General features: G+C 44.9%; 2 protein-coding genes across 3 annotated transcripts in view; one reads left to right on the top strand and one right to left on the bottom strand.

Annotated features, from left to right (window-relative positions):
• Positions 1-21,898: 21,898 nt before the first annotated feature.
• Positions 21,899-98,474, top strand: LOC130293685 (tumor necrosis factor receptor superfamily member 9-like). Its single transcript, XM_056542681.1, has 8 exons — positions 21,899-21,936; positions 53,133-53,318; positions 62,974-63,081; positions 88,782-88,922; positions 90,862-90,928; positions 93,795-93,916; positions 94,542-94,688; positions 98,355-98,474. The coding sequence occupies exons 2-8, from the start codon at positions 53,201-53,203 to the stop codon at positions 98,444-98,446; spliced, it is 795 nt and encodes a 264-aa protein (XP_056398656.1). The 5' UTR covers positions 21,899-21,936; positions 53,133-53,200; the 3' UTR covers positions 98,447-98,474.
• A 22,895-nt stretch (positions 98,475-121,369) lies between these two features.
• The window catches only part of LOC130293820 (trichohyalin-like), a 117,883-nt gene continuing 97,163 nt past the window's right edge, over positions 121,370-142,089 (bottom strand). For both annotated transcript variants that reach the window (XM_056542960.1, XM_056542961.1), the window contains 4 exons: positions 135,706-135,840; positions 128,422-128,540; positions 123,573-123,667; positions 121,370-122,190 (listed from right to left, as the gene is read on the bottom strand). In XM_056542960.1, coding sequence (XP_056398935.1) covers positions 122,027-122,190; positions 123,573-123,667; positions 128,422-128,540; positions 135,706-135,840 — 513 coding nt within the window. In that variant the 3' untranslated portion in view covers positions 121,370-122,026. The remainder of the gene's footprint in view (positions 122,191-123,572; positions 123,668-128,421; positions 128,541-135,705; positions 135,841-142,089) is intronic.

Here is a 142,089-nt window from a genome sequence, read left to right as displayed (position 1 = left end):
CGCCCAATGATCAGACACTCATACCAGACAATTTACTTTAATGTTTGTGGTTCCTGAGTATTGCAAATCAGCTCTCATCTAGAGCAAAAACTCTTGTGTGCCTTATCGGTACCAACCACATAAGTCAGTGTCATAAGCTTCATGAGACATAAATAAGGATATCAGCCACATCGCAGTATCCCTTTTATCAACTACATTGTATCGAGTCCTCTTTTCCACGGGACACGGCGTTTGCTGTAGTTTTGTTTAAAGGCTCCTAATTGGTTTTACATTGATTTCCTGGGTAAATGTCTATAGGTGGCACTAGTGAGACTTTTCTTCCTTGGGGAGAGCTTATTTGCATATGTTTCCCACAAAGCATTGCCTGTAAGACTCCCTGCACCACAAGCACCAGCACCCTCCGAGACCTGCTGCAAAGACCTCTCCACCAGCCGACCCTGACGGGGAGTAAAACCTCTAAAGCCCTGTCTACAGCTGGGGGTCTGCATTGGGTGATAATCCCCAGTCAGGTTTTAGGTTCTTGAATTGATTGTACATTGACTTATAGGATAGCACCTACAGGGGGCGCTATAGCATGGCTTTCTTCCTTAAAGAAGAGAGAATATTCAGACTTTTCACCCAGGGATCGTTGACTGTCAGACTCCGAACACCAAGTGGATCTCTGATGGAAAACCAGTGGGTACTGACTATAAAACCTTCCTTCGTTGGTAGTTATATATACTCTATAAGAATAATGAGGCCCACAGGTTATGGAGACAAGAAGTATAGGGACAGAATGTTCATCCAGGGTTTATTTTGAGGCCGTATTTGGATTCGGGGATTTTTCCACCAATACAAGAAAACGTCCAGCTCTAAGATTCATAAAATTCCCAAAACTTTATTGAACATCTTGTAAAAACGTCCCTGGTGGAGTCGAAGCATTTTGGGCAGTCAGAACGCGTCGGCTCCACCAGGGATATTTCTTTTTACAAGATGTTAAATGGTCCCTGTCAGATATAAAGACTTTTTATATGTTGTACATCTTGGCAGAACAATAGGTTTTCTGATATACTTCTTTAAAAAGAAAAATTCACATTTTATTAAAGAAAACTGCCTTTAAAAATCCCACCACTAGGGGTCTCCATACCTCCTGGGACACTGATGAGTCCCACAGCAGCATGAGGGTGTCCAAGGGTCATGGACACAAGATGGCTGATTGACAGGACTGCAGGAGGAGCACAACTCCAAGCATGCCTGGACAGTCAATGGGTGTCTGGACATGCTGGGAGTTCTAGTTTTGCAAAAGCTGTAGGCACACAGCTAAAGGCAACACTGCTGCCAAAAAAAGAGTTATCCAAACAGTGTACCACCAACTATTCCAAAACTACAAGTCCCAGCATTACAGGACTGGCAAAGGATGATACACATGAATGACATAGGAAAATGTAAGTTATACACTCACCATATTGTCTTTTGGTGGAGTACAGACAATATCCAATAATCATTGTGTGTGTACAGTGACCCCCGACCTATGATGACCCCGACATACCATATATATATATACAGTGACCCCCCACCTATGATGGCCCCGACATACCATATATATATATATACAGTGACCCCCAGACCTATGATGGCCCCGACATACCATATATATATACAGTGACCCCCGACCTATGATGGCCCCGACATACCATATATATACAGTGACCCCCGACCTACGATGTCCCCGACATACCATATATATATACAGTGACCCCCGACCTACGATGGCCCAGACATACCATATATATATACAGTGACCCCCGACCTATGATGGCCCCGACATACCATATATATATACAGTGACCCCCCGACCTATGATGGCCCCGACATACCATATATATATACAGTGACCCCCGACCTATGATGGCCCCGACATACCATATATATATACAGTGACCCCCGACCTATGATGGCCCCGACATACCATATATATATATATATACAGTGACCCCCCGACCTATGATGGCCCCGACATACCATATATATATACAGTGACCCCCGACCTATGATGGCCCCGACATACCATATATATATACAGTGACCCCCCGACCTACGATGGCCCCGACATACCATATATATGTACAGTGACCCCCGCCCTATGATGGCCCCGACATACCATATATATATACAGTGACCCCCCGACCTATGATGGCCCCGACATACCATATATATATACAGTGACCCCCGACCTACGATGGCCCCGACATACCATATATATATACAGTGACCCCCCGACCTATGATGGCCCCGACATACCATATATATATACAGTGACCCCCCGACCTATGATGGCCCCGACATACCATATATATATACAGTGACCCCCGACCTATGATGGCCCCGACATACCATATATATATACAGTGACCCCCGACCTATGATGGCCCCGACATACCATATATATATACAGTGACCCCCGACCTATGATGGCCCCGACATACCATATATATATACAGTGACCCCCGACCTACGATGGCCCCGACATACCATATATATACAGTGACCCCCGACCTACGATAACCCTGACATACCATATATATACAGTGACCCCCGACCTGCGATAACCCTGACATACCATATATATACAGTGACCCCCGACCTACGATAACCCTGACATACCATATATATACAGTGACCCCCGACCTACGATGGCCCCGACATACCATATATATATACAGTGACCCCCGACCTACGATGGCCCTGACATACCATATATATACAGTGACCCCCGACCTACGATAACCCTGACATACCATATATATACAGTGACCCCCGACCTACGATGGCCCCGACATACCATATATATACAGTGACCCCCGACCTACGATAACCCTGACATACCATATATATACAGTGACCCCCCCCCGACCTACGATGGCCCCGACATACCATATATATACAGTGACCCCCGACCTACGATGGCCCTGACATACCATATATATACAGTGACCCCGACCTACGATAACCCTGACATACCATATATATACAGTGACCCCCCCCCGACCTACGATGGCCCCGACATACCATATATATATATACAGTGACCCCCGACCTTGGATGGCCCCGACATATGATCATTTCAGCATACGATCACTCTCAGAGTCCATCACATGGTGAAGGCAGCATCAACATCCGATGCTTTTGTATGTCGGGGCCATCGCATAAATGGCTATCCTGCAGCGCAGACTGCTTCAGATACCACCGGATAGCCGTTTACGGAGCCCCGTGAGCTCCGGTGATGTCTCTTACCTGTCCTCGGGGCTCCGGCGCGTCCTCTTCGGGATCCCCTCCATCGCCGGCACTCTCCATCGTAGTCATCACGTCGCTGCGCACGCCGTCCCGTCATCCAGTAGGAGCGGCGTGCGTAACAACGTGATGGCGGTGACGGAGCGCGCGGATGTCGGGGAAGGCAGCGACAGCGATGGACGGCGACATCCAGGGCAGCGGTGATAGTCCGGAGCGGCGGGGACAGATGAGTGTCTGAAAGGCAAATAAATAAACCAGAGCAGGCAGTGGTCTCAAACTGTGGCCCTCCAGATGTTGCAAAACTTCAACTCCCAACATGCCCGGACAGCAGTTGGCTGTCCAGGCATGCTGGGGTTTAAGTTATGCAACATCTGGTGGGCCGCAGTTTGAAGACGATGCACTAAGAGGTATGATGAGAGGGGAAGCCTTGATTTACCTTTCAGGACCTTTCAGGTGTGCGTCCTCTGGAGGAGGCAGACAGACCTTTGGTGTCCAGGCATGCTGGGGTTAAAGTTATGCAACATCTGGAGAGCTGTAGTTTGAAGACCACTGCACTAAGGGATACGATTAGAGGGAAGCCTTGATTTACCTTTTGGGGACAGTGTGCATGCTCTGGAGGAGGCAGACAGACCTTTGGTGTCCGGGCATGCTGGGGTTGAAGTTATGCAACATCTGGAGAGCTATAGTTTGAAGACCACTGCACTAAGGGATACAATGAGGGGGAAGCCTTGATTTACCTTTTGGGGACAGTGTGCATCCTCTTAAGGAGGCAGACCTTTTGTGTTCAAGCAGCTGGGAGTGTAAGTTTTGCAACATCTGGAGGGCCACAGTTTGAGACCACTGCTCCATGGCAAGTGAAATTGTTCTATTCCTGTAGTTTGTTAACAAATGCGTGTGTTCAATATGACAACGTGCGTGAAAATATTTGACCAGATAAGGTCACTTGGCGTCGTTGTTTTTGCACAAAGTGCGCTTAAAAAAACCTTTCTTATCGTCCTCCCGTTGTAACGTGGTCTATGTCATGTCCGGAGGCGGAAGCCATTTTTGTTACAATGCGGTTCACATTAATAGCCACTTTTTAGAACATGACGCACACCTCAGCTGCTGCAGATCTTCTTTAATGAAGAAGGTGAATTATAGGAACCAGTATGGGATTCCAACCTTAGAATAAATCCTGCAGCAGCCGAGGCGTCTATTATAACAAAAAAAAACCTTTTACAATGGGCTGGTAAAAGATAAAAGGGACAGGACAAGTCCCCTCTGGTTATATCTCGTTCTATTGTGAAGTTTCACTTTCTTCCTTTGTCTTCTCTTGCGGTTCCCATGAGGAGGAGGGTGAAGTTATTGTGTCTTCTCCAGGAAATAGGTCTGATTATATTTGTTCACCTGCACTGAACATTGGGCTGCAATCCTAAAGAATGAGCTGGAGTTTCCTTCCCATCTGTAAGAAGGGGGATAAAGTTTCCTGCTCCCCATGGACACGTAATATAAGAAAGTCCAGAAAATAATCACCGACCAGAACTGGAACCCCTGTCCCAGGACAATAGTCGGGTATTACTATGGTTTCATTAGACCTGATAATCATAAAGCGGAGGCTCAGTCCTGTAGAGAAGTCTCAGGTCATTGAATACATTCCCCACCATTTCTCGTGCAGATCTCTTAGTGATTGTCCCTTGTCAGCAGGTGCCATTATTGGAAGACGTCCCAGCATGCAACTGTGGAGTTACTGATCCAACGCTAAATGGCCTGAGAAATCTTTTAACTGATATTTTTGCATGGAAAATAATAACAACACGAAAAATTCAGGAGGGGGTGCAGTACCCCATCTTTTCCACCAGGAGGCACTGCTGAGCATTCACTGCATACAGGTCCTTCTCAAAACATTAGTATATTGTGCTAAAGTTCATTATTTTCCATAATGTAATGATAAAAATTAAACTTTCATATATTTTAGATTCATTGCACACAACTGAAATATTTCAGGTCTTTTATTGTTTTAATACTGATGATTTTGGCATACAGCTAATGAAAACCCAAAATTCCTATAAAAAAATTAACATATCATGAAAAGGTTCTCTAAACGAGCTATTAACCTAATCATCTGAATCAACTAATTAACTCTAAACACCTGCAAAAGATTCCTGAGGCTTTTAAAAACTCCCAGCCTGGTTCATTACTCAAAAGCGCAATCATGGGTAAGACTGCCGACCTGACCGCTGTCCAGAAGGCCATCATTGTCTCCTCAAGCAAGAGGATAAGACTGCCGACCTGACCGCTGTCCAGAAGCCATCATTGTCTCCTCAAGCAAGAGGATAAGACTGCCGACCTGACCGCTGTCCAGAAGGCCATCATTGTCTCCTCAAGCAAGAGGGTAAGACTGCCGACCTGACCGCTGTCCAGAAGGCCATCACTGTCTCCTCAAGCAAGAGGGTAAGACTGCCGACCTGACTGCTGTCCAGAAGGCCATCACTGTCTCCTCAAGCAAGAGGGTAAGACTGCCGACCTGACCGCTGTCCAGAAGGCCATCACTGTCTCCTCAAGCAAGAGGATAAGACTGCCGACCTGACTGCTGTCCAGAAGGCCATCACTAACCCCTCAAGCAAGAGGGTAAGACTGCCGACCTGACCGCTGTCCAGAAGGCCATCACTGTCTCCTCAAGCAAGAGGGTAAGACTGCCGACCTGACCGCTGTCCAGAAGCCATCATTGTCTCCTCAAGCAAGAGGGTAAGACTGCCGACCTGACCGCTGTCCAGAAGGCCATCATTGTCTCCTCAAGCAAGAGGATAAGACTGCCGACCTGACTGCTGTCCAGAAGGCCATCATTGTCTCCTCAAGCAAGAGGGTAAGACTGCCGACCTGACCGCTGTCCAGAAGCCATCATTGACCCCTCAAGCAAGAGGGTAAGACTGCCGACCTGACCGCTGTCCAGAAGGCCATCACTGTCTCCTCAAGCAAGAGGGTAAGACTGCCGACCTGACTGCTGTCCAGAAGGCCATCACTGTCTCCTCAAGCAAGAGGGTAAGACTGCCGACCTGACCGCTGTCCAGAAGGCCATCACTGTCTCCTCAAGCAAGAGGATAAGACTGCCGACCTGACTGCTGTCCAGAAGGCCATCACTGTCTCCTCAAGCAAGAGGGTAAGACTGCCGACCTGACCGCTGTCCAGAAGCCATCATTGTCTCCTCAAGCAAGAGGGTAAGACTGCCGACCTGACCGCTGTCCAGAAGGCCATCATTGTCTCCTCAAGCAAGAGGATAAGACTGCCGACCTGACTGCTGTCCAGAAGGCCATCATTGTCTCCTCAAGCAAGAGGGTAAGACTGCCGACCTGACCGCTGTCCAGAAGGCCATCATTGACCCCTCAAGCAAGAGGATAAGACTGCCGACCTGACTGCTGTCCAGAAGGCCATCACTGTCTCCTCAAGCAAGAGGATAAGACTGCCGACCTGACTGCTGTCCAGAAGGCCATCACTGTCTCCTCAAGCAAGAGGATAAGACTGCCGACCTGACTGCTGTCCAGAAGGCCATCACTGTCTCCTCAAGCAAGAGGATAAGACTGCCGACCTGACCGCTGTCCAGAAGGCCATCACTGACCCCTCAAGCAAGAGGGTAAGACTGCCGACCTGACCGCTGTCCAGAAGGCCATCACTGTCTCCTCAAGCAAGAGGGTAAGACTGCCGACCTGACCGCTGTCCAGAAGGCCATCACTGTCTCCTCAAGCAAGAGGGTAAGACTGCCGACCTGACTGCTGTCCAGAAGGCCATCACTGTCTCCTCAAGCAAGAGGGTAAGACTGCCGACCTGACCGCTGTCCAGAAGGCCATCACTGACCCCTCAAGCAAGAGGATAAGACTGCCGACCTGACCGCTGTCCAGAAGGCCATCACTGACCCCTCAAGCAAGAGGATAAGACTGCCGACCTGACCGCTGTCCAGAAGCCATCATTGTCTCCTCAAGCAAGAGGGTAAGACTGCCGACCTGACCGCTGTCCAGAAGCCATCATTGTCTCCTCAAGCAAGAGGGTAAGACTGCCGACCTGACCGCTGTCCAGAAGGCCATCACTGTCTCCTCAAGCAAGAGGGTAAGACTGCCGACCTGACCGCTGTCCAGAAGCCATCATTGTCTCCTCAAGCAAGAGGGTAAGACTGCCGACCTGACCGCTGTCCAGAAGCCATCATTGTCTCCTCAAGCAAGAGGGTAAGACTGCCGACCTGACCGCTGTCCAGAAGGCCATCACTGACCCCTCAAGCAAGAGGATAAGACTGACGACCTGACCGCTGTCCAGAAGGCCATCATTGTCTCCTCAAGCAAGAGGGTAAGACTGCCGACCTGACTGCTGTCCAGAAGGCCATCACTGACCCCTCAAGCAAGAGGATAAGACTGCCGACCTGACCGCTGTCCAGAAGCCATCATTGTCTCCTCAAGCAAGAGGGTAAGACTGCCGACCTGACCGCTGTCCAGAAGGCCATCACTGTCTCCTCAAGCAAGAGGGTAAGACTGCCGACCTGACCGCTGTCCAGAAGGCCATCACTGACCCCTCAAGCAAGAGGATAAGACTGCCGACCTGACCGCTGTCCAGAAGCCATCATTGTCTCCTCAAGCAAGAGGGTAAGACTGCCGACCTGACCGCTGTCCAGAAGGCCATCACTGACCCCTCAAGCAAGAGGATAAGACTGACGACCTGACCGCTGTCCAGAAGGCCATCATTGTCTCCTCAAGCAAGAGGGTAAGACTGCCGACCTGACTGCTGTCCAGAAGGCCATCACTGACCCCTCAAGCAAGAGGATAAGACTGCCGACCTGACCGCTGTCCAGAAGGCCATCACTGTCTCCTCAAGCAAGAGGATAAGACTGCCGACCTGACTGCTGTCCAGAAGCCATCATTGTCTCCTCAAGCAAGAGGGTAAGACTGCCGACCTGACCGCTGTCCAGAAGGCCATCACTGACCCCTCAAGCAAGAGGATAAGACTGACGACCTGACCGCTGTCCAGAAGGCCATCATTGTCTCCTCAAGCAAGAGGGTAAGACTGCCGACCTGACTGCTGTCCAGAAGGCCATCACTGACCCCTCAAGCAAGAGGATAAGACTGCCGACCTGACCGCTGTCCAGAAGGCCATCACTGTCTCCTCAAGCAAGAGGGTAAGACTGCCGACCTGACCGCTGTCCAGAAGGCCATCACTGACCCCTCAAGCAAGAGGATAAGACTGCCGACCTGACCGCTGTCCAGAAGGCCATCATTGGGGGACCTGCGAAAGCAGTGGACTGAGTCTGGAGTAGAAACATCCAGAGCCCCCGTGCACAGGCGTGTGCAGGAAATGGGCTATCGGTGCCGCATTCACCAGGTCAAGACACTTTTGAACCAGAAATGGGCAGAAGCGCTGGACCTGGGCTACAAAAAAAGCAGCACTGGACTGTTGCTCAGGGGTCCAAAGTACTGTTTTCGGATGAAAGCAAATTTTGCATGTCATTCAGAAATCAAGGTGCCAGAGTCTGGAGGAAGAATGGGGAGAAGGAAATGCCAAAATGCCTGAAGTCCAGTGTCAAGTACCCACAGTCAGTGATGGTCTGGGGCACCATGTCAGCTGATGGTGTTGGTCCACTGTGTTTTACCAAGGGCAGGGTCAATGCAGCTGTTATCAGGAGATTTTGGAGCACTTCATGCTTCCATCTGCTGAAAAGCTCTATGGAGATGAAGATTTCATTTTTCAGCATGACCTGGCACCTGCTCACAATGCCAAAACCACTGGTAAAGGGTTCACTGACCATGGTATTACTGTGCTCAATTGGCCTGCCAACTCTCCTGACCTGAACCCCATAGAGAATCTGGGGGATAATGTGAAGAGAAGGTTGAGAGACGCAAACCCCAACACTCGGGATGAGCTTAAGGCCGCTATCGAAGTATCCTGGGCCTCCAACACTCTGGATGAGCTTAAGGCCGCTATCGAAGCATCCTGGGCCTCCAACACTCGGGATGAGCTTAAGGCCGCTATCGAAGCATCCTGGGCCTCCAACACTCGGGATGAGCTTAAGGCCGCTATCGAAGTATCCTGGGCCTCCAACACTCGGGATGAGCTTAAGGCCGCTATCGAAGCCTCCTGGGCCTCCAACACTCGGGATGAGCTTAAGGCCGCTATCGAAGTATCCTGGGCCTCCAACACTCGGGATGAGCTTAAGGCCGCTATCGAAGTATCCTGGGCCTCCAACACTCGGGATGAGCTTAAGGCCGCTATCGAAGCCTCCTGGGCCTCCAACACTCGGGATGAGCTTAAGGCCGCTATCGAAGTATCCTGGGCCTCCAACACTCGGGATGAGCTTAAGGCCGCTATCGAAGCCTCCTGGGCCTCCAACACTCTGGATGAGCTTAAGGCCGCTATCGAAGCATCCTGGGCCTCCAACACTCGGGATGAGCTTAAGGCCGCTATCGAAGCATCCTGGGCCTCCAACACTCGGGATGAGCTTAAGGCCGCTATCGAAGCCTCCTGGGCCTCCAACACTCGGGATGAGCTTAAGGCCGCTATCGAAGCCTCCTGGGCCTCCAACACTCGGGATGAGCTTAAGGCCGCTATCGAAGTATCCTGGGCCTCCAACACTCGGGATGAGCTTAAGGCCGCTATCGAAGCCTCCTGGGCCTCCAACACTCGGGATGAGCTTAAGGCCGCTATCGAAGTATCCTGGGCCTCCAACACTCGGGATGAGCTTAAGGCCGCTATCGAAGTATCCTGGGCCGCCAACACTCGGGATGAGCTTAAGGCCGCTATCGAAGCCTCCTGGGCCTCCAACACTCGGGATGAGCTTAAGGCCGCTATCGAAGTATCCTGGGCCTCCAACACTCGGGATGAGCTTAAGGCCGCTATCGAAGCCTCCTGGGCCTCCAACACTCTGGATGAGCTTAAGGCCGCTATCGAAGCATCCTGGGCCTCCAACACTCGGGATGAGCTTAAGGCCGCTATCGAAGCATCCTGGGCCTCCAACACTCGGGATGAGCTTAAGGCCGCTATCGAAGCCTCCTGGGCCTCCAACACTCGGGATGAGCTTAAGGCCGCTATCGAAGCCTCCTGGGCCTCCAACACTCGGGATGAGCTTAAGGCCGCTATCGAAGTATCCTGGGCCTCCAACACTCGGGATGAGCTTAAGGCCGCTATCGAAGCCTCCTGGGCCTCCAACACTCGGGATGAGCTTAAGGCCGCTATCAAAGTATCCTGGGCCTCCAACACTCGGGATGAGCTTAAGGCCGCTATCGAAGCCTCCTGGGCCTCCAACACTCGGGATGAGCTTAAGGCCGCTATCGAAGCATCCTGGGCCTCAAACACTCGGGATGAGCTTAAGGCCGCTATCGAAGCCTCCTGGGCCTCCATAACACCTCAGCAGTGCCACGCCGCATTGAAGCAGTCATTTCTGCAAAAGGATTCCTGACCAAGTATTGAGGGCAGAACTGAACATCACTATTTGAAGGTTGACTTTTTTTGTATTAAAAACACTTTTGTTTTATTGGTCAGATGAAATATGCTAATTTTTTGAGATAGGAATTTTGGGTTTTCATTAGCTGTATGCCAAAATCATCAGTATTAAAACAATAAAAGACCTGAAATATTTCAGTTGAGTGCAATGAATCTAAAATATATGAAAGTTTAATTTTTATCATTACATTATGGAAAATAATGAACTTTAGCACAATATGAAAATTTTTTGAGAAGGACCTGTACATACAAATCAGTGAGAGCATTCAAGATAGTTTTTCCATCATTTGTTATAAATTGTCCAAACTAATAAAATCAACAGCAGAAACCAAAAATTATACCTAATGCAAGAATGAGAAGCCATTAAAAAGTCCAATGATATCGAACATTTACAGGTTGAAAAATTTGCCCTAGCACAGCCCCATAGCCAATAAAGTTATAGGCATCGGAATATGGTAATGCAAAGCAATTTTTAAAAGTGTATTTTTTTAAAAAGTAGTAAAACATAAGAAAAACTCCATAAATTGAATTAAATATCCCTGTAAGCGTACTGACCCGAGAATAAAGACACGTCAGTTTTACCGCAAAAATAATCTTTTTACATTATGTTTAAAAAAACGAAGATGGGTCTAGAAGATGGAGCGCAGAGTAATGTAAAAGGAGGCGGATGGGTCGAGAAGATGGAGTGCAGAGTAATGTAAAAGGAGGAGGATGGGTCTAGAATGAGGAGCGCAGAGTAATGTAAAAGGAGGAGGATGGGTCTAGAATGAGGAGCGCAGAGTAATGTAAAAGGAGGAGGAGGGTCTAGAATGAGGAGCACAGAGTAATGTAGATGACAGGATGGGTCTAGAAGATGGAGCGCAGAGTAATGTAGATGACAGGATGGGTCTAGAAGATGGAGCGCAGAGTAATGTAGATGACAGGACGAGTCTAGAAGATTGAGCGCAGAGTAACGTAGATGACAGAGGACGAGTCTAGAAGATTGAGCGCAGAGTAATGTAGATGACAGGATGGGTCTAGAAGATGGAGCGCACAGTAATGTAGATGACAAAGGACGGGTCTAGAAGATGGAGCGCAGAGTAATGTAGATGACAGGATGGGTGTAGAAGATGGAGCGCAGAGTAATGTAGATGACAGGATGGGTCTAGAAGATGGAGCGCACAGTAATGTAGATGACAAAGGACGGGTCTAGAAGATGGAGCGCAGAGTAATGTAGATGACAGGACGAGTCTAGAAGATGGAGCGCAGAGTAATGTAGATGACAGGACGGGTCTAGAAGATGGAGTGCAGAGTAATGTAGATGACAGGATGAGTCTAGAAGATGGAGCGCAGAGTAATGTAGATGACAAGAGGAATCTAGAAGATGGAGCGCAGAGTAATGTAGATGACAAGATGGGTCTAGAAGATGGGGCGCAGAGTAATGTAGATGACAAGATGGGTCTAGAAGATGGAGCGCAGAGTAATGTAGATGACAGGATAGGTCTAGAAGATGGAGCGCAGAGTAATGTAGACGACAGGACGGGTCTAGAAGATGGAGCGCAGAGTAATGTAGATGACAGAGGACAAGTCTAGAAGATGGAGCGCAGAGTAATGTAGATGACAGGACGGGTCTAGAAGATGGAGCGCTGAGTAATGTAGATGATAGGACGGGTCTAGAAGATGGAGCGCAGAGTAATGTAGATGACAGGATGGGTCTAGAATATGGAGCGCAGAGTAATGTAGATGACAGGACGAGTCTAGAAGATGGAGCGCAGAGTAATGTAGATGACAGGACGGGTCTAGAAGATGGAGCGCAGAGTAATGTAGAGGACAGGACGGGTCTAGAAGATGGAGCGCAGAGTAATGTAGATGACAGGACGGGTCTAGAAGATGGAGCGCAGAGTAATGTAAATGACAGGATGAGTCTAGAAGATTGAGCGCAGAGTAATGTTGATGACAGAGGACGAGTCTAAAAGATGGAGCGCAGAGTAATGTAGATGACAGGACGGGTCTAGAAGATTGAGCGCAGAGTAATGTAGATGACAGGACGAGTCTAAAAGATGGAGCGCAGAGTAATGTAGATGACAGAGGACGAGTCTAGAAGATGGAGCGCAGAGTAATGTAGATGACAGGACGGGTCTAGAAGATGGAGCGCAGAGTAATGTAGATGACAGGATGAGTCAAAGATGGAGCACAGAGTAATGTAGATGTCAGAGGACTGGTCTAGAAGATGGAGCGCAGAGTAATGTTGATGACAGAGGACGAGTCTAAAAGATGGAGCGCAGAGTAATGTAGATGACAGAATGAGTCTAGAAGATGGAGCGCAGAGTAATGTAGATGACAGAGGACGAGTCTAGAAGATGGAGCGCAGAGTAATGTAGATGACAGGATGGGTCTAGAAGATGGAGTGCAGAGTTATGTAGATGACAGAGGACGAGTCTAGAACATGGAGCGCAGAGTAATGTAGATGACAGAGGACGGGTCTAGAAGATGGAGCGCAGAGTAATATAGATGACAGGACGGGTCTAGAAGATGGAGCGCAGAGTAATGTAGATGACAGGACAAGTCTAGAAGATGGAGCGCAGAGTAATGTAGATGACAGGAAGGGTCTAGAAGATGGAGCGCAGAGTAATGTAGATGACAGAGGACGAGTCTAGAAGATGGAGCACAGAGTAATGTAGATGACAGAGGACAAGTCTAGAAGATGGAGCGCAGAGTAATGTAGATGACAGGATGGGTCTAGAAGATGGAGCGCAGAGTAATGTAGAGGACAGGACGGGTCTAGAAGATGGAGCGCAGAGTAATGTAGATGACAGGACGGGTCTAGAAGATGAAGCGCAGAGTAATGTAGATGACAGAGGACAAGTCTAGAAGATGGAGCGCAGAGTAATGTAGATGACAGGATGGGTCTAGAAGATGGAGCGCAGAGTAATGTAGAGGACAGGACGGGTCTAGAAGATGGAGCGCAGAGTAATGTAGATGACAGGATGAGTCTAGAAGATGGAGCGCAGAGTAATGTAGATGACAGGATGGGTCTAGAAGATGGAGCGCAGAGTAATGTAGATGACAGGACGGGTCTAGAAGATGGAGCGCAGAGTAATGTAGAGGACAGGACGGGTCTAGAAGATGGAGCGCAGAGTAATGTAGATGACAGGACGGGTCTAGAAGATGAAGCGCAGAGTAATGTAGATGACAGGACGGGTCTAGAAGATGGAGCGCAGAGTAATGTAGATGACAGGAAGGGTCTAGAAGATGGAGCGCAGAGTAATGTAGATGACAGAGGAAGAGTCTAGAAGATTGAGCGCAGAGTAATGTAGATGACAGGATGGGTCTAGAAGATGGAGCGCAGAGTAATGTAGATGACAGGATAGGTCTAGAAGATGGAGCGCAGAGTAATGTAGACGACAGGACGGGTCTAGAAGATGGAGCGCAGAGTAATGTAGATGACAGAGGAAGAGTCTAGAAGATTGAGCGCAGAGTAATGTAGATGACAGGATGGGTCTAGAAGATGGAGCGCAGAGTAATGTAGATGACAGGATGGGTCTAGAATATGGAGCGCAGAGTAATGTAGATGACAGGACGAGTCTAGAAGATGGAGCGCAGAGTAATGTAGATGACAGGACGGGTCTAGAAGATGGAGCGCAGAGTAATGTAGATGACAGGACGAGTCTAGAAGATGGAGCGCAGAGTAATGTAAATGACAGGATGAGTCTAGAAGATTGAGCGCAGAGTAATGTTGATGACAGAGGACGAGTCTAAAAGATGGAGCGCAGAGTAATGTAGATGACAGGATGAGTCTAGAAGATTGAGCGCAGAGTAATGTTGATGACAGAGGACGAGTCTAAAAGATTGAGCGCAGAGTAATGTAGATGACAGGACGAGTCTAAAAGATGGAGCGCAGAGTAATGTAGATGACAGAGGACGAGTCTAGAAGATGGAGCGCAGAGTAATGTAGATGACAGGACGGGTCTAGAAGATGGAGCGCAGAGTAATGTAGATGACAGGATGAGTCGAAGATGGAGTGCAGAGTAATGTAGATGACAGGATGAGTCAAAGATGGAGCACAGAGTAATGTAGATGTCAGAGGACTGGTCTAGAAGATGGAGCGCAGAGTAATGTAGATGTCAGGATGGGTCTAGAAGATGGGGCGCAGAGTAATGTTGATGACAGAGGACGAGTCTAAAAGATGGAGCGCAGAGTAATGTAGATGACAGAATGAGTGTAGAAGATGGAGCGCAGAGTAATGTAGATGACAGAGGACAAGTCTAGAAGATGGAGCGCAGAGTAATGTAGATGACAGAGGACGAGTCTAGAAGATGGTGCGCAGAGTAATGTAGATGACAGAGGACGAGTCTAGAACATGGAGCGCAGAGTAATGTAGATGACAGAGGACGGGTCTAGAAGATGGAGCGCAGAGTAATGTAGATGACAGGATGGGTCTAGAAGATGGAGCGCAGAGTAATGTAGATGACAGAGGACGAGTCTAGAAGATGGAGCACAGAGTAATGTAGATGACAGAGGACAAGTCTAGAAGATGGAGCGCAGAGTAATGTAGATGACAGGATGGGTCTAGAAGATGGAGCGCTGAGTAATGTAGATGATAGGACGGGCCTAGAAGATGGAGCGCAGAGTAATGTAGATGACAGGATGGGTCTAGAAGATGGAGCGCTGAGTAATGTAGATGATAGGACGGGCCTAGAAGATGGAGCGCAGAGTAATGTAGATGACAGGATGGGTCTAGAATATGGAGCGCAGAGTAATGAAGATGACAGGACGAGTCTAGAAGATGGAGCGCAGAGTAATGTAGATGACAGGACGGGTCTAGAAGATGGAGCGCAGAGTAATGTAGAGGACAGGAAGGGTCTAGAAGATGGAGCGCAGAGTAATGTAGATGACAGAATGAGTCTAGAAGATGGAGCGCAGAGTAATGTAGATGACAGGACGGGTCTAGAAGATGAAGCGCAGAGTAATGTAGATGACAGGACGGGTCTAGAAGATGGAGCGCAGAGTAATGTAAATGACAGGATGAGTCTAGAAGATTGAGCGCAGAGTAATGTAGATGACAGAGGACGAGTCTAGAACATGGAGCGCAGAGTAATGTAGATGACAGAGGACGGGTCTAGAAGATGGAGCGCAGAGTAATGTAGATGACAGGATGGGTCTAGAAGATGGAGCGCAGAGTAATGTAGATGACAGGATGGGTCTAGAACATGGAGCGCAGAGTAATGTAGATGACAGAGGACGGGTCTAGAAGATGGAGCGCAGAGTAATATAGATGACAGGACGGGTCTAGAAGATGGAGCGCAGAGTAATGTAGATGACAGAATGGGTCTAGAAGATGGAGCGCAGAGTAATGTAGATGACAGGATGGGTCTAGAAGATGGAGCGCAGAGTAATGTAGATGACAGGACGGGTCTAGAAGATGGAGCGCAGAGTAATGTAGATGACAGGATGGGTCTAGAAGATGTAGCGCAGAGTAGTGTAGATGACAGGACGGGTCTAGAAGATGGAGCGCAGAGTAATGTAGATGACAGGACGGGTCTAGAAGATGGAGCGCAGAGTAATGTAGATGTCAGAGGACTGGTCTAGAAGATGGAGCGCAGTGTAATGTAGATGACAGGATGGGTCTAGAAGATGGGGCGCAGAGTAATGTTGATGACAGAGGACGAGTCTAAAAGATGGAGCGCAGAGTAATGTAGATGACAGAATGAGTCTAGAAGATGGAGCGCAGAGTAATGTAGATGACAGAGGACGAGTCTAGAAGATGGAGCGCAGAGTAATGTAGATGACAGAGGACGAGTCTAGAAGATGGAGCGCAGAGTAATGTAGATGACAGAATGAGTCTAGAAGATGGAGCGCAGAGTAATGTAGATGACAGAGGACGAGTCTAGAAGATGGAGCGCAGAGTAATGTAGATGACAGAGGACGAGTTTAGAACATGGAGCGCAGAGTAATGTAGATGACAGAGGACGGGTCTAGAAGATGGAGCGCAGAGTAATGTAGATGACAGGATGGGTCTAGAAGATGGAGCGCAGAGTAATGTAGATGACAGAGGACGAGTCTAGAAGATGGAGCACAGAGTAATGTAGATGACAGGATGGGTCTAGAATATGGAGCGCAGAGTAATGTAGATGACAGGACGAGTCTAGAAGATGGAGCGCAGAGTAATGTAGATGACAGGACGGGTCTAGAAGATGGAGCGCAGAGTAATGTAGAGGACAGGAAGGGTCTAGAAGATGGAGCGCAGAGTAATGTCGATGACAGAATGAGTCTAGAAGATGGAGCGCAGAGTAATGTAGATGACAGGACGAGTCTAGAAGATGAAGCGCAGAGTAATGTAGATGACAGGACGGGTCTAGAAGATGGAGCGCAGAGTAATGTAGAGGACAGGACGGGTCTAGAAGATGGAGCGCAGAGTAATGTAAATGACAGGATGAGTCCAGAAGATTGAGCGCAGAGTAGTGTTGATGACAGAGGACGAGTCTAAAAGATGGAGCGCAGAGTAATGTAGATGACAGGACGGGTCTAGAAGATGGAGCGCAGAGTAATGTAGATGACAGGATGGGTCTAGAAGATGGAGCGCAGAGTAATGTAGATGACAGGACGGGTCTAGAAGATGGAGCGCAGAGTAATGTAGATGACAGGACGGGTCTAGAAGATTGAGCGCAGAGTAATGTAGATGACAGGATGGGTCTAGAAGATGGAGCGCAGAGTAATGTAGATGACAGGACGAGTCTAAAAGATGGAGCGCAGAGTAATGTAGATGACAGAGGACGAGTCTAGAAGATGGAGCGCAGAGTAATGTAGATGACAGGACGGGTCTAGAAGATGGAGCGCAGAGTAATGTAGATGACAGAGGACGGGTCTAGAAGATGGAGCGCAGAGTAATATAGATGACAGGACGGGTCTAGAAGATGGAGCGCAGAGTAATGTAGATGACAGGACAAGTCTAGAAGATGGAGCGCAGAGTAATGTAGATGACAGGATGGGTCTAGAAGATGGAGCGCTGAGTAATGTAGATGATAGGACGGGTCTAGAAGATGGAGCGCAGAGTAATGTAGATGACAGGATGGGTCTAGAATATGGAGCGCAGAGTAATGTAGATGACAGGACGAGTCTAGAAGATGGAGCGCAGAGTAATGTAGATGACAGGACGGGTCTAGAAGATGGAGCGCAGAGTAATGTAGAGGACAGGAAGGGTCTAGAAGATGGAGCGCAGAGTAATGTAGATGACAGAATGAGTCTAGAAGATGGAGCGCAGAGTAATGTAGATGACAGGACGGGTCTAGAAGATGAAGCGCAGAGTAATGTAGATGACAGGATGGGTCTAGAAGATGGAGCGCAGAGTAATGTAGATGACAGGACGGGTCTAGAAGATGGAGCGCAGAGTAATGTAAATGACAGGATGGGTCTAGAAGATGGAGCGCAGAGTAATGTAGATGACAGGACGGGTCTAGAAGATGGAGCGCAGAGTAATGTAAATGACAGGATGAGTCTAGAAGATTGAGCGCAGAGTAATGTAGATGACAGAGGACGAGTCTAGAAGATGGAGCGCAGAGTAATGTAGATGACAGGACTGGTCTAGAAGATGGAGCGCAGAGTAATGTAGATGTCAGGATGGGTCTAGAAGATGGAGCGCAGAGTAATGTAGATGTCAGGATGGGTCTAGAAGATGGAGCGCAGTGTAATGTAGATGACAGGACGAGTCTAGAAGATGGAGCGCAGAGTAATGTAGATGACAGGACGGGTCTAGAAGATGGAGCGCAGAGTAATGTAGATGACAGGATGAGTCAAAGATGGAGCGCAGAGTAATGTAGATGACAGAGGACTGGTCTAGAAGATGGAGCGCAGAGTAATGTAGATGACAGAGGACGAGTCTAGAAGATGGGGCGCAGAGTAATGTAGATGACAGAGGACGAGTCTAAAAGATGGAGCGCAGAGTAATGTAGATGACAGAATGAGTCTAGAAGATGGAGCGCAGAGTAATGTAGATGACAGGACGAGTCTAGAAGATGGGGCGCAGAGTAATGTAGATGACAGAGGACGAGTCTAAAAGATGGAGCGCAGAGTAATGTAGATGACAGAATGAGTCTAGAAGATGGAGCGCGGAGTAATGTAGATGACAGAGGACGAGTCTAGAACATGGAGCGCAGAGTAATGTAGATGACAGAGGACGGGTCTAGAAGATGGAGCGCAGAGTAATGTAGATGACAGGATGGGTCTAGAAGATGGAGCGCAGAGTAATGTAGATGACAGGATGGGTCTAGAACATGGAGCGCAGAGTAATGTAGATGACAGAGGACGGGTCTAGAAGATGGAGCGCAGAGTAATGTAGATGACAGGACGGGTCTAGAAGATGGAGCGCAGAGTAATGTAGATGACAGGACGAGTCTAGAAGATGGAGCGCAGAGTAATGTAGATGACAGGATGGGTCTAGAAGATGGAGCGCAGAGTAATGTAGATGACAGGATGAGTCTAGAAGATGGAGCGCAGAGTAATGTAGATGACAGGACGGGTCTAGAAGATGGAGCACAGAGTAATGTAGATGACAGGATGGGTCTAGAAGATTGAGCGCAGAGTAATGTAGATGACAGGACGGGTCTAAAAGATGACAGGACGGGTCTAGAAGATGGAGCGCAGAGTAATGTAGATGACAGGACGGGTCTAGAAGATGGAGCGCAGAGTAATGTAGATGACAGGACGGGTCTAGAAGATGGAGCGCAGAGTAATGTAGATGACAGGATGGGTCTAGAAGATGGAGCGCAGAGTAATGTAGATGACAGGACGGGTCTAGAAGATGGAGCGCAGAGTAATGTAGATGTCAGAGGACGGGTCTAGAAGATGGAGCGCAGAGTAATGTAGATGACAGGATGGGTCTAGAAGATGGAGCGCAGAGTAATGTAGAGGACAGGACGGGTCTAGAAGATGGAGCGCAGAGTAATGTAGATGACAGGATGGGTCTAGAAGATGGAGCGCAGAGTAATGTAGATGACAGGACGGGTCTAGAAGATGGAGCGCAGAGTAATGTAGATGTCAGAGGACGGGTCTAGAAGATGAAGCGCAGAGTAATGTAGATGACAGGACGGGTCTAGAAGATGGAGCGCAGAGTAATGTAGATGACAGGATGGGTCTAGAAGATGGAGCGCAGAGTAATGTAGATGACAGGACGGGTCTAGAAGATGGAGCGCAGAGTAATGTAGATGACAGGACGGGTCTAGAAGATGGAGCGCAGAGTAATGTAGATGACAGGATGGGTCTAGAAGATGGAGCGCAGAGTAATGTAGATGACAGGATGGGTTTAGAAGATGGAGCGCAGTGTAATGTAGATGACAGGATGGGTCTAGAAGATGGAGCGCAGAGTAATGTAGATGACAGGATGGGTCTAGAATATGGAGCGCAGAGTAATGTAGACGACAGGACGGGTCTAGAAGATGGAGCGCAGAGTAATGTAGATGACAGAGGACAAGTCTAGAAGATGGAGCGCAGAGTAATGTAGATGACAGAGGACAAGTTTAGAAGATGTAGCGCAGAGTAATGTAGATGACAGGATGGGTTTAGAAGATGGAGCGCAGTGTAATGTAGATGACAGGACGGGTCTAGAAGATGGAGCGCAGAGTAATGTAGATGACAGAGGACAAGTCTAGAAGATGTAGCGCAGAGTAATGTAGATGACAGGATGGGTTTAGAAGATGGAGCGCAGTGTAATGTAGATGACAGGATGGGTCTAGAATATGGAGCGCAGAGTAATGTAGACGACAGGATGGGTCTAGAAGATTGAGCGCAGAGTAATGTAGATGACAGAGGACAAGTCTAGAAGATGGAGCGCAGAGTAATGTAGATGACAGGACGGGTCTAGAAGATGGAGCGCTGAGTAATGTAGATGACAGGACGGGTCTAGAAGATGGAGCGCAGAGTAATGTAGTTGACAGGACGGGTCTAGAATATGGAGCGCAGAGTAATGTAGATGACAGGACGGGTCTAGAAGATGGAGCGCAGAGTAATGTAGATGACAGGACGGGTCTAGAAGATGGAGCGCAGAGTAATGTAGATGACAGGACGGGTCTAGAAGATGGAGCGCAGAGTAATGTAGATGACAGGACGGGTCTAGAAGATGGAGTGCAGAGTAATGTAGATGACAGGACGGGTCTAGAAGATGGAGCGCAGAGTAATGTAGATGACAGGACGGGTCTAGAAGAGGGAGTGCAGAGTAATGTAGATGACAGGACGGGTCTAGAAGATGGAGCGCAGAGTAATATAGAAGACAGGATGGGGCTAGAAGATGGAGCGCAGAGTAATGTAGATGACAGGACGGGTCTAGAAGATGGAGCGCTGAGTAATGTAGATGACAGGATGAGTCTAGAAGATGGAGCGCAGAGTAATGTAGATGACAGGATGGGGCTAGAAGATGGAGTGCAGAGTAATGTAGATGACAGAGGACGAGTCTAGAAGGAGTAAGACGACATGGACTCCTTAGGCTTATTGATGTCCTTTCAGTCTGATCCCACAGAAGCTAAAATTGGTGAATAAATGAGAGCAGGTCAGGACAGCAAGATGTCAGATCACAGGGTACCGCAGAATGGGGTGTATTGGGCTTCAGCCACAGACTCACAGAGCTCACCCCTGTCCACGGCCAATGAGGATGGGGGCATCAGTCCTGGGGTGAAGCCTGATCTGATGGATGACGTTCTCCATCATGTGAATGGCCGGGTGCGTCACCTGGGGAAGAGGTGGCACCAGGATGCATGATGGGAAGAAGACAAGCTGATGGGTGATGTTCTGCTGGGGACCTTGTGCCCTGGGATCATGTGATGTTACTGTGACCTTTACCACCTACCTGATCATTGTACAGTCCACGTCCTCCATCTGATTGAGCGTCTATATGATGTGCTGGAAAAACCAGTCCATGTAGGGGCCACACTGCACTGCGCAGGATTAAATACAATGTTCCTGGTTAATATCCCTATGGCAGATACCACGGGGCGCCCGGAGATTTGAGGGGTCACAGCTATGTTTTGTGGTGTGGGGGGGACAGTATTAGGCAGGTTCTCTGTGTACAATGACCTTTTCTCTGAGGGGTTGGGCCTTGACTATCATCAGTTTACAATGACTCACGCACACCCCCGTGGGAAACTCCACGTTTAGAAGTCATCACTCAAAAACCACTGCAGTTTTGTTCATTCATGGACCGGCAGAGGGAGGAAATGATCACAGGCAGCTCTTCATACCAGCCATACAGTAAGGATTACTTGTTATCTGCGACTGTGTGGAGTGAGAGATCTACTGTGTGCGGAGTAGGAGATCTACTGTGTGTGGAGTGTATGAGAGATCAACTGTGTGGAGTGTATGAGAGATCAACTGTGACTGTGCAGAGTGTATAAGAGCTCTACTGTGTGCAGTGTATAAGAGATTTACTGTGTGCGGAGTGAGGGATCTACTGTGTGCGGAGTGAGAGATCTACTGTGTGCGGAGTGAGAGATCTACTGTGTGGAGTGTATGAAAGATCTACTGTGTGCGGAGTGAGAGATCTACTGTGTGGAGTGTATGAGAGATCTACTGTGTGCTGAGTGAGAGCTCTACTGTGCAGAGTGTATAAGAGATCAACTGTGACTGTGCGGAGTGTATAGGAGATCAACTGTGACTGTGCGGAGTGTATGAGAGATCAACTGTGACTGTGTGTGGAGTGTATAGGAGATCAACTGTGACTGTGCGGAGTGTATAGGAGATCAACTGTGACTGTGCAGAGTGTATAAGAGATCAACTGTGACTGTGTGTGGAGTGTATAAGTTACATTTGATCACTAAGTGATCACTAAGACCCTAAATTTACCACCCATCAAATGATATCTAAAATATAACTTTTATTCCTTGCCATAAACATTAAAATTTAAAGTGGATTTGTCTCCGGTAGAAATTATAATCAATGCATGATATTACATGCTATTGTATATATGTCTGCATTGCTGTGGCTGCAGCCCACAAGCAACATTACTGGGACTCCACTCTATATTAAAAACTGTCACACACTACCCCCCCCCCCGACGTTTCACCACACCTGTGGCTTTATCAAGGGCTATGGGGTCAAGACAAATCCACTTTAAATTTTAATGTTTATGGCAAGGAATAAAAGTTATATTTTAGATATCATTTGATGGGTGGTAAATTTAGGGTCTTAGTGATCACTTAGTGATCAAATGTAAATAAATTGAGGATAATAACCCTCCACCCATAGGTCCGGTATTTTGAAGTTGGAGTGTATAAGAGCTCTTCTGTGTGCTGTGTATAAGAGATTTATTGTGTGCGGAGTGAGGGATCTACTGTGTGGGGAGTGAGGGATCTACTGTGTGCGGAGTGTATGAGAGATCTGTGACTGTGCGGAGTGTATAAGAGATCTACTGTGTTCAGTGTGTAAGAGATTTACTGTATGCGGAATGAGAGATCTACTGTGTGCGGAGTGTATGAGAGATCAACTGTGACTGTGCAGAGTGCATAAGAGATCTGTGTGCAGTGTATAAGAGATTTACTGTGTGCGGAGTGAGGGATCTACTGTGTGCAGAGTGAGGGATCTGTGTGCAGAGTGAGGGATCTACTGTGTGCAGAGTGAGGGATCTGTGTGCGGAGTGAAAGATCTGTGAACAGAGTGAAAGATCTACTGTGTGTGGAGTGAAAGATCTACTGTGTGCGGAGTGAAAGATTTACTGTGTGCAGACAGAGATCTACTGTGCTGAGAGAGATCTGTGTGCGGAGTGAGAGATCCGCTGTGTGTGGAGGGAGAGATCTACTGTGTGCTGAGGGAGAGATCTACTGTGTGCTGAGGGAGAGATCTACTGTGTGCTGAGTGAGATCTACTGTGTGCTGAGAGATCTACTGTGTGCTGAGTGAGATCTACTGTGTGCTGAGAGATCTACTGTGTGCTGAGATCTACTGTGTGCTGAGTGAGCTCTACTGTGTGCTGAGTGAGATCTACTGTGTGCTGAGTGAGCTCTACTGTGTGCTGAGTGAGCTCTACTGTGTGCTGAGAGATCTACTGTGTGCTGAGTGAGATCTACTGTGGGCTGAGTGAGATCTACTGTGTGCGGAGTGAGAGATCTACTGTGCGGAGTGTATGAGAGATCAACTGTGACTGTGCAGAATGTATAAAAGACCAACTGTGACTGTGAAGAGTGTATGAGAGATCAACTGTGACGGTGCAGAATGTATAAGAGATCAACTGTGACTGTGCGGAGTGTATGAGAGATCTACAGTGACTGTGCGGAGTGTATGAGAGATCTACAGTGACTGTGCGGAGTGTATGAGATCTACAGTGACTGTGCGTAGTGTATGAGAGATCTACAGTGACTGTGCAGAGTGTATGAGATCTACAGTGACTGTGTGGAGTGTATGAGAGATCTACAGTGACTGTGCAGAGGATATGAGAGATCTACAGTGACTGTGCAGAGTGTATGAGAGATCTACAGTGACTGTGCGGAGTGTATGAGAGATCTACAGTGACTGTGCATAGGGTATGAGAGATCTACAGTGACTGTGCAGAGTGTATGAGATCTACAATGACTGTGCGGAGTGTATGAGATCTACAGTGACTGTGCGGAGTGTATGAGAGATCTACAGTGACTGTGCGGAGTGTATGAGAGATCTACAGTGACTGTGCAGAGTGTATGAGAGATCTACAGTGACTGTGCGGAGTGTATGAGATCTACAGTGACTGTGCGGAGTGTATGAGATCTACAGTGACTTTGCAGAATGTATGAGAGATCTACAGTGACTGTGCGGAGTGTATGAGATCTACAGTGACTGTGCAGAATGTATGAGAGATCTACAGTGACTGTGCGGAGTGTATGAGATCTACAGTGACTGTGCAGAGTGTATGAGAGATCTACAGTGACTGTGCGGAGTGTATGAGAGATCTACAGTGACTGTGCGGAGTGTATGAGATCTACAGTGACTGTGCAGAGTGTATGAGAGATCTACAGTGACTGTGCGAAGTGTATGAGAGATCTACAGTGACTGTGCGGAGTGTATTAGATCTACAATGACTGTACAGAGGGTATGAGAGATCTACAGTGACTGTGCGGAGTGTATGAGAGATCTACAGTGACTGTGCAGAGTGTATGAGAGATCTACAGTGACTGTGCGGAGTGTATGAGAGATCTACAGTGACTGTGCGGAGTGTATGAGATCTACAGTGACTGTGCGGAGTGTATGAGAGATCTACAGTGACTGTGCGGAGTGTATGAGATCTACAGTGACTGTGCGGAGTGTATGAGATCTACAGTGACTGTGCAGAGTGTATGAGAGATCTACAGTGACTGTGCGGAGTGTATGAGAGATCTACAGTGACTGTGCGGAGTGTATGAGAGATCTACAGTGACTGTGCGGAGTGTATGAGATCTACAGTGACTGTGCAGAGTGTATGAGAGATCTACAGTGACTGTGCGGAGTGTATGAGATCTACAGTGACTGTGCGGAGTGTATGAGAGATCTACAGTGACTGTGCGGAGTGTATGAGAGATCTACAGTGACTGTGCAGAGTGTATTAGATCTACAATGACTGTACAGAGGGTATGAGAGATCTACAGTGACTGTGCGGAGTGTATGAGAGATCTACAGTGACTGTGCGGAGTGTATTAGATCTACAATGACTGTACAGAGGGTATGAGAGATCTACAGTGACTGTGCAGAGTGTATTAGATCTACAATGACTGTACAGAGGGTATGAGAGATCTACAGTGACTGTGCGGAGTGTATGAGAGATCTACAGTGACTGTGCGGAGTGTATTAGATCTACAATGACTGTACAGAGGGTATGAGAGATCTACAGTGACTGTGCGGAGTGTATGAGAGATCTACAGTGACTGTGCAGAGTGTATGAGAGATCTACAGTGACTGTGCGGAGTGTATGAGAGATCTACAGTGACTGTGCGGAGTGTATGAGATCTACAGTGACTGTGCGGAGTGTATGAGAGATCTACAGTGACTGTGCGGAGTGTATGAGATCTACAGTGACTGTGCAGAGTGTATGAGAGATCTACAGTGACTGTGCGGAGTGTATGAGATCTACAGTGACTGTGCAGAGTGTATGAGAGATCTACAGTGACTGTGCGGAGTGTATGAGAGATCTACAGTGACTGTGCGGAGTGTATGAGATCTACAGTGACTGTGCGGAGTGTATGAGATCTACAGTGACTGTGCAGAATGTATGAGAGATCTACAGTGACTGTGCGGAGTGTATGAGATCTACAGTGACTGTGCAGAATGTATGAGAGATCTACAGTGACTGTGCGGAGTGTATGAGATCTACAGTGACTGTGCAGAGTGTATGAGAGATCTACAGTGACTGTGCGGAGTGTATGAGAGATCTACAGTGACTGTGCGGAGTGTATGAGATCTACAGTGACTGTGCAGAGTGTATGAGAGATCTACAGTGACTGTGCGAAGTGTATGAGAGATCTACAGTGACTGTGCGGAGTGTATTAGATCTACAATGACTGTACAGAGGGTATGAGAGATCTACAGTGACTGTGCGGAGTGTATGAGAGATCTACAGTGACTGCAGAGTGTATGAGAGATCTACAGTGACTGTGCGGAGTGTATGAGAGATCTACAGTGACTGTGCGGAGTGTATGAGATCTACAGTGACTGTGCAGAGTGTATGAGAGATCTACAGTGACTGTGCGGAGTGTATGAGAGATCTACAGTGACTGTGCGGAGTGTATGAGATCTACAGTGACTGTGCAGAGTGTATGAGAGATCTACAGTGACTGTGCGGAGTGTATGAGATCTACAGTGACTGTGCGGAGTGTATGAGAGATCTACAGTGACTGTGCGGAGTGTATGAGAGATCTACAGTGACTGTGCAGAGTGTATTAGATCTACAATGACTGTACAGAGGGTATGAGAGATCTACAGTGACTGTGCGGAGTGTATGAGAGATCTACAGTGACTGTGCGGAGTGTATTAGATCTACAATGACTGTACAGAGGGTATGAGAGATCTACAGTGACTGTGCAGAGTGTATTAGATCTACAATGACTGTACAGAGGGTATGAGAGATCTACAGTGACTGTGCGGAGTGTATGAGAGATCTACAGTGACTGTGCGGAGTGTATTAGATCTACAATGACTGTACAGAGGGTATGAGAGATCTACAGTGACTGTGCGGAGTGTATGAGAGATCTACAGTGACTGTGCAGAGTGTATGAGAGATCTACAGTGACTGTGCGGAGTGTATGAGAGATCTACAGTGACTGTGCGGAGTGTATGAGATCTACAGTGACTGTGCGGAGTGTATGAGAGATCTACAGTGACTGTGCGGAGTGTATGAGATCTACAGTGACTGTGCAGAGTGTATGAGAGATCTACAGTGACTGTGCGGAGTGTATGAGATCTACAGTGACTGTGCAGAGTGTATGAGAGATCTACAGTGACTGTGCGGAGTGTATGAGAGATCTACAGTGACTGTGCGGAGTGTATGAGATCTACAGTGACTGTGCGGAGTGTATGAGATCTACAGTGACTGTGCAGAATGTATGAGAGATCTACAGTGACTGTGCGGAGTGTATGAGATCTACAGTGACTGTGCAGAATGTATGAGAGATCTACAGTGACTGTGCGGAGTGTATGAGATCTACAGTGACTGTGCAGAGTGTATGAGAGATCTACAGTGACTGTGCGGAGTGTATGAGAGATCTACAGTGACTGTGCGGAGTGTATGAGATCTACAGTGACTGTGCAGAGTGTATGAGAGATCTACAGTGACTGTGCGAAGTGTATGAGAGATCTACAGTGACTGTGCGGAGTGTATTAGATCTACAATGACTGTACAGAGGGTATGAGAGATCTACAGTGACTGTGCGGAGTGTATGAGAGATCTACAGTGACTGCAGAGTGTATGAGAGATCTACAGTGACTGTGCGGAGTGTATGAGAGATCTACAGTGACTGTGCGGAGTGTATGAGATCTACAGTGACTGTGCAGAGTGTATGAGAGATCTACAGTGACTGTGCGGAGTGTATGAGAGATCTACAGTGACTGTGCGGAGTGTATGAGATCTACAGTGACTGTGCGGAGTGTATGAGAGATCTACAGTGACTGTGCGGAGTGTATGAGATCTACAGTGACTGTGCAGAGTGTATGAGAGATCTACAGTGACTGTGCGGAGTGTATGAGATCTACAGTGACTGTGCGGAGTGTATGAGAGATCTACAGTGACTGTGCGGAGTGTATGAGAGATCTACAGTGACTGTGCAGAGTGTATTAGATCTACAATGACTGTACAGAGGGTATGAGAGATCTACAGTGACTGTGCGGAGTGTATGAGAGATCTACAGTGACTGTGCGGAGTGTATTAGATCTACAATGACTGTACAGAGGGTATGAGAGATCTACAGTGACTGTGCGGAGTGTATGAGAGATCTACAGTGACTGTGCAGAGTGTATGAGAGATCTACAGTGACTGTGCGGAGTGTATGAGAGATCTACAGTGACTGTGCGGAGTGTATGAGATCTACAGTGACTGTGCGGAGTGTATGAGAGATCTACAGTGACTGTGCGGAGTGTATGAGATCTACAGTGACTGTGCAGAGTGTATGAGAGATCTACAGTGACTGTGCGGAGTGTATGAGATCTACAGTGACTGTGCGGAGTGTATGAGAGATCTACAGTGACTGTGCGGAGTGTATGAGATCTACAGTGACTGTGCAGAGTGTATGAGAGATCTACAGTGACTGTGCGGAGTGTATGAGATCTACAGTGACTGTGCAGAGTGTATGAGAGATCTACAGTGACTGTGCGGAGTGTATGAGATCTACAGTGACTGTGCAGAGTGTATGAGAGATCTACAGTGACTGTGCGGAGTGTATGAGAGATCTACAGTGACTGTGCGGAGTGTATGAGATCTACAGTGACTGTGCGGAGTGTATGAGATCTACAGTGACTGTGCAGAATGTATGAGAGATCTACAGTGACTGTGCGGAGTGTATGAGATCTACAATGACTGTGCAGAATGTATGAGAGATCTACAGTGACTGTGCGGAGTGTATGAGATCTACAGTGACTGTGCAGAGTGTATGAGAGATCTACAGTGACTGTGCGGAGTGTATGAGAGATCTACAGTGACTGTGCGGAGTGTATGAGATCTACAGTGACTGTGCAGAGTGTATGAGAGATCTACAGTGACTGTGCAGAGTGTATGAGAGATCTACAGTGACTGTGCGGAGTGTATGAGAGATCTACAGTGACTGTGCGGAGTGTATGAGATCTACAGTGACTGTGCGGAGTGTATGAGAGATCTACAGTGACTGTGCGGAGTGTATGAGATCTACAGTGACTGTGCAGAGTGTATGAGAGATCTACAGTGACTGTGCGGAGTGTATGAGATCTACAGTGACTGTGCGGAGTGTATGAGAGATCTACAGTGACTGTGCGGAGTGTATGAGATCTACAGTGACTGTGCAGAGTGTATGAGAGATCTACAGTGACTGTGCGGAGTGTATGAGATCTACAGTGACTGTGCAGAGTGTATGAGAGATCTACAGTGACTGTGCGGAGTGTATGAGATCTACAGTGACTGTGCAGAGTGTATGAGAGATCTACAGTGACTGTGCGGAGTGTATGAGAGATCTACAGTGACTGTGCGGAGTGTATGAGATCTACAGTGACTGTGCGGAGTGTATGAGATCTACAGTGACTGTGCAGAATGTATGAGAGATCTACAGTGACTGTGCGGAGTGTATGAGATCTACAGTGACTGTGCAGAATGTATGAGAGATCTACAGTGACTGTGCGGAGTGTATGAGATCTACAGTGACTGTGCAGAGTGTATGAGAGATCTACAGTGACTGTGCGGAGTGTATGAGAGATCTACAGTGACTGTGCGGAGTGTATGAGATCTACAGTGACTGTGCAGAGTGTATGAGAGATCTACAGTGACTGTGCGAAGTGTATGAGAGATCTACAGTGACTGTGCGGAGTGTATTAGATCTACAATGACTGTACAGAGGGTATGAGAGATCTACAGTGACTGTGCGGAGTGTATGAGAGATCTACAGTGACTGCAGAGTGTATGAGAGATCTACAGTGACTGTGCGGAGTGTATGAGAGATCTACAGTGACTGTGCGGAGTGTATGAGATCTACAGTGACTGTGCAGAGTGTATGAGAGATCTACAGTGACTGTGCGGAGTGTATGAGAGATCTACAGTGACTGTGCGGAGTGTATGAGATCTACAGTGACTGTGCGGAGTGTATGAGAGATCTACAGTGACTGTGCGGAGTGTATGAGATCTACAGTGACTGTGCAGAGTGTATGAGAGATCTACAGTGACTGTGCGGAGTGTATGAGATCTACAGTGACTGTGCGGAGTGTATGAGAGATCTACAGTGACTGTGCGGAGTGTATGAGAGATCTACAGTGACTGTGCAGAGTGTATTAGATCTACAATGACTGTACAGAGGGTATGAGAGATCTACAGTGACTGTGCGGAGTGTATGAGAGATCTACAGTGACTGTGCGGAGTGTATTAGATCTACAATGACTGTACAGAGGGTATGAGAGATCTACAGTGACTGTGCGGAGTGTATGAGAGATCTACAGTGACTGTGCAGAGTGTATGAGAGATCTACAGTGACTGTGCGGAGTGTATGAGAGATCTACAGTGACTGTGCGGAGTGTATGAGATCTACAGTGACTGTGCGGAGTGTATGAGAGATCTACAGTGACTGTGCGGAGTGTATGAGATCTACAGTGACTGTGCAGAGTGTATGAGAGATCTACAGTGACTGTGCGGAGTGTATGAGATCTACAGTGACTGTGCGGAGTGTATGAGAGATCTACAGTGACTGTGCGGAGTGTATGAGATCTACAGTGACTGTGCGGAGTGTATGAGATCTACAGTGACTCTGCAGAGTGTATGAGAGATCTACAGTGACTGTGCGAAGTGTATGAGAGATCTACAGTGACTGTGCGGAGTGTATGAGAGATCTACAGTGACTGTGCGGAGTGTATTAGATCTACAATGACTGTACAGAGGGTATGAGAGATCTACAGTGACTGTGCGGAGTGTATGAGAGATCTACAGTGACTGTGCAGAGTGTATGAGAGATCTACAGTGACTGTGCGGAGTGTATGAGAGATCTACAGTGACTGTGCGGAGTGTATGAGATCTACAGTGACTGTGCGGAGTGTATGAGAGATCTACAGTGACTGTGCGGAGTGTATGAGATCTACAGTGACTGTGCAGAGTGTATGAGAGATCTACAGTGACTGTGCGGAGTGTATGAGATCTACAGTGACTGTGCGGAGTGTATGAGAGATCTACAGTGACTGTGCGGAGTGTATGAGATCTACAGTGACTGTGCGGAGTGTATGAGATCTACAGTGACTCTGCAGAGTGTATGAGAGATCTACAGTGATTGTGCGAAGTGTATGAGAGATCTACAGTGACTGTGCGAAGTGTATGAGAGATCTACAGTGACTGTGCGGAGTGTATGAGAGATCTACAGTGACTGTGCGGAGTGTATTAGATCTACAATGACTGTACAGAGGGTATGAGAGATCTACAGTGACTGTGCGGAGTGTATGAGATCTACAGTGACTGTGCGGAGTGTATGAGATCTACAGTGACTCTGCGGAGTGTATGAGAGATCTACAGTGACTGTGCAGAGTGTATGAGATCTACAGTGACTGTGCGGAGTGTATGAGAGATCTACAGTGACTGTGCGGAGTGTATGAGATCTACAGTGACTGTGCGGAGTGTATGAGATCTACAGTGACTCTGCAGAGTGTATGAGAGATCTACAGTGACTGTGCGAAGTGTATGAGAGATCTACAGTGACTGTGCGGAGTGTATGAGAGATCTACAGTGACTGTGCGGAGTGTATTAGATCTACAATGACTGTACAGAGGGTATGAGAGATCTACAGTGACTGTGCGGAGTGTATGAGAGATCTACAGTGACTGTGCGGAGTGTATGAGAGATCTACAGTGACTGTGCGGAGTGTATGAGAGATCTACAGTGACTGTGCGGAGTGTATGAGATCTACAGTGACTGTGCGGAGTGTATGAGAGATCTACAGTGACTGTGCGGAGTGTATGAGATCTACAGTGACTGTGCAGAGTGTATGAGAGATCTACAGTGACTGTGCGGAGTGTATGAGATCTACAGTGACTGTGCGGAGTGTATGAGAGATCTACAGTGACTGTGCGGAGTGTATGAGATCTACAGTGACTGTGCGGAGTGTATGAGATCTACAGTGACTCTGCAGAGTGTATGAGAGATCTACAGTGACTGTGCGAAGTGTATGAGAGATCTACAGTGACTGTGCGAAGTGTATGAGAGATCTACAGTGACTGTGCGGAGTGTATGAGAGATCTACAGTGACTGTGCGGAGTGTATTAGATCTACAATGACTGTACAGAGGGTATGAGAGATCTACAGTGACTGTGCGGAGTGTATGAGATCTACAGTGACTGTGCGGAGTGTATGAGATCTACAGTGACTCTGCAGAGTGTATGAGAGATCTACAGTGACTGTGCGAAGTGTATGAGAGATCTACAGTGACTGTGCGAAGTGTATGAGAGATCTACAGTGACTGTGCGGAGTGTATGAGAGATCTACAGTGACTGTGCGGAGTGTATTAGATCTACAATGACTGTACAGAGGGTATGAGAGATCTACAGTGACTGTGCGGAGTGTATGAGATCTACAGTGACTGTGCGGAGTGTATGAGATCTACAGTGACTCTGCGGAGTGTATGAGAGATCTACAGTGACTGTGCAGAGTGTATGAGATCTACAGTGACTGTGCGGAGTGTATGAGAGATCTACAGTGACTGTGCGGAGTGTATGAGAGATCTACAGTGACTGCTGATTATCTCCTATCAGAGAAAATCCTCTGTGCATTAAATAATTTTGTCTTAAACCAACAAAAAGTATTATATAAGTGATACAATTATTATTGTTATTATTATTGAAGTGATACAACTATTATAGTTATTATTATTGAAGTGATACAATTATTATTGTTATTATTATTGAAGTGATACAATTATTATAGTTATTATTGTTATTGAAGTGATACAATTATTATTATTGTTATTAATTTTGAAGTGATACAATTATTATTATTGATATTATTATTGAAGTGATACAGTTATTATAGTTATTATTATTGAAGTGATACAGTTATTATTGTTATTCATTTTGAAGTGATACAATTATTATTATTGTTATTATTATTGAAGTGATACAATTGTTATTATTATTATTATTATTATTATTATTAGATACTATTATTGTATAATTGGCTAATTAGAAAAATATTGACAAGCTATGGGAGCACAGGGCCCTGTATAAGTTAAGTTTACACATGATTGAATGAGAGAATGTTATACCAGGACATACAGTATATACACAGAGGGCAAGAAAGGTGACGTTCTGGGAGTGCTCTACCTACAATAGATGTCACCATAGAGTGAGCACCACCAATACAGTGAGTGTCAGCTTCTTCAGGAGGTGCTGGTGGTACCACTAATACAGTTAGGGTCAGCTTCTGGAAGGGCAGGTGGTACCACCAATACAGTTAGGGTCAGCTTCTTCAGGAAGGGCTGGTGGCACCACTAATACAGTTAGGGTCAGCTTCTGGAAGGGCAGGTGGTACCACCAATACAGTTAGGGTCAGCTTCTTCAGGAAGGGCTGGTGGCACCACTAATACAGTTAGGGTCAGCTTCTTCAGGAAGGGCTGGTGTCACCAACTGTACAGTGAGGGTCAGCTTCTTCAAGAAGGGCTGGTAGCACCACTAATACAGGGAGGGTCAGCTTCTTCAAGAAGGGCTGGTGGCATCACCAATATAGTGAGGGTCAGCTTCTTCAGGAGGGGCTGGTAGCACCACTAATACAGTGAGGGTCAGCTTCTTCAGGAAGGGCTGGTGGTACCACAAATACAGTGAGGGTCAGCTTCTTCAGGAAGGGATGGTGGCACCACCAATACAGTGAGGGTCAGCTTCTTCAGGAAGGGCTGGTGGCACCAACTATACAGTGAGTGTCAGCTTCAGGAAGGGCTGGTGGTACCACCAATACAGTGAGGGTCAACTTCTTCAGGAGGGGCTGGTGGAACCACTAATACAGTGAGGGTCAGCTTCTTCAGGAGGGGCTGGTGACACCACTAATACAGTGAGGATCAGCTTCTTCAGGAAGGGCTGGTGACACCACCAATACAGTGAGGGTCAGCTTCTTCAGGAAGGGCTGGTGACACCACCAATGTAGTGATGGTCAGCTTCAGGAAGGGCAGGTGTTACCACCAATACAGTGAGGGTCAGCTTCTTCAGGAGGGGCTGGTGGCACCACCAATACAGTGAGGGTCAGCTACTGGAAGGGCAGGTGGTACCACCAATACAGTGAGGGTCAGCTTCTTCAGGAGGGGCTGGTGGTACCACTAATACAGTGAGGGTCAGCTTCTTCAGGAGGGGCTAGAGGCACCACTAATACAGTGAGGGTCAGCTTCTTCAGGAGGGGCTGGTGACACCACCAATACAGTGAGGGTCAGCTTCTTCAGTAGACGCTGGTGGTACCACTAATACAGTGAGGGTCAGCTTCTTCAGGAGGTGCTGGTGGTACCACTAATACAGTGAGGGTCAGCTTCTTCAGGAGGGGCTGGTGGTACCACTAATACAGTGAGGGTCAGCTTCTTCAGGAGGGGCTGGTGGTACCACTAATACAGTGAGGGTCAGCTTCTTCAGGAGGGGCTGGTGGTACCACTAATACAGTGAGGGTCAGCTTCTTCAGGAGGGGCTGGTGGTACCACTAATACAGTGAGGATCAGCTTCTTCAGGAGGGGCTGGTGGTACCACTAATACAGTGAGGGTCAGCTTCTTCAGGAGGGGCTGGTGGTACCACTAATACAGTGAGGGTCAGCTTCTTCAGGAGGGGCTGGTGGTACCACTAATACAGTGAGGGTCAGCTTCTTCAGGAGGGGCTGGTGGTACCACTAATACAGTGAGGTCAGCTTCTTCAGGAGGGGCTGTTGATGTGGTCACTGCAACAGAGATGCTTTGAGAAGATCTACTCTGGACACCAGAGGTTAAAGGGGTATTCCTCTGGAAATCATTTTTTTTAAAATCAACTGGTGGCAGAAAGTTAAACAGATTTGTAAATTACTTTTATTAAGGAATTATAATCCTTCCTGTACTTATCAGCTTTTAGAATTTTATTTTCAGTCTGACCACAGTGCTCTCTACTGACACCTCTGTCCATTTTAGGAACTGTCCAGAGTAGGAGCAATTCCCCAGAGCAAACTTATCCTGCTCTGGACAGTTCCTAAAATGGACAGGGGGGTCAGCAGAGAGCACTGTTGTCAGACGGAAAGGAAATTCAAAAAGAAAAGAACTTCCTGTGGAGCATACAACCGCTGATAAGTACAGGAAGGATTAAGATTTTTTAACAGAAGTCATTTACAAATCTGTTAAACTTTCTGGCACAGGGGGAGTACCCCTTTAAATCTTTTAGAGAAGACTGCTGATGACCACAGTGTAGTCTGATTATATTAGCAGTGACTACAGCTTACACCCGCTCAGTAATGGTTCCTATTAGCAGTGACTACAGCTTACACCCGCTCAGTAATGGTTCCTATGAGCAGCGACTACAGCTTACACCCGCTCAGTAATGGTTCCTATGAGCAGCGACTACAGCTTACACCCGCTCAGTAATGGTTCCTATGAGCAGCGACTACAGCTTACACCCGCTCAGTAATGGTTCCTATTAGTAGCGACTACAGCTTACACTTGCTCAGTAATGGTTCCTATTAGCAGCGACTGCAGCTTACAACCGCTCAGTAATGGTTCCTATTAGCAGCGATTACAGCTTACACCCGCTCAGTAATGGTTCCTATTAGCAGCGATTACAGCTTACACCCGCTCAGTAATGGTTCCTATTAGCAGCGATTACAGCTTACACCCGCTCAGTAAAGGTTCCTATGAGCAGCAACTACAGCTTACAACCGCTCAGTAATGGTTCCTATTAGCAGCGACTACAGCTTACACCTGCTCAGTAATGGTTCCTATGAGCAGCAACTACAGCTTACACCTGCTCAGTATTGGTTCCTATTAGCAGCGACTACAGCTTACACCCGCTCAGTAATGGTTCCTATGAACAGCTACTACAGCTTACACCCGCTCAGTGATGGTTCCTATGAGCGACTACAGCTTAAACCTGCTCAGTAATGGTTCCTATTAGCAGCGACTACAGCTTACACCCGCTCAGTAATGGTTCCTATAAGCAGAGACTACAGCTTACACCCACTCAGTAATGGTTACTATAAGCAGAGACTACAGCTTACACCCGCTCAGTGATGGTTCCTATGAGCGACTACAGCTTATACCTGCTCAGTAATGGTTCCTATTAGCAGTGACTACAGCTTACACCCGCTCAGTAATGGTTCCTATGAGCTGCAACTACAGCTTACACCTGCTCAGTAATGGTTCCTATAAGCAGAGACTACAGCTTACACCCGCTCAATAATGGTTCCTATGAGAAGCGACTACAGCTTACACCTGCTCAGTAATGGTTCTTATGAGCAGCGACTACAGCTTACACCTGATCAGTGATGGTTCCTATGAGCAGCGACTACAGCTTACACCCGCTAAGTAATGGTTCCTATTAGCAGCGACTACAGCTTACACCCGCTCATTAATGGTTCATATAAGCAGAGACTACAGCTTACACGCGCTCAGTAATGGTTCTTATGAGCAGCGACTACTGCTTACACCTGCTCAGTAATGGTTCCCATTAGCAGCGACTACAGCTTACACCCGCTCAGTAATGGTTCCTATTAGCAGCGACTACAGCTTACACCCACTCAGTAATGGTTCCTATCAGCAGAGACTACAGCTTACACCCGCTCAGTAATGGTTCCTATGAGCGACTACAGCTTACACCCGCTCAATAATGGTTCCTATGAGCAGTGACTACAGCTTACACCCGCTCAGTAATGGTTCCTATGAGCAGCGAATACAGCTTACACCCGCTCAGTAATGGTTCCTATGAGCAGCGACTACAGCTTACACCCGCTAAGTAATGGTTCCTATTAGCAGCGACTACAGCTTAAACCTGCTCAGTAATGGTTCCTATTAGCAGCGACTACAGCTTACACCCACTCAGTAATGGTTCCTATAAGCAGAGACTACAGCTTACACCCACTCAGTAATGGTTACTATAAGCAGAGACTACAGCTTACACCCGCTCAGTGATGGTTCCTATGAGCGACTACAGCTTATACCTGCTCAGTAATGGTTCCTATTAGCAGTGACTACAGCTTACACCCGCTCAGTAATGATTCCTATGAGCTGCAACTACAGCTTACACCCACTCAGTAATGGTTCCTATCAGCAGAGACTACAGCTTACACCCGCTCAGTAATGGTTCCTATGAGCGACTACAGCTTACACCCGCTCAATAATGGTTCCTATGAGCAGCGACTACAGCTTACACCCGCTCAGTAATGGTTCCTATGAGCAGCGAATACAGCTTACACCCGCTCAGTAATGGTTCCTATGAGCAGCGACTACAGCTTACACCCGCTAAGTAATGGTTCCTATTAGCAGCGACTACAGCTTAAACCTGCTCAGTAATGGTTCCTATTAGCAGCGACTACAGCTTACACCCGCTCAGTAATGGTTCCTATAAGCAGAGACTACAGCTTACACCCACTCAGTAATGGTTACTATAAGCAGAGACTACAGCTTACACCCGCTCAGTGATGGTTCCTATGAGCAGCGACTACAGCTTATACCTGCTCAGTAATGGTTCCTATTAGCAACAACTAAAGCTTACACCCGCTCAGTAATGGTTCCTATTAGCAGCGACTACAGCTTACACCCGCTCAGTAATGGTTCAGTCGCTAGAGCAGAGGTCTGATCCTCCATCACCAGCACAGCTGAGGTTTGCTCCTTTGTGTAAGGAGACCACTAGTACACTGAAAGTCTGATCCTCAGGGATCGGCTCAGACAAGGGGCACGTGCTCTGAATGGTTAGAGAAGAGAAGCTGCTGCCAGACACCTCTATCGATATCCCCATGTGAGCAAACATTTGGCCAGATGAAATCCACCACCCCTGACCCTTCCTTCTCCAGATATCTGCTGGTAGAGTCGGGGGACCACCATACACATGAATGGTCGGCCGATCACCCACAACCAGCGAGTTCAGTCTACACTGGTAATTAGGTTTAACCCGAAAACGACCATGGATTTCTATGCTCGTCCAATGGCCGTTAACAGGATATGACACGTGCTCCCGACTCGAGCCCGCATCATATCGGCTGGCCCCCAGCTGATTCCTGTAGCTGGGGGCTGGCGTTAATAGCCGACATGCCAGCTATTAACCCTTTAGATCGCTGCTGTCAAAGTTGCCTGTATCCCGTCCCTGGTGGTCCAGTGGCATAACTCTCTTGCTGCAGTGGCTCCGGTGCTCAGAATGATAAAGCCTTGCAGGACTAGGCTTTATCAATCGAGCGCAGAGCACACAGATCAATGGGATTGTATGTAACTCCATTGATCTGTATAAGGAATCAAATGATTCTCACTAAAAGTCCCTAACGGGACTAAAAGTTTAAAAAAAAATAAAGTTGAAAAACACACATTAACTCCAAAGTGTAAATCACCCCCCCCCCCCCCTTTTCCCAAATTCCATATAAAAAATATATAACCATAATAAAAATAAACATATATGGTTTTGCCACGTGCGTAAATGTCCGAACCATAAAAATATATCATAAATTAAGCCGCACGGCCAATGGCGTTCACGCAAAAAAATTCCAGAGTCCAAAATAGCGTATTTTTGGTCACTTCTTACCATTAAAAAAGGAATAAAAATCAAATCAAAACAAAAATGGTACCCATTAAAACTTCATATGACGGTGCAAAAAATGAGCCCTCATACCGCCCCGTATGTGGAAAAATAAAAAAGTTATAGGGGTCAGAAGATGACAATTTTAAACGTATACATTTTCCTGCATGTAGTTATGATTTTTTCCAAAAGTGCGACAAAATCACCTATATAAGTAGGGGATCATTTTAATCGTATGAACCTACAAAATAAAGAGAAGGTGTCATTTTTACTGAAAAATGTACTACGTAGAAACAGAAGCTCCCAAAAGTTACAAAATGGTGTTTTTTCTTAAATTTTGTCGCACAATGATTTCTTTTTCCGTTTTTCCGTAGATATTTGGGTGAAATGACTGATGTCACTGCAAAGTAGAATTGGTGACGAAAAAAATAAGCCATAATATGGATTTTTAGGTGCAAAATTGAAAGGGTTATGATTTTTAAAAGGTAAGGAGGAAAAAACGAAAATGCAAAAAAAAAAAAAGAAAAACGCTATGTCCTTAAGGGGTTAAGGTGAATTGTCAGGAGATTTATATTATTAATATAAAAAGGAGATTGGGGGGCTCATACTAATAAATGTGAAAAAAATACATGCCGAGGTTTCTGCGTTACACGTAACCCACGTGTCAATAGTGGAAACAATAAAGGGAAATGAATACCGACCTCAAGGTATATATGTGTATGTGGAATGTAGTGAATAGCTGGGAAAGACAAGTAATATGAATATAGAAAGGAGTTAGAATAGGACTGGTTGTATATATAAGAGTATTTTATTAAATTGCGCAGAATAGTCCAAGCAGGGCTCTTCCTGTGGACTAGACGACAAACAGGTTGATGCAATGATAAGAGATCACAATGATAGGATTAAAAATAGATAAAAATTAAATAAAGAAAAATTCAAAAATAGTTAAAATAGTTATTGCATATAGCGCCACCTATTGGATTAGATAGGAATTATTAGTCTGTTTCTGGCCGTATCTCAGCAGACATTGGCCATAGATTTGTATAGCAAGTGTAACAGATAGTATAAAAGGCAACAGATAGTATAAAAGGTAACAAATAGTATAAAAGTGTAACAAATAGTATCAAGTGTAACAAATAGTATCAAGTGTAACAAATAGTATAAAAGTGTAACAGATAGTATCAAGTGTAACAAATAGTATAAAAGGTAACAAATAGTATCAAAGGTAACAGATAGTATCAAGTGTAACAAATAGTATCAAGTGTAACAAATAGTATCAAGTGTAACAAATAGTATCAAAGGTAACAAATAGTATCAAGTGTAACAAATAGTATCAAAGGTAACAAATAGTATCAAGTGTAACAGATAGTATCAAGTGTAACAAATAGTATAAAAGGTAACAGATAGTATAAAAGTGTAACAAATAGTATAAAAGGTAACAGATAGTATCAAGTGTAACAGATAGTATCAAGTGTAACAGATAGTATCAAGTGTAACAGATAGTATCAAGTGTAACAAATAGTATCAAGTGTAACAGATATCAAGTGTAACAGATAGTATCAAGTGTAACAGATATCAAGTGTAACAGATAGTATCAAGTGTAACAGATAGTATAAAAGGTAACAGATAGTATTATCTGTTACACTTGATACTATCTGTTACACTTGATACTATCTGTTACACTTGATACTATCTGTTACACTTTTATATGATTTGTTACACTTGATAATATCTGTTACACTTGATAATATCTGTTACACTTGATAATATCTGTTACACTTTTATACGATTTGTTACACTTGATAATATCTGTTACACTTGATAATATATGTTACACTTTTATACTATCTGTTACACTTTTATACTATCTGTTACACTTGATAATATCTGTTACCCTTGATAATATCTGTTACACTTGATACTATCTGTTACACTTTTATACTATCTGTTACACTTGATACTATCTGTTACACTTAATACTATCTGTTACACTTGATACTATCTGTTACACTTGATAATATCTATTACACTTGATACTATATGTTACCTTTTATACTATCTGTTACACTTGATACTATCTGTTACACTTGATACTATCTGTTACACTTGATAATATCTGTTACACTTTTATACGATTTGTTACACTTGATAATATCTGTTACACTTGATAATATATGTTACACTTTTATACTATCTGTTACACTTGATACTATCTGTTACACTTTTATACTATCTGTTACACTTGATACTATCTGTTACACTTGATAATATCTGTTACACTTGATAATATCTGTTACCCTTGATAATATCTGTTACACTTGATAATATCTGTTACACTTTTATACTATCTGTTACACTTGATACTATCTGTTACACTTAATACTATCTGTTACACTTGATAATATCTGTTACACTTGATAATATCTATTACACTTGATACTATATGTTACCTTTTATACTATCTGTTACACTTGATACTATCTGTTACACTTGATACTATCTGTTACACTTGATAATATCTGTTACACTTTTATACGATTTGTTACACTTGATAATATCTGTTACACTTGATAATATATGTTACACTTTTATACTATCTGTTACACTTGATACTATCTGTTACACTTTTATACTATCTGTTACACTTGATACTATCTGTTACACTTGATAATATCTGTTACACTTGATAATATCTGTTACACTTGATAATATCTGTTACACTTGATACTATCTGTTACCTTTTATACTATCTGTTACACTTGATAATATCTGTTACACTTTTATACTATTTGTTACACTTGATAATATCTTTTACACTTGATAATATCTGTTACACTTGATAATATTTGTTACACTTTTATACTATTTGTTACACTTGATACTATCTGTTACACTTTTATACTATCTGTTGCACTTGATAATATATGTTACACTTTTATACTATTTGTTACACTTGATAATATCTTTTACACTTGATACTATCTGTTACACTTGATAATATTTGTTACACTTTTATACTATTTGTTACACTTGATACTATCTGTTACACTTGATACTATCTGTTACCTTTTATACTATCTGTTATACTTGATACTATCTGTTACACTTGATACTATCTGTTACACTTTTATACTATATGTTACACTTTTATACTATTTGTTACACTTTTATACTATTTGTTACCTTTTATACTATTTGTTACACTTGATACCATCTGTTACACTTTTATACTATATGTTACACTTTTATACTATTTGTTACCTTTTATACTATTTGTTACACTTGATAATATCTGTTACCTTTTATACTATCTGTTACACTTGCTATACAAATCTATGGCCAATGTCTGCTGAGATACGGCCAGAAACAGACTAATAATTACTATCTAATCCAATAGGTGGCGCTATATGCAATAACTATTTTAACTATTTTTGAATGTATCTTTATTTCATTTTATTTTGATCTATTTTTAATCCTATCATTGTGATCTCTTATCATTGCATCAACCTGTTTGTCGTCTAGTCCACAGGAAGAGCCCTGCTTGGACTATTCTGCGCAATTTAATAAAATGCTCTTATATATACAACCAGTCCTATTCTAACTCCTTTCTATATTCATATTACTTGTCTTTCCCAGCTATTCACTACATTCCACATACACATATATACCTTGAGGTTTATATTCTTACTGAATCCTCCTGAATAGTCCTCACATAGTGGCGGTATATATTTCCGTATAACACTTACAGCGATGACATCACAGTTTCCTGTCCCTGAGGTCGGGGTCACAAATAACACCCAATACGTTTTTCCACAGCCCACGGCTGACATTTTATACGCCCAAAACTTGTGGTAACCGAGGAATTTACATCATGTCTGAGTGTCAGCGAATGTGTGATTTATACTGTATAGTGATGTATATGATGGAGCGGTGTGATAACTCAGGAAGGGCCACAGCAGCTACAGACATCACTCATACAGGAATCATTTATACAGATATCACTCATACAGGAATCATTTATACAGATATCACTCATACAGGAATCATTTATACAGATATCACTCATACAGGAATCATTTATACAGATATCACTCATACAGGAATCATTTATACAGATATCACTCATACAGGAATCATTTATACAGATATCACTCATACAGGAATCATTTATACAGATATCACTCATACAGGAATCATTTATACAAATATCACTCATACAGGAATCATTTATACAGATATCACTCATACAGGAATCATTTATACAGACATCACTCATACAGGAATCATTTATACAGATATCACTCATACAGGAATCATTTATACATATATCACTCATACAGGAATCATTTATACATATATCACTCATACAGGAATCATTTATACAGACATCACTCATACAGGAATCATTTATACAGATATCACTCATACAGGAATCATTTATACATATATCACTCATACAGGAATCATTTATACATATATCACTCATACAGGAATCATTTATACAGATATCACTCATACAGGAATCATTTATACAGATATCACTCATACAGGAATCATTTATACAGATATCACTCATACAGGAATCATTTATACAGATATCACTCATACAGGAATCATTTATACAGACATCACTCATACAGGAATCATTTATACAGACATCACTCATACAGGAATCATTTATACATATATCACTCATACAGGAATCATTTATACATATATCACTCATACAGGAATCATTTATACAGACATCACCCATACAGGAATCATTTATACATATATCATTCATACAGAAATCATTTATACAGATATCACTCATACAGGAATCATTTATACAGACATCACTCATACAGGAATCATTTATACAGACATCACCCATACAGGAATCATTTATACAGACATCACCCATACAGGAATCATTTATACAGACATCACCCATACAGGAATCATGTATACAGATATCACTCATACAGGAATCATTTATACATATATCATTCATACAGAAATCATTTATACAGACATCACCCATACAGGAATCATTTATACAGATATCACTCATACAGGAATCATTTATACAGATATCACTCATACAGGAATCATTTATACAGATATCACTCATACAGGAATCATTTATACAGATATCACTCATACAGGAATCATTTATACATATATCACTCATACAGGAATCATTTATACATACATCACTCATACAGGAATCATTTATACAGATATCACTCATACAGGAATCATTTATACAGATATCACTCATACAGGAATCATTTATACAGATATCACTCATACAGGAATCATTTATACAGACATCACTCATACAGGAATCATTTATACAGATATCACTCATACAGGAATCATTTATACAGATATCACTCATACAGGAATCATTTATACAGATATCACTCATACAGGAATCATTTATACAGATATCACTCATACAGGAATCATTTATACAGATATCACTCATACAGGAATCATTTATACATACATCACTCATACAGGAATCATTTATACAGATATCACTCATACAGGAATCATTTATACAGATATCACTCATACAGGAATCATTTATACAGATATCACTCATACAGGAATCATTTATACAGATATCACTCATACAGGAATCATTTATACATATATCACTCATACAGGAATCATTTATACATATATCACTCATACAGGAATCATTTATACAGACATCACTCATACAGGAATCATTTATACAGATATCACTCATACAGGAATCATTTATACAGACATCACTCATACAGGAATCATTTATACAGACATCACTCATACAGGAATCATTTATACAGATATCACTCATACAGGAATCATTTATACAGACATCACTCATACAGGAATCATTTATACAGACATCACTCATACAGGAATCATTTATACAGACATCACTCATACAGGAATCATTTATACAGACATCACTCATACAGGAATCATTTATACAGACATCACTCATACAGGAATCATTTATACAGACATCACTCATACAGAAATCATTTATACAGACATCACTCATACAGGAATCATTTATACAGACATCACCCATACAGGAATCATTTATACAGACATCACTCATACAGGAATCATTTATACAGACATCACTCATACAGGAATCATTTATACAGATATCACTCATACAGGAATCATTTATACAGATATCACTCATACAGGAATCATTTATACAGATATCACTCATACAGGAATCATTTATACAGACATCACTCATACAGAAATCATTTATACAGATATCACTCTTAGATATTCATACAGATATCACTGATACAGAAATCCTTTATACAGATATCACTCAAACAGATATCATTCATACAGATATCACTCGTACAGATATTCATACAGGTATCACTCATACAGATATCATTCATACAGAAATCATCCATACAGCCATCACTCATACAGAAATCATTCATACAGATATCACTCATACAGAAATCCTTTATACAGATATCACTCATACAGATATCACGCATACATATATCACTCATACAGATATCACTCATACAGAAATCCTTTATACAGATATCACTCATACAGATATCACTCATACAGATATCACTCATACAGAAATCCTTTATACAGATATTCATACAGATATCATTCATACAGATATCATTTATACAGATATTCATACAGATATCATTCATACAGATATCATTTATACAGATATCATTTATACAGATATTCATACAGATATTCATACAGATATCATTCATACAGATATCATTCATACAGATATCATTCATACAGATATCATTCATACAGATATCATTTATACAGATATTCATACAGATATCATTCATACAGATATAATACAGAAATCATTCATACAGAAATCATTTATACAGCCATCACTCTGAGGTGTGATGGAGGTTTGTCTGAGGTATGATGAAGGTTTGTCTGAGGTGTGATGGAGATTTGTCTGAGGTATGATGGAGGTTTGTCTGAGGTGTGATGGAGGTTTGTCTGAGGTGTGATGGAGGTTTGTCTGAGGTATGATGAAGGTTTGTCTGAGGTGTGATGGAGGTTTGTCTGAGGTGTGAGGGAGGTTTGTCTGAGGTGTGATGGAGGTTTGTCTGAGGTGTGATGGAGGTTTGTCTGAGGTATGATGAAGGTTTGTCTGAGGTGTGAGGGAGGTTTGTCTGAGGTGTGAGGGAGGTTTGTCTGAGGTGTGAGGGAGGTTTGTCTGAGGTGTGATGGAGGTTTGTCTGAGGTGTGAGGGAGGTTTGTCTGAGGTGTGAGGGAGGTTTGTCTGAGGTGTGAGGGAGGTTTGTCTGAGGTGTGAGGGAGGTTTGTCTGAGGTGTGAGGGAGGTTTGTCTGAGGTGTGAGGGAGGTTTTTCTGAGGTATGATGAAGGTTTGCCTGAGGTGTGATGCAGGTTTTTATAGATAGATATGAGATAGATATGAGATAGATAGATATGAGATAGATAGATATGAGGGAGATAGATAGATATGAGATAGATAGATATGAGGGAGATAGATAGATAGATAGATATGAGATAGATGATAGATATGAGATAGATAGATAGATAGATAGATAGATAGATATGAGATAGATGATAGCTATGAGATAGACATGAGATAGATGATAGATATGAGATAGATATGAGATAGATATGAGATAGATATGAGATATGAGATAGATAGATAGATAGATAGATATCAGATAGATAGATAGATAGATAGATAGATAGGAGATAGATCGATAGATATGAGATAGCTGATAGATATGAGATAGATAGATAGATATGAGATAGAGGATAGATATGAGATAGATATGAGATAGATATATAGAAAGATAGATATGAGATAGATAGATATGAGATAGATATGAGATATGAGATAGATAGATAGATAGATAGATATCAGATAGATAGATAGATAGATAGATAGATAGATAGGAGATAGATCGATAGATATGAGATAGCTGATAGATATGAGATAGATAGATAGATATGAGATAGAGGATAGATATGAGATAGATATGAGATAGATATATAGAAAGATAGATATGAGATAGATAGATAGATAGATAGATATGAGATAGATATGAGATAGATAGATAGATATGAGAGATAGATAGATAGATAGATAGATATAGATAGATATGAGATAGATAGATATGAGATATAAATAGAATGTAGATAGGTTTGGATATATGCTGTGAACTCATTAATTCTTTAGGCTGTTGAGAGAATTATAAGAATAGAAACTTTTATTTGATTTTGTGGTTTTGAGAAGAAATGTAGAGACAGAATTAGACATTTTGTGGTTGGAGCTGGGAGGCTCTGGATCTGTAGTGATGGCCTCTTCCCTTTGTTTTCATCCTCCTGGTCAGAAGTGTTTGTCATAAAATCCGCCAACATTTGGACAAAAATGCACCAAACTTTTGTCATATCCTATTAGTGCAAAGTGAATGTATGTAAATCTATGACACGCGTGAATGTTAAACATTTGGCGCAACCTTAATCCATGTAAAGTAAATTTACATTAAGGATTAGACGGGATAAAAAAATCTTTATTTCTTTTCATCTTATCATCCTATAAAATCTGGAGACATAATAACAAGTGTGAGTCATGTGATATAATATAATAACAAGTGTGAGTCATGTGATATAATAACAAGTGTGAGTCATGTGATATAATATAATAACAAGTGTGAGTCATGTGATATAATATAATTGTGAGTCATGTGATATAATATAATAACAAGTGTGAGTCATGTGATATAATAACAAGTGTGAGTCATGTGATATAATATAATAACAAGTGTGAGTCATGTGATATAATATAATATAAGTGTGAGTCATGTGATATAATATAATAACAAGTGTGAGTCATGTGATATAATATAATATAAGTGTGAGTCATGTGATATAATATAATAACAAGTGTGAGTCATGTGATATAATATAATATAAGTGTGAGTCATGTGATATAATATAATAACAAGTGTGAGTCATGTGATATAATAAAATAACAAGTGTGAGTCATGTGATATAATATAATAACAAGTGTGAGTCATGTGATATAATAACAAGTGTGAGTCATGTGATATAATATAATATAAGTGTGAGTCATGTGATATAATATAATAACAAGTGTGAGTCATGTGATATAATAAAATAACAAGTGTGAGTCATGTGATATAATATAATAACAAGTGTGAGTCATGTGATATAATAACAAGTGTGAGTCATGTGATATAATATAAGTGTAAGTCATGTGATATAATATAATATAAGTGTGAGTCATGTGATATAATAACAAGTGTGAGTCATGTGATATAATATAATATAAGTGTGAGTCATGTGATATAATATAATAACAAGTGTGAGTCATGTGATATAATATAATATAAGTGTGAGTCATGTGATATAATATAATAACAAGTGTGAGTCATGTGATATAATATAAGTGTGAGTCATGTGATATAATATAATAACAAGTGTGAGTCATGTGATATAATATAAGTGTGAGTCATGTGATATAATATAATATAAGTGTGAGTCATGTGATATAATATAATAACAAGTGTGAGTCATGTGATATAATATAATATAAGTGTGAGTCATGTGATATAATATAATATAAGTGTGAGTCATGTGATATAATATAATAACAAGTGTGAGTCAAGTGTTATAATATAAGTGTGAGTCATGTGATATAATATAATATAAGTGTGAGTCATGTGATATAATATAATAACAAGTGTGAGTCATGTGATATAATATAATATAAGTCTGAGTCATGTGATATAATATAATATAAGTGTGAATCATGTGATATAATATAATATAAGTGTGAGTCATGTGATATAATATAATATAAGTGTGAGTCATGTGATATAATATAAGTGTGAGTCATGTGATATAATATAAGTGTGAGTCATGTGATATAATATAAGTGTGAGTCATGTGATATAATAGAAGTGTGAGTCATGTGATATAATATAAGTGTGAGTCATGTGATATAATATAAGTGTGAGTCATGTGATATAATATAAGTGTGAGTCATGTGATATAATATAAGTGTGAGTCATGTGATATAATATAAGTGTGAGTCATGTGATATAATATAAGTGTGAGTCATGTGATATAATATAATATAAGTGTGAGTCATGTGATATAATATAATATAAGTGTGAGTCATGTGATATAATATAATATAAGTGTGAGTCATGTGATATAATATAAGTGTGAGTCATGTGATATAATATAAGTGTGAGTCATGTGATATAATATAATATAAGTGTGAGTCATGTGATATAATATAAGTGTGAGTCATGTGATATAATATAATATAAGTGTGAGTCATGTGATATAATATAAGTGTGAGTCATGTGATATAATATAAGTGTGAGTCATGTGATATAATATAAGTGTGAGTCATGTGATATAATAGAAGTGTGAGTCATGTGATATAATATAAGTGTGAGTCATGTGATATAATATAAGTGTGAGTCATGTGATATAATATAAGTGTGAGTCATGTGATATAATATAAGTGTGAGTCATGTGATATAATATAAGTGTGAGTCATGTGATATAATATAATATAAGTGTGAGTCATGTGATATAATACAAATCTTACTGACTGATAGGGGGTCAAATACTTATTTCACAATAAAATGTAAATCAATTCATGACTTTTGTGAATTTTATGTTGCTGATTAAATCGACCAATAATATTATAGACGGATCAATTATCTCTCGATGGCAAATAATATTTTCTCTCACTGTATCAGCCCCATTATCTGTCCTTATGATGCCCCATGGTCTGTCCTTATGATGCCCCATGGTCTGTCCTTATGATGCCCCATTATCTGCCCTTATGATGCCCCATGGTCTGTCCTTATGATGCCCCATGGTCTGTTCTTATGACGCCCCATTATCTGCCCTTATGATGCCCCATGGTCTGTCCTTATGATGCCCCATTATCTGCCCTTATGATGCCCCATGGTCTGTCCTTATGATGCCCCATTATCTGCCCTTATGATGCCCCATGGTCTGTTCTTATGATGCCCCATGGTCTGTCCTTATGATGCCCCATTATCTGCCCTTATGATGCCCCATTATCTGCCCTTATGATGCCCCATGGTCTGTCCTCATGATGCCCCATGGTCTGCCCTTATGATGCCCCATTATCTGCTCTTATGATGCCCCATTATCTGCCCTTATGATGCCCCATGGTCTGTTCTTATGATGCCCCATGGTCTGTCCTTATGATGCCCCATTATCTGCCCTTATGATGCCCCATTATCTGCCCTTATGATGCCCCATTATCTGCCCTTATGATGCCCCATGGTCTGTCCTTATGATGCCCCATTGTCTGTCCTTATGATGCCCCATGGTCTGTCCTTATGATGCCCCATGATCTGTCCTTATGATGCCCCATGGTCTGTCCTTATGATGCCCCATGGTCTGTCCTTATGATGCCCCATTATCTGTCCTTATGATGCCCCATGGTCTGTCCTTATGATGCCCCATGGTCTGTCCTTATGATGCCCCATGGTCTGTCCTTATGATGCCCCATGGTCTGTCCTTATGATGCCCCATGGTCTGTTCTTAAGATGCCCCATGGTCTGTCCTTATGATGCCCCATTATCTGCCCTTATGATGCCCCATGGTCTGTTCTTATGATGCCCCATGGTCTGTCCTAATGATGCCCCATTATCTGTCCTCATGATGCCCCATTATCTGCCCTTATGATGCCCCATGGTCTGTCCTTATGATGCCCCATGGTCTGTCCTTATGATGCCCCATTATCTGTCCTTATGATGCCCCATGGTCTGTCCTTATGATGCCCCATGGTCTGTCCTTATGATGCCCCATTATCTGTCCTTATGATGCCCCATGGTCTGTCCTTATGATGCCCCATTATCTGTTCTTATGATGCCCCATCATCTGTCCTTATGATTCCCCATGGTCTGTCCTTATGATGCCCCATGGTCTGTTCTTAAGATGCCCCATGGTCTGCCCTTATGATGCCCCATGGTCTGTCCTAATGATGCCCCATTATCTGTCCTTATGATGCCCCATTATCTGCCCTTATGATGCCCCATGGTCTGCCCTTATGATGCCCCATGGTCTGTCCTTATGATGCCCCATGGTCTGTCCTTATGATGCCCCATGGTCTGTCCTTATGATGCCCCATGGTCTGTCCTTATGATGCCCCATTATCTGTCCTTATGATGCCCCATGGTCTGCCCTTATGATGCCCCATGGTCTGTCCTTATGATGCCCCATTATCTGTCCTTATGATGCCCCATGGTCTGTCCTTATGATGCCCCATTATCTGCCCTTATGATGCCCCATAGTCTGTCCTTATGATGCCCCATTATCTGCCCTTATGATGCCCCATGGTCTGCCCTTATGATGCCCCATGGTTTGTCCTTATGATGCCCCATGGTCTGTCCTTATGATGCCCCATGGTCTGTCCTTATGATGCCCCATGATCTGTCCTTATGATGCCCCATGGTCTGTCCTTATGATGCCCCATGGTCTGTTCTTATGATGCCCCATTATCTGTTCTTATGATGCCCCATTATCTGTCCTTATGATGCCCCATTATCTGTCCTTATGATTCCCCATGGTCTGTCCTTATGATGCCCCATGGTCTGTCCTTATGATGCCCCATTGTCTGCCCTTATGATGCCCCATGGTCTGTTCTTATGATGCCCCATGGTCTGTCCATATGATGCCCCATGGTCTGTCCTTATGATGCCCCATTATCTGCCCTTATGATGCCCCATTATCTGCCCTTATGATGCCCCATGGTCTGTCCTTATGATGCCCCATTATCTGTCCTTATGATGCCCCATGGTCTGTCCTTATGATGCCCCATGGTCTGTCCTTATGATGCCCCATGGTCTGTCCTTATGATGCCCCATTATCTGCCCTTATGATGCCCCATGGTCTGTTCTTATGATGCCCCATTATCTGCCCTTATGATGCCCCATGGTCTGCCCTTATGATGCCCCATGGTCTGTCCTTATGATGCCCCATGGTCTGTCCTTATGACGCCCCATTATCTGCCCTTATGATTCCCCATGGTCTGCCCTTATGATGCCCCATGGTCTGTCCTTATGATGCCCCATTGTCTGCCCTTATGATGCCCCATGGTCTGTCCTAATGATGCCCCATGGTCTGCCCTTATGATGCCCCATGGTCTGTCCTAATGATGCCCCATGGTCTGTCCTAATTATGCCCCATGGTCTGTCCTTATGATGCCCCATGGTCTGTCCTTATGATGCCCCATGGTCTGGCCTTATGATGCCCCATGGTCTGTCCTTATGATGCCCCATGGTCTGCCCTTATGATGCCCCATGGTCTGCCCTTATGATGCCCCATGGTCTGCCCTTATGATGCCCCATGGTCTGCCCTTATGATGCCCCATTGTCTGTCCTTATGATGCCCCATGGTCTGTTCTTATGATGCCCCATGGTCTGTCCTAATGATGCCCCATGGTCTGTCCTTATGATGCCCCATGGTCTGTCCTTATGATGCCCCATGGTCTGTCCTTATGATGCCCCATGGTCTGTCCTTATGATGCCCCATGGTCTGTCCTTATGATGCCCCATGGTCTGCCCTTATGATGCCCCATGGTCTGCCCTTATGATGCCCCATTGTCTGTCCTTATGATGCCCCATGGTCTGTTCTTATGATGCCCCATGGTCTGTCCTTATGATGCCCCATTATCTGTCCTTATGATGCCCCATGGTCTGTTCTTATGATGCCCCATGGTCTGTTCTTATGATGCCCCATGGTCTGCCCTTATGATGCCCCATGGTCTGTTCTTATGATGCCCCATGGTCTGTCCTTATGATGCCCCATGGTCTGTCCTTATGATGCCCCATGGTCTGTCCTTATGATGCCCCATGGTCTGTTCTTATGATGCCCCCTGGCCTGCCCGTATGGTGCCCTATGGTCTCCTTGCGCTCCCTTCTTCATGACCCTTCTCAATTTATTATGAGGGGGTCTTTAAAACTTGTTCCGAAAACCCCCACAGTCTGTGACGTGACCTTACAGCTGAGGTTTTGCTACAATGCGTCAGTCTGTTTGTCCTCTACATTTACTTCATACTGCAGTGGTCTTCAAACTGTGGGTTTCCAGACTTTGCAAAACTACAAGTCCCAGCATGCCCAGACAGCCAGCGGCTGTCCGGGCATGCTGGAACTTGTAGTTTTGCATCATCTGGAGGTCGACAAATCTCCGATCCCTTGTGATATTATAGAGGACAGTGGGGATCGGTCACAGGTTTAGGTGGAGTTCTCCTTTATAGTCTATTATAACGCACTGATAATATATAGGGGATTAATTCTGGACCAACGCATTTCGTGCTCCCTGGTGATGACTCGTGTTATTGTTATACCTCAGCTGCTGCAGATCCTCTTTTTAGAAGAGGAAGTAGCACGGGAGGAAGAAATACAGTAACGCCACCGCTGCTGCGGGGACGCGGTCTCTATAAATAGTTTACATCCTGATTCGTAAGACGCGAGATTCATTCCTCTTGTGTTTTAAACAACTTTTTTTCTGTGTTTTTATTTTTTTGTAGATTTTTTTCCCACATCGGATTGTAAGATCTTCGGTCCCTTATTATTTTCCATGCTGTAACGGCGCAGGATGGACGCGGTGCGGCGGTGTCTGTTACCTGGGCTCCTCCCGATTCTCTACATTCAGGTCGTGCTTGGTAACGGCTGCGCCGAATCCCGGAGAGGCTGCTGCGTCCTGTGTAACCCCGGTGAGTGATTTATATATCAGTTTAATCATTGACGCGACACAGCGGTATAGTACATGACATCATCAAGGCGGCATAGATGGCGGATGACTTCACCTTAGAGCTGAGGTGTCGCTACAATGTATCAGTCTGTTTGTCCTCTGCATTTTACTCCAGACTGAAGTGGTGTCCAAACTGCGGCCCTCCAGGTGTTGCAAAACTACAAATCCCAGCATGCTCAGCCAGCAATCTCCATTGACTTCAATAGAGGAGGAACAAAAATTGGGCACCACCATGGGTCTTGATTTTAAATCAACTGGTGCCAGAAAGTTAAACAGATTTGTAAATTACTTCTATTAAAAAATCTTTACCCTTCCAGTACTTATCAGCTGCTGTATGCTACAGAGGAAAATGTTTTCTTTTTGAATTTCTTTTTTGTCTTGTCCACAGTGCTCTCTGCTGACACCTGATGTCCGTATCAGGAACTGTCCAGAGCAGGAGAAAATCCCTATTGCAAACCTATTCTGCTCTGGACAATTCCTGACATGGACAGAGGTGTCGGCAGAGAGCACATCCTGTAGTCCAGAGAAGTTCTGTGTGAGAAGCTGTCGGGTGTGTCTCTTTTGAGCTCCAGACTTCCAGAGAAGCAGCTTTTTCCATCAAGCCTTTCCCAGGGGTGTGGCAGGCTCCTGGGGAGAGCTTTCCTGCATGGAGCCTCAGACCTCCATTCCCCGTTCTTCAAGGCTGGCGGGGGGTGGAGAGAAAACTGCTACAGCCATTGTTCCGACCGCAGGCAGAAGATCCAGCAGAGTCTGCAGCAATGCAGGCTCTACTCCTCCGGCAATGGGTGCCAGCCAGAGATCTGGTGGTGGAAGGAAAACAAGGAGGAAGAGTTTGGAGATGTGGGCTGAAAGAGGCCCCAAAGAATCAAGTGAGACCTACTGCTCCCGCATGGCCGCACACTTTGCGGAATACGACCGCTGCAGTAAAGAGCTCAGGCTTGCAAGAGAAGATCTGTGTGGGACTCAGAGTCTGGCAAACTCTGGGTCCAGGAGAAGCAAGTCTGAGCTGAAGAAAAGGATCACAGCCCTGAAAGCCCAGATTGCCAAGCTGGAGGAGAGGAAGGCAGAGATCCTGGAGCGCCGCGGTCTCCTCAGAGGCCATGACATCCCCAGGTAAGGTGGAGGTTGAGGTGGATGATGGGGAGAGTAGTGGCGGTGAAGATAGTGAGGATGGCAGTGAAGGAGTTGTGGAGAGTGAGGCTGGGGGTTTATTGAGGGCAATTGTCATGCAGGAATCCCCAGTCCACCTCCAGAATTTCACCTTCGGTGAAGATCAGTGCGAGGATGGAAAAGTCAGGCGTAAAGCAAAGAAGCAGAAGACCCAACAATCTGTGCAGTACATGTTCGTACCTTTCCAGCAGTCTGGGTCAGCTGCAAAGCTGGTTCAGGCTGCTGAGCCCCCCAAACTGCAAGACGCCGTTCCTGTGGTGGAGCGGGGCCAGCAAGGGGGGTATAGAATGGCGTCTGAAATGGCTATGGACGCAATAGATGTGAAGCCCACCCGTCCTGCAGGTATGGAAGGGCAGGATGGGCTCATGTTGGGCAACTCTGGCGCTGCTGGAACGCCCCAGGGTGGCGGGGGGCATGTCCAAATGCCAGAGAAGAGCTATGCTGCTGTGTGCTTGGGGGGCAGTTCCCCAAGTGCTGTGGGCCCTACCGACGCTTCAGGGTACTCTCCTGTGAGGGGGGAGTGTGTCCGAGCGTCGGAAGCAGAGAAAGGTCGGTCCGTGTGTTCGGGGGCTGGTACCCCGAGTACTGTGGTCTCGCGGGCTCTGCAGGGCACTCCTCTGTGAGGGGGGGAGTGTCCGGGCGTCAGTGTCATCAGCAGAGCCTGAGCAGTCGGGCATGCCTAGTGGTGGCATTGTGGGAGGAGCAGCCCCAGACTCAGGTGGTAACATCGCCTATGAAGGAGGAGCCATCAGCGTTGACCCCAGCAGCAGCTAAGCCAGCAAGAAAACCTGTTTCAAAACCGGCGGTACTACAGGTCCCAGCCAGCCCAGGATATGTTAGGCAGGAAATGAGTGCAGGGTGTGAGAATGATGGGGGTGGTAGTGTTGTGAATGGGAGGAGTGTCAGTGGAGTGAATGATGGTGGGAGTAATGGTGGGAGTAGTGGTGGTGTGAATGCAACATCTGGTATGGATGATGGGAGTTGTGGTGTGAATGGTGCTCCTGGGTCTGGTTCGGCTGCCACCCCGGCAGTGACTGCTCCTAGGAGCTATGCCAGTGTTGCTGCCGGGGGTTCGGTGGGGTCCTCGTCTCCGTCCGGCCCCGGGGGTTACTTGCAACAGCTCCTCCTGGAGGTTCTGCGTAGGGGCGACAGGTCGATCCAGGTAGAGGGAAGGGGTGAGGTCGACCTGTCTTTCTGGATAGAGAGGCACGGTTTGGGGGCTTTCTGAGAGCAGAATGGGGAGGTGGTCTGGTCCCTCCCGACACCCGGGCAGGACAATAACCGTAGGAATGTGGTCCGTCTGATTTGGAGGGGCGAGGATGCATGCCCACCTCGCGCTTAAGTGGTTGAGCTCCTCCTCCAGATGGAATTCAGGGCGAGTGACATCTTTGCCCTGATCCACCCCTACGGTTCATCTGAGTTTGACATCAGTTTCGTTCGGCGAGAGGGTCTCAAACTCTTCTGGTCAAACTACGAAGTGGCGAAGAACGAGCCCGGCTGGCAGGATTTCGTCGTAAAGGCGATTTCCCGTCAGAACTCAGTCAAGAAAGTGACAGTTTTGACCCGTAACGAGTCACTTTCTTGTTACGACATCATGACCTGGCTCGGTCGGTATGGGGATGTGACGGACATGCCCAAGAAAAACATTGATGAGCACGGGATCTGGTCTGGGGCCTGGACGTTTTCCGTCAAACTCAGGCGTTCAGGGAGTACAGTTGCCCACATTCCGTCAGCCGCCTTCCTTGGACGTGATAGGATCCAGGTCTTCTACCAGGCGCAGCCTAAGGTCTGTCACAGGTGCGGCAGCCCCACCCATTTTAGCGCAGCCTGTACTGTACAGGTCTGTGCTTTGTGTGGTGGGGTGGGTCATCTGGCCGCATCCTGTAGGCAGATCCGGTGCTACCTGTGTGGTGTCCTCGGGCACCCTTTCAGCCGTTGTCCGAGCGCTTTCGCCCGTGCTGCGACCGCTCCGGCTGGGGAGAGCTGTGAAGTTGCCTCGGCTGGGGAGGGTATGAGCAGGGATGGGGGCGCAACAGGGCTAGTGATGAGGAAAAAGGGCCCCGCCAAACTAAGGCGGGAGGAAAATCGGAGGAGGAGTAGTGAGCTGGAGAGTGCCCAGGTGGCTGGGGTAGCTCCGGCCCCTGCTCCTGAAGTTGGCCCTGTAACCACTGAAGCCCTGGAGGAGGACGTGCTGAATGAGGAGATCAGGAGGCTGCGCAGAGAGGAAGGCAATATGGCCGACCCTTCCGATTCCTCCCACTATGAAAGTGTGGATGAGGAGAGTGGGGAGAGGCCAAAAAAGAAAGACAAGGGCAAAAGAAAAGGGAGAAAGAAGAGGTTGGAGCCCTCTGTTAAGCCTTGTACTACGGGCCAGGTCCAAAACGGAAGCCTGACTGCCCCCCCTCTGATTGACCTGTCAAACCGGTACCTCGTCCTCGAAACCATCTCCTCCCCCTCCTTGGAGGGGGAAGGTGAGGACGGGGTGCCTAGGGGGAAAGAGCCTCTGGGGGGAACTGGGCCCTGTACTGTTGAGGCACCTTCCTCGGAGGGCAGGGCTAGACTGGGACCGGACGGAGACGGGGACCACATGGACCAATCAGAGTCTAAGAAAAGGTCCAAAAGTGGTCCTGCCCTTTCCTTTTCTTCAGGGGATGAGGGGGCAAAAAAGAAGGGGAAGCAGAAGTAAAGGTGAGGCCGTCTAACTCAATCACCCATGATGGCGGCACTCACCCCGCTGACGCTGGCATCTATTAACTGTGCCAGTATAAAGTCGGATACGGCTAGATTCGCAGCCTTCGATTTTCTCAGCCGTGTTGAAGCCGACATTTTCTTTTTACAGGAGACCAGGTTGTCAGATCTTGCCTCCCTGGTAAAAGCTAGAAGAGAGTGGAGGCGCGGCCCCTCCCACTGGTCTCTTGCGGCTAAGCCGTATAGTGGGGTGGCGGTCCTTTTTACCGCTCCTGTTGAATGCAGATTGGTTATTGAGTTAGAAATGGGGAGGTGCCTGATCTTAGATGTCCTCATGAAGGGACAAGAGCTCCGGATCATAAACATCTACGCCCCACAAACCAAGTGGGGCCGCAAAGATCTCTTTATGAGGATAAAGCCCTTTCTTTTTACTAGCCGGCAAGTGATCAATAGTGTCATGAGGTCCCAAGATAGGAGAGGCTCCAACGGTCCGCTGGATTGCGATAGTGTGGCCCTTAATTATATAGTTAGGGAAGCTCGCCTAGAGGACGCCCACATCCGGAGCCCCTCAGGCCACGCGGGTTTCACCTATCATCGAGGTAGCTGCAGGTCTAGAATAGACAGGTTTTATTTGAAGGAGGAAGTCGTCTCTTCCACAGTGTCCGTGATTGAGGTGGAGTTCTCCGATCACTGTATGATTTCTTTTTCCTTGAATGTTTCAGAGACCCCCCGGATGGGTAAAGGTTATTGGAAGCTGAATTCGTCCCTCCTGGAGGAAGCGGAGGTAAGACAGTCCTTTGAGGATTTTCTTCAGAGTCAGGTACCTTTACTGGGCCTTTGTAGTAGTAAGTCAGAGTGGTGGGAGATATTCAAGAAGCGGGTTGCGGGGTTCTTCCGCCAGCTCTCGAGCCTCAGGTCCCTGAACAGGTATCGCCTGTATCAGGGTCTGAGGAGGAAACTCGAGCTTCTCGTCTCCACTGGAGGTAGCCGAGAGGATATCTCCAGAGTGAAATCCTTGCTGATGAGGTGTCAGTACGATAGGCACGCATCTTTGGTTTTTGAGAGGGATTTCGGGAAGTACCGCTCGCCCGACCCTTACAAGAACTGTAAGATGTCAGTGAGTAGTAAAGTCATTTCAGGACTGATTGATAGTATGGGATCTCTGAATCGGTCCAGATCAGGAATCTTGGAGGTCGTCAGATCCTTCTACTTCCACCTCTTGGGAAGGAAGGATCTAGATCGAGACAAGATGTTGGCTTTCCTGGCTGAAACCATTCCTGAGCCAGGGGTAGACCCCTCTCTTGATGTTTTGGCAGAAGAAATCAGGGAATAGGAAGTGAGACTGGCGATTGAGGGGCTTGCCCCTAAGAAGTCGCCAGGTCCGGATGGCTTAACATCCGAGTGGTACAGGACCTTTAAGGAGTCTTTAGCTCCCCACTTGACTGAGGTATTCAATGAGTGTCTCTCCTCAGGCACTCTGCCGAAGTCAATGAGGAGGTCAGCCCTGATTCTTCTCTCAAAGGGTAAAGATCCTAGCCGGATTGAGAATTGGAGGCCCATAGCTCTTCTCAATACGGACAGGAAGCTTCTGGCCAAGATACTGTTTAATCGGTTGGTGAAGTTTGCACCCCGACTCCTTTCGGGGGCTCAGCACTGCTCTGACCCAGGCCGAAGTGCTGTCCTCAGTGTCAGGGAGGCAGTGGAGCAGAGTAGTGCGGGTCTCTGGAAGGGGTACTTACTGTCCTTGGATCAGGCCAAAGCATTTGATCGGGTGAACCATGACTACCTCTGGTCCGTCCTCCTGAGATATGGCTTACCGAGTACTTTTGTGAATTGGCTTAAGATCTTGTATGCAGGGGCAGAGAGTTTCCCGCTGGTGAACGGGTGGTCTGGCCACTCTTTTGAGGTGGGGTCCAGAGTCCGTCAGGGTTGACCTTTGAGCCCGCTTTTATACGTGTTCACGATTGATCCCTTCGTTCGGAGGGTAGATCGTGGGCCGTTGGCGGGAGTCGGGATGAGTCTGGTGGAGCTGGATGTCACCCAGAGAGTGGTGGCGTACGCTGATGATGTCACTATTTTCGTCTCCTCGAGGGAGGAGGTCGATCTGGTGATGTCAGAGGTGGACCGCTACTCGGAGGTATCCGGGTCCAAGATCAACCGGGAAAAGTGTGAAAGTCTCTGGCTGGGAGGGGGAGATCCCACGTTTGATCTCCCGCACACCCTCCCAGGGCCCCAAGACTCAGCAAAAATTCTGGGCATCCCATTCGGCCAGGATGATTATCCCACCAAAAACTGGGACGGTAAACTCCAGGATGCCGCTCAGAAGGTGGACAAGTGGAAGGGTTGGTCTATGACCCTCAGGGAAAGGGTACACCTGATCAAATCGTACCTGCTCCCCTTGTTTATCTATCTGGGCAGTGTATGTATCTTGCCAGGGGCTTACTATACTAGGGTCTACAGCCTGTTTTTCCAACTGTTATGGGGGAACAGGATGAACCTAGTCAAGAGGGAGGTTACGTACCGCACGAGGAGACTAGGGGGTTTATCTATGGTAAACCCTGTGGTGTTCTTAACAAACACCTTCTTGAAAGCCAACATTGCAAACCTCTGGAAAGAGAGGGCTCCTCCGTGGGTACTCTCCTGCAGGGAATGGTTTCGGCCTTTCTTCCAGGAATGGGAGACAGGAGGGCAAGTGAAGGACCTCCGTACGCCACACGGATATCTTCCGGCTTACGCTACCCCGACTCTGAAGGCGATACGTCGGTGGGGTCTGGGAGTGTGGGAGATCAGGACCCAGTCAAGGCAGTTCCTTGACAAACGGGTTCTGTTGACCCACTTCCAGAAGCCTCTGGCACTCAGGGACTGCCCAGGTCGGGATCTGAGGGTGGGGTTGTATCTTTTAAACATGAAAAGGATCCCTCAGAAGTTTTGGGACTTGGCCTGGCGCTGCTTTCAGGGGAAGCTATATGTGAGGGACAATTTGAAGTGTAGGAGATCTGATGATCGGGGGTGTCCCCGAGAAGAGTGCGGGGACATGCTGGAAAGCATGGACAATTTCCTGCTTCATTGTCCCTTTAATATAGGGGTCTACAACAGGGTGGGCGCTTCCATCGGCTGGAGTCAACTTGCCGGCCTTACCTATCCGGTGTGGGCTTATGGGGCATTCAGGACCCTGGGTGGCCGTGATCGGGGCACTTTATTCTTAGTCAGTTTAGTGGTTAGGTACTACACGTGGAACGCACGGTGCTTAGTGTCGACCCAACAGAAAGTCCTCTCCGAGGTGGAGGTCTGTAGGAACATCACTGGTGACCTCGGGAAGATCAGGTCTCTGGAGTATGGCAGTCTTGGTACCAGTAGGGCTTCTCTCCTATGGAGAGGGTTTTCTTTTCATGTGCCCTAGGTACTAGACCTTTTTCGTAGAGTCCCTTTATTTTGGTTAGGGACAGGCATACAGGGATAGGGATAGAGCAGGAGAGGTTTGCTATGGGGATTTGTTCCCGACATGGACAGAGGTGTCAGCAGAGAGCACTATGGTCAGGCTGGAAAGAACTACACAACTGCCTGTGGAGCATACAGCAGCTGATAAGTACTGGAAGGATTAAGATTTTTTAATAGAAGTAATTTACAAATCTGCATAATTTTCTGGAGCCAGTTGATTTAAAATAAATTGTTTTCCTCCGGAGTACCCCTTTAATGGCTTAAATGTGTCATAGCTGAGAACTTTATCAGTGTTTTCCAAATAGTGTGCATCCAGCTGTTGCAAAACTACAACTCCCAGCATGCCTGGACAGCCGAAGGCTGTCCGGGCATACTGGGAGTTGTAGTTTTGCAATAGCTGGAGACATACGGTTAGGAAAAACACTGAATTATATAAATGATGGTGAATTTCTTCATACAATAGTTAGTTTGGCAACATCTTGGAGGGGAGGCAACTCACAGCGGGTATGCCCACATGGCGGAATTTCCGTGCAAAATTGCGCAGAGGAATTCCGCCGTAAGTTTGGCCGTATTCTGTGTTCTGAGAACGTGGAATTTCCGCTGCAGTTCTGCCGAAATTTCAGTGGCTTTCTGCAGCTTTTCTGAACGGGACTTCTGCAGAATTGCGCAAATGCCGGCGTGTGACAATACACTCACGGTCTGCTAAGGAAATTCTGTGTAAAATCCTCAGCATTTACCACAGCAGTAAAGTGGATGAGATTTCAACAATTTTTGCAAAACTACAACTCCCAGCATGCCCGGACAGCCGTTGCACCAAAAACTCTACAGCAAAATCATCATTATTTGGCGAGATATACGTTTGACCGCACCTATTGTCTTAACTGACGGTGATCAGGTCTTCATGTTGAGTTGCAGCCTTAAAGGGGTACTCGGGGGGGGGGGGGGGGGCATTTTAAATCAACTGCTTGCAGAATGTATACAGATTTGTAAATTACTTCTATATAAAAATCTTAATCCTTCCAGTACTTATCAGCTGCTGTATGCTCCACAGGAAGTTGTGTAGATCTTTCCAGTCTGACCACAGTGCTCTCTGCTGACACCTCGGTCCATGTCAGGAACTGTCCAGAGCAGGAGAGGTTTGCTATGGGGATTTGTTCCTACTCTGGACAGTTCCTGAGACAGACAGAGGTGGCAGCAGAGAGCACTGTAGTCAGACTGGAAAGATCTACACAACTTCCTGTGGAGTATACAGCAGCTCCTCTTCTTCCTCTTGAGTACCCCTTTAAGGTTTTGTCTACTTCTGCAGCCATTTTGGTATTGCCCCAGCACATTTCTGAGCGGTCCTAGTGTTGGCAGAACAAGCCGGTGTAACGGCACTAGGACCGCTCAGAAATGCTGCACGCGGAACGTCCGCACCGAGTTTTTCTGGTGGGATATTCTGCTGTGTGAAAGGGCTCTGTACTGATACACTGTAACGGACTTCAGCAGTGTAAAAAGAAGATCAGGTGACGTCTCACGTAGTTACATAACATGATACAACCCCCCCCCCCCCCCTTCGGTTGAACTTGATTGTCGCGTCTTTTAGCGCTGTAATAACAATAAACCCTGAGGTTATAAATTATAGGGATTAGATTATATAGTTTAGGTTATAAATTATAGGGATTAGGATATAGGTTATAGGGATTAGGTTATAAATTATAGGGTTTAGGATATAGGTTATAGGGATTAGGTTATAAATTATAGGGTTTAGGAAATAAGTTACAGGGTTTAGGTTATAAATTATAGGGTTTAGATTATAGGGTTTAGGTTATAAATTATAGGGTTTAGGTTATAAATTATAGGGATTAGGATATAGATTATAGGGTTTAGGTTATAAATTATAGGGTTTAGGTTATAAATTATAGGGATTAGATTATATAGTTTAGGTCATAAATTATAGGGATTAGGATATAGGTTATAGGGTTTAGGTTATAAGTTATAGGGTTTAGGTTATAAATTATAGGGTTTAGGTTATACATTATAGGGTTTAGGTTATAAGCTGTCGCCCCGGGGTGTCTGGCAGCAGCTCACCCCTCCTCCCTCCATTCACAACACATAAACACTCATAGGTCATAGCCATCAACTGGAGGAACATTTGGCGGACATTTGGCGCACGTATATGGCTTCCCTGGTGCACGATACTCACTGTCTGTACGTTGCCCCAGTATATGTTAGCGCCGCACACTGTATCCATGTATATTACAGCTCTAGTTACTTTCTGTACGTGCTTCTCTTATATCTTGTGTATGGATCATGTGGTAACAATGTCGCCCTCTCCGCAGGTTATTTACTGTCTAAACCGTGTGGAACGTGTATTTCGTGTCCTGTCACAGGCTACACAGACAAGCCGAATGATAAGCCGTTCTGTCAGCACTGCCGCCGCTGTGAAGGTAAAGCCACCCTCATGGCCGCACTGTGTATTATCATTTCCCGTCTTACTTGGCGGAGACCCCCGGACCCCTGGGGGATCTGTGTTAGGGCTGAGCAGATATAACGTGGACAATAAAATGATTTTATTACAAATGTGCGGAATCCTTCATGATCCGACTTCTCAGACCTAGCGCAGTGGATTTTAAGCTGCACACACAATGCTGCAGACTCCAGAGCTGAAATCTCATGCAATTGTTGCTTTAAGGGGTATTCTGGGATTTGTGGTTCTCTGAATATAAGACGGAGTTGGTCTAGTTACTGATATCCTTCTCTTACCTGTGTCTGGCGGCCGGTATCGAATTTCTTTGTCTTTCTTTCCCCAGAAGTTCATTTTCTGCAGCCTATAAAATGAGTGTTGTCTCGGACCTTTCCCAGCTTGCTGTGCAACCCGAGACAATACATCACAAGTCAGGTGCTGAAACGGGGCTTGGCAGCACCATCTGTTGTATGTGATGCCCCCCGATGACATTACCGGCGCACATGTGCATTCATCATCACACAGATCCACAGCTTGTGTGTCAGGTGATGTCAGGCAAGTCATGTGATCAAAGGGAGCGCGGCTGTGCTGCAATGGTTGGGGCGACCAATAAGTCACCTCCCACCATGAAACAAAGGATCCTGGAGATTGTAGTCTGAGGGAGGCAACACAAACAGGGAGTATCCAGTTTACAAAAACAAGCCAGCAGTGTGATGGGGACACAGGACACAGCCATTTACCACCAACACAAGCACAGATCCTTGGCAAGCATGTCCATTACTGTATGACACTGAAGTCACCTTATGTTGGATGACCCCTTTAAAAACGCTGTCTCCTAAACTTCTGTCTATATATTGTATTGGGAGCATAGAAAGATCATAGAGGGGGTCGTTAGCTTGGGATGCAAAGGCCGTTTATGAGAGCAGCCCCCATTCTGGCAGACTGTATTACATGGACAACCGGTTACCTAAGAGCCCTACTGCAACATAGCCCAACAAGAAAGCAGAATAGTGAGTACAGCTCTGGATCAGTGTTACGCCTAGCGCTCCGGGTCCCCGCTCCTCCCCGGAGCGCTCACGGTGTCTTTCTCCCTGCAGCGCCCCGGTCAGTCCCGCTGACCGGGAGCGCTGCACTGTCATGGCCGTCGGGGATGCGATTCGCACAGCGGGACGCGCCCGCTCGCGAATCGCATCCCAGGTCACTTACCCGTCCCGGTCCCCTGCTGTCATGTGCTGGCGCGCGCGGCTCCGCTCTCTAGGGCGCGCGCGCGCCAGCTCTCTGAGACTTAAAGGGCCAGTGCACCAATGATTGGTGCCTGGCCCAATTAGCTTAATTGGCTTCCACCTGCTCCCTGGCTATATCTGATCTCCTCCCATGCACTCCCTGGCCGGATCTTGTTGCCTTGTGCCAGTGAAAGCGTTTAGTGTGTCCAAAGCCTGTGTACCTGAACTTCTGCTACCCATCCTGACTACGAACCTTGCCGCCTGCCCCCGACCTTCTGCTACGTCTGACCTTGCCTCTGCCTAGTCCTTCTGTCCCACGCCTTCTCAGCAGTCAGCGAGGTAGAGCCGTTGCTAGTGGATACGACCTGGTTGCTACTGCCGCAGCAAGACCATCCCGCTTTGCGGCGGGCTCTGGTGAAAACCAGTAGCCTCTTAGAACCGGTCCACTAGCACGGTCCACGCCAATCCCTCGCTGACACAGAGGATCCACTACCTGGAAGCCGAATCGTGACAGTAGATCCGGCCATGGATCCCGCTGAGGTGCCGCTGCCAAGTCTCGCTGATCTTCCCACGGTGGTCGCTCAGCAATCGCAGCAGATTGCCCAACAAGGACAGCAGCTGTCGCAGTTGACCGCCATGTTACAGCAACTTCTGCCTCTGCTACAGCAGCAACCATCTCCTCCGCCAGCTCCTGCACCTCCTCCGCAGCGAGTGGCCGCTCCTAACCTCCGCTTGTCCCTGCCGGACAAATTTGATGGGGACTCTAAACTCTGCCGTGGATTTTTGTCTCAGTGTTCCCTGCATATGGAGATGTTGTCGGACTTGTTTCCTTCAGAACGGTCTAAGGTGGCGTTCGTAGTAAGCCTTCTTTCAGGAAAGGCCTTGTCTTGGGCCACACCGCTCTGGGACCGCAATGATCCTGCCACAGCCACAGTCCAGGCCTTCTTCGCTGAACTCCGGAGTGTCTTCGAGGAGCCAGCCCGAGCTTCTTCTGCCGAGACTGCCCTGTTGAACCTGGTCCAGGGTAATTCTTCAGTGGGCGAGTACGCCATACAATTTCGTACTCTTGCTTCCGAGTTATCATGGAATAACGAGGCTCTCTGCGCGACCTTTAAAAAAGGCCTATCCAGTCGCATCAAGGATGTGCTGGCCGCACGAGAGATTCCTGCCAATCTGCAAGAACTCATCCATCTAGCTACCCGCATTGACATGCGTTTTTCTGAGCGACACCAAGAGCTCCGCCAGGAGAAAGACTTAGATCTCTGGGCACCTCTCCCACAGTATCCGTTGCAATCTACGCCTGGGCCTCCCGCCGAGGAGGCCATGCAAGTGGATAAGTCTCGCCTGACCCAGGAAGAGAGGAATCGCCGTAGGGAAGAAAATCTCTGTCTTTACTGTGCCAGTACCGAGCATTTCTTGGTGGATTGCCCTATCCGTCCTCCACGCCTGGGAAACGCACGCACGCACCCAGCTCACGTGGGTGTGGCGTCTCTTGGTTCCAAGTCTGCTCCTCCACGTCTCACGGTACCCGTGCGGATTTCTTCTTCAGCCAACTCCTCCCTCTCAGCCGTGGCCTGCTTGGACTCCGGTGCCTCTGGAAATTTTATTTTGGAGTCGTTTGTTAATAAATTCAGCATCCCGGTGACCCGTCTCGTCAAGCCGCTCTACATTTCCGCGGTCAACGGAGCCAGATTGGACTGCACCGTGCGTTACCGCACAGAGCCCCTCCTCATGTCTATTGGACCCCACCTTGAGAGGATTGAGTTCTTCATTCTCCCCAACTGTACCTCTGAGGTCCTCCTCGGTCTGCCTTGGCTCCGGCTTCATTCCCCCACCATTGATTGGACCACCGGGGAGATCAGGAACTGGGACTCTGCCTGCCACAGGAAGTGCCTCTCCCCCCCTCCCAGTCCCGTCAGGCAAGCCTCTGTGCCTCCCCATGGCCCCCGTCCTGGTGTCACACTGCCCCGTGCCAGGCCTCGCCCTCTGCCCTCCCTCCCCATTCCCACTCCTGCTGTACTGCCTGCCGTTGAGGAAACCCTCCATTCTTTCCCGGTGTCCTCATCCCAGGGGAGGCAGTTACCGGACAAAGAGAAGGGGAGACCTAAGGGGGGGGGTACTGTTACGCCTAGCGCTCCGGGTCCCCGCTCCTCCCCGGAGCGCTCACGGCGTCTTTCTCCCTGCAGCGCCCCGGTCAGTCCCGCTGACCGGGAGCGCTGCACTGTCATGGCCGTCGGGGATGCGATTCGCACAGCGGGACGCGCCCGCTCGCGAATCGCATCCCAGGTCACTTACCCGTCCCGGTCCCCTGCTGTCATGTGCTGGCGCGCGCGGCTCCGCTCTCTAGGGCGCGCGCGCGCCAGCTCTCTGAGACTTAAAGGGCCAGTGCACCAATGATTGGTGCCTGGCCCAATTAGCTTAATTGGCTTCCACCTGCTCCCTGGCTATATCTAATCTCCTCCCATGCACTCCCTGGCCGGATCTTGTTGCCTTGTGCCAGTGAAAGCGTTTAGTGTGTCCAAAGCCTGTGTACCTGAACTTCTGCTACCCATCCTGACTACGAACCTTGCCGCCTGCCCCCGACCTTCTGCTACGTCTGACCTTGCCTCTGCCTAGTCCTTCTGTCCCACGCCTTCTCAGCAGTCAGCGAGGTAGAGCCGTTGCTAGTGGATACGACCTGGTTGCTACTGCCGCAGCAAGACCATCCCGCTTTGCGGCGGGCTCTGGTGAAAACCAGTAGCCTCTTAGAACTGGTCCACTAGCACGGTCCACGCCAATCCCTCGCTGACACAGAGGATCCACTACCTGGAAGCCGAATCGTGACAATCAGTACAGGATAAGTAATGTAATGTATGTACACAGTGACCTCACCAGCAGAATAGTGAGTACAGCTCTAGGGTATAATACAGGATATAACTCAGGATCAGTACAGGATAAGTAATGTAATGTATGTACACAGTGACCTCACCAGCAGAATAGTGAGTACAGCTCTGGGGTATAATACAGGATATAACTCAGGATCAGTACAGGATAAGTAATGTAATGTATATACACAGTGACCTCACCAGCAGAATAGGGAGTACAGCTCTGGAGTATAATACAGGATATAACTCAGGATCAGTACAGGATAAGTAATGTATTGTATGTACACAGTGACCTCACCAGCAGAATAGTGAGTACAGCTCTGGGGTATAATACAGGATATAACTCAGGATCAGTACAGGATAAGTAATGTAATGTATGTACACAGTGACCTCACCAGCAGAATAGTGAGTACAGCTCTGGAGTATAATACAGGATATAACTCAGGATCAGTACAGGATAAGTAATGTAATGTATGTACACAGTGACCTCACCAGCAGAATAGTGAGTACAGCTCTGGAGTATAATACAGGATATAACTCAGGATCAGTACAGGATAAGTAATGTATTGTATGTACACAGTGACCTCACCAGCAGAATAGTGAGTACAGCTCTGGAGTATAATACAGGATATAACTCAGGATCAGTACAGGATAAGTAATGTAATGTATATACACAGTGACCTCACCAGCAGAATAGTGAGTACAGCTCTGGGGTATAATACAGGATATAACTCAGGATCAGTACAGGATAAGTAATGTAATGTATGTACACAGTGACCTCACCAGCAGAATAGTGAGTACAGCTCTGGGGTATAATACAGGATATAACTCAGGATCAGTACAGGATAAGTAATGTAATGTATATACACAGTGACCTCACCAGCAGAATAGTGAGTACAGCTCTGGGGTATAATACAGGATATAACTCAGGATCAGTACAGGATAAGTAATGTATTGTATGTACACAGTGACCTCACTAGCAGAATAGGGAGTACAGCTCTGGGGTATAATACAGGATATAACTCAGGATCAGTACAGGATAAGTAATGTAATGTATGTACACAGTGACCTCACCAGCAGAATAGTGAGTACAGCTCTGGGGTATAATACAGGATATAACTCAGGATCAGTACAGGATAAGTAATGTAATGTATATACACAGTGACCTCACCAGCAGAATAGTGAGTACAGCTCTGGGGTATAATACAGGATATAACTCAGGATCAGTACAGGATAAGTAATGTATTGTATGTACACAGTGACCTCACTAGCAGAATAGGGAGTACAGCTCTGGGGTATAATACAGGATATAACAGAGGGTGGAGAGAGGGTGTGTTCTGCTGAGCTCCAGAGTTTCCCAGAGAAGCAGTGATTTTCTTCCACCCCTCCCCAGGTGTGTGGCAGACACCTGGGTAGGTTTTCCTGCTATGGAGCCCCGGGAAGCTGGGGCTTCATCTTGCACCCCCCGTTCTCGGCTGGCGGGGTGTGCAAAGGAAAATGCAACAGCCAGTAGTCAGGATGGGGTGAGGAGATCCACCAGGGTCCACAGCCATGTGGGGCCCCCTCCCCCGACCTCAGCTGGGAGCTGCAAAGCTTCCAGCAGAAGCTCATCCAGGCAGCGGAGTGGAAAGGCATCTGCATCTGTTTCCTCAGAACCCCAGCAATGGGGGGTAAAGGGGCCCAGAGAATCCCTGGCCAGCTTTGGGTCCAGAATCCAGGCCAAGATGGCCCAATATGAACAGCTCGGCAAACAACTAAGAGGCCTCAGAGAGGAGCTGAAGTTCACAAGTTACCAAGCAAACAATGCAGCAAAGACCAAGAGGGCGATGGAGGGCGAAAGAGGTGGATGAGATTGTGAGGCTGAGATCGGACATTGTGGAGGGAGGGGGTAGACTCAGCGAGAGACTTGTCAACAAGGATCGTTTCTCCAGCATGAAGGTCTCAGGACAAGTGAGTAACCAAGATGACTGCGGAGTGAGGAGGAGGAGGAGATGGAGGGAGGTGAGGAGGGGGATGTGAGTGAGGGGGATATGGATACTGGACCTGTGTGTACCACCACCACTGTTACCCCAGACCCCCCACTTACCCTCAGTGAGGACTATGTAAACCCGGCTCAGGTGGCCTTACCTCCCTCCAGTGAGGATGATGATGATGATGATGACGGCAGTGACTGCAGTGATGGCAGCGGCTTGGCAGATGGGGGTCTCCTGCGGGCAATTGTTATGCAGGAGTCCCCCAACCGTCTGGAAAACTTTTCCTTCGGGGATGATTTGGGCCCAGAGGAGAAGGGAAAGAAGAAGAAAGGAAAGGGCAAGAAGAGGAAGAAGACACAAGGAGTTAAGTTTGTCTTTTCTCCCTTCCAGCAGTCTGGGTCGGCTGAAAAGTCGGTTCAGGGTGCTGGGTCCCCCAATCTGCCAGACCCCGTTTCTGTAGTGGAGCGGGGCCAGCATGGGGGATACAGTAGCGCACCCAAAATCGCCGCGGGTGCTATAGAGAAAAAAGGGCACCCTCCTGTGAGGGGGGAGGGTGTCCAGGCACCGGAAAATGGCGGCAGATTCACCCATTCGGGGGGCGGTCCCCTGGTTAAAGTGGGCGGTACAGATCCTGGCACTGCAGGGCACTCTCCTGTGAGGGGGGGGAGTGTCCGGGTGCCGGACCTTGTTGGTTCAGGGGGCGGTCCCCTAGATGGCGTGGTTGGTACTGGTTCTGGCGCCAGGGGGCACTCCACTATAAAGGGGGAGGTTCCCTGCACATCAGCTTTAGCGGGAGTTAGTCCGGAGGGACAGTCTTTTTGCGAGGGGGCGTGGCCACCCATGTCAGAGGCGGAGCCTGTGTCTGCACCCCAAGACACAGGAAGAAAGAACTATGCAGCACCAATCCTGAAACCGGCAACCCTTAAACATGAAGCAAAAGACCCAGCCAGACCAGTCTGTAACACACCAAGGAAGAGTGTACGCAAGAGTGAAAGTGAAAGGAAAAATGTGAACAAAAATGGTAATGTGCAGAATGTGAGTTATGGTGGTGTGCATGGGAGGAGTTGTAGTAGCAGTGTGGATGAGGGGGGTGCAAGCGGAGTGCAAGAAAGGGGTGCAAGTAGTGTGCAAGAGAGGGGTGCAAGAGGAGTGCAAGAGAGGGGTGCAAGTGAAATACAGGTGAGGAGCGGTAGTGGAATGGCAGAGAGAGGTGTTATGGCTGATGTTTCTGTTAAGAGTAAGGGTCCAGGTTTGGCCTCTGGGTCAGTTCCTGGTTCGACTGCCCCCCCGGTAGTGGCTGCTTCTCCCAGAAGCTATGCCAGCATCACTGCCGGGGGATCAGGGGGATCCCCATCTCCATCTGGCTCTGGGGGTCACTTGCAACAGCGCCTCCTGGAGGCTCTACGTAGGGGAGACAGGTCAATCCATGTAGAGGGGAGGGGTGAGGTTGACCTGTCTTTTTGGATAGAAAGACACGGCTTAGGCGCCTTCCGAGAACAAAACGGGGAGGTGGTCTGGTCCCTCCCGACATCCGGGCAGGAAAGTGGCCGTAGGAATGTGGTCCGTTTAGTGTGGAGGGGCGAAGATGCGTGTCCGCCTCGGGGTAAGGTGGTTGAGCTCCTCCTCCGGATGGAATTCAGGGCAAGTGACATCTTTGCCCTGATCCACCCCTATGGTACTTCCGAGTTTGACATCAGCTTTGTTCGGCCGGAGGGTTTGGAACTTTTCTGGTCGAATTATGAGGTGGTGAAAAAAGAGCCCGGCTGGCGGGATTTTGCCGTAAAGGCGATATCCCGTCAGAATCTGGCCAAGAAAGTGACCGTTTTGACACGTAACAAGTCACTATCTTGCTATGACATCATGACCTGGCTCAGCCGATATGGTGATGTGACGGACATGCCAAAAAAGAGCTATGACGAACATGGGATCTGGTCTGGGGCCTGGACGTTTTCCGTCAAACTGAAGCGTTCGGGGAGCACTGTTGCCCACATCCCATCAGCTGCTTTCCTTGGGAGAGACAGAATCCAAGTTTTCTACCAGGGGCAGCCCAAGGTCTGTCACAGGTGTGGCAGCCCCACTCACTTTAGCACAGCCTGTACCGTGCAGGTCTGTGCACTGTGTGGTGGGGTAGGTCATCTTGCCGCATCCTGTAGGCAGATCCGGTGTCATCTGTGTGGTGTCTTAGGACACCCTTTCAGCCGTTGTCCTAGTGCCTTTGCCCGTGCGACGGTCACCTTGGCTGGAGACATCAGTAATGTTGCTTCAGCTGGGGAGGGCACGAGTGCGGGTGAAGGTGCAACAGGGTCAGTGAAGAGGAAAAGTCCCGCCAAGCTGAGGCGGGAGGCTAATCGGAGAAGGAGCAGGGAACTGGAGAGTTCCCATGTGGCAGGGGTAGCTTCTGACCCTGCTCCAGAGGTTAGTCCTGAAACTGCTGAGGCCCTGGAGGAGAATGTGCTGGATGAGGAAATGAGGAGAATCTGTAAAGAAGAGGGCAGCAAGGCCGATCTTTCCGATTCCTCCCACTGTGAAAGTGTGGATGAGGAGGGTGAAGAGCGGCCAAAAAAAGAAGGGCAGTAAAGGGAGAAAGAAGAGGTCGGAGCCCTCTAGTCCCCGTGCTACGGACCAGGTCCCAAGCGGAAGCTTACCTGCCCCCCCCTCTGATTGATCTGTCTAACCGGTACTCTGTCCTTGAAGACATCTCCTCCCCCTCCATGGAGGGGGGGGTCAAGGATGGGGTGCCTGAAGTGGGGGAGCCTCCAGGGGGAACTGGGCCCTGTCCTGATGGGGCAATTTCCTCAGGGGATGGGGCCAAACCGGAGCCAGGTGGAGATGGGGATTATAAAATGGACCAGTCAGAATCAAAAAAACGGTCCAAAGAGAAGGAAGCCTCCTCGTCTGGGGATGAGGGGGTAAAGAAGAAACAAAAATGAGGGGATTAGGGCCGTCTATCTCAATCACCCATGATGGCGGCACTCACCCCATTGACGCTGGCATCTATTAACTGTGCCAGTATAAAGTCTGATACGGCTAGATTCGCAGCCTTTGATTTTCTCGGCCGTGTTGATGCCGACATTTTCTTTTTACAAGAGACCAGGTTGTCAGATCTTGCCTCCCTGGTAAAAGCCAGGAGAGAGTGGAGGCGCGGCCCCTCCCACTGGTCTCTTGCGGCTGAGCCGTATAGTGGGGTGGCGGTCCTTTTTACCGCTCCTGTTGAATGCAGACGGGTTATTGAGTTAGAAATGGGGAGGTGCCTGATCTTAGATGTCCTCATGAAGGGGCAAGAGCTCCGGCTTATTAACATCTACGCCCCGCAAACCAAGTGGGGACGAAAAGATCTCTTTATGAGGATCAAGCCCTTTCTTTTTACAAGCAGACAGGTGATCTTTGGAGGGGATTTCAATACTGTCACAAGGTCCCAAGATAGGAGAGGCTCCAATGATCGGTTGGCTTATGATAGCATAGCTCTCAATAGTATAGTTAGGGAAGCTCGCCTAGAGGACGCCCACATCCGGAGCCCCTCAGGCCACGCGGGTTTCACCTATCATCGAGGTAGCTGCAGGTCTAGAATAGACAGGTTTTATTTGAAGGAGGAAGCCGTCTCTTCCACAGTGTCCGTGGTTGAGGTGGAGTTCTCCGATCACTGTATGATTTTGTTTTCCCTGAATGTTTCAGAGACCCCTCGGATGGGTAAAGGTTATTGGAAGCTGAATGGTGGGAGATATTCAAGAAGAGGGTTGCGGGGTTCTTCCGCCAGCTCTCGAGCCTCAGGTCCCTGAACAGGTATCGCCTGTATCAGGGACTGAGGAGGAAACTCGAGCTTCTCGTCTCGACTGGAGGTAGCCGGGAGGATATCTCCAGAGTGAAGTCCTTGCTGATGAGATGTCAGTACGATAGGCACGCATCTTTGGTTTTTGAGAGGGATTTCGGGAAGTACCGCTCGCCCAACCCTTACAGAAACTGAAAGATGTCAGTGAGTAGTAAAGTCATTTCAGGACTGATTGATAGTACAGGATCTCTGAATCGGTCCAGATCAGGGATCTTGGAGGTCGTCAGATCCTTCTACTCGCACCTCTTGGGAAGGAAGGATCTAGATCGAGACGGGATGTCGGCTTTCCTGGCTGAAACCATTCCTGAGCCAGGGGTAGACCCCTCTCTTGATGTTTTGGCAGAAGAAATCAGGGAAGAGGAAGTGAGACTGGCGATCGAGGGGCTCGCCCCCAAGAAGTCACCAGGTCCGGATGGCTTAACATCCGAGTGGTACAAGACCTTTAAGGAGTCTTTAGCTCCCCTCTTGACTGAGGTATTCAATGAGTGTCTCTCCTCGGGCACTCTGCCGAAGTCAATGAGGAGCTCAGCCCTGATTCTTCTCTCAAAGGGTAAAGATCCCAGCCGTATTGAGAATTGGAGGCCCATAGCTCTTCTCAATACGGACAGGAAGCTTCTGGCCAAGATACTGTTTAATCGGCTGGTGAAGTTTGCACCCCGGCTCCTTTCGGGGGCCCAGCACTGCTCTGTTCCAGGCCGAAGCACCTTAAGTGCTGTTCTCGGTGTCCGGGAGGCAGTGGAGCGGAGTAGTGCAGGTCTCTGGAAGGGGTACATGCTGTCCCTGGATCAGGCCAAAGCATTTGATCGGGTGAACCACGAGTACCTCTGGTCCGTCCTCCTGAGATATGGCTTACCGTGTGCTTTTATTAATTGGCTTAAGACCTTATATGCAGGGGCAGAGAGTTTCCCGCTGGTGAACGGGTGGTCTGGCCGCTCTTTTGAGGTGGGGTCCGGAGTCCGTCAGGGTTGTCCTTTGAGCCCGCTTTTATACGTGTTCGCAATTGATCCCTTCGTCCGGAGGGTAGATTGTGGGCCGTTGGCGGGAGTCGGGATGAGTCTGGCGGAGCTGGATGTCGCCCAGAGAGTGGTGGCGTACGCTGATGATGTCACCATTTTCGTGTCCTCGAGAGAGGAGGTCGATGTGGTGATGTCGGAGGTGGAACGCTACTCGGAGGCATCAGGGTCTAAGATCAACCGGGATAAGTGTGAAAGTCTCTGGCTGGGAGGGGGAGATCCCACTTTTGATCTCCCGGACACCCTCCCAGGGCCCCAAGACTCAGCAAAAATTCTGGGCATCACATTCGGCCAGGATGATTATCCCACCAAAAACTGGGACGGTAAGCTCCAGGATGCCACTCAGAAGGTGGATCAGTGGAAGGGTTGGTCTATGACCCTCAGGGAAAGGGTACACCTGATCAAATCGTACCTGCTCCCCTTGTTTATATATCTGGGCAGTGTATGTATCTTGCCAGATGCCTACTACACTAGGATCTACAGCCTGTTTTTCCAACTGTTATGGGGGAACAGGATGAACCTAGTCAAGAGAGAGGTTACGTACCGCACGAGGAGACTAGGGGGTTTATCTATGGTAAACCCTGTGGTGTTCTTAACAAACACCTTCTTGAAAGCCAACATCTCAAACCTCTCGTCAGAGAGGGCTCCTCCGTGGGTACTCTCCTGCAGGGAATGGTTTCGGCCTTTCTTCCAGTAATGGGAGACAGGAGGGCAAGTGAAGGACCTCCGTACGCCCCATGGATATCTTCCGGCTTACGCTACCCCGACTCTGAAGGCGATACGTCGGTGGGGTCTGGGAGTGTGGGAGATCAGGACCCAGTCAAGGCAGTTCCTTGACAAACGGGTTCTGTTGACTCACTTCCAGAAGCCTCTGGCGCTCAGGGACTGCCCAGGTCGGGATCTGAGGGTGGGGTTGTATCTCTTAAATATGAAAAGGATCCCCCAGAAGTTTTGGGACTTGGCCTGGCGCTGCTTTCAGGGGAAGCTATATGTGAGGGACAATCTGAAGTGCAGGAGATCTGATGACCGAGGGTGTCCCCGAGAAGAGTGCGGGGACATGCTGGAAAGCATGGACCATTTCCTGCTTCATTGTCCCTTTAATATAAGGGTCTACAACCGGGTGGGTGCTTCCATCGGCTGGAGTCAACTTGCTGGCCTTACCTATCCAGAGTGGGCTTATGGGGCATTCAGGAACCTGGGTGGCCGAGATCGGGGCACTTTGTTTTTAGTCAGCTTAGTGGTTAGGTACTACACGTGAAATGCACGGTGTTTAGTGTCTAATCAGCGCAAAGTCCTCTCCGAGGTGGAGGTCTGTAGGAACATCACCGGTGACCTCGGGAAGATCAGGTCTTTGGAGTATGGCAGTCTTGGTACCAGTAGGGCTTCTCTCCTATGGAGAGGGTTTTCTTTTGATGTGCCCTAGGTACTAGACCTTTTGGGTAGAGTACCCTTGTTTTTGTTAGGGACAGTGATGCAGGGACAAGGTTAGGGTGATAGTAGGGTCAGTTTATCTTTAGGGATAATGGTAGGGTGAGAGGTAGGGTGCAGTTAGGGAAAGAATATACATTTTGTATGTATCAGGATTGCCATCCTTCTTCCTGGTGGTGGGCTAATGCATGTGCACCCTAGCTTTTTGTTTTGTTTTCAGATGTTAAGGTTATGAAGGGCTTACAGGCACCGAACTTGGGCCTAAAGTGGGTTGTATTGTTTGCTTATGTATGTTAAAGCTGGTTATGGTTAAGTTGGTTGGGAGGAGTTCTAGGTTGGGAGGGTATATTTGTGGGTGGTGGTGGTCTTTTCTTTTGGTGGACCTGACATGGGTCAGTTGTGGACTGGACATTGAGGACTATGAACTGTATGGAAAAAACTCTGACCCATGTACAGGAGGGTGGGTGGTGTGGGTGAAGGGTCAGTTTAGTGTAGAATGTTCTTTTATATTTGTAGGTGTGTTTTCTGTTTATTTATAGGTGTATATAGTTTGTGTATTGTATTGTACATAGTAGTGTATATAGTTAGTTATGTATATAGTATGTATAATGTATGTTATATTATTATAAAATGTTTTTTTTTTTTTTTTTTTTTTTAAGTATATAGTATTTATAGTAGGGATAGACATGGCAGTCGAACCAGTTTTGTTTTTGTAGTAATGTTTCTTTAGTATCCCGTTGTGGATTTATTTTCTTTGGTTTATATATGTAGTATGTAGTAAAGATGTGTGTAAGCATGTGTGTATTGTGTTTTCTGTGATATTTTCCCGAGTTTGGGTATTTTGAGTTGAATTTAATTTATTTATTTATTTATTTTTGGTTTCTTGGTTAAATCAAGTTAATATATTGATATATATGTGTGCATGTGTGAGTGTAGTATAGTGTTATTATTATTATTATTAATATTATTATTTAAAAAAAACAACATGGTGTGCAGTGTGAGTGCTTGTTGTGTTTTCTATGTATGATTTTTCCCGAGTTTGGGTGTTTTGAGTTAAAGCAAAATAGTGCTATTTTTATGTTTCTTATGAGTGTGTTGTTTGGCTATGAAAGGTGTAGTTATAATATTTCTAGTAGTTATAATATTTCTAGTTCTAGTAGAAAAGCTGGGCTGGCCGGTTAGGCAGGATTTTTGTTCTTTTATTTAAATGTAAAGTTTGGGTTTATGTTATTTCATGTTGTTGTTTTCCGTTATCGCAAAGTTGTGCTGGTTTATGTTTTGTTATGATTTATATTTTTCTAATAAAAGATTTACAGGATATAACTCAGGATCAGTACAGGATAAGTAATATAATGTATGTACACAGTGACCTCACCAGCAGAATAGTGAGTACAGCTCTGGAGTATAATACAGGATATAACTCAGGATCAGTACAGGATAAGTAATGTAATGTATGTACACAGTGACCCCACCAGCAGAATAGTGAGTACAGCTCTGGGGTATAATACAGGATATAACTCAGGATCAGTACAGGATAAGTAATGTAATATATGTACACAGTGATCTCACCAGCAGAATAGTGAGTACAGCTCTGGAATATAATACAGGAGATAACTCAGGATCAGTAGGGACGGGCTGCACCTCAATGGGGAGGGTGCAGCTTTGCTTGGGGAGAAGATGGCTAGAAGGGTGGAGGAGTGTTTAAACTAGGGACTTGGGGGGAGGGAACCTACAGCAAAGAGGGGGAAGATAGTGTAGATAGAGAGGTGGGAATTATAAATGTACCTGGGGGTGGAGCGGAGGGAGGGGTTAGAATAGTTAATAGGAATAGGCTTCATAGGAAAATAAAACTTACACCCTTGAATCCCATTAACCCCAATAACATAAAGGATGGAAATGTAAAGTGTATGTTCACAAATGCCAGAAGCCTAGCAAATAAAATGGGGGAGCTTGAGGCCTTGATACTGGAGGAACATATTGATATAGTTGGGGTCACTGAGACATGGCTGGTGATATAGTTGGGGTCACTGAGACATGGCTGGACTCCTCGCATGACTGGGCTGTCAATCTGCAGGGGTTTACATTGTTTCGCAAGGATAGAATGAACAGAAAAGGTGGTGGAGTCTGTCTGTATGTAAGAAGTGGTATGAAAGTCAGTGTGAACGATGCCATAGTGTGTGATGATTCTGAGGATGTGGAATCATTGTGGGTAGAATTACAAAAGGAGGGAAATACTGAAAAAATAATATTTGGGGTAATCTACAGACCCCCTAATATCACTGAAGAGATAGAAGTTCGGCTTCATAAACAAATAGAGAGGGCCGCCCGGGCAGGTACAGTGGTAATAATGGGAGATTTTAACTATCCAGATATAGATTGGGGCCGGGGGTTGGCTAAAACTACAAAGGGGCGACAATTCCTAAATTTATTGCAGGATAATTTTCTGGGCCAGTTTGTGGAGGACCCAACAAGAAGTGATGCCTTGTTGGATCTGATCATTTCCAACAACGCAGAGCTGGTTGGTAATGTAACTGTGCGGGAAAACCTTGGTAATAGCGACCACAATATAGTTACTTTTGACTTAAAATGTAGAAAACAAAGACAGGCGGGGAAAGCAAAAACATATAACTTTAAAAAGGCAAATTTCCCTGGGCTGAGGGCTGCACTACAGGACATAGACTGGGGGAGGGGTTCTCAAATACTGATACAGAAGGTAAATGGGACATCTTTAAATCAACTCTAAATAACTATACAGCTAAATATATACCAAAGGGGAACAAATATAAACGATTGAAACTAAATCCTACATGGCTGACACATGATGTTAAAAGAGCAATAAACAGCAAAAAAATAGCCTTCAAAAAATACAAATCTGATGGGTCAGCGATAACATTTAAACAGTACAAGGAGCTTAATAAAATCTGTAAAAATGTAATAAAAACAGCAAAAATTCAAAATGAGAGACAGGTGGCCAAAGAAAGCAAAACTAATCCTAAATATTTTTTTAGATATATAAATGCAAAAAAACCAAGGACAGAGCATGTAGGACCCCTTAATAATGATAATGGGGAGGTTGTCACAGGCGATCAAGAGAAGGCGGAGCTACTGAATGGGTTCTTTAGTTCTGTATACACTATGGAAGAAGGAGCTGACATTGGCCAGGTCAGTGCTGGTAACACATCATGTACAGGTCAGTGCTGGTAACACATCATGTACAGGTCAGTGCTGGTAACACATCATGTAATGTACTGAACTGGCTTAATGTAGAGATGGTACAAGGTAAGTTAAGTGATATAAATGTAAGCAAATCCCCAGGACCGGATGGACTACACCCAAGAGTTCTTAGAGAGGTAAGTTCAGTAATATCTGTACCCCTGTTCATGATATTTAGAGATTCTCTGGTGTCTGGTATTGTGCCAAGGGACTGGCGCAAGGCTAATGTGGTGCCAATCTTCAAAAAGGGCTCTAGGTCTTCCCCAGGAAACTATAGACCGGTAAGTTTAACGTGCATTGTGGGTAAATTGTTTGAAGGACTTATAAGGGATTACATACAGGAATACATAGGGGATAATTGTATTATAAGTGATAGCCAGCATGGGTTTACTAAGGATAGAAGTTGTCAAACCAATCTAATTTGCTTTTATGAAGAGGTGAGTAGAAGCCTTGACAGAGGAATGGCTGTGTATATAGAGGGGGGCTGTGTATATAGAGGGGGCTGTGTATATAGGGGGGGCTGTGGATATAGAGGGGGGCTGAGTATATAGGGGGGGGGCTGTGTATAGAGGGGGGGGCTGTGTATATAGTGGGGGGCTGTGTATATAGAGGGGGGGGCTGTGGATATAGAGGGGGGCTGTGGATATAGAGGGGGGCTGTGTATATAGAGGGGGGCTGTGGATATAGAGGGGGGCTGTGGATATAGTGTTTCTGGATTTTGCTAAAGCATTTGATACTGTCCCTCATAGACGTCTGACAGGTAAGTTAAGGTCTTTGGGTTTGGAAATTTTAGTTTGTAACTGGATTGAACACTGATCATGGATCGTACCCAGAGAGTGGTGGTCAATGATTCGTACTCTGATTGGTCCCCGGTTATTAGTGGTGTACCTCAAGGTTCAGTACTGGGACCGCTGTTGTTTAATTTATTTATCAATGATATAGAGGATGGTATTAACAGCTCTGTTTCTATCTTTGCAGATGACACCAAGCTTTGTAGCACGGTACAGTCTATATAGGATGTGCATAAGTTACAAGATGACTTGGATAGACTAAGTGTCTGGGCATCCACTTGGCAAATGAGGTTCAATGTGGATAAATGTAAAGTTATGCATCTGGGTACTAATAACCTGCATGCATCGTATGTCTTAGGGGGGATTAAACTGGCAGAGTCACTGGTAGAGAAGGATCTGGGGGACTTGTAGATCACAGACTACAGAATAGCATGCAATGTCAGGCTGCTGCTTCCAAAGCCGGCAGGATATTGTCATGTATCAAAAGAGGCCTGGACTCCAGGGACAGGGACATAATACTCCCCCTTTATAAAGCATTGGTACAGTCTATAGTGTATAATACTCCCCCTTTATAAAGCATTGGTACGGCCTCACCTGGAATATGCTGTTCAGTTTTGGTCACCTGTCCATAAAAGGGACACTGCGGAGTTGGAAAGGGTGCAGAGACGCGCGACTAAACTAATATGGGGCATGGAACATCTTAGCTATGAGGAGCGATTAAAGGAGTTACAATTGTTTAGTCTTGAGAAGAGACGTTTAAGGGGGGATATGATAAACGTATATAAGTATATTAATGGCCCATACAAAAAATATGGAGAAAAACTGTTCCAGGTTAAACCCCCCCAAAGGACGAGGGGGCACTCCCTCCGTCTGGAGAAAAAAAAGTTTAGTCTCAAGGGGCGACACGCCTTCTTTACCGTGAGGACTGTGAATTTATGGAACGGTCTACCTCAGGAACTGGTCACAGCAGGAACAATTAACAGCTTTAAAACAGGATTAGATACATTCCTGGAACAAAATAAGATTAATGCTTATGAAGAAATATAAAATCTCATCCCTTCCCCAATATCGCGCCACACCCCTACCCCTTAATTCCCTGGTTGAACTTGATGGACATATGTCTTTTTTCGACCGTACTAACTATGTAACTATGTAGTACAGGATAAGTAATGTAATATATGTACACAGTGATCTCACCAGCAGAATAGTGAGTACAGCTCTGGAGTATAATACAGGAAATAACTCAGGATCAGTACAGGATAAGTAATGTAATGTATGTACACAGTGACCCCACCAGCAGAATAGTGAGTACAGCTCTGGGGTATAATACAGGATATAACTCAGGATCAGTACAGGATAAGTAATGTAATATATGTACACAGTGATCTCACCAGCAGAATAGTGAGTACAGCTCTGGAATATAATACAGGAGATAACTCAGGATCAGTACAGGATAAGTAATGTAATATATGTACACAGTGATCTCACCAGCAGAATAGTGAGTACAGCTCTGGAGTATAATACAGGAAATAACTCAGGATCAGTACAGGATAAGTAATGTATGTACACTGTGATCTTACCAGCAGAATAGTGAGTACAGTTGCTTAGAAGGGATTTTCCCTTTGGGGATTTTGAGTGAATATGGGGGGAACCCCTCTCCTCAGGACTCTTGCTGATCATTAACCCTTATGTAAACATGTAAATACTGATCCTGTCAGTGTATATGTTCATAGGGCTGAGGCAAATTTCTGGTCACCGAATACCAAAATTATGTTTTTGAAAGAAAATCCGAATCTAATGTTGCAGTATATACAGGAACACAAATAGTTTACTAAATGACACATGAAAATTTTTCTGCCTTACTGGGGGATCCTCCACCGTCCCTTTACTCAAGGGAATTTACCAGAGATGAAGAAATGTGCAATATAACCTCTACATGAGCAGAAAACACAACATAAACTGCAACATTAACTACAACATAAACTGCAACATTAACTACAACATAAACTACAACATTAACTACAACATAAACTACAACATAAACTGCAACATAAACTACAACATAAACTAAACGTAAACTACAACATAAACACAACATAAACTGCAACATAAACTACAACATAAACACAACATAAACTACAACATAAACTACAACATAAACACAACATAAACTGCAACATAAACTACAACATAAACACAACATAAACTACAACATAAACTGCAACATAAACTACAACATAAACACAACATAAACTACAACATAAACTGCAACATAAACTACAACATAAACACAACATAAACTACAACATAAACTGCAACATAAACTACAACGTAAACTACAACATAATCCACAACGTAAACTACAACATAAACTACAACATAAACTACAACATAAATGTCACGATGCCGGCTGGCAGGTAGTGGATCCTCTGTGCCAGAGAGGGATTGGCGTGGACCGTGCTAGTGGATCGGTTCTAAGTCACTACTGGTTTTCACCAGAGCCCGCCGCAAAGCGGGATGGTCTTGCTGCGGCGGTAGTGACCAGGTCGTATCCACTAGCAACGGCTCAACCTCTCTGGCTGCTGAAGATAGGCGCGGTACAAGGGAGTAGACAGAAGCAAGGTCGGACGTAGCAGAAGGTCGGGGCAGGCGGCAAGGATCGTAGTCAGGGGCAACGGCAGGAGGTCTGGAACACAGGCTAGGAACATACAAGGAACGCTTTCACTGGCACGATGGCAACAAGATCCGGCAAGGAAGTGCAGGGGAAGTGAGGTGATATAGGGAAGTGCACAGGTGATAACACTAATTGGAACCACTGCGCCAATCAGCGGCGCAGTGGCCCTTTAAATCGCAAAGACCCGGCGCGCGCGCGCCCTAGGGAGCGGGGCCGCACGCGCCGGGACAGGACTGACGGAGAGCGAGTCAGGTACGGGAGCCGGGGTGCGCATCGCGAGCGGGCGCTACCCGCATCGCGAATCGCATCCCGGCTGGAGGCGGTATCGCAGCGCCCCGGGTCAGTGGATCTGACCGGAGCGCTGCAGTGAGGAGAGTGTAGCGAGCGCTCCGGGGAGGAGCGGGGACCCGGAGCGCTCGGCGTAACAGTACCCCCCCCCTTGGGTCTCCCCCTCTTCTTAGAGCCTGAGAACCTGAGGAGCAGACTTTTGTCTAGGATGTTGTCCTCAGGTTCCCAGGATCTCTCTTCTGGACCACAACCCTCCCAATCCACTAAAAAAAAGGTTTTCCCTCTGACCTTTTTGGATGCCAGAATCTCTTTGACGGAGAAGATGTCCGAGGAGCCGGAAACAGGAGTGGGAGGAACAGATTTGGGAGAGAAACGGTTAATGATAAGTGGTTTAAGAAGAGAAACGTGAAAGGCGTTAGGAATACGAAGAGAAGGAGGAAGAAGAAGTTTGTAAGAGACAGGATTAATCTGGCACAAAATTTTGAAAGGACCAAGATAGCGTGGTCCCAACTTATAGCTAGGGACACGGAAGCGGACATATTTAGCGGAGAGCCATACCTTGTCTCCAGGGGAAAAAATGGGAGGAGCTCTTCTTTTCTTATCCGCGAACTTCTTCATGCGTGATGAAGCCTGTAAGAGAGAATTTTGGGTCTCTCTCCATATGATGGAAAGATCACGAGAAATTTCATCCACAGCGGGCAGACCAGAGGGCAAGGGGGTAGGGAGGGGGGGAAGAGGGTGACGGCCGTACACCACGAAAAATGGGGATTTGGAGGAAGATTCAGAGACTCTGAAGTTATACGAGAATTCGGCCCATGGTAGAAGATCTGCCCAGTCATCCTGGCGGGAGGAAACAAAATGTCGTAAATAATCACCCAAGACCTGGTTAATTCTTTCTACTTGTCCATTGGATTGAGGATGATATGCAGAAGAAAAATTTAATTTAATCTTGAGTTGTTTACAGAGAGCCCTCCAGAATTTAGACACGAATTGGACGCCTCTATCCGAGACAATCTGCGTAGGCAACCCGTGAAGACGAAAAATGTGTACAAAAAATTGTTTAGCCAACTGAGGCGCTGAAGGAAGACCAGGAAGAGGGATGAAATGTGCCATTTTGGAGAATCGATCAACGACCACCCAAATAACAGTGTTGCCATGGGATGGGGGTAAGTCAGTAATAAAATCCATACCAATCAGAGACCAAGGCTGTTCGGGGACAGGCAGAGGATGAAGAAAACCAGCGGGCTTCTGGCGAGGAGTCTTATCCCGGGCACAGATAGTGCAGGCTCGCACAAAGTCCACAACATCCGTCTCCAGAGTCGGCCACCAATAGAAGCGAGAGATGAGTTGCACAGATTTCTTGATGCCCGCATGACCTGCGAGATGGGAGGAGTGACCCCATTTGAGGATTCCGAGGCGTTGGCGTGGAGAAACAAAGGTCTTTCCTGGAGGAGTTTGCCTGATGGAGGCTGGAGAAGTGGAAATCAGGCAGTCAGAAGGAATGATGTGTTGCGGAGAGAGTTCAACTTCAGAAGCATCCGAGGAACGAGAGAGAGCATCGGCCCTAATGTTCTTATCGGCAGGCCGAAAGTGAATTTCAAAATTAAATCGGGCAAAGAACAGAGACCACCTGGCCTGGCGAGGATTCAGCCGTTGGGCAGACTGGAGGTAGGAGAGGTTCTTGTGATCGGTGTAAATAATAACTGGAAATCTTGATCCCTCCAGCAGATGCCTCCATTCCTCAAGTGCTAATTTAATGGCTAGAAGCTCTCGATCCCCGATGGAGTAGTTCCTCTCCGCCGGAGAGAAGGTCCTAGAAAAAAAACCACAAGTAACAGCATGCCCGGAAGAATTTTTTTGTAGAAGGACAGCTCCAGCTCCCACAGAGGAGGCATCAACCTCCAATAGGAAGGGTTTAGATGGGTCAGGTCTGGAGAGCACGGGAGCCGAAGAAAAGGCAGACTTGAGCCGTTTAAAGGCGTCTTCCGCTTGAGGAGGCCAAGACTTGGGATCGGCATTTTTTTTGGTTAAAGCCACGATAGGAGCCACAACGGTAGAAAAATGTGGAATAAATTGTCTGTAATAATTGGCGAACCCCAAAAAACGTTGGATAGCACGGAGTCCGGAGGGGCGTGGCCAATCTAAGACGGCAGAGAGTTTGTCTGGATCCATTTGTAGTCCCTGGCCAGAGACCAAGTATCCTAGGAAAGGAAGAGATTGGCATTCAAACAGACATTTCTCTATTTTGGCATAGAGTTGATTGTCACGAAGTCTCTGAAGAACCATACGGACATGCTGGCGGTGTTCTTCTAGATTGGCAGAAAAAATCAGGATATCGTCCAGATATACAACAACACAGGAGTATAAGAGATCACGAAAAATTTCATTAACAAAGTCTTGGAAGACGGCAGGGGCGTTGCACAGGCCAAAGGGCATGACCAGATACTCAAAGTGTCCATCTCTGGTGTTAAATGCCGTTTTCCATTCATCCCCCTCTCTGATGCGGATGAGATTATAAGCACCTCTTAAGTCCAGTTTGGTAAAGATGTGGGCACCTTGGAGGCGATCAAAGAGTTCAGAGATGAGGGGTAGGGGGTAGCGGTTCTTAACCGTGATTTTATTAAGACCGCGGTAGTCAATGCAAGGGCGTAGAGAGCCATCTTTTTTGGACACAAAGAAAAATCCGGCTCCGGCAGGAGAGGAGGATTTACGGATAAAGCCCTTTTTTAAATTTTCCTGGACGTATTCAGACATGGCAAGAGTCTCTGGGGCGGACAGAGGATAAATTCTGCCCCGGGGTGGAGTAGTGCCCGGGAGGAGGTCGATAGGACAATCATAAGGCCTGTGAGGAGGTAGAGTCTCAGCTTGTTTTTTGCAAAAAACATCCGCAAAGTCCATATAGGCCTTAGGGAGACCGGTTACAGGAGGAACCACAGAGTCACGGCAAGGGTTACTGGGAACCGGTTTTAGGCAGTCCTTGGAACAAGAGGGCCCCCAACTCTTGATCTCCCCAGTGGACCAATCCAGGGTTGGGGAATGAAGTTGAAGCCAGGGAAGTCCAAGGAGAATTTCAGAAGTGCAATTGGGAAGAACCAAAAGTTCAATCCTCTCGTGATGAGGTCCGATGTGCATTAGAAGGGGCTCCGTGCGGAAACGTATGGTACAGTCTAATCTTTCATTGTTTACACAATTGATGTAGAGGGGTCTGGCGAGACTGGTCACCGGGATGTTGAACCTGTTGACGAGAGAGGCCAAAATAAAATTTCCTGCAGATCCGGAGTCCAAGAAGGCCACAGTAGAGAAGGAGAAGGCAGAGGCAGACATCCGCACAGGCACAGTAAGACGTGGAGAAGCAGAGTAGACATCAAGGACTGTCTCACCTTTGTGCGGAGTCAGCGTACGTCTTTCCAGGCGGGGAGGACGGATAGGACAATCCTTCAGGAAGTGTTCGGTACTAGCACAGTACAGGCAGAGATTCTCCATGCGGCGTCGTGTCCTCTCTTGAGGTGTCAGGCGAGACCGATCGACCTGCATAGCCTCCACGGCGGGAGGCACAGGAACAGATTGCAGGGGACCAGAGGAGAGAGGAGCCGGGGAGAAGAAACGCCTCGTGCGAACAGAGTCCATATCCTGGCGGAGCTCCTGACGCCTTTCGGAAAAACGCATGTCAATGCGAGTGGCTAGGTGAATGAGTTCATGTAGATTAGCAGGGATTTCTCGTGCGGCCAGAACATCTTTAATGTTGCTGGATAGGCCTTTTTTAAAGGTCGCGCAGAGGGCCTCATTATTCCAGGATAATTCTGAAGCAAGAGTACGGAATTGGATGGCGTACTCGCCAACGGAAGAATTACCCTGGACCAGGTTCAGCAGGGCAGTCTCAGCAGAAGAGGCTCGGGCAGGTTCCTCAAAGACACTTCGGACTTCCGAGAAGAAGGAGTGTACAGAGGCAGTGACAGGATCATTGCGGTCCCAGAGCGGTGTGGCCCATGACAGGGCTTTTCCGGACAGAAGGCTGACTACGAAAGCCACCTTAGACCTTTCAGTGGGAAACAGGTCCGACATCATCTCCAGATGCAGGGAACATTGGGAAAGAAAGCCACGGCAAAACTTAGAGTCCCCATCAAATTTATCCGGCAAGGATAGGCGTAGCCCAGGAGCGGCCACTCGCTGCGGAGGAGGTGCAGGAGCTGGCGGAGGAGATGACTGCTGAAGCTGTGGTAGTAACTGTTGTAGCATAACGGTCAGTTGAGACAGCTGTTGGCCTTGTTGCGCTATCTGTTGCGACTGCTGGGCGACCACCGTGGTGAGGTCAGCGACAACTGGCAGAGGAACTTCAGCGGGATCCATGGCCGGATCTACTGTCATGATGCCGGCTGGCAGGTAGTGGATCCTCTGTGCCAGAGAGGGATTGGCGTGGACCGTGCTAGTGGATCGGTTCTAAGTCACTACTGGTTTTCACCAGAGCCCGCCGCAAAGCGGGATGGTCTTGCTGCGGCGGTAGTGACCAGGTCGTATCCACTAGCAACGGCTCAACCTCTCTGGCTGCTGAAGATAGGCGCGGTACAAGGGAGTAGACAGAAGCAAGGTCGGACGTAGCAGAAGGTCGGGGCAGGCGGCAAGGATCGTAGTCAGGGGCAACGGCAGGAGGTCTGGAACACAGGCTAGGAACATACAAGGAAACGCTTTCACTGGCACGATGGCAACAAGATCCGGCAAGGAAGTGCAGGGGAAGTGAGGTGATATAGGGAAGTGCACAGGTGATAACACTAATTGGAACCACTGCGCCAATCAGCGGCGCAGTGGTCCTTTAAATCGCAAAGACCCGGCGCGCGCGCGCCCTAGGGAGCGGGGCCGCGCGCGCCGGGACAGGACTGACGGAGAGCGAGTCAGGTACGGGAGCCGGGGTGCGCATTGCGAGCGGGCGCTACCCGCATCGCGAATCGCATCCCGGCTGGAGGCGGTATCGCAGCGCCCCGGGTCAGTGGATCTGACCGGAGCGCTGCAGTGAGGAGAGTGTAGCGAGCGCTCCGGGGAGGAGCGGGGACCCGGAGCGCTCGGCGTAACAATAAACCACAACATAAACCACAACATAAACTACAACATAAACCACAACATAAACTACTACATAAACTATAACATAAACTACAACATAAGCTGCAACATAAACCACAACGTAAACTACAACGTAATCTACAACATAAACCACAACGTAAACTACAACATAAACCACAACGTAAACTACAACATAAACACAACATAAACTACAACATAAACTACAACGTAAATTACAACTTACACTGCAACATAAACTGCAACATAAACTACAATATAAACTGCAACATAAAATACAACGTAAATTACAACATCAACACAACATAAACACAACATAAACACAACATAAATTGCAACATAAACACAACATAAACTGCAACATACTAGAACGTAAACTGCAATGTAAATTACAACAAAAACTACAATATAAACTACAACGTAAACTACAACGTAAACTACAGCGTAAACACAGCCTAAACACAACGTAAACTACAACGAAAAACTACAACATAGACACAACAGAAACTACAACATAAACACAACATAAACTACAACATAAATACAACATAAACTACAACATAAACACAATGTAAACTACAACATAAACACAAGGTAAACTACAATATAAACTACAACATAAACACAAGGTAAACTACAATATAAACTACAACATGAACACAACGTAAACTTCAACATAAACTACAACATAAACTGCAACATAAACTACAACATAAACTACAACATAAACACAACATAAACTAAATGTAAACTACAACATAAACACAAGGTTAACTGCAACATAAACAACAACATAAACACAACGTAAACAACAACATAAACTACAACATAATCTACAACATAAACTACAACATAAACACAATGTAAACTACAACATAAACACAACATAATCTACAACATAAACACAACATAATCTACAACGTAAACTACAAAACTGACGGCGTCCATTGCCGCCGTGGCGCCGTGTCTGTGGGGGGGGGGGGGGGGTGCGGCCCATAGACTGGTTTGAGTGGCATTGGGGCCGCTCTGCCAGTGGGTCGTTCCCCCCTCCACCCCCCCCCCCCCCCCTTGGCACTGGTGTCGCGTTGGTGGTGGTCGCCGCCCGGTGCTGCGCCATTTTATGCTAGGGACGTTAAGGACCCACTCTAAATAGGTGGCCTTGACGTGGCGAGTGGCTTGTACTTTTTGATTAAAAATGTATAATAACAACCTGTTATTTTTTGATATTATGCTGAGAAGCAATCAGATCATTATACAAGATTGTAGATGTGCGCCATGTCTGTTTTCTACCCGAATTCATAATTATTATTTATTTTGCAGGAATATTCCTCTATGTAGAGAGGTGCACACCCACGAGGAACGCCGCGTGTACATGTCGGTCGGGGATGAAGTGCGCAGACGAAAAGTGTTCACAGTGCGAAAGTGACCGCTGTACTGCTGGGGAGCAACTGGTGGAAGAAAGTAAGATCCTCGACGAGATCTACTCTACAGGATCCGCTATTCTCTTCTCTACAAGATCCGCTCTTCTCTATAGGATCCGCTATTCTCTACCGGATCCGCTATTCTCTACTCTACAGGATCCGCTATTCTCTTCTCTACAGGATCCGCTATTCTCTTCTCTACAGGATCCGCTATTCTCTTCTCTACAGGATCCGCTATTCTCTTCTCTACAGGATCCGCTATTCTCTACTCTACAGGATCCGCTATTCTCTACTCTACAGGATCCGCTATTCTCTTCTCTACAGGATCCGCTATTCTCTTCTCTACAGGATCCGTTATTCTCTTCTCTACAGGATCCGCTATTCTCTACTCTACAGGATCCGCTATTCTCTACTCTACAGGATCCGCTATTCTCTACTCTACAGGATCCGTTATTCTCTTCTCTACAGGATCCGCTATTCTTTACTCTACAGGATCTGCTATTCTCTACTCTACAGGAACCGCTATTCTCTTCTCTACAGGATCCGCTATTCTCTACTCTACAGGATCCGCTATTCTCTACTCTACAGGATCCGCTATTCTCTTCTCTACAGGATCCGCTATTCTCTACTCTACAGGATCCGCTATTCTCTTCTCTACAGGATCCGCTATTCTCTTCTCTACAGGATCCGCTATTCTCTACTCTACAGGATCCGCTATTCTCTTCTCTACAGGATCCGCTATTCTCTTCTCTACAGGATCCGCTCTTCTCTACAGGATCCGCTATTCTCTACTCTACAGGATCCGCTATTCTCTTCTCTACAGGATCCGCTCTTCTCTACAGGATCCGCTATTCTCTACTCTACAGGATCCGCTATTCTCTTCTCTACAGGATCCGTTATTCTCTACTCTACAGGATCCGCTCTTCTCTACAGGATCCGCTATTCTCTACTCTACAGGATCCGCTATTCTCTTCTCTACAGGATCCGTTATTCTCTTCTCTACAGGATCCGCTATTCTCTTCTCTACAGGATCCGCTATTCTCTACTCTACAGGATCCGCTATTCTCTTCTCTACAGGATCCGCTATTCTCTTCTCTACAGGATCCGCTCTTCTCTACAGGATCCGCTATTCTCTACTCTACAGGATCCGCTATTCTCTTCTCTACAGGATCCGCTCTTCTCTACAGGATCCGCTATTCTCTACTCTACAGGATCCGCTATTCTCTTCTCTACAGGATCCGTTATTCTCTACTCTACAGGATCCGCTCTTCTCTACAGGATCCGCTATTCTCTACTCTACAGGATCCGCTATTCTCTTCTCTACAGGATCCGCTATTCTCTTCTCTACAGGATCCGCTCTTCTCTACAGGATCCGCTATTCTCTACTCTACAGGATCCGCTATTCTCTTCTCTACAGGATCCGCTCTTCTCTACAGGATCCGCTATTCTCTACTCTACAGGATCCGCTATTCTCTTCTCTACAGGATCCGTTATTCTCTACTCTACAGGATCCGCTCTTCTCTACAGGATCCGCTATTCTCTACTCTACAGGATCCGCTATTCTCTTCTCTACAGGATCCGTTATTCTCTTCTCTACAGGATCCGCTATTCTCTTCTCTACAGGATCCGCTATTCTCTACTCTACAGGATCCGCTATTCTCTTCTCTACAGGATCCGCTATTCTCTTCTCTACAGGATCCGCTCTTCTCTACAGGATCCGCTATTCTCTACTCTACAGGATCCGCTATTCTCTTCTCTACAGGATCCGCTCTTCTCTACAGGATCCGCTATTCTCTACTCTACAGGATCCGCTATTCTCTTCTCTACAGGATCCGTTATTCTCTATTCTACAGGATACGCTATTCTCTTCTCTACAGGATACGCTATTCTCTTCTCTACAGGATACGCTATTCTCTTCTCTAGGGAACTGATGAGATACCTTCTGAATCTTACTTTAATTTAGTGATTTTCTTTTCCAGAATGTACGACGTGCCCCCCGGGGACCTTCAACACCGGAGCCGAACACGTCTGTAAACCATGGACAGAGTAAGGACTGGATAATTGTCTGTACAACTTGGTGACCCCTCTCTGATGGTGACCCCTCTCTAATGGTGACCCCTCTCTGATGATGACCCCTCTCTGATGGTGACCCCTCTCTGATGATGACCCCTCTCTGATGGTGACCCCTCTCTTTTGATGACCCCTCTCTGATGATGACCCCTCTCTGATGGTGACCCCTCTCTGATGGTGACCCCTCTCTGATGGTGACCCCTCTCTGATGGTGACCCCTCTCTGATGGTGACCCCCACTCTGATGATGACCCCTCTTTGATGGTGACCCCTCTCTGATGGTGACCCCTCTCTTATGGTGACCCCTCTCTTATGGTGACCCCTCTCTGATGGTGACCCCTCTCTGATGGTGACCCCTCTCTTCTGTTGACCCATCTCTTATGGTGACCCCTCTCTTATGGTGACCCCTCTCTTATGGTGACCCCTCTCTGATGGTGACCCCTCTCTGATGGTGACCCCTCTCTTCTGTTGACCCATCTCTTATGGTGACCCCTCTCTTATGGTGACCCCTCTCTTATGGTGACCCCTCTCTGATGGTGACCCCTCTCTGATGGTGACCCCTCTCTGATGGTGACCCCTCTCTTCTGTTGACCCATCTCTTATGGTGACCCCTCTCTTATGGTGACCCCTCTCTTATGGTGACCTCTCTCTGATGGTGACCCCTCTCTGATGGTGACCCCTCTCTGATGATGACCCCTCTCTGATGATGACCCCACTCTGATGATGACCCCTCCCCTTATGGTGATCCCTCTCTGATGGTGACCCCTCTCTGATGATGAACCCTCTCTGATGGTGACCCCTCTCTGATGGTGACCCCTCTCTGATGGTGACCCCTCTCTAATGGTGACCTCTCTCTGATGGTGACCTCTCTCTGATGGTGACCCCTCTCTGATGATGACCCCTCTCTGATGGTGACCCCTCTCTGATGGTGACCCCTCTCTGATGGTGACCCCTCTCTTATGATGACCCCTCTCTGATGATGACCCCTCTCTGATGATGACCCCTCTCTGATGGTGGCCCCTCTCTGATGGTGACCCCTCTCTGATGGTGACCCCTCTCTGATGGTGACCCCTCTCTGATGGTGGCCCCTCTCTGATGGTGGCCCCTCCCTGATGGTGACCCCTCCCTGATGGTGACCCCTCCCTGATGGTGACCCCTCTCTGATGGTGATCCCTCTCTGATGGTGACCCCTCCCTGATGGTGACCCCTCCCTGATGGTGACCCCTCCCTGATGGTGACCCCTCTCTGATGGTCGCCCCTCTCTGATGGTGACCCCTCTCTTATGGTGACCCCTCTCTGATGGTGACCCCTCTCTGATGGTGACCCCTCTCTGATGATGACCCCTCTCTGATGATGAACCCTCTCTGATGGTGACCCCTCTCTGATGGTGACCCCTCTCTGATGGTGACCCCTCTCTAATGGTGACCTCTCTCTGATGGTGACCTCTCTCTGATGGTGACCCCTCTCTGATGATGACCCCTCTCTGATGGTGACCCCTCTCTGATGGTGACCCCTCTCTAATGGTGACCTCTCTCTGATGGTGACCTCTCTCTGATGGTGACCCCTCTCTGATGATGACCCCTCTCTGATGGTGACCCCTCTCTGATGGTGACCCCTCTCTGATGGTGACCCCTCTCTGATGGTGACCCCTCTCTTATGGTGACCCCTCTCTGATGATGACCCCTCTCTGATGGTGGCCCCTCTCTGATGGTGACCCCTCTCTGATGGTGACCCCTCTCTGATGGTGACCCCTCTCTGATGGTGACCCCTCTCTTATGATGACCCCTCTCTGATGGTGGCCCCTCTCTGATGGTGGCCCCTCCCTGATGGTGACCCCTCCCTGATGGTGACCCCTCCCTGATGGTGACCCCTCTCTGATGGTGATCCCTCTCTGATGGTGACCCCTCCCTGATGGTGACCCCTCCCTGATGGTGACCCCTCCCTGATGGTGACCCCTCTCTGATGGTCGCCCCTCTCTGATGGTGACCCCTCTCTTATGGTGACCCCTCTCTGATGGTGACCCCTCTCTGATGGTGACCCCTCTCTGATGATGACCCCTCTCTTATGGTGACCCCTCTCTGATGGTGACCCCTCTCTGATGGTGACCCCTCTCTGATGGTGACCCCTCTCTGATGGTGACCCCTCTCTTATGGTTACCCCCACTCTGATGATGACCCCTCTCTGATGGTGACCCCTCTCTGATGGTGACCCCTCTCTGATGGTGACCCCTCTCTTATGGTGACCCCTCTCTGATGGTGACCCCTCTCTGATGGTGACCCCTCTCTGATGGTGACCCCTCCCTTATGGTGACCCCTCCCTGATGGTGACCCCTCTCTGATGGTGACCCCTCTCTGATGGTGACCCCTCCCTGATGGTGACCCCTCCCTGATGGTGACCCCTCCCTTATGGTGACCCCTCCCTTATGGTGACCCCTCTCTGATGGTCGCCCCTCTCTGATGGTGACCCCTCTCTGATGGTGACCCCTCTCTGATGGTGACCCCTCTCTTATGGTTACCCCCACTCTGATGATGACCCCTCTCTGATGGTGACCCCTCCCTGATGGTGACCCCTCTCTGATGGTGACCCCTCTCTGATGGTGACCCCTCCCTGATGATGACCCCTCCCTTATGGTGACCCCTCCCTTATGGTGACCCCTCCCTTATGGTGACCCCTCTCTGATGGTGACCCCTCTCTGATGGTGACCCCTCTCTGATGGTGACCCCTCTCTTATGATGACCCCTCTCTGATGGTGACCATTGACCATTAATAGTCGGCCCGCAGGGTCACCAGTTCCATAGAGACTATAAACATTTCTGCCTTCAGTTCTGTCTCTTTGTTCCCAGCTGCTCGGCCCTTGGAGGAATCATCATCAGTAATGGCAGCCGGACGTCAGACGTGGTCTGTGGTGGACGCCTCGCCATGGTCACACGGTCACCGAGACCACCCACCACCACCGCCACCACAGGTAAGTCCTGATAATGACACCATCAGTCCTGGCAGGGCCCTACCTGAATGCCTCCTTACTGGGTTTATGTAGAACTGTGTTTTCCAACCAGGAGGCCTCCAGCTGTTGCAAAACTACAACTCCCAGCATGCCCAGACAGCCAAAGGCAACACTGGGAGAGCCTGTAGGAGTACAATGGGGGGGGGGGGGGGGGTTGTAGTTTTGTAACTGGTGGAGAAGCTGTGGCTGTCCGGGCTTGCTGGGAGTTGTAGTTGTGTAGCAGCTTGTGAGACGACAGCTGTCAGAGCATACTGGGGAGTTTTATTTATACAAAGGCTGGAGCACTTGCCAGGACATGCTGGGAGTTGTAGTTGTGCAACAGCAGAGACCGCTGGTCTGGTATATTATCCAGGAATAGAAAAACAGCTGAGTTCTTCCAAAAACAGCGCCACCCCTGTCCTCAGGCTGTGTGCGGTACTACAGCTTGTCTCCAGTCACTTCAATGGAAGCCAGCTGCAATACCGCACACAACCTTAGGACAGGGGTGGCGCTGTTTTTGGAAGAAATCATCTCTGTTTTTCTTTTCCTGGAGATCCCCTTTAACCCCGTATACAATGTACCATGTTCCCTTTTCCTTCTTCCTCAGAGGTCAGACTGGAGGTGGCGCCTGTGGACCGTAACCTGCACGTTGTCTACATCGTGGTCTCCGCCGCCGCCCTCCTGGCGCTCCTGGTCATTTGCGTTTTGTGCCGCCAAGAACTGACGACAAAAGTCAAACAGGTTTTCCAGACAAGTGAGTGATCGCAACGTAAAGATGTTTTATTGTAGAGGATCATGGGAGGTGTCAGGTGATTGTGTCAGGGGGTTGTGTCAGGGGGTTGTGTCAGGGGGTTGTGTCAGGGGGTTGTGTCAGGTGACTGTGTCAGGTGACTGTGTCAGGGGGTTGTGTCAGGTGATTGTTTCAGGTGATTGTGTCAGGTGATGTTGTCAGGTGGTGTTGTCAGGTGGTGTTGTCAGGGGGTTGTGTCAGGTGACTGTGTCAGGGGGTTGTGTCAGGGGACTGTGTCAGGTGACTGTGTCAGGGGGTTGTGTCAGGTGGTGTTGTCAGGTGGTAGTGTCAGGTGACTGTGTCAGGTGGTTGTGTCAGGTGATTGTGTCAGGTGGTAGTGTCAGGAAGTTGTGTCAGGTGATTGTGTCAGGTGATTGTGTCAGGTGATTGTGTCAGGTGGTGTTGTCAGGTGGTGTTGTCAGGTGACTGTGTCAGGGGACTGTGTCAGGTGGTTGTGTCAGGTGGTTGTGTCAGGTGGTTGTGTCAGGTGATTGTGTCAGGTGATTGTGTCAGGTGGTTGTGTCAGGGGGTTGTGTCAGGTGACTGTGTCAGGGGATTGTGTCAGGGGATTGTGTCAGGTGGTAGTGTCAGGTGATTGTGTCAGGTGATTGTGTCAGGTGGTTGTGTCAGGGGGTTGTGTCAGGTGACTGTGTCAGGGGATTGTGTCAGGGGATTGTGTCAGGTGGTAGTGTCAGGTGATTGTGTCAGGTGGTAGTGTCAGGTGGTAGTGTCAGGGGTTGTGTCAGGTGGTAGTGTCAGGTGATTGTGTCAGGTGGTAGTGTCAGGGGATTGTGTCAGGGGATTGTGTCAGGGGATGTGTCAGGTGGTAGTGTCAGGTGATTGTGTCAGGTGGTAGTGTCAGGGGATTGTGTCAGGTGATTGGGAGGAACCCAAAATTCTATGTCTGGAAAGGTAAATGTTCAGTGCCCCTGACTACGACTACAACACAACAACTATAACACAACAACTATAACAATATGACTATAACACATCACAGCTATAACACAGCACAACTACAACACAGCACAACTACAACACAGCACAACTACAACACAGCACAACTACAACACAGCACAACTACAACACAGCACAACTACAACACAGCACAACTACAACACAGCACAACTACAACACAGCACAACTACAACACAGCATGACTATAACATAACACAACTCTTCCACAACACAACTGTAACACATCACAACACAACTACACTTCTCAAAAACATAAAGGTCTCCCTGCGATAACACATTGTAGATCTGAACTAATCGTATGAAATCCTTTCCTCTTTACATAGTTGAATTCACTGACAACAAAATCACCAAAAATTATCAATGGAAATCATTAACCCCTGGAGGTCTGGATATGGAGTCACCCTCAAAATCACAGAGGAAAACCCCACTACAGGCTGATCCAACTTTATGTAATGTCCTTAATACAAGTCCCAATGAGGCTCAGTAGTGTGTGTGGCCTCCACGTGCCCGTATGACCTCCCCGCCTGGGCATGCTCCTGATGAGGTGGAGGATGGTCTCCTGAGGGATGTCCTCCCAGACCTGGACTAAAGCATCCGCCAACTCCTGGACAGTCTGTGGTGGATGGAGCGAGACGTCCCAGATGTGCTCAATCGGATTCAGGGGAACGGGCGGCCAGTCCATAGCATCAATGCCTTCCTCTTGTAGGAACTGCTGACACACTCCAGACACATGAGGTCTAGCATTGTCTTATATTAGGAGGAACCCAACCGCACCAGCATATGGTCTCACAAGGTTCTGAGGATCTCTGTACCTAATGGCAGTCAGGATACCTCTGGTAAGCACATGGAGGGCTGTGCGGCCCCCCAAAGAAATGCCCCCCCACACCATTACTGACCCACCGCCAAACCGGTCATGCTGGAGGATGTTACAGGCAGCAGAACGTTCTCCACAGCATCTCCAGACTCTGTCACATGTGCTCAGTGTGAACCTGCTTTCATCTGTGAGGAGCACAGGGCACCAGTGGTGAATTTGCCAATCTTGTTGTTCTCTGGCAAATGCCAAACGTCCTGCACGGTGTTGGGCTGTAAGCACAACCCCCACCTGTGGATGTCGGGCCCTCATACCGCCATCATGGAGTCTGTTTCTGACTGTTTGAGTGGACACATGCACATTTGTGACCTGCTGGAGGTCATTTTGCAGGGCTCTGGCAGTGCTCCTCCTGCTACTCCGTGTGCAAAGGTTGAGGTACCGGTCCTGCTGCTGGGTTGTTGCCTCCTCCACGTCTCCTGATGGACTGGCCTGTCTCTTGGCAGCGCCTCCATGCTCTGGACACTACGTTGACAGACACAGCAAACCTTCTTGTCACAGCTCGCATTGATGTGCCATCCTGGATGAGCTGCCCTACCTGAGCCACTTGTGTGGGTTGTAGACTCCGTCTCATGCTACCACTAGAGTGAAAGCACCGCCAGCATTCAAAAGTGACCAAAACATCAGCCAGGAAGCATAGGAACTGAGAAGTGGTCTGTGGTCACCACCTGCAGAACCACTCCTTTATTGGGGGTGTCTTACTAATTGCCTATAATTTCCACGTGTTGTCTGTTCCATGTGAAATTGATTGTCAATCAGTGTTCTTCCTGAGTGGACAGTGGGATCTCACACAAGGGTCAGTGATTGGAGACCGGACATTATTATCTTTCACTTTTAGAATCCGAGCTCGTACGGAGAAGAATCTACCATATGTGGGGGTTTTCCCCAAAAGACGCTCGGACGGTGGACGGTGGGGGGCGGGGGTGGAGGGGGTGTAATTGTTTTATGGGTCCAACCACTAATCACGCCCTGTGTCCCCCATTTGAGTACTCTCGGCCCCTCTGTTCAGCTCAATGTGGTGAAGACAGACGGGTTATGTCCTTGGCCGTATGCAGGGGTCTAGCTATAGAGGTAGCAGTCACACCGGGGCCCTCGTACCTAAGGGGGCCCCAAAGCCCATCTGCCCCATAAGAGCCCAGTATTATAATTGACATATGGGGCCCTGTTTCAGATTTAGCATCGGGGCCCAGAAGCTCTGGCCATAAAGATGGAAGGAGCGTGTGTGACCCCCGCACTGTTCACGTGGACACGGGGCCCCCATTCTATTGATTTGTGGTCGTCCAATCAGCGGTCAGCCGTGGGGCCCCCAACTAATTCTGAGAATCAAGGGGCCACACCACTGATTTATCTGCTGTACAGGGAAAAGAAGGCGTTATCAGGGGGGGTTCTCACAAAAACAGCGCCACACTCGTCCTCAGGTTGTGTCTGGTATTGCAGCTGAATTGAAGATTTAATGAACACAGAACCTGAGCCCAGTGGTGGCGCTGTTTGAAGGCCTCTCTGCTTTACTCATCCCGGTCACCCCCATAGTTAGGGGACGCGGTGTAGATCTTTTCATACACTTGCGCCGCACCGGAACTTTTACCAGATGGAAATCCCTTTTTAGCCGATTCCTCTGTGGGGATCTCTAATGTACAGCGCCCCCTCATCTGAAGGCTGCGGCTGGTATTACAGCTTATTATTGAAGTAAATGAGTCATAACAGACACCGACCACTAGTAATGCTGTAAAAAATAAAGAAAAAGAAAAAATTTACAAATCCTAAAAAAAATTATTGTTACTTTATAGTCAAACAGACGGAAGAGGAAGAAAGCTGCGACTGCCACTCCCCGGTGCAGGAAGGCGGCGGAGAGGACGAGCCCATGACCCTGCAGGCCTGACACATCTTCTGTGGATCCAGATTCTTCCTGGGATTTACCTCTATACTAGTGGTCTCCAAATTGGGGCCCTCCAGATGTTGCAAAACTACAACTCCCAGCATGAAGTTGAAGTTTTGCAAAAGGGAAGTCTTGATTTACCTTTCATGATCAGTGTGGATCCTCTGGAGGAGGCAGACAGGTGTTTGGCTGTCCGGGCATGCTGGGAGTTGTAGTTTTGCAACAGCTAAAAGTCCACAGTTTCAAGAGCATTGCTCTATTGTCCATGATTTTGCAAAAAACTACAACTCCTAGCATGCCGGGACAGCCAAACACCTGTCTGCCTCCTCCAGAGGATCCACACTGATCATGAAAGGTAAATCAAGACTTCCCTCTTGCAAAACTTCGTCTTCCAGCATGCCCAGACAGCTGTGTGATTTTGGAGCCTTACAATGGGGACCATGAAGGGCGGACCACCCCGTCTCAGATACCGAAGGGGGGTAACTTTTTTTTTTTTTCTTATTTGTGCAAATAACTTATTAGTCCTTATGTCTGCGTCTTAAAGCAACATGTAAGATTGCAAATTGTCTTCAGTGTAACCTTCCACCGTTTCATTTCTACAGCTCCGTGCAGACCTATGTGCCCCTCCCTGAGCTTAGTCTGACCCTGCGGTCATTGACCTCTCACCTTCAGCAGGTTTAGGCTCTGTTCACACATAAGGTTTTCATCAGTATTTTGTAGCCAAAACCAGGGGCGCAACTAAAACACTGAAAATCCTGCAAATCTTTTATTTCTTTATTTTGTTAAAGATATAAAAAAAAAAAATAATACAGTATATATATATATACACACACACACACACACACACACACACACACACACACACATATCTATATACTGTATCTGCTTCTGGTTAAAAAAAAAAAAAAACACAGATCAAAAATGAGGACAAAATAGTTACCAGAATACCATGCGTGAACCCGGCCTAATAAGGACAATATGTTGTGTGAGGGGATATGACTACACAAGGTCTGTTCTGTAGTCTGTTACCATGGAGACGCCGCATTTATTTGCAGAGAAGCTGTGGAAATAAAAACGAAAAAAAAAAGGTTTTAATCAAGTCTATTTGCAAAACTCATTTGTTTTATTCTCTGTGTAATTTTAGTTGCATTAGAGAAAAAAATAAAAAAATAAAAATTAAAAAAGGGGGGGGGGGTTGTGAGGGTGACACGTAACGTGAAGATTAAAGGGACCCTGTCATCTAGAAAATGTTGTCAAATCTTTCGCTATCATGTTATAGGGCAGGAGGAGCTGAGCGGATTGATATATATCATTATGGGAAAAGATTCAGTGTATCTTCTCATTTATTGATTGAAATCCCTGCTCTGAGGAGTCCAGTGGGAGTGTCACTCAGTGATAGGACCGCCCACTCAGAGATTTCAATCGATAGATTACAAGTTCTAGTTAATCTTTTCCAGCACTGATATATATCAATCCGCTCAGCTCCTCCTGCTTTATACAATGGTGCCCATAGATTAGGGTCCATGTGTGATGCGGCAGGTCCCCTTTAAGGATCCATTGCTCTGCGGTAACCAACTGATCCTTAGTCTATCTACAGTTATATCAAGTCTATTTTTGCTAATGTAAAATATATATATTTTTATACTTTTTTGTACTTTTAATGTTATATAAAGCTGCTTACATTGGTTTAAAAATATGCACAATTTTTCTGGCTGGTTTCTGTGTCTAATTTGAGAAATTGCGCAACATAATAAATTGGCGCATAATGTGGAAAAAGACGCACAACAATGAACTCCGCACATCCGACCACACCTACGGAGCATTACGTGGGCAAATTTATTGCGCACAATTTTTTTAAATCTGATACATGTGAGCAGGGTCTTAGTATAAGAGAGGTGGTACCGGAATATGTGAGGATAGTCCACCATGTCAGCCAATTATATCAATAAATGCAGTGTAATTCATCATTCCTCCTGTGGTGGCGCTGCTGAGGAACTGAACATTTACTGCCAAGTTCCCAACATTCCCTATAACAGCACCACCCCTATCCTCAGGCTGTGTGCAGTATTGCAGCTCAGTTTCATTATAGTGAATGGATACAAGTTGTAATACCGCACACGACCTGAGGACAGGGGTGGCGCTGTTTTTAGAAAATATTACTTCTGGTTTTCCTATTCTTGGAAAACCGATGGAGTTTGTCTGAAGCACCGAAAGCACCGCATCAAAAAGCAGTGATCTCGACATTTTGACCTTCTGGCTGCTGCAAAACTACAGTTCCCAGCCGTTGGCTGTCCGGGCATGCTGGGAATTGTAGTTTTTCAACGACGGGAGGTCCATAGTTTGCAGACCACAGATTTTGATGCGGTGGTTTCGGTGCTTCTGGAAAACTGAGATAGAAAACAACGTGGTCTGCAATAGCTTCCATGCTACGACTCGTGTGGTGACCCTTTAGGATAAAATGGCGCGGTTTATGGAGTGCACATGCTGTATACTTCTGTAGTATATACAGTATATATATATAACACGCAGAGCTTCACTGAAATGCATTAACATGATTAACTTGATAAATTCGACGCACATAAGAAAAACCAAGAAATGACTTCAGAACACGCCTCTGTATCACCACCTCTTCTCCTCGGTGACTTTTCTGCTCTAAAGCCGCATTTGTGACAAAAATGTGCGATATATATGTATTTATTTCTTTTTTTTTTCACACTTTTCCCCTATATGTACTCACCCATTTTTTGTATGTTTTTTTCTTCCTCATTTCAGTTCTGTGTATGTAAAGGACTACTTCAGACTACGAGGCCAGAATTTTTTTGTTTAATATTAATAATATGGTAAACGAGGGCTTGTGAGGAATTGTTTTTTGGAATAAAATTTATTGAAAACATGTTTTTTGTTTTTTTTTTAGTTTTCTTGACAGGCTTAGTAGTGGAAGCTGTCTAATAGATGGAATCCATGACTAAGCCGGGGCTTAGCATTAGCCTCAAAATCAGCTAGCGCTAACCCCCAACCAAGCCTGAAAAAAAAACAAAAAATAAATAAAAAATAAATAAAAATCTTAAAAAAAAAAACATTTATTCCAAACCCTTGTTAACCATTTTATTAATATTAAATCAGTGATATAATCCACCAAATCTGAAGGAGTCCTCCGCATACACGGATCTGAAATCAAAAGAACACGAAAAATATGTAAATACATTTATGGTGCCTCCAGCAGTTGCTAAATTTTAACCCCCATCCCATGACCGGAGTTGTAATTTAGCAACAGTGAACCTGATGTTTAACAACAGCTGGAGGCACCCTGTTCCTAAACTACAACTTCCATCATAGGAGTTGTAGTTTAGCAACAGCCAGGTAAGCCGCTTATGTCGCGCCGCATGACTACAACTCCCAGCATATCCTCACTGTAAGGGCATACTTGGAGTTGTAGTCTCATAACAGCGGGTGGTATATGCGGGCAGCCAGTGATTTTTTGTTTGTAGATTTGCGACTTTTTGTGCGACTTCTGATCACAAGTCGCAGTTAGTAAATCCTGAACTACAGCTGAAAAAAAAACTGATCTTGTGTAAAACAGCTGGATTGTGAGAAATTGCGCAGGCCGGTGTATATGCGCCAAATATACACCAAAAATCCAGTGTAAATCCCTTGATAAATCCCCCCCATTGTGTTTTCTATCCCCCTCAGCCCTATATAAATTAGCAGGAAGCTGCACGGGGCCCGATTCTTCCCGTCAGTCTCTGACTGGGAGCGCATGGTAAGTGGCTTTTGCACCTTGTTCACACTGGTGCGGTGCTGTGTGGCGTCCATTGCTGCCGTGTCTGTGGGGAGGTGCGGCCCTGGGACTGGTTTGAGTGGCATTGGGGGCTTCTCTGCCAGTTGGGCCGTTCCCCCTGTGGGCACTGGTGTTGGGCGGTGGTGGTCGCCGCTCAGTGCTGCGCCATTTTATGCTAGGGACGTTAGGGACCCGTTACTTACAGGTGGCCGTGACGTGGCGAGTGGGCAGCACCTCCTGATCATAAAGTACAATAACCACCTGTTAGTTTTATAAATGATGCTGAGAAGCCTTAGATCATGTTGTGGATGTGCGACCAGCTCTGTGTTCTCTATGTGAATTCACGGATATATATTTTATGTTATTACTGCTTCTTCCTCACGTTGTGATATAATAAAGAGGCTGAATGTCAATTCGGTCGTCCAGCGTTTTGTTTTAATATAAGTGAAATCTAATCCTAAAGTAATTTAACCTCTTAAGGACACATGACGTACTGGAACGTCATGTGTCCGCTCCCGATCTATAACGCGGGACCACGGCGGGTCGGGCCTGACCTCTAACAACGGCCGGGACCCGTGGCTCATAGCGCGCGGCATTGATCGCGGTTAAAGCTATTAAGTTGAACGCCGCGTCTAAAGTGAAAGTGAAAGTATGCCGGTTAGCTCAGTGTGCTGTTCGGGATTGCCGTGGTGAAATCGCGGCATCCCGAACAGCTTACAGGACAGCGGGAGGGTCCCTACCTGCCTCCTCGCTGTCCAATCACTGAATGACTGCTCAGTGCCTGAGATCCAGACATGAGCAGTCATGCGGCAGAATCATCGATCAGTGATTTCCAATGAGAAACCACTGATCAATGTAGAAGATCAGTGTGTGCAGTGTTATAGGTCCCTATGGGATAATAATGATCAGTATAAGAGATCAGTGTGTGCAGTGTTATAGGTCCCTATGGGATAGCAATGATCAGTATAAGAGATCAGTGTATGTAATGTTATAGGTCCCTATGGGATAACAATGATCAGTATAAGAGATCAGTGTGTGCAGTGTTATAGTCTCCTATGGGATAACAATGATCAGTATAAGAGATCAGTGTGTGCAGTGTTATAGTCTCCTATGGGATAATAATGATCAGTATAAGAGATCAGTGTGTGCAGTGTTATAGGTCCCTATGGGATAATAATGATCAGTATAAGAGATCAGTGTGTGCAGTGTTATAGTCTCCTATGGGATAACAATGATCAGTATAAGAGATCAGTGTGTGCAGTGTTATAGGTCCCTATGGGATAATAATGATCAGTATAAGAGATCAGTGTGTGCAGTGTTATAGGTCCCTATGGGATAGCAATGATCAGTATAAGAGATCAGTGTAGGCAGTGTTATAGGTCCCTATGGGATAATAATGATCAGTATAAGAGATCAGTGTGTGCAGTGTTATAGGTCCCTATGGGATAACAATGATCAGTATAAGAGATCAGTGTGTGCAGTGTTATAGCCCCCTATGGGATAATAATGATCAGTATAAGAGATCAGTGTGTGCAGTGTTATAGGTCCCTATGGGATAATAATGATCAGTATAAGAGATCAGTGTGTGCAGTGTTATAGTCTCCTATGGGATAACAGTGATCAGTATAAGAGATCAGTGTGTGCAGTGTTATACTGATTATTGTTATCCCATAGAAGACTATAAGAGATCAGTGTGTGCAGTGTTATAGGTCCCTATGGGATAATAATGATCAGTATAAGAGATCAGTGTGTGCAGTGTTATAGTCTTCTATGGGATAACAATAATCAGTATAAGAGATCAGTGTGTGCAGTGTTATAGGTCCCTATGGGATAACAATGATCAGTATAAGAGATCAGTGTGTGCAGTGTTATAGGTCCCTATGGGATAATAATGATCAGTATAAGAGATCAGTGTGTGCAGTGTTATAGGTCCCTATGGGATAATAATGATCAGTATAAGAGTTCAGTGTGTGCAGTGTTATAGGTCCCTATGGGATAATAATGATCAGTATAATAGATCAGTGTGTGCAGGGTTATAGTCTCCTATGGGATAATAATGATCAGTACAGGAGATCAGTGTGTGCAGTGTTATAGGTCCCTATGGGATAATAATGACAAGCATAAGAGATCAGTGTGTGCAGTGTAATAGTCTTCTATGGGATAATAATGATCAGTATAAGAGATCAGTGTGTGCAGTGTTATAGTCTCATATGGGATAATAATGATCAGTATAAGAGATCAGTGTGTACAGTGTTATAGTCTCCTATGGGATAATAATGATCAGTATAAGAGATCAGTGTGTGCAGTGTTATAGTCTTCTATGGGATAACAATGATCAGTATAAGAGATCAGTGTGTGCAGTGTTAAAGGTCCCTATGGGATAACAATGATCAGTATAAGAGATCAGTGTGTACAGTGTTATAGGTCCCTATGGGATAACAATGATCAGTATAAGAGATCAGTGTGTGCAGTGTTATAGCCCCCTATGGGATAATAATGATCAGTATAAGAGATCAGTGTGTGCAGTATTATAGTCTCATATGGGATAATAATGATCAGTATAAGAGATCAGTATGTGCAGTGTTATAGTCTTCTATGGGATAACAATGATCAGTATAAGAGATCAGTGTGTGCAGTGTTATAGGTCCCTATGGGATAATAATGATCAGTATAAGAGATCAGTGTGAGCAGTGTTATAGTCTCCTATGGGATAACAATGATCAGTATATGAGATCAGTGTGTGCAGTGTTATAGGTCCCTATGGGATAACAATGATCAGTATAAGAGATCAGTGTGTGAAGTGTTATAGCCCCCTATGGGATAATAATGATCAGTATAAGAGATCAGTGTGTGCAGTATTATAGTCTCATATGGGATAATAATGATCAGTATAAGAGATCAGTGTGTGCAGTGTTATAGTCTTCTATGGGATAACAATGATCAGTATAAGAGATCAGTGTGTGCAGTGTTATAGGTCCCTATGGGATAACAGTGATCAATATAAGAGATCAGTGTGTGCAGTGTTATAGGTCCCTATGGGATAACAATGATCAGTATAAGAGATCAGTGTGTGCAGTGTTATAGCCCCCTATGGGATAATAATGATCAGTATAAGTGATCAGTGTGTGCAGTGTTATAGTCTTCTATGGGATAACAATGATCAGTATAAGAGATCAGTGTGTGCAGTGTTATAGGTCCCTATGGGATAACAATGATCAATATAAGAGATCAGTGTGTGCAGTGTTATAGGTCCTTATGGGATAATAATGATCAGTATAAGAGATCAGTGTGTGCAGTGTTATAGCCCCCTATGGGATAATAATGATCAGTATAAGAGATCAGTGTGTGCAGTGTTATAGCCTCCTATGGGATAACAATGATCAGTATAAGAGTTCAGTGTGTGCAGTGTTATAGTCTCCTATGGGATAATAATGATCAGTACAGGAGATCAGTGTGTGCAGTGTTATAGGTCCCTAAGGGATAATAATGATCAGTATAAGAGATCAGTGTGTGCAGTGTTATAGTCTTCTATGGGATAACAATGATCAGTATAAGAGATCAGTGTGTGCAGTGTTATAGTCTCATATGGGATAATAATGATCAGTATAAGAGATCAGTGTGTGCAGTGTTATAGTCTCATATGGGATAATAATGATCAGTATAAGAGATCAGTGTGTGCAGTGTTATAGTCTTCTATGGGATAACAATGATCAGTATAAGAGATCAGTGTGTGCAGTGTTATAGGTCCCTATGGGATAACAATGATCAGTATAAGAGATCAGTGTGTGCAGTGTTATAGGCCCCTATGGGATAATAATGATCAGTATAAGAGATCAGTGTGTGCAGTATTATAGTCTCATATGGGATAATAATGATCAGTATAAGAGATCAGTGTGTGCAGTGTTATAGTCTTCTATGGGATAACAATGATCAGTATAAGAGATCAGTGTGTGCAGTGTTATAGGTCCCTATGGGATAACAATGATCAATATAAGAGATCAGTGTGTGCAGTGTTATAGGTCCCTATGGGATAATAATGATCAGTATAAGAGATCAGTGTGTGCAGTGTTATAGCCCCCTATGGGATAATAATGATCAGTATAAGAGATCAGTGTGTGCAGTGTTATAGTCTTCTATGGGATAACAATGATCAGTATAAGAGATCAGTGTGTGCAGTGTTATAGGTCCCTATGGGATAATAATGATCAGTATAAGAGATCAGTGTGCGCAGTGTTATAGTCTCATATGGGATAATAATGATCAGTATAAGAGATCAGTGTGTGCAGTGTTATAGTCTTCTATGGGATAACAATGATCAGTATAAGAGATCAGTGTGTGCAGTGTTATAGGTCCCTATGGGATAACAATGATCAGTATAAGAGATCAGTGTGTGCAGTGTTATAGGCCCCTATGGGATAATAATGATCAGTATAAGAGATCAGTGTGTGCAGTATTATAGTCTCATATGGGATAATAATGATCAGTATAAGAGATCAGTGTGTGCAGTGTTATAGTCTTCTATGGGATAACAATGATCAGTATAAGAGATCAGTGTGTGCAGTGTTATAGGTCCCTATGGGATAACAATGATCAATATAAGAGATCAGTGTGTGCAGTGTTATAGGTCCCTATGGAATAATAATGATCAGTATAAGAGATCAGTGTGTGCAGTGTTATAGCCCCCTATGGGATAATAATGATCAGTATAAGAGATCAGTGTGTGCAGTGTTATAGCCCCCTATGGGATAATAATGATCAGTATAAGAGATCAGTGTGTGCAGTGTTATAGTCTTCTATGGGATAACAATGATCAGTATAAGAGATCAGTGTGTGCAGTGTTATAGTCTCATATGGGATAATAATGATCAGTATAAGAGATCAGTGTGTGCAGTGTTATAGTCTCATATGGGATAATAATGATCAGTATAAGAGATCAGTGTGTGCAGTGTTATAGTCTTCTATGGGATAACAATGATCAGTATAAGAGATCAGTGTGTGCAGTGTTATAGGTCCCTATGGGATAACAATGATCAATATAAGAGATCAGTGTGTGCAGTGTTATAGGTCCCTATGGGATAATAATGATCAGTATAAGAGATCAGTGTGTGCAGTGTTATAGCCCCCTATGGGATAATAATGATCAGTATAAGAGATCAGTGTGTGCAGTGTTATAGTCTTCTATGGGATAACAATGATCAGTATAAGAGATCAGTGTGTGCAGTGTTATAGGTCCCTATGGGATAATAATGATCAGTATAAGAGATCAGTGTGCGCAGTGTTATAGTCTCCTATGGGATAATAATGATCAGTATAAGACATCAGTGTGTGCACTGTTATAGGTCCCTATGGGATAACAATGATCAGTATAAGAGATCAGTGTGTGCAGTGTTATAGTCTCCTATGGGATAATGATCAGTATAAGAGATCAGTGTGTGCAGTGTTATAGTCTTCTATGGGATAACAATGATCAGTATAAGAGATCAGTGTGTGCAGTGTTATAGGTCCCTATGGGATAACAATGATCAGTATAAGAGATCAGTGTGTGCAGTGTTATAGTCTCCTATGGGATAATGATCAGTATAAGAGATCAGTGTGTGCAGTGTTATAGTCTTCTATGGGATAACAATGATCAGTATAAGAGATCAGTGTGTGCAGTGTTATAGGTCCCTATGGGATAACAATGATCAGTATAAGAGATCAGTGTGTGCAGTGTTATAGTCTCCTATGGGATAATAAGGATCAGTATAAGAGATCAGTGTGCAGTGTTATAGTCTCCTATAGGATAATAATGATCAGTATAAGAGATCAGTGTGGGCAGTGTTATAGGTCCCTATGGGATAATAATGATCAGTATAAGAGATCAGTGTGTACAGTGTTATAGTCTCCTATGGGATAACAATAATCAGTATAAGAGATCAGTGTGTGCAGTGTTATAGGTCCCTATGGGATAATAATGATCAGTATAAGAGATCAGTGTGTGCAGTGTTATAGCCCCCTATGGGATAATAATGATCAGTATAAGAGATCAGTGTGTGCAGTGTTATAGTCTTCTATGGGATAACAATGATCAGTATAAGAGATCAGTGTGTGCAGTGTTATAGGTCCCTATGGGATAACAATGATCAGTATAAGAGATCAGTGTGTGCAGTGTTATAGCCCCCTATGGGATAATAATGATCAGTATAAGAGATCAGTGTGTGCAGTGTTATAGTCTCCTATGGGATAACAATGATCAGTATAAGAGATCAGTGTGCAGTGTTATAGGTCCCTATGGGATAACAATGATCAGTATAAGAGATCAGTGAGTGCAGTGTTATAGCCCCCTATGGGATAATAATTATCAGTATAAGAGATCAGTGTGTGCAGTGTTATAGTCTCATATGGGATAATAATGATCAGTATAAGAGATCAGTGTGTGCAGTGTTATAGTCTTCTATGGGATAACAATGATCAGTATAAGAGATCAGTGTGTGCAGTGTTATAGTCTCCTATGGGATAATAATGATCAGTATAAGAGATCAGTGTGTGCAATGTTATAGTCTTCTATGTAATAACAATGATCAGTATAAGAGATCAGTGTGTGCAGTGTTATAGGTCCCTATGGGATAACAATGATCAGTATAAGAGATCAGTGTGTGCAGTGTTCTAGGTCCCTATGGGATAATAATGATCAGTATAAGAGATCAGTGTGTGCAGTGTTATAGTCTTCTATGGGATAACAATGATCAGTATAAGAGATCAGTGTGTGCAGTGTTATAGTCTCCTATGGGATAACGATCAGTATAAGAGATCAGTGTGTGCAGTGTTATATGTCCCTATGGGATAACAATGATCAGTATAAGAGATCAGTGTGTGCAGTGTTATAGGTCCCTATGGGATAACAATGATCAGTATAAGAGATCAGTGTGTGCAGTGTTATAGGTCCCTATGGGATAACAATGATCAGTATAAGAGATCAGTGTGCGCAGTGTTAGTCTCCTATGGGATAACAATGATCAGTATAATAGATCAGTGAGTGCAGTGTTATAGCCCCCTATGGGACCTATAACACTGCAAAAAAAAAAAAAGTGAAAAAATAAGAGAATAAGTACATACACAGCGCGTCCATATGACTCGGTCATTTACTGTGATCAGGAGCGTATGTGACGGTGATACAGGAGGATCATAGTGCAGATCTGAGAGACAGGAAGGTCGTAACGTACTTTGTGGTGGAACGAAAATGTAAATTCACTCAATGAGTAAAGAACCTACAAAACAGTGACTGTAGGAAAGAGAAAACCACAAGATCACACGAGTGATGGGAACCCAGTCCCCACCGCAGCTTCCTTCGACCCCGCTCCTATATACAAGAATATAACTACTATAATACTGCTCCTATATACAAGAATATAACTACTATAATACTGCTCCTATATACAAGAATATAACTACTATAATACTGCCTCCTATATACAAGAATATAACTACTATAATACTGCTCCTATATACAAGAATATAACTACTATAATACTGCTCCTATATACAAGAATATAACTACTATAATACTGCTCCTATATACAAGAATATAACTACTATAATACTGCCTCCTATATACAAGAATATAACTACTATAATACTGCTCCTATATACAAGAATATAACTACTATAATACTGCTCCTATATACAAGAATATATCTACTATAATACTGCTCCTGTATACAAGAATATAACTACTATAATACTGCCTCCTATATACAAGAATATAACTACTATAATACTGCTCCTTTATACAAGAATATATCTACTATAATACTGCTCCTATATACAAGAATATAACTACTATAATACTGCTCCTATATACAAGAATATATCTACTATAATACTGCTCCTATATACAAGAATAGAACTACTATAATAATGCTCCTATATATAAGAATATAACTACTATAATGCTGCTCCTATATACAAGAATATAACTACTATAATAATGCTCCTATATACAAGAATATATCTACTATAATACTGCTCCTATATACAAGAATATAACTACTATAATACTGCTCCTATATACAAGAATATAACTACTATAATACTGCTCCTATATACAAGAATATATCTACTATAATACTGCTCCTATATACAAGAATATAACTACTATAATACTGCCCCCTATATACAAGAATATAACTACTATAATACTGTTCCTATATACAAGAATATATCTACTATAATACTGCTCCTATATACAAAAACATAACCACTATAATACTGCTCCTATATACAAGAATATATCTACTATAATACTGCTCCTATATACAAGAATATATCTATATATCTACTATAATACTGCTCCTATATACAAGAATATAACTACTATAATACTGCTCCTATAAACAAGAATATAACTACTATAATACTGCTCCTATATACAAGAATATAACTACTATAATACTGCCCCTAAATACAAGAATATAACTACTATAAAACTGCTCCTATATACAAGAATATAACTACTATAATACTGCTCCTATATACAAGAATATAACTACTATAATACTGCCTCCTATATACAAGAATATAACTACTATAATACTGCTCCTTTATACAAGAATATATCTACTATAATACTGCTCCTATATACAAGAATATAACTACTATAATACTGCTCCTATATACAAGAATATATCTACTATAATACTGCTCCTATATACAAGAATATAACTACTATAATACTGCTCCTATATACAAGAATATAACTACTATAATAATGCTCCTATATACAAGAATATATCTACTATAATACTGCTCCTATATACAAGAATATAACTACTATAATACTGCTCCTATATACAAGAATATAACTAATATAATACTGCTCCTATATACAAGAATATATCTACTATAATACTGCTCCTATATACAAGAATATAACTACTATAATACTGCCCCCTATATACAAGAATATAACTACTATAATACTGTTCCTATATACAAGAATATATCTACCATAATACTGCTCCTATATACAAAAACATAACTACTATAATACTGATCCTATATACAAGAATATATCTACTATAATACTGCTCCTATATACAAGAATATATCTATATATCTACTATAATACTGCTCCTATATACAAGAATATAACTACTATAATACTGCTCCTATAAACAAAAATATAACTACTATAATACTGCTCCTATATACAAGAATATAACTACTATAATACTGCCCCTATATACAAGAATATAACTACTATAAAACTGCTCCTATATACAAGAATATAACTACTATAATACTGCTCCTATATACAAGAATATAACTACTATAATACTGCTCCTATATACAAGAATATAACTACTATAATACTGCTCCTATATACAAGAATATATCTACTATAATACTGCTCCTATATACAAGAATATAACTACTATAATACTGCTCCTATATACAAGAATATATCTACTATAATACTGCTCCTATATACAAGAATATAACTACTATAATACTGCTCCTATATACAAGAATATATCTACTATAATACTGCTCCTATATACAAGAATATAACTACTATAATACTGCTCCTATATACAAGAATATAACTACTATAATACCGCTCCTATATACAAGAATATAACTACTATAATACTGCTCCTATATACAAGAATATAACTACTATAATACTGCTCCTATATACAAGAATATATCTACTATAATACTGCTCCTATATACAAGAATATAACTACTATAATACTGCTCCTATATACAAGAATATAACTACTATAATATTGCTCCTATATACAAGAATATAACTACTATAATACTGCCCCTATATACAAGAATATAACTACTATAATACTGCTCCTATATACAAGAATATAACTACTATAATACTGCTCCTATACACAAGAATATAACTACTATAATACTGCTCCTATATACAAGAATATAACTACTATAATACTGCTCCTATATACAAGAATATAACTACTATAATACTGCCTCCTATATACAAGAATATAACTACTATAATACTGCCTCCTATATACAAGAATATAACTACTATAATACTGTCTCCTATATACAAGAATATAACTACTATAATACTACTCCTATATACAAGAATATAACTACTATAATACTGCTCCTATATACAAGAATATAACTACTATAATACTGCCCCCTATATACAAGAATATAACTACTATGATACTGCTCCTATATACAAGAATATAACTACTATAATACTGCTCCTATATACAAGAATATAACTACTATAATACTGTCTCCTATATACAAGAATATAACTACTATAATACTGCCTCCTATATACAAGAATATATCTACTATAATACTACCCCTACATACAAGAATATAACTACTATAATACTGCCTCCTATATACAAGAATATAACTACTATAATACTGCCTCCTATATACAAGAATATAACTACTATAATACTGCTCCTAAATACAAGAATATAACTAGTATAATACTGCCACCTATATACAAGAATATAACTACTATACTACTGCTCCTATATACAAGAATATATCTACTATAATACTGCTCCTGTATACAAGAATATAACTACTATAATACTGCTCCTGTATACAAGAATATAACTACTATAATACTGCTCCTATATACAAGAATATAACTACTATAATAATGCTCCTATATACAAGAATATATCTACTATAATACTGCTCCTATATACAAGAATATAACTACTATAATACTGCTCCTATATACAAGAATATAACTACTATAATACTGCTCCTATATACAAGAATATATCTACTATAATACTGCTCCTATATACAAGAATATAACTACTATAATACTGCCCCCTATATACAAGAATATAACTACTATAATACTGTTCCTATATACAAGAATATATCTACTATAATACTGCTCCTATATACAAAAACATAACTACTATAATACTGCTCCTATATACAAGAATATATCTACTATAATACTGCTCCTATATACAAGAATATATCTATATATCTACTATAATACTGCTCCTATATACAAGAATATAACTACTATAATACTGCTCCTATAAACAAGAATATAACTACTATAATACTGCTCCTATATACAAGAATATAACTACTATAATACTGCCCCTAAATACAAGAATATAACTACTATAAAACTGCTCCTATATACAAGAATATAACTACTATAATACTGCTCCTATATACAAGAATATAACTACTATAATACTGCCTCCTATATACAAGAATATAACTACTATAATACTGCTCCTTTATACAAGAATATATCTACTATAATACTGCTCCTATATACAAGAATATAACTACTATAATACTGCTCCTATATACAAGAATATATCTACTATAATACTGCTCCTATATACAAGAATATAACTACTATAATATTGCTCCTATATACAAGAATATATCTACTATAATACTGCTCCTATATACAAGAATATAACTACTATAATACTGCTCCTATATACAAGAATATAACTACTATAATACTGCTCCTATATACAAGAATATATCTACTATAATACTGCTCCTATATACAAGAATATAACTACTATAATACTGCCCCCTATATACAAGAATATAACTACTATATTAATGCTCCTATATACAAGAATATAACTACTATAATACTGCTCCTATATACAAGAATATAACTACTATAATACTGCTCCTATATACAAGAATATAACTACTATAATACTGCCTCCTATATACAAGAATATTACTACTATAATACTGCCTCCAATATACAAGAATATAACTACTATAATACTGCTCCTATATACAAGAATATAACTACTATAATACTGCCTCCTATATACAAGAATATAACTACTATAATACTGCCTCCTATATACAAGAATATAACTACTATAATACTGCTCCTATATACAAGAATATAACTACTATAATACTCTCTCCTATATTCAAGAATATAACTACTATATTAATGCTCCTATATACAAGAATATAACTACTATAATGCTGCTCCTATATACAAGAATATATCTACTATAATACTGCTCCTATATACAAGAATATAACTACTATAATACTGCTCCTATATACAAGAATATAACTACTATAATACTGCCCCCTATATACAAGAATATAACTACTATAATACTGCCTCCTATATACAAGAATATAACTACTATAATACTGCTCCTATATACAAGAACATAACTACTATAATACAGCCTCCTATATACAAGAATATAACTACTATAATACTGCTCCTATATACAAGAATATAACTACTATAATACTGCTCCTATATACAAGAATATAACTACTATAATGCTGCTCCTATATACAAGAATATATCTACTATAATACTGCTCCTATATACAAGAATATAACTACTATAATACTGCTCCTATATACAAGAATATAACTACTATAATACTGCCCCCTATATACAAGAATATAACTACTATAATACTGCCTCCTATATACAAGAATATAACTACTATAATACTGCTCCTATATACAAGAACATAACTACTATAATACAGCCTCCTATATACAAGAATATAACTACTATAATACTGCTCCTATATACAAGAATATAACTACTATAATGCTGCCTCCTATATACAAGAATATAACTACTATAATACTGCTCCTATATACAAGAATATAACTACTATAATACTGCCTCCTATATACAAGAATATAACTACTATAATACTGCCCCTATATACAAGAATATATCTACTATAATACTGCTCCTATATACAAGAATATAACTACTATAATACTGCTCCTATATACAAGAATATATCTACTATAATACTGCTCCTATATACAAGAATATAACTACTATAATACTTCCTCCTATATACAAGAATATAACTACTATAATACTGCTCCTATATACAAGAATATAACTACTATAATACTGCTCCTATATACATGAATATATCTACTATAATACTGCCCCTATATACAAGAATATAACTACTATAATACTGGACAGTTCCTGACATGGACAGAGGTGTCAGCAGAGAGCACTGTGGTCAGGCTGGAAAGAACTACACAACTTCCTGTGGAGCATACAGCAGCTGATAAGTACTGGAAGAATTAAGATTTTTATATAGAAGTAATTTACCAGTAGATCTGAAAACATTTCCCCCCTGGAGTGCCCCTTTAATCACTATTTCTCTTGTTATTTTACGAGCATCGGTTGTTTCATCAGTGAAAATTCCACAATATGCAAATTCTACATTTACCCTTCATTTCCCCAGAGAAAATTAATCAATTAACAAAAAAATAACGGGGAAAGAAAAAAAAAAAAGGTAGTGAGTAATAAATCATTCACATTGCAAAACTACAACTCCCAGCATGCCTGGACAGCTTTTGGCCTTTGGCTGTCCAGGCATGCTGGGAGTTGTAGTTTTGCAACAGCTGGAGGCCCCCTGGTTAGGAGACACTTTACCATTGTTCACACATTGGATTTTAAACAAAACCAGGAGAAGAACCGAAAAGAATATGTTGTACTTTATTTTTTTCGCGTTTGGCTTTACTCCTCGTTATGGCTAAAAATTCTGACTAAATCACCACGTGCGGCCCCAAAATCTATGACTAAGTCCGTCCCGAGTCTTTCCGAGGTTCACAAATCCACTTGTATTTTACCAGCAGAATAATTCTTAACATGTTTAACACTTTGTTGTTGGAGGTTTTTCTTTCTTATACATTTTAGTTTTATTCCTTTTTTGTTTTATGCTTTTTTTATACATTTTACTTTTATGCTTTTATTATCTTTTTTTATACATTTTAGTTTTATGCTTTTTTTTATACATTTTACTTTTATGCTTTTATTATCTTTTTTTATACATTTTAGTTTTATGCTTTTTTTTATACATTTTAGTTTTATGCTTTTTTTTATACATTTTAGTTTTATGCTTTTTTTTTATACATTTTGGTTTTATGCTTTTTTTTATACATTTTAGTTTTATGCTTTTTTTATACATTTTAGTTTTATGCTTTTTTTTATACATTTTAGTTTTATGCTTTTTTTTATACATTTTAGTTTTATGCTTTTTTTATACATTTTAGTTTTATGCTTTTATCTTTTTTTTATACATTTTAGTTTTATGCTTTTTTTTATACATTTTACTTTTATGCTTTTATTATCTTTTTTTATACATTTAACTTTTATGCTTTTTTTATACATTTTAGTTTTATGCTTTTTTATACATTTTAGTTTTATGCTTTTTTTATACATTTTAGTTTTATGCTTTTTTTTATACATTTTAGTTTTATGCTTTTTTTTATACATTTTACTTTTATGCTTTTTTTTATACATTTTAGTTTTATGCTTTATTTATACATTTTAGTTTTATGCTTTTTTTTATCCATTTTAGTTTTATGCTTTTATTATCTTTTTTATACATTTTACTTTTATGCTTTTTTTTATACATTTTACTTTTATGCTTTTTTGTTATACATTTTAGTTTTATGCTTTATTTATACATTTTAGTTTTATGCTTTTTTTTAATCCATTTTAGTTTTATGCTTTTATTATCTTTTTTATACATTTTACTTTTATGCTTTTTTTTTATACATTTTACTTTTATGCTTTTTTTTTTATACATTTTAGTTTTATGCTTTTTTTATACATTTTAGTTTTATGCTTTTTTTTATACATTTTAGTTTTGCTTTTTTTTATATATTTTAGTTTTATGCTTTTTTTTAATAAATTTTAGTTTTATGCTTTTTTTTATACATTTTAGTTTTATGCTTTTTTTTAATACATTTTGGTTTTATGCTTTTTTTTATACATTTTAGTTTTATGCTTTTATTATCTTTTTTTTTTATACATTTTAGTTTTATGCTTTTTTTTTATACATTTTAGTTTTATGCTTTTTTTTTTTTATACCTTTTGGTTTTATGCTTTTATTATCTTTTTTTTATACATTTTAGTTTTATGCTTTTTTTTGCTTTTTTTTATACATTTTAGTTTTATGCTTTTTTTTATACATTTTAGTTTTATGCTTTTATTATCTTTTTTTTATACATTTTGGTTTTATGCTTTTTTTTCTTTTTCTTTTATACATTTTAGTTTTATGCTTTTTTTGCTGCTTTGTATTGCGGTTTCTTTGCACATTTTACAGGCATTTTTTTGCTGCTCATTTTTTTTTTTGAACATCGGGATTTTATGATTATAAATATTATGAAAAATAAAAGAGGATCAAAAACCGCACATAAAACCGTTATACGTCCCAAATTCCCAAGTCGCCTTTTTTTCCCCTGATCTAATCAATTCGCCAGCGATGTGTAAAGTCATCCGGTCGTCCAAGTCCTCAGAACACGGTCCCTATTGTAGTGTTTTCAGGGGTATAAATCCCTGCGCCTCATCTATGGCGTCATGTGCCCGGCCAATGGTCTTCAAACTGTGGCCCTCCAGATGTTGCAAAACTACAACTCCCAGCACAGATGAGACGGAGGCAGAATATCCTGCGGCGCTTTGGGGGAGATTTATCTAAACCTGTGTACAGGGAGAACAGTGCAGTTACCATAGCAACCAATCAGATCGCTGTTCTCATTTTTCACAGGCTGTTTTGCAATCTGATTGGTTGCTATGGTAACTGCACCGCTCTTCCTATACAAGTGAGGCTTTTTCTGCAGATTTCAAGGAGTTAAAATGGTAAATCGTTTTCCTGGCGCCATTGTTGGTTTTATACTTTAGAACAGTGTTTCCCAACCAGGGGGCCTCCAGCTGTTGCAAAACTACAACTCCCAGCATGCCAAAGGCTTTCCGGGCATGCTGGGAGTTGTAGTTTTGCAACAGCTGGAGGCACACTAGTTGGGAAACACTGCTTGAGAAATTGCTGGGGGGTTTACTACAGTCAGATCAGTCTGTACGGCTGTCCGGGCATGCTGGGAGTTGTAGTTCTGGGGGAGGTTGCTGAAAGTGAAGGAAGTGACTGATCCCATCGCTATGCGGGAAATCGTCGTCTTCTGGGAAACGTCTCCGCAGCTTGGTATGAACCCCCTCAGGCGGGAGACATGCTGGGACACATGGTGACAGACCAGCCCCTCCGCCATCTCCCTCCAGTCTCCAGACTGTGGCCCTCCAGATTTAGCTAGACTACAACTCCCAGCATGCTCGGACAGCCAACGTCAACAGCTGGAGGCCCCCTGGTTGGGAAACACTGCTTTATACCAATGATCTTCAATCCGTGGCCCTCTAGTTGGAAAACTACAACTCTCAGCATGCCCTGACAATTCTCTTTCATCCCAGTGACAAATCTTCTCTGGCAGATGGCGACTTACATCAGTGTTTCCTAACCAGTGTGCCTCCAGCTGTGGCAAAACTACAACTCCCAGCGTGCCCCAAAAGCCAACGGCCATCTGAACATGCTGGGAGTTGTAGTTTTGCAAAAGCTGAAGGACTTCGCACTATAGAGAGGGGTGGAACATCCTCGTCCGGCTGATCTTTTAATAACGTGCCCTCACCCCTACCTAACAGATTAGGGCAATGTTTTTCCAACCAGGGTGTCTTCAGCTGTTGCAAAACTACAACTACCAGTATGCCCGGACAGCCAACAGCTGCTGAGATGAGAGGGAAGCCTTGCTTTACCTTTCAGGAACAGTGTGGATTCTCTGGAGAAGGCAGACAGGCCTTTCGCTGTCTGTGCATGCTGGAAGTTGTAGTTTTGCAAGAGCTGGAGACCCCCTGGTTGGGGAACCCTGACATCTGTGTGGATGAGGTCACATGGGATGGATTCCTGCAGCGGCTGATGATCAGGTGATGGGCCCTCCCGATCTCTTGTGCGGCCAATTAAATCCTTGTGTAACCAGGTGACGTGCGGCCCCTGAGGAGGATCCTGAAGGGCCCGACAGAGGATCCAGTGATCATGTGATCAGGCCACACAGCTGATCCTTGTGAAGGCTCCGTAAACAGAGATCAGCGATTGATTACTGATGAAGTCGGGGGCCACAGAGGTGACAGATCTGATAGTAGGGCCTAGAAGACCCTCAGCCACATACAAAGTGCCAGTATTATAAAAGGCACATAGTGGGTCCGGGGCCCCGATACAGACTCTACATTGGGGTCCACCCCTGTATACGCAACAAGACCGGCAAGATATCTGAGACCTATCGATCGCCTGTTCCTTCAAACTATTAACATCTAAAACTGATGGTTCCTATTCAGAACACATGTACACTAACCTGAGCTGAGCGTGCATATGTAAGGGGGCATATCTTATATGTATTCAGAACACATGTACATTAACCTGAGCTGAGCGTGCATATGTAAGGGGGCATATCTTATATGTATTCAGAACACATGTACACTAACCTGAGCTGAGCGTGCATATGTAAGGGGGCATATCTTATATGTATTCAGAACACATGTACACTAACCTGAGCTGAGCGTGCATATGTAAGGGGGCAGAACACATGTACACTAACCTGAGCTGAGCGTGCATATGTAATGGGGCATATCTTATATGTATTCAGAACACATGTACACTAACCTGAGCTGAGCGTGCATATGTAAGGGGGCATATCTTATATGTATCCAGAACACATGTACACTAACCTGAGCTGAGCGTGCATATGTAAGGGAGCATATCTCATATGCATTCAGAACACATGTACACTAACCTGAGCTGAGCGTGCATATGTAAGGGGGCAGAACACATGTACACTAACCTGAGCTGAGCGTGCATATGTAAGGGGGCATATCTTATATGTATTCAGAACACATGTACACTAACCTGAGCTGAGCGTGGATATGTAAGGGGGCAGAACAAATGTACACTAACCTGAGCTGAGCGTGCATATGTAAGGGGCAGAACACATGTACACTAACCTGAGCGGAGCGTGCATATGTAAGGGGGCATATCTTATATGTATTCAGAACACATGTACACTAACCTGAGCTGAGCGTGCATATGTAAGGGGGCAGAACACATGTACACTAACCTGAGCTGAGCGTGGATATGTAAGGGGCAGAACACATGTACACTAACCTGAGCGTGCATATGTAAGGGGCAGAACACATGTACACTAACCTGAGCTGAGCGTTGATATGTAAGGGGCAGAACACATGTACACTAACCTGAGCGTGCATATGTAAGGGGGCATATCTTATATGTATTCAGAACACATGTACACTAACCTGAGCTGAGCGTGGATATGTAAGGGGGCAGAACACATGTACACTAACCTGAGCGTGCATATGTAAGGGGGCATATCTTATATGTATCCAGAACACATGTACACTAACCTGATCTGAGCGTGCATATGTAAGAGGGGAATATCTTATGTGTATCCAGAACACATGTGCACTAACCTGAGCTGAGCGTGCATATGTAAGGGGGCATATCTTATATGTATTCAGAACACATGTACACTAACCTGAGCTGAGCGTGCATATGTAAAGGGGCATATCTTATATGTATCCAGAACACATGTACACTAACCTGATCTGAGCGTGCATATGTAAGAGGGGAATATCTTATGTGTATCCAGAACACATGTAGACTAACCTGAGCTGAGCGTGCATATGTAAAGGGGCATATCTTATATGTATCCAGAACACATGTACACTAACCTGAGCTGAGTGTGCATATGTAAGGGGCATATCTTATATGGACTCGGCCTCTGTGCTGACTCGGCCTCTGTGCTGACTCTGTACTTACCCTGACTCTGACCTGACTCCGACTCTGTGCCCCTGGTTGGGAAGCCCTGCTGTAGTGACTCTGTTCCATCCTGATTCCATTGAACAAATTTACATGTATCCACCCAGTAGGCCCAGGACTGCGCTATAGTCTATGAGGCGCTTGTGTCCGGATGGGGCTGCTGCTGACATAAGTGCCAGTTCCAGCAAACTGTGAGTGCTGCAGATCTAAGGTGGAAAAATTAGCCCTCCTCAGTAGTGTGAACGGACCCTTATAGTGAAGAGCAGCCCCCAGACGGAGGCCACAAGGTCCATTAGGATACGGGTCATACACAGTGTGAACAGAGGCCTAGACAGGCAGGACAAGGCCTGGACCCTGACACTTCCCCTTTAATTCCCACGGCGCTTTGTAAAATGAATCAAACAAACTAGAAAATACAAATAATACTTTTGTATTTCATATATATTTATATATTTATATATATAAAAAAAATCCTTTTAAAGTAAAATTCTAAAGGCATTTGGGATCTATACACAAAAAGCACCAAAAATTATTCAAATAAAAAAAAAGAAATAATAATTAATCAGTGCAAAAATCTTTAAAGAAAAAAATACTGGAATCAAACGCTGCATTTAACCTCAATACAAAGTCTGATAAACACTGAACAGTAAAACCGAAAAAAAGGTAAAAAAAATAAAAATCAGCGACTAGTGATATCGATATGAGAAGAATCGCAAATAATAATAAGAATTCTATCAGATCAGTACGGGGGACGGTTCGCGGGTCGTCTCTGAAGATTGATACCTTTCAAAATTTATAATCGTTTTTAATTTTAGGGGACGAAAAAAAGAGAATTGGGCGAAGTGGATGGATGAATGAGCCGCGATGCTCGCCGAATGCGCGCAGATTCTCTGTAGACTGGACAATTGGTACTAAAATGTGCTTCTCCGTCCTGAACCGGAACGCTCAGATAATAAAATGCCTAAGGCACCTGAATGCGAGAAAATCAGATTATCGTCTTCATCCCTGAATGAGTTAATTCCACTTGTGTAGACGCGCGCCGAGGATCGCCCACCATGATGACTTGACACTGAACACAAAACGTTTGGCAAGAAGTAAGATGACGGCTACGAGGAGGCGCGGGGGGCGGGGTCACTGCTGCTTGCACCCCTCCTTCTTGTCTTTGGGTTTGCCGCGCCCCATTTTTTCTGGCTGCCTCTTGGTCGGCGGTATAAATATCGGGTCGGCGCCGTCGTCCATGAAGTCGTAGAATCCGTCGACTGGGACAGGTTGGGTCTGAGTAGATACCGGAAACTCTGTAATTATACGAAATAATAAAATTATATAAAAGACACAAACTGAAGGGGAAGAGAAGCACATGGGGTCTATACAGCCCACGTTACAGATGTCAGCCAGGGTTAAAGGGGTCCTCCGCCCCTAGACATCTTATACCATATACAAAGGATAGGGATAAGATGTCTGATCGCGGGGGTCCCGCTGCTGGGGAACCCTAAGATCTTCCTGCAGCACCCGGTGTTTGTTTAGAGCGTAGGGTGCAGTGCCGGAGGCTCATGATGTCACGGCCACGCCCCCTCAATGCAAGTCAATGGGAGGGGGCGTGGCGACTGTCCCGCCCCCTCCCATAGACTTGCATTGAGGGAGCGTGTCCGTGACATCACGAGCGGGGTGTGACCGTGACGTCACAAGCCTCCGCCCCACGTCGCCAGTCATCCAGCACGGAGTGAAGTTCGCTCTGTGTACCGGATGTCTGGGGTACCCCAGCCGAGATCACAGGGGTCCCTAGCAGTGGGACCCCCGCCATCAGACATCTTATCCTTTGGATAGGGTATAAGATGTCTAGGGGCGGAGTACCCCTTTAAAAAGAACATGGCTGATTTCTTTCAAAAAGAGCGCCACCCTTGTCCTCAGGTTATGTGTGGTATTACAACTCATCTCAGTTCACTTCCAACCTGAGGACATGAGTGGCGCTGTTTTTGGAAGGAAGCAGCCATGTTTTTCTAAAGCTCTTCTAATCCCAGACAACCCCTTTATGGACCCTCACGCTCCTTATATTGTGTCTCGGGGAGAATACGGCACAGGATGGAGCGGCCATTGTGAGTCTCCATATAACTTTAGGGGCGCACAGAGGGGCAGTATTGGCTCAGAACAGACAGATCCTACAATATGGTTACATACAACATGGAAGATCATGAGACCCGCTCCCTATAAGGCCGGATTCACACCAGCGGAATACAGGTCCCGGCCCGAACGATCCGAACTAGTATTATAGATCCCCATAATGGGGCCACACATATAGGGCCCCTATTACTCCTCCATGATGACTACAACCCCCAATGGGGACAATTCTTTATGCAGATGATGGGAAGAATATGACAATTTTCGTCGACAGATGTTTAGCAAAAAAAGAGAGAGCGACACATGGTGGAACCAGATAAACATGTGATCTGACCGGGAGGGCGGCCGGTCACATGACACTAAACAGCTGACTGTACAAATCAACAAATCCATGTTGGTCTATACGTCTCCATGGTAACAGACTACAAACAATCCTGGTGTAGTCTGAGCCTACAGTCACACCCTGTTCCATCTCCTTCTTCTTATTAACATGCGTGATGAGGGAGCGGATGTCAGGCCGTGATCACATGACTTTTTCCTTATTATTAGAGGGGGGGTGTACCTGGCGGACAGACCGCAAACACGTCCGGCTGGGAATCCTTCTTGGACTTAAACGTGGGGTCGAGTTCTTCAGCAATGTTCCTGGGTGAGCGGAGTCTGAAAACAAAGAAAAAGGCTGATGTGAGGACCAAGAACTCGTTTACCCCCTTTATTTAATTAGGATTCCTTAGCTAAAAGTTGATGACAGGGTGACCATCTGCGGAGACCCCAAGAGATCAACCTATGGGCGATCTGAACAACCACTGCAGCGCCACCACAGGTGAAATGAAGAGACTGTCTGTAATGTATGGACTGGTCCGGTTCTTTAACAAAGAATCTGGTGGCGGCTCCTCAGAGGAGGATCCTGATTGAGGGACCGCCCCCTAGTAACTCATACTTTCCCAAAATGATCCAGAGAGGGGAGTTCTTGTCATGTAAAACTGGAAAATGGCTGAATTTGTTTTCTGGGAAAGCTGGGTGATAAAAAAACATGCTTAGGGGTGGCCACTCTGCTTTCTAATTGTATAACTAAGAATAGAGGAAGCTAGAAAAGCTGCGCTGCACCTCAGGTCATAGGTCAATTAAACAATTAACATAAATTCAGAGCAAAAAAGTGTTTAGCGCCTCAGAGAAGAATCAGAGACGTTCGGCATTTGTCTTAACCCTTCAGAGTCACCGTACACAAGACCGGAGATGAAACGTCTGATGATTTCCGCCGTCTGAGTGATTGGGGGAGCGCGGGCGACAGCAGCTATATTTATAGACCTCCGAGTCATTTAAAGCCTCCGCACATAAAACGCCCTATGAAACACGGCGCAGAAGCCACAAAGACATAAGTCACAGACAGGAAAAAAAAAAACACAAGCGAAGACGGCAGAAAAAACAGGAAACGGGGTCTGCACTGAGGAAACCACCACATGGGGCGCTGCAGAAGACCCCTGTCACATGACCAGAAAAATCAGGATAAAGGGAAACGCCATCCACTCAGGATAAAGGGAAACTACTACAGCATCCACGTAATCTCCTACAGCATCCACGTAATCTCCTACAGCATCCACGTAATCTCCTACAGCATCCACGTAATCTCCTACAGCATCCACGTAATCTCCTACAGCATCCACGTAATCTCCTACAGCATCCACGTAATCTCCTACAGCATCCACGTAATCTCCTACAGCATCCACGTAATCTCCTACAGCATCCACGTAATCTCCTACAGCATCCACGTAATCTCCTACAGCATCCACGTAATCTCCTACAGCATCCACGTAATCTCCTACAGCATCCACGTAATCTCCTACAGCATCCACGTAATCTCCTACAGCATCCACGTAATCTCCTACAGCATCCACGTAATCTCCTACAGCATCCACGTAATCTCCTACAGCATCCACGTAATCTCCTACAGCATCCACGTAATCTCCTACAGCATCCACGTAATCTCCTACAGCATCCACGTAATCTCCTACAGCATCCACGTAATGTCCTACAGCATCCACGTAATGTCCTACAGCATCCACGTAATGTCCTACAGCATCCACGTAATGTCCTACAGCATCCACGTAATGTCCTACAGCATCCACGTAATGTCCTACAGCATCCACGTAATGTCCTACAGCATCCACGTAATGTCCTACAGCATCCACGTAATGTCCTACAGCATCCACGTAATGTCCTACAGCATCCACGTAATGTCCTACAGCATCCACGTAATCTCCTACAGCATCCACGTAATCTCCTACAGCATCCACGTAATCTCCTACAGCATCCACGTAATCTCCTACAGCATCCACGTAATGTCCTACAGCATCCACGTAATGTCCTACAGCATCCACGTAATGTCCTACAGCATCCACGTAATGTCCTACAGCATCCACGTAATGTCCTACAGCATCCACGTAATCTCCTACAGCATCCACGTAATCTCCTACAGCATCCACGTAATGTCCTACAGCATCCACATAATCTCCTACAGCATCCACATAATCTCCTACAGCATCCACATAATGTCCTACAGCATCCACGTAATCTCCTTCAGCCACGTAATCTACTACAGCATCCACATAAGTACTACAGCATCCACATAATGTCCTACAGCATCCACATAATGTCCTACAGCATCCACATAATGTCCTACAGCCACGTAATCTCCTAAAGCAGCCACATAATCTAGTACAGCAGCCACGTAATCCATAACATCCACATAATCTCCGACAGCATCCACGTAATCCACTACAACCTGTCAGGGTAATGTTAGGGACAGGTGGGGCAGATAACTTCCTGTCCGGCTAATGTTAGGGACAGGTGGGGCAAATAACTTCCTGTCAGGGTAACGTTGGGGTCAGGTGGGGCAGATAACTTACTGTCAGGGTAATGTTGGGGTCAGGTGGGGCAAATAACTTCCTGTCAGGGTAATTTTGGGGTCAAGTGAGGCAGATAACTTCCTGTCCGGGTAATTTTGGGGTCAAGTGAGGCAGATAACTTCCTGTCCGGCTAATGTTAGGGACAGGTGGGGCAAATAACTTCCTGTCAGGGTAATTTTGGGGTCAAGTGGGGCAGATAACTTCCTGTCCAGGTAATTTTGGGGTCAAGTGGGGCAGATAACTTCCTGTCCGGGTAATGTTGGGGACAGGTGGGGCAGATAACTTCCTGTCAGGGTAATGTTGGGGTCAGGTGGGGCAGATAACTTCCTGTCAGGGTAATGTTGGGGTCAGGTGGGGCAGAAAACTTCCTGTCCGGGTAATGTTGGGGTCAGGTGGGGCAGATAACTTCCTGTCAGGGGTAATGTTGGGGTCAGGTGGGGCAGATAACTTCCTGTCAGGGTAATGTTGGGGTCAGGGGCAGATAACTTCCTGTCCGGGTAATGTTGGGGTCAGGTGGGGCAGATAACTTCCTGTCAGGGTAATGTTGGGGTAGATAACTTCCTGTCAGGGTAATGTTGGGGTCAGGTGGGGCAGAAAACTTCCTGTCCGGGTAATGTTGGGGTCAGGTGGGGCAGATAACTTCCTGTCAGGGGTAATGTTGGGGTCAGGTGGGGCAGATAACTTCCTGTCAGGGTAACGTTGGGGTCAGGTGGGGCAGATAACTTCCTGTCAGGGTAACGTTGGGGTCAGGTGGGGCAGATAACTTCCTGTCAGGGTAATGTTGGGGTCAGGGGCAGATAACTTCCTGTCAGGGTAACGTTGGGGTCAGGTGGGGCAGATAACTTCCTGTCAGGGTAATGTTGGGGTCAGGTGGGGCAGATAACTTCCTGTCAGGGTAACGTTGGGGTCAGGTGGGGCAGATAACTTCCTGTCAGGGTAATGTTGGGGTCAGGGGCAGATAACTTCCTGTCAGGGTAATGTTGGGGTCAGGTGGGGCAGATAACTTCCTGTCAGGGTAATGTTGGGGTCAGGTGGGGCAGAAAACTTCCTGTCTGGGTAATGTTGGGGTCAGGTGGGGCACATAACTTCCTGTCAGGGTAATGTTGGGGTCAGGGGTAGATAACTTCCTGTCAGGGTAACGTTGGGGTCAGGTGGGGCAGATAACTTCCTGTCAGGGTAATGTTGGGGTCAGGTGGGGCAGATAACTTTCTGTCAGGGTAATGTTGGGGTCAGGTAGGACAGATAACTTCCTGTCTGGGTAATGTTGGGGTTGGGGTCAGGTGGGGCAGATAACTTCCTGTCAGGGTAATGTTGGGGTCAGGTGGGGCAGATAGCTTCCTGTCAGGGTAATGTTGGGGTCAGGTGGGGCAGATAGGTTCCTGTCAGGGTAATGTTGGGGTCAGGTGGGGCAGATAACTTCCTGTCTGGGTAATGTTGGGGTTGGGGTCAGGTGGGGCAGATAACTTCCTGTCAGGGTAATGTTAGGGTCAGGTGGGGCAGATAGCTTCCTGTCAGGGTAATGTTGGGGTCAGGTGGGGCAGATAACTTCCTGTCTGGGTAATGTTGGGGTCAGGTAGGACAGATAACTTCCTGTCTGGGTAATGTTGGGGTTGGGGTCAGGTGGGGCAGATAACTTCCTGTCAGGGTAATGTTGGGGTCAGGTGGGGCAGATAACTTCCTGTCAGGGTAATGTTCGGGTCAGGTGGGGCAGATAACTTCCTGTCAGGGTAATGTTAGGGTCAGGTGGGGCAGATAGCTTCCTGTCAGGGTAATGTTCAGGTCAGGTGGGGCAGATAACTTCCTGTCAGGGTAATGTTAGGGTCAGGTGGGGCAGATAGCTTCCTGTCAGGGTAATGTTCGGGTCAGGTGGGGCAGATAACTTCCTGTCAGGGTAATGTTAGGGTCAGGTGGGGCAGATAGCTTCCTGTCAGGGTAATGTTGGGGTCAGGTGGGGCAGATAACTTCCTGTCAGGGTAATGTTGGGGTCAGGTGGGGCAGATAGCTTCCTGTCAGGGTAATGTTGGGGTCAGGTGGGGCAGATAACTTCCTGTCAGGGTAATGTTCGGGTCAGGTGGGGCAGATAACTTCCTGTCAGGGTAATGTTAGGGTCAGGTGGGGCAGATAGCTTCCTGTCAGGGTAATGTTCAGGTCAGGTGGGGCAGATAACTTCCTGTCAGGGTAATGTTAGGGTCAGGTGGGGCAGATAGCTTCCTGTCAGGGTAATGTTCGGGTCAGGTGGGGCAGATAGCTTCCTGTCAGGGTAATGTTGGGGTCAGGTGGGGCAGATAACTTCCTGTCAGGGTAATGTTGGGGTCAGGTGGGGCAGATAACTTCCTGTCAGGGTAATGTTGGGGTCAGGTGGGGCAGATAGCTTCCTGTCAGGGTAATGTTGGGGTCAGGTGGGGCAGATAGCTTCCTGTCAGGGTAATGTTGGGGTCAGGTGGGGCAGATAGCTTCCTGTCAGGGTAATGTTGGGGTCAGGTGGGGCAGATAACTTTGGGGACTTACGTGTTCTGGTCCAGATTTCCTTCCACTGCTGTAAACTCCATCTTCTCAGGCGTACGGCACTCGGTGGGTGAGGCCAGGCCCTCGGAGTCCAGGGGCCCTTGGTTAGAAGGCACGTCACTCTACAAGGGACACAGATAGGACACCATTACCCATCCATATCATACAGCGTCAGGGGCCCCTAGACCCCCGGTCAGACCTGTGCTGCGATATGACGTAGATTGGACATTGTTGAGTGGATAGGGACACAATGGGGGAAGATTTATCAAAACCCGTCCAGAGGAAAAGTTGCCGAGTTGTCCATAGCAACCAATCAGATCACTGCTTTCATTTCTCTGAGGCCTTTTCAAAAATGAAAGCAGCGATCTGATTGGTTGCTATGGGCAACTCAGCAGCTTTTCCTCTGGACGGGTTTTGATAAATCTCCCCCATTCTATTTAGATGGGGAATGGGGATCCTAGATCAGTCGTCTCCACACTTTGACCCTCCACATGTTGCAAAACTACAACTCCCAGCATGCCCGGACAGCCAACGGCTGTCCGGGCATGCTGGGAGTTGTAGTTTTGCAACACCTGGAGGACTACAGTTTGAAGACAATGGGGCTGAGCGGCCATAATTCTCGTAATTTCTGAATTACCACCAGCTGCTTATCTCTGCCGGGCAATGTGGATAATGTATAACACCAGCTGCTTATCTCTGCCGGGTAATGTGGATAATGTATAACACCAGCTGCTTATCTCTGCCGGGCAATGTGGATAATGTATAACACCAGCTGCTTATCTCTGCCGGGTAATGTGGATAATGTATAACACCAGCTGCTTATCTCTGCCGGGCAATGTGGATAATGTATAACACCAGCTGCTTATCTCTGCCGGGCAATGTGGATAATGTATAACACCAGCTGCTTATCTCTGCCGGGCAATGTGGATAATGTATAACGGCAGCTGCTTATCTCTGCCGGGCAATGTGGATATTGTATAATGGCAGCTGCTTATCTCTGCCGGGCAATGTGGATATTTTATAACACCAGCTGCTTATCTCTGCCGGCAATGTGGATATTGTATAACACCAGCTGCTTATCTCTGCCGGGCAATGTGGATAATGTATAACACCAGCTGCTTATCTCTGCCGGGCAATGTGGATATTGTATAACACCAGCTGCTTATCTCTGCCGGGCAATGTGGATAATGTATAATGGCAGCTGCTTATCTCTGCCGGGCAATGTGGATATTGTATAACACCAGCTGCTTATCTCTGCCGGGCAATGTGGATATTGTATAACACCAGCTGCTTATCTCTGCCGGGCAATGTGGATAATGTATAATGGCAGCTGCTTATCTCTGCCGGGCAATGTGGTTACTGTATAACATCAGCTGCTTATATCTGCCGGGCAATGTGGATAATGTATAACACCAGCTGCTTATCTCTGCCGGGCAATGTGGATAATGTATAATGGCAGCTGCTTATCTCTGCCGGGCAATGTGGATAATGTATAACACCAGCTGCTTATCTCTGCCGGGCAATGTGGATATTGTATAACACCAGCTGCTTATCTCTGCCGGGCAATGTGGATATTGTATAACACCAGCTGCTTATCTCTGCCGGGCAATGTGGATATTGTATAACACCAGCTGCTTATCTCTGCCGGGCAATGTGGATATTGTATAACGGCAGCTGCTTATCTCTGCCGGGCAATGTGGATATTGTATAACACCAGCTGCTTATCTCTGCCGGGCAATGTGGATAATGTATAATGGCAGCTGCTTATCTCTGCTGGGCAATGTGGATAATGTATAATGGCAGCTGCTTATCTCTGCCGGGCAATGTGGATATTGTATAACACCAGCTGCTTATCTCTGCCGGGCAATGTGGATATTGTATAACACCAGCTGCTTATCTCTGCCGGGCAATGTGGATATTGTATAACACCAGCTGCTTATCTCTGCCGGGCAATGTGGATATTGTATAACACCAGCTGCTTATCTCTGCCGGGCAATGTGGATAATGTATAACACCAGCTGCTTATCTCTGCCGGGCAATGTGGATAATGTATAACACCAGCTGCTTATTTCTGCCGGGCAATGTGGATAATGTATAACACCAGCTGATTATCTCTGCCGGGCAATGTGGATATTGTATAACACCAGCTGCTTATCTCTGCCGGGCAATGTGGATATTGTATAACACCAGCTGCTTATCTCTGCCGGGCAATGTGGATAATGTATAATGGCAGCTCCTTATCTCTGCCGGGCAATGTGGATATTTTATAACACCAGCTGCTTATCTCTGCCGGGCAATGTGGATATTGTATAACAGCAGCTGCTTATCTCTGCCGGGCAATGTGGATATTGTATAACGGCAGCTGTTTATCTCTGCCGGGCAATGTGGATATTGTATAACACCAGCTGCTTATCTCTGCCGGGCAATGTGGATAATGTATAATGGCAGCTGCTTATCTCTGCCGGGCAATGTGGATAATGTATAATGGCAGCTGCTTATCTCTGCCGGGCAATGTGGATATTGTATAACACCAGCTGCTTATCTCTGCCGGGCAATGTGGATATTGTATATTGGCAGCTGCTTATCTCTGCCGGGCAATGTGGATAATGTATAATGGCAGCTGCTTATCTCTGCCGGGCAATGTGGATATTGTATAACACCAGCTGCTTATCTCTGCCGGGCAATGTGGATAATGTATAACACCAGCTGCTTATCTCTGCCGGGCAATGTGGATACTGTATAACACCAGCTGCTTATCTCTGCCGGGCAATGTGGATAATGTATAACACCAGCTGATTATCTCTGCCGGGCAATGTGGATAATGTATAACACCAGCTGCTTATCTCTGCCGGGCAATGTGGATAATGTATAATGGCAGCTGCTTATCTCTGCCGGGCAATGTGGATATTGTATAACACCAGCTGCTTATCTCTGCCGGGCAATGTGGATAATGTATAACACCAGCTGCTTATCTCTGCCGGGCAATGTGGATAATGTATAACACCAGCTGCTTATCTCTGCCGGGCAATGTGGATATTGTATAATGGCAGCTGCTTATCTCTGCCGGGCAATGTGGATATTGTATAACACCAGCTGCTTATCTCTGCCGGGCAATGTGGATAATGTATAATGGCAGCTGCTTATCTCTGCCGGGCAATGTGGATATTGTATAATGGCAGCTGCTTATCTCTGCCGGGCAATGTGGATATTGTTTAACACCTGCTGCTTATCTCTGCCGGGCAATGTGGATAATGTATAACACCAGCTGCTTATCTCTGCCGGGCAATGTGGATATTGTATAACGGCAGCTGCTTATCTCTGCCGGGCAATGTGGATATTGTATAACACCAGCTGCTTATCTCTGCCGGGCAATGTGGATATTGTATAACACCAGCTGCTTATCTCTGCCGGGCAATGTGGATAATGTATAACACCAGCTGCTTATCTCTGCCGGGCAATGTGGATAATGTATAACACCAGCTGCTTATCTCTGCCGGGCAATGTGGATAATGTATAACACCAGCTGCTTATCTCTGCCGGGCAATGTGGATATTGTATAACACCAGCTGCTTATCTCTGCCGGGCAATGTGGATATTGTATAATGGCAGCTGCTTATCTCTGCTGGGCAATGTGGATATTGTATAACACCAGCTGCTTATCTCTGCCGGGCAATGTGGATAATGTATAACACCAGCTGCTTATCTCTGCCGGGCAATGTGGATATTGTATAACACCAGCTGCTTATCTCTGCCGGGCAATGTGGATAATGTATAACACCAGCTGCTTATCTCTGCCGGGCAATGTGGATAATGTATAACACCAGCTGCTTATCTCTGCCGGGCAATGTGGATATTGTATAACACCAGCTGCTTATCTCTGCCGGGCAATGTGGATAATGTATAACACCAGCTGCTTATCTCTGCCGGGCAATGTGGATAATGTATAACACCTGCTGCTTATCTCTGCCGGGCAATGTGGATAATGTATAACACCTGCTGCTTATCTCTGCCGGGCAATGTGGATAATGTATAACACCTGCTGCTTATCTCTGCCGTTATACAATCGTGTCATGTGACCATGAATATTCTGGGTCAAACACCGTTCCCTTTAGTGCGAGTTCGGCTGCAACAGCAAGAGGAGGATGAGAGGAGGAGAGGAAGAGGAGTGGAGGAGAGGAGGAGTGGAGGAGAGGAAGAGGAGAGGATGAGAGGAGGAGGAGAGGAAGAGGAGAGGAGGAGAGGAAGAGGAGTGGAGGAGAGGAAGAGGAGAGGAGGAGAGGAAGAGGAGTGGAGGAGAGGAAGAGGAGAGGAGGAGAGGAAGAGGAGAGGATGAGAGGAGGAGGAGTGGAGGAGAGGAAGAGGAGAGGAGGAGAGGAAGAGGAGTGGAGGAGAGGAAGAGGAGTGGAGGAGAGGAAGAGGAGAGGAGGAGAGGAAGAGGAGAGGATGAGAGGAGGAGGAGAGGAAGAGGGAGAGGAGGAGAGGAAGAGGAGTGGAGGATGAGAGGAAGAGGAGTGGAGGAGGATGAGAGGAGGAGAGGAAGAGGATGAGAGGAGGATGAGAGGAGGAGAGGAAGAGGAGAGGAGGATGAGAGGAAGAGAGGAAGAGGAGTGGAGGAGAGGAGGATGAGAGGAGAGGAGGAGGAGAGGAGAGGAGGATGAGAGGAGAGGAGGATGAGAGGAAGAGGAGTGGAGGAGAAGAGGATGAGAGGAGGAGAGGAAGAGGAGTGGAGGAGAGGAAGAGGAGTGGAGGAGAGGAGGATGAGAGGAGGAGAGGAGGAGGGGAGGAGGAGGGGAGGAGGAGGGGAGGAGGAGGGGAGGAGGAGAGGAGGATGAGGATAGGAGGATGAGAGGAAGATGAGTGGAGGAGAGGAGGAGGAGAAGATGAGAGGAGGAGAGGAGGAGGAGAGGAGGAAGAGAGGAGGAAGAGAGGAGGAGGAGAGGAGAGGAGGAGGAGGAGAGGATGTCTCCTGCTGTGCATTGCGGTTACGCTCTGTCGTTACACAGTAACCACATTGCCCGGCAGAGATAAGCAGCTGGTGTTATACAATATCCACATTGCCCGGCAGAGATAAGCAGCTGGTGTTATACATTATCCACATTGCCCGGCAGAGATAAGCAGCTGGTGTTATACAATATCCACATTGCCCGGCAGAGATAAGCAGCTGGTGTTATACAATATCCACATTGCCCGGCAGAGATAAGCAGCTGGTGTTATACATTATCCACATTGCCCGGCAGAGATAAGCAGCTGGTGTTATACATTATCCACAATGCCTGGCAGAGATAAGCAGCTGGTGTTATACATTATCCACATTGCCCGGCAGAGATAAGCAGCTGGTGTTATACAATATCCACATTGCCCGGCAGAGATAAGCAGCTGGTGTTATACAATATCCACATTGCCCGGCAGAGATAAGCAGCTGGTGTTATACATTATCCACATTGCCCGGCAGAGATAAGCAGCAGGTGTTATACAATATCCACATTGCCCGGCAGAGATAAGCAGCTGGTGTTATACAATATCCACATTGCCCAGCAGAGATAAGCAGCTGGTGTTATACAATATCCACATTGCCCGGCAGAGATAAGCAGCTGGTGTTATACATTATCCACATTGCCCGGCAGAGATAAGCAGCTGGTGTTATACAATATCCACATTGCCCGGCAGAGATAAGCAGCTGGTGTTATAAAATATCCACATTGCCCGGCAGAGATAAGCAGCTGGTGTTATACATTATCCACATTGCCCGTCAGAGATAAGCAGCTGGTGTTATACATTATCCACATTGCCCGGCAGAGATAAGCAGCTGGTGTTATACAATATCCACATTGCCCGTCAGAGATAAGCAGCTGGTGTTATACAATATCCACATTGCCCGTCAGAGATAAGCAGCTGGTGTTATACATTATCCACATTGCCCGGCAGAGATAAGCAGCTGGTGTTATACAATATCCACATTGCCCGGCAGAGATAAGCAGCTGGTGTTATACATTATCCACATTGCCCGGCAGAGATAAGCAGCTGGTGTTATACATTATCCACATTGCCCGGCAGAGATAAGCAGCTGGTGTTATACAATATCCACATTGCCCGGCAGAGATAAGCAGCTGGTGTTATACAATATCCACATTGCCCGGCAGAGATAAGCAGCTGGTGTTATACATTATCCACATTGCCCGGCAGAGATAAGCAGCTGGTGTTATACAATATCCACATTGCCCGGCAGAGATAAGCAGCTGGTATTATACAATATCCACATTGCCCGGCAGAGATAAGCAGCTGGTGTTATACATTATCCACATTGCCCGGCAGAGATAAGCAGCTGGTGTTATACAGTAACCACATTGCCCGGCAGAGATAAGCAGCTGGTGTTATACAGTAACCACATTGCCCGGTGTGACACATAAGATAACACTACAGCGGCCGTCACCACAAGGCTAAGAAGATTATGGATAAAGAGGAAACTGGTGGCAGCTTCTTCTGGTAAGTGAAGTGAATGCGGGCAGAGAGGAGGCCATATATAGAGGTGATGTAATATACAGTATACGCCTCCTAAATACACTGTGTGCACCGCATTATATATATAGCACTATACTGTATACACCTCTTATACCCACTGAATAGCCAATAACCAATAGCGTTCACGTGTGACTGTAACAGCGCCCCCTATCGGTTGTTCACACGTCTGTACAGAACCCAGTGGAGGACATGATGGTTTCATCCACCCCTGGTCGGTTATGGAATCTCATAATATATTATTCAATAGTAGAAGAAATAGTTAATGGCGCTCACCCACTGTGTCTTGGTAAAAACAAGTAACTTTATTTAACCGGCCTTAAAATCCATAAAGTACATTGACAATCAAGGCCGAAACAATACAGACATTGAAGGAAACAATTGGGGTGACCATCGTTTCACGCTCCACCTGAGTCTGATGAAGCGCATCCGCGTGAAACGATGGTCACCCCAATTGTTTCCTTCAATGTCTGTATTGTTTCGGCCTTGATTGTCAATGTACTTTATGGATTTTAAGGCCGGTTAAATAAAGTTACTTGTTTTTACCAAGACACAGTGGGTGAGCGCCATTAACTATTTCTTCTACTATTACATTTACCAAGTACATTGAGGAACAACAAAATACCGTGTCTACATGTACCTGGTCACGTTACTCTATCTAGAGATCTCCTGGGCTTCAGAAGAGCTGTAATGTGCTGTAATCTATTTGGATTAGAATATATTATAAATGCATTTTAGGTTTGGTTCTCCATTAACCCCATATGTACTTGCCTTCATCCCTATACTCCTCCTGTCAGTGAAGCTACAAATACTCCCATCATCATCATCGCTGTCGGCCGCCATGTCCAGATCCTCCGACCTCCGCTGAGCTCTCAGCTCCTGCTGCTGGATGTACTTGGCTATTTCCTGCAGAGAGAACAGAGGGATAAAGGACGGCGGCAACATAAAGGGGACATGGAGGATATATATATATATATATATATATATATACACAGGAGACATGGAGGATATATATACACAGGAAACATGGAGGATATATATATATATATATATATATATATATATACACACAGGAGACATGAAGGATATATATATATATACACAGGAGACATGGAGGATATATATATATATATATATATATATTATATATACACACAGGAGACATGAAGGATATATATATATACACAGGAGACATGGAGGATATATATACACAGGAAACATGGAGGATATATATACAAGAGACATGGAGGATATATATATATACACACAGGAGACATGGAGGATATATATATATACACACAGGAGACATGGAGGATATATACAGGAGACATGGAGGATATATATATATACACACAGGAGACATGGAGGATATATATATATATACACACAGGAGACATGGAGGATATATACACACAGGAGACATGGAGGATATATATATATATACACACAGGAGACATGGAGGATATATATATATACACACAGGAGACATGGAGGATATATATATATATACACACACAGGAGACATGGAGGATATATACAGGAGACATGGAGGATATATATATATATATATATATATATATATACACACAGGAGACATGGAGGATATATATATATACACACAGGAGACATGGAGGATATATATATACACAGGAGACATGGAGGATATATATACAGGAGACATGGAGGATATATACAGGAGACATGGAGGATATATATATATACACACAGGAGACATGGAGGATACACACAGGAGACATGGAGGATATATATATATACACACAGGAGACATGGAGGATATATATATATACACACAGGAGACATGGAGGATATATATATATACACACACAGGAGACATGGAGGATATATACACACAGGAGACATGGAGGATATATATATATACACACAGGAGACATGGAGGATATATATATATACACACACAGGAGACATGGAGGATATATACACACAGGAGACATGGAGGATATATATATATACACACAGGAGACATGGAGGATATATATATATACACACAGGAGACATGGAGGATATATATATATATACACACACAGGAGACATGGAGGATATATACAGGAGACATGGAGGATATATATATATATATATATATATATATATACACACACACACAGGAGACATGGAGGATATATATATATACACACAGGAGACATGGAGGATATATATATACACAGGAGACATGGAGGATATATATACAGGAGACATGGAGGATATATATATATACACAGGAGACATGGAGGATATATATACAGGAGACATGGAGGATATATATATATATATATATATATATATATATATATAGCAAAAAGAGATCTTGTCCACAGCACCAATTCCAAAAAAGTGAAAATTTTATTCCATAGCAGGTGTCAAAACAGCAGCGACGTTTCAGTCAGCTCAACCTGACCTTTCTCAAGCAGTATATCCATAGTGTTAACCACATTTATATAAGGGTATCAATCACACCAGATACCAGAAAGTGTAAATAACAATTAGTGAATAAAGTGCATCATAGTGCATACTCAAAGTGCATATAAAATATTCAAACAAAAAAATTAATCACACAATATATCAAAATTGTATACATAATCGAAAAAAACACACATATATCATACAGTGCACAAAAGATTAAGATAGACGCTTAATCGCATCTAATTTAGACAAGTGATAACCATGTGTAGAAAATAATAAAAATTAAAAAGGTGGGGGGGAGTAAACACTCACCGGACGAACACATAGTAAACGCCATTACAGTAGTTAGCGTGGGGTAATGCAGACTGCGCCTGCGTAACCAGTTCAATGAGTGTTTGTCCACGTAACTCAACCAATCGGCTGAAGGCATTGCAGTACCCAAGGAGACGAGCGCAGCGTCACAGTACGCATGCGCACATCCCCATGAGCTCAACAGTGCCATCTTGAACAAGGGAATGAAGCCTCCGTAATCTATATAGATTAGATAGTAACCAAACAAACAAAAAGAAATTTTTATAAACTATCTAGTTCGTCCCTGTTAGGGATCTGTACAATGGTAGGAAAGTGTCCCAGTCCCACACTCAAAGAGATCACTCACTCTTTTATAGGCTGTCAGCACAATCAATGCGTCACCTCGCCCCGAAAATCGGAGTCAAGTGCCGCATAGTGTGCACGCAGTCATGTACCCCCCGCACACAAGTGCGAGGGAACATGTATGCAGCAACATAGATCGCTGGCAGCCCTAGGACCCTCTCGGTCCATCAAACGCACTCAGAGACTCTCTCCCAGGGACAATAAAGGGACCATCTACCACTGAATAAGAGAAATGAATAAATAGAATAGAGATTGTGCAGAAGAGCACCAAAATCATATAAAAGAACAAAAAACAGAGAAAAAATAATTCAAAGAGAATAAAATGAAAATAAAAAAGGAAATAAAAAAATAATAAAAAAATAAACAAATTAAAGAAAATAAATAAATAAATAAAGAAAACGAAAATAAATAGATATTCTTATGAGGCCTCATCCCCTTTAATGCGTAGGCTGGGCATACAAACAACTCATGAACAATTAAGTAAAAATATGCATAAAGAATTTTTATTTCTTATATTGATAATTATACAAATATAAAAATAAGTCATCAGATGAGTGTTCTAAAATTCCCCCGATCCACCTAAAAAGAACAAAAGAAGGGCAGATTAGTATAGTTACATATAGTGGTAACACAAAAAGATATAACAATACCAAGTATCAATATCACGAATTACACATGTTAGAGGACTACTGAGCAACCACCCTATGGGGGGTCTTAAACTCAACGTTCAAGCCCCCTGGCTTCAATGAACCAAGTTTAAAAATCCATTTCAACTCTAATCTCTTTAAGACAGCTTGTCGATCCCCACCTCGTTTAAGCGGAGGGACATGATCCACTATAACAAATTTTAATTCCTTTTCTGTGTGTCCAGAAGTTGCAAAATGACTCGATACCGGCAAATCTAACTTTTTTTTACGTATTGTGTATCTATGTTGGTTTAAACGTGTCTTCAGGTCCCAAGTGGTCTCCCCCACATACAGGAGGCCACATGGGCACCAAAGCACGTAAACCACATAAGAACTGTTACACGTTAGATAGTACTTAATAGGATAAATTTGTCCATTCCTAGGGTGTACAAAATTGTTACCCTTACACATCAATCCACAATTTATACATTGTCTACAGGGAAAGCTTCCTTTATTTACAACAGACAGATACCTCTGTGTGCCACCTTTTTTCTGAGAAATGTCCGCCTTAACCAGTCTGTCTTTTAGATTTGTTTGTCTTCTATAGGATAAAAGGGGATAGGAGTTAAATTCAGAAATATTACAACAATCCTGTATAATGTGCCAATGTTTTCTGATAATATTGCCTATAGCCTTAGAGTCCTCACTATAGGTGGTTACAAAAGGCACCCGTGTGTCATTCTTAATCCTTCTCTCTGGTACCTCCTCCATCTGTTCCACATGGGTTCTATGTCTCTGTACCAAATGCCTGGGGTAACCCCTCTTGGTAAAATTGTCAGTCATCCTTTTCAATGCCGTTTCCAATTTATCTTTTGTGTCTGTAATCCTCCTTGCCCTCAGCATCTGGCTGAAGGGCAAGGAGTTGACCATAGGTCTTGGGTGACAGCTCTCAAACTTCAATAACATGTTACAATCAGTCGGTTTAATGTACAAGTCAGTGGTCAGACCACCATTTTCAACACTGACCAGTACATCCAGAAAGTTAATGGACTCATGAGAATGTGTGAGAGTAAACTTAATACTTGTAGTGACACCATTCAGATAGTCCTGAAAAGAGAGTAATTCAGACACTCCCCCACTCCAGATGAGGAAGATGTCGTCTATGTATCGCCACCACCCCAGGACATGCCTGAAGTGGTGCGACACATAGACGTACATCTCCTCAAAATGCGCCATGTATATATTTGCGTATGTAGGCGCAGTATTGCTCCCCATTGCGGTCCCTCTTTTCTGTAAAAAAAATTCATCATTAAAGAGAAAATAATTATTCTCTAGGACCAGCTGTAATAGGGAGATCAAAAAATCAATTTTTGGTGGAGAAAAAGTAGCTTCCGTCAAACATCTGGTGACTGCCTCCACACCTCCATCATGTTGGATGGAGGTGTAGAGGCTCACCACATCAAAGGAGGCAATGATGGTACCGGGTCCCACCCTAATTCCCTTAATCTTGTCCAGAAAGTCAGCAGTATCCCTCACATACGATTTTGTGTTAACTGCAAAAGGCCGTAAAACTTTATCCAGATACACCGATATACGTGAAGTAATAGAATTCATCCCCGAGACGATCGGTCGTCCCGGGGGGTCCACAAGATTTTTATGGATCTTTGGCAAGAGATATAGTAGCGGCGTAACTGGAAAAAGTACAGTCAAGAATTTTTTAGTCTCTTCATCAATAATGTCTGCCTCAAATGCATTTTTCAAAATGATTTGTATCTTTCTCTCTATCTCAAACTTTGGGTCATGTGTCAGTCTCTCATAAACCAAGATGTCATTTAGTTGTCTTTCGGCTTCTCTAATGTATTGGGTCCTGTCCATGACCACGACCGCACCGCCCTTATCCGCCGGTTTAATAATGCGGTCGTGGTCATGGACAAGTTCCAACAATGAGTCCATTTCCCTACGAGTCATGTTAGGATGTTTAAGTCGAGTGCTCTTATTTCTTAATTCAATAAATTCCTTCTTAACACACTGTTCAAAAGCATTAATTGCATATGACTCTATTGGAGGATTAAAGTCACTTACATTTCGTAGACCCAGTGGTTGTAATTTCAAGGGTCCTGTATCTAACGTGTAACAGTTCTTATGTGGTTTACGTGCTTTGGTGCCCATGTGGCCTCCTGTATGTGGGGGAGACCACTTGGGACCTGAAGACACGTTTAAACCAACATAGATACACAATACGTAAAAAAAAGTTAGATTTGCCGGTATCGAGTCATTTTGCAACTTCTGGACACACAGAAAAGGAATTAAAATTTGTTATAGTGGATCATGTCCCTCCGCTTAAACGAGGTGGGGATCGACAAGCTGTCTTAAAGAGATTAGAGTTGAAATGGATTTTTAAACTTGGTTCATTGAAGCCAGGGGGCTTGAACGTTGAGTTTAAGACCCCCCATAGGGTGGTTGCTCAGTAGTCCTCTAACATGTGTAATTCGTGATATTGATACTTGGTATTGTTATATCTTTTTGTGTTACCACTATATGTAACTATACTAATCTGCCCTTCTTTTGTTCTTTTTAGGTGGATCGGGGGAATTTTAGAACACTCATCTGATGACTTATTTTTATATTTGTATAATTATCAATATAAGAAATAAAAATTCTTTATGCATATTTTTACTTAATTGTTCATGAGTTGTTTGTATGCCCAGCCTACGCATTAAAGGGGATGAGGCCTCATAAGAATATCTATTTATTTTCGTTTTCTTTATTTATTTATTTATTTTCTTTAATTTGTTTATTTTTTTATTATTTTTTTATTTCCTTTTTTATTTTCATTTTATTCTCTTTGAATTATTTTTTCTCTGTTTTTTGTTCTTTTATATGATTTTGGTGCTCTTCTGCACAATCTCTATTCTATTTATTCATTTCTCTTATTCAGTGGTAGATGGTCCCTTTATTGTCCCTGGGAGAGAGTCTCTGAGTGCGTTTGATGGACCGAGAGGGTCCTAGGGCTGCCAGCGATCTATGTTGCTGCATACATGTTCCCTCGCACTTGCGTGCGGGGGGTACATGACTGCGTGCACACTATGCGGCACTTGACTCCGATTTTCGGGGCGAGGTGACGCATTGATTGTGCTGACAGCCTATAAAAGAGTGAGTGATCTCTTTGAGTGTGGGACTGGGACACTTTCCTACCATTGTACAGATCCCTAACAGGGACGAACTAGATAGTTTATAAAAATTTCTTTTTGTTTGTTTGGTTACTATCTAATCTATATAGATTACGGAGGCTTCATTCCCTTGTTCAAGATGGCACTGTTGAGCTCATGGGGATGTGCGCATGCGTACTGTGACGCTGCGCTCGTCTCCTTGGGTACTGCAATGCCTTCAGCCGATTGGTTGAGTTACGTGGACAAACACTCATTGAACTGGTTAC

The sequence above is a fragment of the Hyla sarda genome, chromosome 10, assembly GCF_029499605.1.
Source record: "Hyla sarda isolate aHylSar1 chromosome 10, aHylSar1.hap1, whole genome shotgun sequence".
In the NCBI taxonomy this organism is placed as follows: domain Eukaryota; kingdom Metazoa; phylum Chordata; class Amphibia; order Anura; family Hylidae; genus Hyla; species Hyla sarda.
The sequence above is the reverse complement of the archived record's forward strand: the minus strand, read 5'-3'. Positions and strand labels throughout refer to the sequence as shown.

Bases quoted from the DNA above. Each gene is read 5' to 3' on its own strand.
- LOC130293685 (XM_056542681.1), top strand. From the start codon at position 53,201: ATGGACGCGGTGCGGCGGTGTCTGTTACCTGGGCTCCTCCCGATTCTC. The intron at 88,923-90,861 runs GTAAGATCCTCG...TTTCTTTTCCAG, and splicing joins GGAGCAACTGGTGGAAGAAA to AATGTACGACGTGCCCCCCG. The intron at 94,689-98,354 runs GTGAGTGATCGC...GTTACTTTATAG, and splicing joins CAAACAGGTTTTCCAGACAA to TCAAACAGACGGAAGAGGAA.